Source organism: Vigna umbellata, chromosome 1, assembly GCF_029865625.1.
Source record: "Vigna umbellata cultivar VRB3 chromosome 1, Vumbellata_1.0, whole genome shotgun sequence".
Lineage (NCBI taxonomy): Eukaryota > Viridiplantae > Streptophyta > Magnoliopsida > Fabales > Fabaceae > Vigna > Vigna umbellata.
The window spans coordinates 47,785,738-47,927,105 of NC_142165.1; the positions used below are offsets into that span (position 1 = coordinate 47,785,738).

General features: G+C 32.8%; 17 protein-coding genes, 1 long non-coding RNA gene, 1 other non-coding gene and 2 pseudogenes across 27 annotated transcripts; 11 read left to right on the plus strand and 10 right to left on the minus strand.

Annotated features, from left to right (window-relative positions):
• Window positions 1-7,569: 7,569 nt before the first annotated feature.
• LOC124831461 (large ribosomal subunit protein P3z-like) lies at window positions 7,570-9,029 on the minus strand. The gene is made up of 2 exons (XM_047305455.2): window positions 8,755-9,029; window positions 7,570-7,956 (listed from the first exon to the last, which is right to left on the minus strand). Exons 1-2 carry the CDS (start codon window positions 8,950-8,952, stop codon window positions 7,795-7,797), a joined length of 360 nt encoding a protein of 119 aa, XP_047161411.1. The 5' UTR covers window positions 8,953-9,029; the 3' UTR covers window positions 7,570-7,794.
• A 5,091-nt stretch (window positions 9,030-14,120) lies between these two features.
• LOC124831454 (uncharacterized) lies at window positions 14,121-21,385 on the minus strand. The gene is made up of 15 exons (XM_047305443.2): window positions 21,068-21,385; window positions 20,763-20,838; window positions 19,621-19,780; window positions 19,278-19,535; window positions 18,905-19,079; window positions 16,913-16,974; window positions 16,657-16,820; window positions 16,420-16,517; window positions 16,049-16,107; window positions 15,828-15,962; window positions 15,483-15,739; window positions 15,216-15,375; window positions 14,908-14,983; window positions 14,742-14,792; window positions 14,121-14,558 (listed from the first exon to the last, which is right to left on the minus strand). The coding sequence occupies exons 2-15, from the start codon at window positions 20,822-20,824 to the stop codon at window positions 14,344-14,346; spliced, it is 1,932 nt and encodes a 643-aa protein (XP_047161399.2). The 5' UTR covers window positions 20,825-20,838; window positions 21,068-21,385; the 3' UTR covers window positions 14,121-14,343.
• An 8,784-nt stretch (window positions 21,386-30,169) lies between these two features.
• On the plus strand, window positions 30,170-32,330 carry LOC124831459 (uncharacterized). Of its 3 annotated transcripts, XM_088103492.1 has the most exons (8): window positions 30,170-30,285; window positions 30,442-30,484; window positions 30,558-30,660; window positions 30,722-30,842; window positions 30,990-31,111; window positions 31,285-31,406; window positions 31,497-31,666; window positions 32,062-32,330. In XM_088103492.1, exons 3-8 carry the CDS (start codon window positions 30,599-30,601, stop codon window positions 32,074-32,076), a joined length of 612 nt encoding a protein of 203 aa, XP_087959618.1. In that variant the 5' UTR covers window positions 30,170-30,285; window positions 30,442-30,484; window positions 30,558-30,598; the 3' UTR covers window positions 32,077-32,330. The 3 variants fall into 3 exon arrangements, with proteins under 3 accessions (XP_087959618.1, XP_087959616.1, XP_087959617.1); XM_088103490.1 differs by lacking the exon at window positions 30,170-30,285 and having other exon boundaries at window positions 30,328-30,484; XM_088103491.1 differs by lacking the exons at window positions 30,170-30,285; window positions 32,062-32,330 and having other exon boundaries at window positions 30,328-30,484; window positions 31,497-31,681.
• A 1,684-nt stretch (window positions 32,331-34,014) lies between these two features.
• On the minus strand, window positions 34,015-36,140 carry LOC124831457 (protein-tyrosine-phosphatase MKP1 pseudogene; annotated as a pseudogene).
• Window positions 36,141-40,393: 4,253 nt separating this feature from the next.
• LOC124831455 (Pentatricopeptide repeat (PPR-like) superfamily protein) lies at window positions 40,394-47,144 on the plus strand. 3 transcript variants are annotated; one of them, XM_088103487.1, is made up of 4 exons: window positions 40,394-43,136; window positions 46,161-46,217; window positions 46,370-46,426; window positions 46,734-47,144. In XM_088103487.1, exon 1 carries the CDS (start codon window positions 40,729-40,731, stop codon window positions 42,283-42,285), a length of 1,557 nt encoding a protein of 518 aa, XP_087959613.1. In that variant the 5' UTR covers window positions 40,394-40,728; the 3' UTR covers window positions 42,286-43,136; window positions 46,161-46,217; window positions 46,370-46,426; window positions 46,734-47,144. The 3 variants fall into 3 exon arrangements, with proteins under 3 accessions (XP_087959613.1, XP_087959614.1, XP_087959615.1); XM_088103488.1 differs by lacking the exon at window positions 46,370-46,426; XM_088103489.1 differs by lacking the exons at window positions 46,161-46,217; window positions 46,370-46,426; window positions 46,734-47,144 and having other exon boundaries at window positions 40,394-42,421; window positions 42,544-43,406.
• On the minus strand, window positions 43,582-46,138 carry LOC148205569 (uncharacterized). The gene is made up of 3 exons (XR_015783292.1): window positions 45,726-46,138; window positions 45,524-45,621; window positions 43,582-43,800 (listed from the first exon to the last, which is right to left on the minus strand). It is a non-coding gene; the product is annotated as an uncharacterized LOC148205569 (long non-coding RNA).
• A 1,156-nt stretch (window positions 47,145-48,300) lies between the features above and the next one.
• LOC124831477 (uncharacterized) lies at window positions 48,301-50,178 on the plus strand. The gene has a single exon (XM_047305473.2). It carries the CDS (start codon window positions 48,824-48,826, stop codon window positions 49,838-49,840), a length of 1,017 nt encoding a protein of 338 aa, XP_047161429.2. The 5' UTR covers window positions 48,301-48,823; the 3' UTR covers window positions 49,841-50,178.
• A 2,217-nt stretch (window positions 50,179-52,395) lies between these two features.
• Window positions 52,396-57,729, minus strand: LOC124831464 (paramyosin). Its single transcript, XM_047305456.2, has 5 exons — window positions 55,941-57,729; window positions 55,770-55,846; window positions 55,475-55,586; window positions 55,158-55,274; window positions 52,396-53,040 (listed from the first exon to the last, which is right to left on the minus strand). Exons 1-5 carry the CDS (start codon window positions 57,285-57,287, stop codon window positions 52,687-52,689), a joined length of 2,007 nt encoding a protein of 668 aa, XP_047161412.1. The 5' UTR covers window positions 57,288-57,729; the 3' UTR covers window positions 52,396-52,686.
• A 6,986-nt stretch (window positions 57,730-64,715) lies between these two features.
• On the plus strand, window positions 64,716-69,956 carry LOC124831466 (E3 ubiquitin-protein ligase RGLG5-like). Its single transcript, XM_047305458.2, has 13 exons — window positions 64,716-65,047; window positions 65,362-65,670; window positions 66,787-66,871; window positions 66,952-67,092; window positions 67,185-67,298; window positions 67,373-67,470; window positions 68,441-68,520; window positions 68,590-68,695; window positions 68,775-68,902; window positions 69,011-69,188; window positions 69,320-69,376; window positions 69,483-69,583; window positions 69,666-69,956. The coding sequence occupies exons 1-12, from the start codon at window positions 65,036-65,038 to the stop codon at window positions 69,561-69,563; spliced, it is 1,389 nt and encodes a 462-aa protein (XP_047161414.2). The 5' UTR covers window positions 64,716-65,035; the 3' UTR covers window positions 69,564-69,583; window positions 69,666-69,956.
• An 8,304-nt stretch (window positions 69,957-78,260) lies between these two features.
• On the plus strand, window positions 78,261-81,118 carry LOC124831467 (glycosyl hydrolase 5 family protein-like). Its single transcript, XM_047305461.2, has 4 exons — window positions 78,261-78,749; window positions 79,295-79,542; window positions 79,690-80,210; window positions 80,422-81,118. Exons 1-4 carry the CDS (start codon window positions 78,333-78,335, stop codon window positions 80,916-80,918), a joined length of 1,683 nt encoding a protein of 560 aa, XP_047161417.1. The 5' UTR covers window positions 78,261-78,332; the 3' UTR covers window positions 80,919-81,118.
• Window positions 81,119-82,736: 1,618 nt separating this feature from the next.
• Window positions 82,737-86,763, plus strand: LOC124831468 (glycosyl hydrolase 5 family protein-like). The gene is made up of 4 exons (XM_088103493.1): window positions 82,737-83,348; window positions 84,790-85,033; window positions 85,257-85,777; window positions 86,209-86,763. The coding sequence occupies exons 1-4, from the start codon at window positions 82,889-82,891 to the stop codon at window positions 86,688-86,690; spliced, it is 1,707 nt and encodes a 568-aa protein (XP_087959619.1). The 5' UTR covers window positions 82,737-82,888; the 3' UTR covers window positions 86,691-86,763.
• An 861-nt stretch (window positions 86,764-87,624) lies between these two features.
• LOC124831469 (protein SIEVE ELEMENT OCCLUSION B-like) lies at window positions 87,625-91,702 on the plus strand. Its single transcript, XM_047305464.2, has 7 exons — window positions 87,625-88,445; window positions 88,529-88,642; window positions 88,786-89,231; window positions 89,321-89,430; window positions 89,527-89,669; window positions 89,905-90,396; window positions 90,738-91,702. The coding sequence occupies exons 1-7, from the start codon at window positions 88,251-88,253 to the stop codon at window positions 91,353-91,355; spliced, it is 2,118 nt and encodes a 705-aa protein (XP_047161420.1). The 5' UTR covers window positions 87,625-88,250; the 3' UTR covers window positions 91,356-91,702.
• A 24-nt stretch (window positions 91,703-91,726) lies between these two features.
• Window positions 91,727-92,930, minus strand: LOC124831470 (ribosomal protein-like protein). Of its 2 annotated transcripts, none has more exons than XM_088103495.1 (2): window positions 92,806-92,930; window positions 91,727-92,224 (listed from the first exon to the last, which is right to left on the minus strand). In XM_088103495.1, exon 2 carries the CDS (start codon window positions 92,220-92,222, stop codon window positions 91,803-91,805), a length of 420 nt encoding a protein of 139 aa, XP_087959621.1. In that variant the 5' UTR covers window positions 92,223-92,224; window positions 92,806-92,930; the 3' UTR covers window positions 91,727-91,802. The 2 variants fall into 2 exon arrangements, with proteins under 2 accessions (XP_087959621.1, XP_087959620.1); XM_088103494.1 differs by having other exon boundaries at window positions 92,787-92,924.
• On the minus strand, window positions 92,411-92,567 carry LOC124831481 (small nucleolar RNA snoR137). Its single transcript, XR_007028278.1, has one exon. It is a non-coding gene; the product is annotated as a small nucleolar RNA snoR137 (small nucleolar RNA).
• A 4,307-nt stretch (window positions 92,931-97,237) lies between the features above and the next one.
• On the minus strand, window positions 97,238-100,573 carry LOC124831471 (cytochrome b561, DM13 and DOMON domain-containing protein At5g54830 pseudogene; annotated as a pseudogene).
• Window positions 100,574-107,983: 7,410 nt separating this feature from the next.
• LOC124831472 (cytochrome b561, DM13 and DOMON domain-containing protein At5g54830-like) lies at window positions 107,984-111,309 on the plus strand. Its single transcript, XM_047305467.2, has one exon. It carries the CDS (start codon window positions 108,205-108,207, stop codon window positions 110,842-110,844), a length of 2,640 nt encoding a protein of 879 aa, XP_047161423.1. The 5' UTR covers window positions 107,984-108,204; the 3' UTR covers window positions 110,845-111,309.
• Window positions 111,310-112,467: 1,158 nt separating this feature from the next.
• On the plus strand, window positions 112,468-117,205 carry LOC124831473 (CAAX amino terminal protease family protein). 3 transcript variants are annotated; one of them, XR_007028277.2, is made up of 7 exons: window positions 112,468-112,626; window positions 113,628-113,863; window positions 114,538-114,598; window positions 115,929-116,053; window positions 116,303-116,365; window positions 116,448-116,690; window positions 116,768-116,907. XR_007028277.2 is itself a non-coding variant. In XM_047305468.2 (7 exons), exons 1-7 carry the CDS (start codon window positions 112,533-112,535, stop codon window positions 116,916-116,918), a joined length of 855 nt encoding a protein of 284 aa, XP_047161424.1. In that variant the 5' UTR covers window positions 112,468-112,532; the 3' UTR covers window positions 116,919-117,205. The 3 variants fall into 3 exon arrangements, 2 of the variants coding, with proteins under 2 accessions (XP_047161424.1, XP_087959622.1); XM_047305468.2 differs by having other exon boundaries at window positions 116,448-116,572; window positions 116,768-117,205; XM_088103496.1 differs by lacking the exon at window positions 116,303-116,365 and having other exon boundaries at window positions 116,448-116,572; window positions 116,768-117,205.
• A 25-nt stretch (window positions 117,206-117,230) lies between these two features.
• LOC124831475 (uncharacterized) lies at window positions 117,231-118,727 on the plus strand. 2 transcript variants are annotated; one of them, XM_088103497.1, is made up of 3 exons: window positions 117,231-117,369; window positions 117,529-117,577; window positions 117,907-118,727. In XM_088103497.1, exons 2-3 carry the CDS (start codon window positions 117,569-117,571, stop codon window positions 118,189-118,191), a joined length of 294 nt encoding a protein of 97 aa, XP_087959623.1. In that variant the 5' UTR covers window positions 117,231-117,369; window positions 117,529-117,568; the 3' UTR covers window positions 118,192-118,727. The 2 variants fall into 2 exon arrangements, with proteins under 2 accessions (XP_087959623.1, XP_047161426.1); XM_047305470.2 differs by lacking the exon at window positions 117,231-117,369 and having other exon boundaries at window positions 117,378-117,577; window positions 117,907-118,092; window positions 118,274-118,727.
• A 2,066-nt stretch (window positions 118,728-120,793) lies between these two features.
• On the plus strand, window positions 120,794-122,364 carry LOC124831480 (very-long-chain 3-oxoacyl-CoA reductase-like protein At1g24470). The gene is made up of 3 exons (XM_088111278.1): window positions 120,794-121,565; window positions 121,662-121,731; window positions 121,835-122,364. The coding sequence occupies exons 1-3, from the start codon at window positions 120,931-120,933 to the stop codon at window positions 122,117-122,119; spliced, it is 990 nt and encodes a 329-aa protein (XP_087967404.1). The 5' UTR covers window positions 120,794-120,930; the 3' UTR covers window positions 122,120-122,364.
• A 5,044-nt stretch (window positions 122,365-127,408) lies between these two features.
• On the minus strand, window positions 127,409-128,342 carry LOC124831479 (uncharacterized). The gene has a single exon (XM_088111281.1). It carries the CDS (start codon window positions 128,195-128,197, stop codon window positions 127,442-127,444), a length of 756 nt encoding a protein of 251 aa, XP_087967407.1. The 5' UTR covers window positions 128,198-128,342; the 3' UTR covers window positions 127,409-127,441.
• A 1,512-nt stretch (window positions 128,343-129,854) lies between these two features.
• On the minus strand, window positions 129,855-137,056 carry LOC148205570 (actin-related protein 3). Its single transcript, XM_088103498.1, has 9 exons — window positions 136,396-137,056; window positions 135,734-136,193; window positions 135,199-135,345; window positions 134,794-134,886; window positions 134,456-134,575; window positions 133,720-133,830; window positions 133,318-133,443; window positions 132,854-132,952; window positions 129,855-130,286 (listed from the first exon to the last, which is right to left on the minus strand). Exons 1-9 carry the CDS (start codon window positions 136,443-136,445, stop codon window positions 130,206-130,208), a joined length of 1,287 nt encoding a protein of 428 aa, XP_087959624.1. The 5' UTR covers window positions 136,446-137,056; the 3' UTR covers window positions 129,855-130,205.
• Between the last annotated feature and the right edge of the window lie 4,312 nt (window positions 137,057-141,368).

The following is a 141,368-nucleotide window of genomic DNA, read 5'->3' on the forward strand; positions in this document are numbered from 1 at the left end:
ATTGGGTGGTTGATGATTCCTTGCATCCTAAAATGTAGTTTTTGAGACTATTACAGTGTTGTCAGGCCTACTGATGTGAGTATTTAATGAAAACTTGTTTGTTCTATGCTTGTTTTAGAATTGTCTATAAATGATATTTTATTCCATGTTGTTTAACACAAGAGATGCCTTTTATTAAAGCAATTTCATACTGAACAATAATTGGATTTTTTTAGTGGCATGTCATTTTAAAAGTTGTTTAATGATTAATACTATTGTATAGTGTAGAGCATTATATTGTTAATTGTGGAATCAATTTCGAAATGTCAATTTGGTCATTGGAAGATTTGGACATCAAATTAGTCATTTATTGGTAACTATTTGACATTGCCTATATTTTGATCCTAGTAAATAGTAATTTTGGACTCTTGGTGTAAAAATAAATAAATAGATAAATGCGTTAGGTGTCGTAAAGTGATAACTTGTATATTTATTGCTTTATTTACGTTTCTTGCACCATACCTTTTTTTCTTGCATATTTACTTTCCAGCATTCGCATCCTGTTGATTTCTTGCTTTGATTTTCACGTTCTTGTTCAATTAAAATTCAATTTTGCTACTTTCTTTTCCATTCATATATGACACTTTACTTTTCAAGATCATTTTTATTAGATCTTGGGTTATATTTCTAGTTTTTGCAGTTTCTTATTTTTTTCCCATTGTTCTTGGATTATGATTTCATAACGAAATTTCTTAGTTGTAACTGGTTGGATTAGATTCCTAAGCTCTGTATAACTTAGGTTCTGCTTTAGAATCCAAGAAAAACCAAAGTGAGCCTTAGTTAACAAGAGGTCTTTTTGAGCAGAATTCAATTCAATTAAATAGTTGGAACAGGATTATTAATCCTGAAATTACTTTCTGATTAATTGTAATTAGTTGTTTTATGCTTGTTCTTTAATTTCATTATTTATAGTTCTTTATTTTACCTTTACTGCTATGTTAGTAATATGTTATAGCTTAAATTATATTCGTTGCACCTTACCCTTCATTGCTCAATTGTTAAATCTTTACATTTGGCTTGTGAGTATGCATTGGAAATTCTAGTTTCTGTATAATATAATTTTAGCAGTCCAGTTCATTAGTTCTGTTTTAGCATTTACCCCATCAAAGGATTTTTCATTTCACTAATCTATTGAAGTAAATGAAATAATAGTTGTTTTTTATCATTCTGGTAGCTTCCAGTTCTTAAGTAAATGAATTACTTCTGCCATCCCATTTCCAGACACCTTCCTGGAAATTTCTGAATTTGTTTTCAGAGTTTATCACAACATTTTCATCAATGTAGTGATGTGATTTCTGAATTTGTTTTCAGACCGTATATCATCATCATTTAGATAAATTTGTCTTTTGTTTGATTGAGCTCTTAATTAATGTAGTGACGTGAATGTCGGAAACGGTAGAAACCCTCACACCAAATACTTCTAGAAGGGATCATTTACCTCCTTGTATCGATTCATCGTCAACTGAGAATAGTAAAGGTCGATCAGATGTTTGGGGACATTTTACTAAACAAAAACCTTATTATGAGAAGAAGGCTAAATGCAATTATTGTGGTTATTTGATTAAATATTTGACTGGAACAAGCAGGATGAGGAATCATTTGGCGAGATGCAAAGAAAATCCTAATAGAGAAGCATTCAAAAGGAAAAAACTTTTATCATCAACTACAGAAGTTAGTGTTAGACCCTTCACCAACTATTTCTAAATTTGACCAAAATGCATCTAGAATGAAGTTGGTGAAGATGTTTGTGAAGTCTGAGCTTCCTTTTCGATTTGTGGAAAATGAGAACTTCCGTGACTTTGTATGGTCCTTGCAACCACAATTTGAATTCCCATCCCGCACTGTATTCAGGCGTGAAATGTGGGAACTCTATGAAGAGGAAAAAACAAAGTTGAAAATGTTTCTATCAAAGCAATGTGAGAGAGTTTGTTTAACTACAGACACATGGACTTCAATCCAAAACCTAAATTACATGAGTTTAATCGCTCACTTTATTGATAATGATTGGAAACTTAAAAAGAAAATTTTGAATTTTTCTCAAACAACGGGACATTCAGGGGAGCTCATTGCTAAACATGTTGAGGCTTATTTGAATAATTGGGAGTTGAAGCGAGTCCTTAGTATCACCGTGGATAATGCTACATCAAATTATGTTAGAGTCCAGTACCTTGAAAGAAGGATGTTATCATGGAATTGTCTTGTCTTAAAGGAAGAATATGTTCATATGTGTTGTTGTGCTCACATATTAAGTTTGATTGTGAAGGATGACTTAAAAGAGATCAAAGATTCAATTTCAAAAATCCGGAGTGCAATTAAATATGTGAAATCTTCTCCCGCTAGATTCGCTAGATTCAAGGCATGTGTTTAACAAGAAGGAATTTCTTATAAAGGCATTGTTTGTCTTGATGTTGAAACAAGGTGGAATTCAACTTACTTAATGTTAGAGACAAGCTTGAAGTACAAAGATGCTTTTGTCTTGCTAGATATGCAAGATAAGAAATTTGGTGTTGAAATGGCCAAAAGTAATGGTGGTGTGCCATTAGAAGAGGATTGGGAATATGCGAGGTCTATTCTACCATTTTTAAAGATGTTTTATGACTCTACCCTACGCATTTTTGGTTTTTCTTATGTCACCAGTCATATGTATATGAAAAAGGTGTTTGGAATTGGTAAAAGGATCCGACAATATTCTGAGAGTAGTGATCTGAGCATAAAACTGATGGCAATGAGGATGAAGGGCAAGTATGAAAAATATTGGGGAAATCCTAATGGAATTAATATTTTATTATTGATTGCTGTTGTGCTTGACCCTAGGAGTAAGTTGGATTTTGTTAATTACTTCATTGACTACCTATTTGAATCTAGTATGGCCAATGAATTGAAATCAAAATTATTGTCATCCTTAAAAACACTTTATGAACAATATCAAGGTATTGAGGAGGGTTCTCAAAGTAGCCAACAAGAATCTCAACTAGATGATGATGATGATCCTCATGGCATGAGTTTCTACCTAAGAGCTACAGGACGTAGATTTTATTATATATCAGAGCTTGATAAATATTTGAGAGAGGATCCTGAACCTTATATGAAGTCAATTAAGCTTGATATTTTTACATTGGTGGAAAGTCAACTCGATTAGATTTCCTATCCTTGCGAATATGGCTCGAGAGGTGTTAGCCATTCCTATCTCTACCATAGCATCAGAGTGTGCATTCAATACAGGAGGAAGAATGGTTAGTCCTTATCGTAGTTGTCTAATGCCTAAAATAGTGGAAGTGCTTGTTTACACACAAGATTGGCTAAAAGGAACACCTTTCTCTATACTTTTTTATGAGGATCCTAAAGAACTCGATAAATTTGAGCAAGGAGAAATTATATGACAAATTTATATATTTTTTAATTTATATTTTAAGTGTTCAAAAATTATGAAATATTTAATTTATTTTTGTAGAGATAACCTCTCAAGATGAAGTGGGACCTTCAAGTGCTGCTATTAATTTGGATGATTGAAGTTTTGCCACAATTTGTTAGTTATCTAAAGTTGATTGGAGCTATTTCATCAATATTCTTGTTGATCAGAAGTCTTGCTACAGTTTCTTTTTATGACTCCACTCCTTTAGGACGAATACTACTAGGGTAAGCATATTTAACATTTCTTTTTCTTTCCCTTTACAATGTAATGCAATGCATGGAAGCACTAATTTTTTGTCTGTTATTTCCTTGTTTGGGTCTCCTAGGATCTCAAGCTTGTGGACCTTGATGTTGCATTCAGTTGTTTGTTTGTTGTTGCAGCTACTTCAAATTGTTATGCTAATCTTGCAGTTTTAGCAATTGTTACTTGGCAAGTCTTGTTTGTCTCAATCCCAATGATTTATTTTGCAACCAGCTTGCAGGTGATGAACAAATTCTTCTTTGGATTACATTACATTGATAATTTGGTGTCATTTTTTAAATTAATTTGAGAATAAAATTATTTAACTGCAGTGTTATTGTTGGACACGAGATCATAATGACTCAGATTGACTTCATCCCTGCATTTTTATATAATGCGGATTTTTGAAACCTATTTATTTTCCATGTAGAAAATTTTGAATTTTAAAATAGCTCGAAAGTATCTGATTTAATCAAAAAAATTTTGACTTATTAAATAAGGAAACTTGTTTACTACAAAAGGGCACAAAGATATAGTTCAGTTCACATAGAAATTCACAATATGGAATTGTGCTTTTTACCGATTGTTGGCTGGTCCAGTTTGGAATGAAAAGCAGTTGCACAAAAGCAGCGTTGTGCAACAAGATTACTGCATGCATTATAAGTAAACTAAAAATTAGTTTACTGAACTGCACTGTACTATGAGTGGACTAAAAACCAGTGCAGTTTAGGTCACCCGAACTATTTTTAGTTCAGTTCATCCGAACTATTTTTAGTTCAGTTTAGTTTAGGAGAACTAATTTATAGTTAACTGCAAAATTATATAGTATAGTGCAGTATACTTTGCCCACCCCTAATTATTATCGTTATTTATATAAATAACGACGGCATTATAGAAATATGATAATATTAGAAATAATAAAAGCCACTTTGTCATTTTATTTTAAATTATCTATAATGTAATTTTATATTAACTAAAAGACTTGATATTTAAAACGTAAATAAGTAAGATAATAAAACAAAATGACAACTAGTCACCTAGATAAAAAAAATAGATTAAGTTTAAAACTTAATCAAATAAGCTAATAATATTATAAAAAGGTTTAATTCGTATTTTGGTCCCTCTTTTCGTAGGGTCTGTTCAAATTGGTCCTACTTTTTTTCAAAAGTTCACTAAGATCCCACTTTTCGCAAAAACGGTGCAAGTTAGTCCTTTTTGGTTACGGCGTTAAAAAGACTAACGGCACAGCTGCCCAGCTGGCAGAAAACTGATGAGCTGTACATTTTTTGTTGACGTGGCACTGTGATATGTGTTAAATTAATTAATTTAAATTAATTTAAATTAATTTAAAAGATAGGGTTAAAAAAATTTGACAATTACATTTGGGGTAAAATCTGCATGCGATTTAGGGTTCAACAATCTCCTTTCCAAGAGTGCAGATTCTGATTTTTGGTGAAATCAACTTCGAGGTTAGTGATCGCATTACTGTTCTTATGTTGTTGTTATAGTAATTGATGGCATTACTGTTGTTACTATGTTGTAGTGGATTCTGTTTTTGCTTTTTCTTTAATGGGTGGGTGCTTTTTCTTTAATCCAAGGCCGCGACTTGTGCAGATCCGTATTCAGAGAGAACCATCAGCAATACCTAAGACGGCGAATAAGGCGATAAACAGATAGAAAAATCGGAAATTTGGGAGTGAAAGCGTGACCCAGTGGAAAATAATTGATGGGTTTGAACAGGGGTGATGGTTCTCTCAGACTATATTTTGCGGTTTTTGAAGTTTGGAGATTTCGAAAGAGGTGAGGTTAGGGTTAGAATTGAGAAGACAGAGAGAAATTGGGAAAAAAAGGAAGGTGGAATTGAAAGGGTGGAAGAAGGAGGAAGAGAAGGAGGAGAAGGAGAAGGTGGTGATGAGAAGGAACGCCATGGGCATATGGGAGGAAGAGAGTTGGGGCAGAGGTTGAAGGTTGCAATTGCAAGATGCGATGGGTGATTGCCATGTAGAGTGCCACGTCAACAAAAAATGTACAGCTCATCAGTTTTCTGCCAGCTGGGCAGCTGTGCTGTTAGTCTTTTTAACGCCGTAACCAAAAAAGGACTAACTTGCACCGTTTTTGCGAAAAGTGGGATCTTAGTGAACTTTTGAAAAAAAGTAGGACCAATTTGAACAGACCTTACGAAAAGAGGGACCAAAATACGAATTAAACCTTATAAAAATAAATTAAGTTTAAAGAACTTTAGAAAAATTACAATGTTTCAAACTCAATCGTAATTAATATAATTTTGTTATAATAATGCCGTGTCTGTTTATTCTAACCTATGACTTTTGACAAATTAGATGAATCTTTCAATCTTGTCACCACCACCAGAGAAAGATGAGAGAACAATACAAGAAAAAGAAAAGAAATGTTTAATCTCATCCGAAATTCTCATTTTTGTCCGGAAGGTTCTTTTTCTTTTTCACATATCAATTTGGTTTGTTAATAGCCGTTTAACATTTGATAACGTGGCATTAAAATTAAATTTTGTTTTAAAAAAATTTTAAGAGCGGTGATATCATATTGAAGGACAAATATGGAAAGATAAAAAAAAAATGGGATTCTTATGATTTTTTCGTTTGGAGGGGAAAATCGTATTCTTTGTTTTGGATAAAGAATTGCAGAATCTCCTCCGCCTGCCCTCCGCCGCCCCCGCCGAACCGGCCGTCGCGAGTCACCGCCCAAGCCGTTGTCGATTCCACCGCTCACCGCCGGACCCATGGCCGGCCATGGCGTCAAAACCTCTTTTGCTCTTCTCGTGCTCGAAGGGAAACGATCCCTGGGACGCATACTTCCTATCATTGGCTAGACTAGCCACCGCCGGTCGCTGGCCAAGACGTTACCATCACCGTCGTTCATCGCCGGAGGCAGTGCCACCAAGACGCTAGATCTTCTCTGCTTTTTTTCTTCGCGTGCGAGGGAGAACCCCTCTCGGTTCGAAAACGATGGTAGAGAGAAAGGAGAAAGCAGAAATTAGTTTTCGGGGTTCTACAGAACCTACGCTATATTGCTGCTATGGTGTGGTAGCACACAAGGCAGCCACCATCAATTTTCTTTTTCCTTTTTTTTTTTTTCAGCGTTTCACCGCCGTTTTCTTTTGGTTTCCGCTGTCTCGGATTTGTGTCATTTTCTCCTTTTGGACTTCCAACTACTAACAAATAGCAATTCTATTCTGTGAGAGATTGAAATCACATAAATCTTGCCAGCAAAATGTCACTTCTGCAATTCATTGTCCATCTCTTCAAACAAAGAAACCAACTGATGAGATTAAACCGAGGTTGAAAAAGCTGATTCCAGAAGATTTCGAAAAATATGATACATTCTGAAAATACTGTTTTAAATTGCATTTTATAATTCTAAAAACGTTATTATAAAAATCCCGTTTTAAAAATTGTTCCAGAAAATTTTCAAATAATTTAAAAATTACGAAGATACACCAAGAAATCGGCTAAAAGCACGGAAATTTTTTCTAACATACTTTATCACTCCCATTTATTTCTTATTTTTTAGCCATTACACATTCTTACTGGAAAACAAAACTGATAACCGAGACATAGGGCTAAATAAATATATCAATTTAATATCTAAAGAATAACTTTAGTTACATGAAAAAGCCATAATCCATTAAGAACAACTTGCAACACTGAAATAAACAATTCCAGGTATATAAACTGTTTATAACCAGTAATCAACGTTGATAGCCCATCTCTTGAATTAGTTTATCAATGAAAACGTGACCCTAATTCCATTATATCAGAAACACTTTGTTCCTTATCTTATCTTCATCATCTATTGTCATTTCCTCATTTTTTTTACTCATTAAATGGCAGAAAAATGTATGAAGGTAACGTAGAACTCTATTAAATTTAAGAGCAAACATTTTTTAAAAGGAAATAATTGGCAAAACCCGATACAGATGAACGATTTAGGTTACATCACAGAAAAACAAAAAGTCTATCTGATGGAGTTGAATGTAGCATTAAATAGCGAAAGGCAATACACAAATATAATTTATAGGATTAAAACTAAAACATTTCTTCCATCAAAACTCAAAAAACAGAACTCTAATCAAACAGACCCAAACCCATATCCTCGTCGGACTCTTCCTCCACCTTTTCTTCCTTCTTCTCAGCGGCCGGGGCAGCATCAGCAGCTGGGGCAGCACTTCCGGCAGGTGCAGCTGCAACCGCACCACCTCCAACAAATACTGCACCACCCACTATTACCTGAACAAAACAATCAATAAAAATAACCTCATTTTTGACCCACCACGAAATGCTTGAATCCAAAGGATAAAGCACCAAAGCAGAAAAACCATCACCATCTATCACCACCAATAGCATGTGTATTGGTCAACCAACTTAGATGGAGGTGCATAAGTGCATTTAATACTATTGTTTAATTTGAATAAGATCTAATTGTATATACTTTCCCTTAGTCTCCCTAATTTTTTATTTTTAAAATATGGTACATGGAAAAATCAATTTTCTTCATAAATTTCCATGTTTAAAGCATTTTTAATACAAAAGCCAGTTCAAACATGGTCTCAGAAACTCACTTCCATAATATGCATGATAATATCTTGCATAATGGATCCACACTGACTATTAATTTGAACTCGAATTTCAATTGAAGAATTGCATCCAAGTTCCATCACCGAAAAGCACAAGCGCGCAAATTCATCATTTTAGAAATGAATAAGGATGAAGCTTCATAAAGCGAAAAGATACAGTCAAACTATTCATTCCTCAGCAAAATCTCAGACAAAAGAAATGAACCAGCATTCTTCAGAGAAAAGAAAATAGCATGACAAAAACCTATCCATCATTTCGAAGCAAGCTATACAATAACACATATATTACAATACAATACGGAATCTAGCAAATCCAATTAAAATCAATAAATAAATTATTAAATAGAGGTAAGAAATTTTAAAAGGAAAAGATAAAGCCAGAGCAAATGTAAACGTAAAGTTTCGCTTCCGAATCAAAAAGCCGAAATCGTCAGAGATCTTAAGGATGTACCTGAAATATGGCAGAGGAAGGGGAAACAGGAGAGTAAGAGGACTGAACGCCGCCGGAGGAGTCAACGGCGAGAGCGGCTTGGACAAGCTTCCGTTGGAGTTCGTAGGAGGAGTCGGCGGAGGACTCGAGGTCGCCCGAATGTTGTTTGGCTGTCCATTCGCCGCCGGAGTTGCGTACGATAAATGTGAAGACTCCCATGGCGACTCTGTGCGAAACCCTAATTCGAAACTAAAGACTCGCAGAGAGCAAATTACAGTGACAGCAATTTGTGTGAGAGGAATCGTTTATGTAGCAGTGAGGTTTTGGAACCCTAATGCCGTGCAAGTGAAAAGCCCATTTAGCCCACTCCAATATTATATGGAATTTTAATCCTTAATTTTGTATTGCCAGTTACTCCCTCCACCACCACGTATTACCCCTGCACCTCCCCTTTTTTTTATATTCCAGAAATACCTCACAGTAAATATAAGTTTTACTATTTAACGTCATTAAAATTTTTAAAACCTTAAATATGTCCTTTCACTTTTTTGCGGCGGTGCGACGGTTCGAGTGAATGAACAAAAAGTTAATACTTTTTACATGTTTGTATCTGTCGTCTGCTTAACAATGGAGTCCCAAAGTTGCATCCATTGTTCATTCTCACTTACGCTTATATTCATAACTATCACTGCAGTGCCCTTTCTTCTTCTTCACAATTTTCATCATATCATACCAAATTTTACACATCAAAATATAAATATAATTGTAAGCAAATTTAATTTAATTTTTTTTATTTATTTTATCTTATCTTCACTATTTTCACACGATGTTAACGAAACGTGTGAGGGAAATGATAGAAGAAACTTTTCTCGAAACTTTGGACAAAGGTCATCTCTTATTTTTCTTTCTTTAAGAAGTGTTGAGCAAATAAAAAATTATTCTGTTTGAATTATTTCATTTTGTATCGATAATGCGTTTTTCAAAATTTTATTTTGAGATATGTGATCCATTTGTTGTTTTCATATTAAGAATTTAGCACTGAGTTAAATTATGTTTAATAATTTTCATGAATGTAGGTGTGCAGAAGAAGAAAGTGAAAAATGGGAGAAAGACACTGAATTTGAAATGAAATGGACTAGACATGTATATTACTGGTGAAAAGGAACATTCCCTTTAACCTCTCAAGCAATAAGAACAAAGTGAAGCCAAAAAGTGGAGTTTCCATTTTAGATTTTTCATAGAAAGACACCATTGCTATGCCATACGCAGAAAGACACCATTTCATTAACGAATGTCAACGTCCGTCCGATTTACCACATTCATTCCCAAACGCACGCATGCTGACATCCATTGCACAATATTAAGAATATAAACTAATAAAAATAACTAAAAATATAAATACAAAAGTATAAAAATAACTAATAATTAAAACACTGAAACACATCGTCAATTCACTCTTCAACGGATCCCTATATTTGTTCACGCATCTTGATATTTGTTGCACACAGTTACGGATATTGACATCCGTTTCATTTATTCGCACCTGTTTCCATTGTTCTGCTTAATCATCCCGCTGAACGACCTTCAACCACCTTTAACAACCAATGCACCACCACCTTCAACAACTACCACTGCACCACGCCAACACTCAAGCTTTCCACCTTCAACAAAACACACCAAGGAGAAGAGAAACACGCAGGGAGGAGAAGAGAAACCGAGAGTTTAAGCTCGAACATCAAATACGTGGGGGTGTAGAGTCTATCTAGTGGTGGGGACGGGTGTAAATATTAATGAAAAGTAATTAAAAGTTAAAAAATATTTACTAAAGGGGTGAGGGGTAAAACTGGAATGGAGTGGTGCAAGTAGCGTTATGTGGTGGTGGAGGGAGCAACCTCCTTTTGTATTATGTTAATACATCCAAAACTAACCAAATTTACTCACATATCCATACCTTTTATTTAAATACTTCAAAAGTTGTGAATCTTTTTATTCTAATACAACATTAAAGTTTTAGAGAAAATTAACATTACTCTCAAATTTAACTATTTTATGAAATAAAATAATTTAAGATTTTTTTTTTGTGTGGCTATGTGATGAGTACAATTAATTGGTTTTAAATTGGTTAGACTTACAATTTGAGAATTTGGGTTTGGTAGAATATTAAATTTGTATTTGCAGAATATATTATTTGAACATTACTTTGCTTACATTACTTTTATTTGAAAAATGACGATTAATATTAAAATGTTGCTTACCTTGATCTTGATCTTGACTTTTATTTTTATTTTTATTTTTATAGATCTGCATCAACACAATATACACATATTGATCACTTAAAAGATGTAGAGGTAATATTTGAGCATGAGTAAAAAAGTGATAATGAACTTATCATATGCTTGAAATATCGGTAGATTAAGGGCTTTCTCTATTTAAGAGAAAACAAAAACAATGATACACATTCATATTTATTTTATATACACATATTGTATTTATTTATTTTTCATCTCTTTCTATCTTATCAAATATCAAATTTTTTTGTTATTTATTTCAATATATCTCACGTATTGATCAATGTATCCATTAATCATTTTTCTAAAAAATATGTGAAAGAGGTTATATATTCTTATATTGTTTTTAGACAGCTAACATTTAATTTTACTCTAATAAGAAAAACCATAAACAGCTTTTTATTTTATGTATTTATTTTAAATTTGATTATGAGGTATAATAATATTTTTAATTTAATTGTTTCCGTTTGGATTCTTAAATTGATAGCGTTGATTTAATAACAAAGACATGGTATTTTGGAAAATATTTTATATTTATTTAAAATTTAAAATAAAAATATATTTGTTTGCTATAAGTCAGTTTTAAATAAGTTTTGTTGTAGTTTTACATTTACTAGTAAGTTAGATAAACAACCGAATCAATAAATATTTATAAATTATATTTTTTTTATATTAAGTTTGGTATAGTTTTATGTTTTATATCTTTTATTTTTACTTTTATTTTAATATATTTTTGTATAATGAAAAATAATAAATATATTTTAGATAATTTTACTAAATCTATATTCACAAATTCACAATAAACAACTTTTGTATTGATAAACCAATTACACACCAACATGTATAAATTTTCAATTTCAATTCAACACAACGTCATATTCAATCACTCAACATACCAAATTTCACGATTTAATTAGATTTCAGAAATCAATCATCATACAAACATCAAATATCATATGCATACAAAATTCAAACCAAATAAACTAACTTTCCTTACTTGGTTGACGCTTTGATGGTTCTAAGAACTCTAAAATTCTTCCTAGGCTCCAAGATTTCTATTTGCTCCTACAATTCACGACAATTTGACCAAAGTATACCCTCAATACCACTAATCCACAAAGAGTCTTGGAGAAGACTCAAAACCCAAAAGAGTGAAGAAAACCCCTACATACAAGGACACAAAAATTTAAGGAGAAATGGTAGAAATCAACTTACTCTATAGTTGAAATGAATCGGCTAGAAATGAAGATCTTGCCTCAATGAACTCTCAGGCGGTCTCTATCTTTGGATAGATGAGTAGGAAGTTAGAATTTATAGAGAGAAAATAAAAGAAATTTTAAAGACGAAGTTTTAGAGAGATAAATCTTCTTAGATAATGAAGCTTCTTATTGAAAAATTTTATTTATATTATTGATATTTTTGAAATAAAATAATAGAGTATCATTATTTAATACCGCATCTAATACTCGATTTTTAATGGTCTTACAATAAACCCATCTTTATATTATTAATATAAAGATGAAGCTTAGAAATTTTGATGATGTCTGAAAGTCAAGTCTCAAGTAGTCAAGTTGCAAGAAAACCTTCATGAAGACTTGTTTTGTGTTAAAATTTTTGTAATTTAATAGTTTTATTTATAGACTATTATTTATCCTTGTTTACATGTATCATATGTTTTAAATTTTGTTTTGGAGTTAGAAAAACTCTCAATAATCGATTAACACTTAAGATAATCGATTATTACAAAGAGGTTTTTAAAGATAACTAAAAACTCATTTTTTCTCTGAAATAATCGATTACCAACTAATGATAATTGATAATTCATTTTCGATTATTACTTACCATAATCGATTAGCACAACTAGCCGTAGGAGTTTTTAGACATTTTTTTTACCGTTGTGCATTCATTAATTACATAATCGATTACCAATAGTAGATAATCGGTTATCATGTGTTAAATAGCGGACAATGGATTTTTCGAGGTATCATTAAGTGAGATCTTTATATATTGATTGAAGACTCTCATTCTAACATACAAAAATACGAAAATCTTATTTGTTTGCTTGTATGTTGTGATAAGTGTGTTATAGGGTTTGAGTAACCTTGTGTTGAGACTTTGAGAACTTAAATGTTGGCATAGAACGAGAACTTTTACTAGAATTGTGATTAAGTGTTGTTGTTGTTGCTAAGTGAAACATGTCATCCTTTGTGAGGATTCAAAAGAGGTGTTCATCTTTTGTGAAAATTCAAAGGAGGTAGTCATCCTTCGTGAAACATTTAAAGGAGGTGTTCATCCTTTGTGACTTTTAGGAGAAGTGAGTATCATCTCTTGAGGTAACAAGAAAAGTGTTCTGAACCTTAAATTTGTTATTTTTTTGTGATTGTAACAATGTGGATTGTTAATCTTCATTTGAGATTAACAACTAGACATAGGATTCTTGTATCTAAACCAATATAAAATGTTCAATTTTCTCTATTCCTTACTCTCTTTACAATTGTTCTAATTTATTTACAATTGTTCTAATTTATTAATGTGAAAATTAAATTAGAAGAAAAAATTATTAAAAACACAATTTGCAATAAAAAATCAATTAATTCCTTTTGTTATTTACACTAGCCATTCAATTGCATCTTCTTAATTTGTTATTTACACTAGCCTTTCAATTACATCTTCTTAATTTGTTATTTACACTAATTCATATGTTTAAAATTCAAATTAACAAACATGAATTCAAATAATGCTTATATGATTTCTTTAAATAACAAATATACACAAATTATATTATTACTTCATATCCATACACTTAATAAACAATTATAACTAATATTATACCTTATGTTGTTGATGAATATATTTATGTTTATGCACTCCCTTGTTGCCAAAACTGATATATATTTATGTTTCTGCTATTTTTTTAATAAAATAAGTATATATTATTTAACTTAACACAATTAAAAAACAAAACCAAGAAAAAATTAAAACCCCAAACTAATTGTAAAATAGTAAGTAAACAAAACAAATAAAAAGGGAAAAAGATCTCAGAATTTCTCAAGTATTTAGAGAAATTCTGTTATTTTGTTCGAGCTAGTTCGTGCAAAATGTTCTTAAACACATAAAGTGCTGTTTTCATTAACTAAAGTTAAGTAGTGTTACAAAGAGAAAATTTGCTTCAAGAGAAAGAATTAAAATGTGTTGTTTTAGAGTTTGTCTATCACAAACTTTTACCTAACTTCAAGTGAAACAAGAACTAAATAGAGTGGAAAAAAGACTGAACAATGAGGTGCTTTTTTGTTTTTCAGTTTTTAAATAATTGGAAGAAGGACTAGTTGCAGTTTAGAACAAATAGTGCACATCCATGGATTTCCACGTCCATTGATATCGTCCCCTGTGTTGTGATTACGTTCTTTCCACTCCACACTTCCTTCCCCTTGCATGAATCGATCCTTTTGTCAGGAAGAACCTTCCCCAGATATGATGTCTTTGCATATATCTCGGTTTTCTCATCGCTTAGATTGAAGAAAGCAAGGTAGATTTCCCCTGAATACAGACAAAACATTCAGAGTTGTAAAACAGTTTATATCAGAATTTGCTATTTAACTTCTTAAATGGTACTCATGATTAAAAGAAATAAGCATTTTCTTTTCAATTTTGATGCTATGCAGTTGCAGAAAAGAAGAAAATTCTTGACATCCTCCAGAGTGTTTGTTAGAAAGTAGAAACCTTTTCTTCCTGTTGCAATCCAAGAGCGAATCCCACCAGCATTAGCCTCAGCTGCAGGAGTGACCAATTTGCTTTATGAGTGACAAATACAAGGAATGGGGGGTAAGGAAGAAAGAGAGGAAATGAAATTAGTTGTAAAAAGTGGTGAGTGTCCACAAAATTTCACCTTCAACAAACTTTACTGTTGCACAAAGACCGGAGTAACTATTTACCATGGTCCCATTTGAGTGCAGTTCCCAGATCTGTTTAAGACCAGATGAATCAGTTTTCATTGGAATCATTAAAATACAAATTGGCTAAGACATATGATACTCAAAAGGGGTAAAAAGAATAATATGCACGTAACGAAGTTGATCACCACCAGATTAATTTTGTATATCTACTAGAGGCAAGTTGTAAAGGTTACATCACCTAAACCATTTAAAGCTTAAGAGCGACATGCAACTCTTGCGCATGAAATATGGAATGACATACCTGATTAGAATCCCATCTGCATGGAGAAAATGTTCCTCTCTTGGACTCTTTAGAAGTAACCTTTCGTTTTGGAGAACCGTCTAAGCAAAATTTCATTCTGTCAGTAGCAACCAATTGGTGTTTCCCTCGGTAATCCTGTTGATACATAGTCTCACCCTCTCTGTATCAATGCCAATGTAACAATTTCTGTTGTTAACAGCAATACAAATGTTTAAATGGAAGTGGGATAAATGGAAAATGGAAAAGAGAAAGATAAAGCATGATTACAATCTGAGTTGAAGTTCTCTCTTGTTTACGCAGAATGGAGGTTGGTGCTGGTTTTCTGCACCCTTTTTCCAGCAGATTGTTTGAAGATATTGGTTATGGCTATGACTTTCAATAGACCAACCACTTGCCTTTGATTCGCTACAGCCAGTCAAACCTAATGAATGTGTGTACGATGATGTTTTCTTTGTTCCTTGCTTCGATATTTGCTTTTTCCCTCCAGCGTGCTTCAAGTTATTTGAGCTTGTGATATAAGGAAACTGTCATTGCAGCAAAGTCAAATGATTCGTGATAAGTTGTATGCCTGACGTGCCTATTTTCCCAAAAAAAATTAGATGGCTCACATGCCTCCATATTATTTGTGCTGAAGGAATTAATCTCTAGCAGGGTAGGATTTGTTATAAGTTGGTATGTGATGGAATCGATCTTCCGCATATCCCCTCCATACATAAGGGGAGACTTCGCCATAGACCACAAAGTCATCTGTCAAATAAGTATAGGTTCTTTCAGTCTATCACAATGAATATTATAAAGGAAAACAATTCAGATATACATTTTTTTATCAATACCTGCGTCCTTTTTTCTTCTAGAGTGAGCCTACTAAACCTGTGTGGACCATCATTTGAACCTACAGGTAAAATAGGGGCAAAAGAAATAATTCCATAATCCATATTCCAATAAGTCAAGCTCATGACAATTATCTAGGATGCACAAGTGTAACATCTTTTAATTTCTCTATAGAACTCTTCGTGATATATTAGAATAGGAATATCTGCAGAGAATGCTTGACACTGCCCGGAGTTTCTAATTCACACAAATAAAGAATAGACAAATGCAGTAAATGGATCTATAAATATATACTGATAAGAAATAACCAAAGTATGATGGTCATGACATTCATAATGGGCAAATAAAAAAGTAGCATCTCAGTCTCCTTTACCTGCATCAGTTAGCCATCCAAATGGTAGCATGTCCAAATCAGGCCAGGAATTTCCCTTTAAACCTTTTCCTCCTATCATATTAGCTGTAGAGAAATCCCTGGTTCACAATTAAAGGGACTAAGTTATGCAATATGGCAATGGAATAACAGAATGTACTCGGACAATTAGCTTGACTGAAACATACTGTGAGGACTGATTAAAATATCTAAAAAAAGATATAGGAACAACTTAACCACCTTGTTACGTCAAAATGAGCCTGGACATCTGGCCAAGAATCCCAGTCATCACCGGTTATTCGATACATGTTGACTAGTCCACTGACACTCTTGGCCATTGCTGGTGTCACACTGGTTCCAGGAGACAGAGAATACACAATAGGGCGATTAAGCTCACTGAGAACCTGGAATGATGTATCACATATAAGTTTGCCAAAAGATGCGGGCAAAATATTCTCAACATCTATTCATATGAGAATGAGAAACTGCAGAATACCTCTGACACATAGCTTATTTCATTTAATTCCAAGTCATCACCAAACACACAGTCATGTTTCACTGCAAGGACAGCAGAAAATCTATCAGCACTGGTGCCAAAACACAGGCTTACACACACACACACACACACACACTCACAGATCATATTGAAAATGAAAACCTACAGTTAAGAGTCCACCATGTTATTTCTATTGCATTTTTTTCCCCCCATAATTCCTGAATGAGCACATGAAGGAGTATGGATGCACTTGAAAGGATTAATTTGAAAAAATGAAGATTCTTATTTTTGTTAATTGAATTGAAACATCATCAACTCCTATATCTATCATTCCCAGCTTGCATGTGAGATCATGAAATCGCTGAGTGGGAAGACCTTCTGTGGATAGGTGTGCTAACTAAGGTCCACATGGGATGTAGAGAGTAGTGATAAGGTCACTATCTAGTTTCTCTTTAATAAAGTGTTGATCTATCTCTATGTGTTTAGTCCTATCATGCTGAGCTAGATTGTGAGCAATGCTAATAGCTGACTTAGTATCACAATAAAGGATCATAGGTTCTTCACATGCCACTTTAAGATCATTTAGGATAATTCTCATCCATAACAATTTATACACCCCTTGTGTCATAGCTTGAAATTCAGCTTTTACACTAGATCTTGCAACATTTTGTTTCTTCTCCAAGTCACCGAATTTTCACCCAAGAACATGCAATATCCTGAAGTGGATTTTGTATCTATGACAGACCCTGTATAATCTACATCAATATACAATTCCATTTTTAATTTTTCATTCCTCTTAAATAGTAATCCCCTTCCTAGACTTGTCTTTAAATATTGAAGGATCTTGTTTACAGCTTGTAAATTTCTCTCTCTTGGATCATGTATGAACTGACTAACGGCACTCACAACATAAGCTATGTCTGGTCTAGTGTGAGCTAAGTAGATGATCTTCACAACAAGTCTTTGATATTGGCCTTTATTTACCATAGAACTGTCTTCATCAGTCCCAATTCTATGGTTTTATTCTATAGAAACTTTGGTAGTCTTGCAACCAATCATACCCGTTTCTTTAAGACGATCAATAACATACTTTCTTTGAAAGATAAAGATGCCTTTTTTCGAGTAAGCTACTTCTATCCCAAAAAGTACTTCAATTTTCCTAAATCCTTCATTTCAAATTGGGTAGCAAGTTTTTCTTTCAAGATTTGTTTCTCATGTTCATCATCTCTTGCAACAATCATATCATCCATATAAACTAAGTAGTGTAAGTTTACCTTCTGGGAATGCTTAATGAACCAGGTATGGTCACATTGACTTTGACAATAACCCATGGAGATCATAGACTGAGTGAGTCCACCAAACTAAGCACAAGTTGACTACTTGAGCCCATACAAAGCTTTCTTCAACCCACACGCTTTATTCCTTCCTTTAATAGACCCAAAACTTGGAGGAATTTCCATTTATACTTCTTCCTCTAAATACCCATGCAGGAAAGGATTTTTCATATCAAATTGTTGCAATTCGCAACCAGAATAAGCTGCCAACGAGAGAATGATTCTAACAATATTCATCTTTGCCACTAGAGCAAATGTTTCCTCATAATCAACACCATAAGTATGAGTATATCCTTTGGCAACAAACCTTGCTTTGTAAGGGTCTAATGTGCCATCAGATTTATACTATAGACTATAAACCCATTTGTATCCTACTGGCTTTTTATCTAGTGGCCCGAGGAAGTGGACAGTGTTGATATTATCTTTAGTAAAAATAGAAGCTTCTTGATATGATAAATTACTTGAAGTTTTTTAGACCACAAAAATAACAATTCTGTCAGCTATGTCTACCTATAGAAGAACATTACAACTACTTCACTATCGAAACTAAGGTGACGATAGTGCAAAACATTATTTAAATTCATTATGATTGATGCGTGACATGATGCAAGTGATGATAGTTCATAATAAGCATATTACAAATGAGTAATTCGAGTACCTAGATCAACACCCCATGCGGCATACTGCTCATACAGGGATTTCAAAAAAGCTCTCCCAGCTGCTAACTTTGTATTTACGCTCATGAAACCGTGAGGCATCCATGCACAAGCCTTTTCTGGGATTGCTATGTCTTTTGCACGCCAAACTCGATCAGATTCTTGATATGCAGTTCCCTATGAAATTGCAAAAGGAGGAAATCAAAGGTCAACAAGAACTTTCAATTAAGTAAAAAAAAAAAAAAATTCCCATATTCTGCTGGTCGTTTTGTACCTTTTTAATAAATACATTATTTAGGCATCCATAACTACAAATTTCTGATACATAGAAAAAGAAAAAAAATGTTCAAGTCATAGCAGAAATGCAAAGCACACCTTTGTTGTATCCAAGATAGGGGTGTTTGCATTGACAGCTTGAGTGCTTATCCCTCTCATAACATGAATACCAAACTTCAAACCCAAACTATGTACTTTATTAGCTACTTCCTTGAAACCCTTCCCACCTGTGGAAGAAGGCCACCTTCCTGGGTCTGGGAGCATCCTTCCCCATTCATCAATCACGTCAAATCCAAGAGAATCGGGATAGGCACCTTTGACTTTCTTCCTATACCAGAGGTAATCCACCACGACAAACTTCAAGAGTTGATGAAAAGAAATCAGTCTATTTGTTAACACAGTCAAATCGTCCACAAGTTATTCTTCTTTGCAGTATCCATACCTCATATCCATGAGCCTTGAGACGTTCAGAAACTATTTCAGCACTTTGTAAGAATTCATCTTCAGAAATTGTCCAGCAAAAGGAATCATAAGAATTCCAACCTCTTGGTGGCAGGCTAGCTTGCTTTTGGCCACTCTCAGGTATATTTTGGGATGACACACTGAAACGACGCACTCAGATACATATGTTATTTCTTTTCATACTTTTATTGTTAACTATCTGACAATTATCGACAGAACAGAGTCTCAAAAGATTAAGGAATGTGATTGAACAGCTTTGGTTTTAATTTAATAAACTTTCAGTCTATATTTTCTGCAATTAATTTGGTCAAAAAACAGAAGTTTGCTTATAAGGTTTAAAAGTCACTGCACACACTGCTCTAATTGAATCTATGCAGAGTTTCGAGTTTAATTCTCCAAATGAACTTGGGCATCCCAAGTTTGACCTCAAGGACCTAAGTCAAAAGTGGCGTTATGTTCCGATTTTAAAGGTTATATTTAATACGAACTTTTTTTTGTAAACAGCTTTTGACATTTTGCTACCAAATAGTACATTTATAGCAGAGCATAAACCAGCTTCTGAAAAGCACCCAGCAATACCAAATCCACCCCAAATGTGAGAGAGCCATCTACCTTTTTGTGTTCATATGATTTGAGGAATAAACGACAACAGTGCCCCGAATACAATAAAGTTTTCGTTTATCATTATTTTTAGTTCGAGAACGAATGTGTAAGTTTTCCTTGTAGAGTGAGAATTTACCCATCCAAACAGACAGAAAACATAAAAAATCTTAGTTGAGTTTTAGATTAATCGACAGCAGGAGAAGCACAAAACCACACATTCAACTTGATAAATCCAAAAAACAGTGGAAAAAGCTTGAATACTCTCTAAATCACTATCACTGTTCACTCATGAGGTAGATTTCTGTGCACAGATCCACCACGAAACCAGCGTGAATCAGCCATTTTGACAACCTCCAGAAGCATGCAATGGCAATGTGAATAAAACAGAACATTAACAGGTTCAAGATTCAAGAAGGAAATTAATTACCAATCAAGCATATCTTAACAATGTAAAAAATGTGCCATAAAGAAGTGAAATTCACAGTAGTAAGAGAAGCATAAGATTCCATGGTTGCGTACCTTAGCAAACAGAGAGGAAGGAGAACCCAAAAGGAGACTAAGCACAGAGAGAAGCACTTCATCACTGCAAGCACATCTGCTCCACCAAACAATGTTCCCACCACAGTTAAATACTTACAAATATCCAACTTCACAGTACGATATTTACAGTAATAAGTGAATTTCTAAAAATATAAAAGTAAATATAACATAATAAAATAATGATAATGCGTTGATGCGTTGGGAACCATATACATGCATGATGCACAATCATATCATGATGCCATTGAAAGCAACGTAATAGCGGTGACGTTTATCTGTTTTACTTGAATACAGTGGTGGATTTCTTCGAAAGGAAACGCATTTTGGTTTGTCGCTACCCTGTTTATGTTTAACCCTCACACTTCACGTTAGCTATACGCGCACGATCCCAATTGCAGAGAAGTAAACGTATCTGTCACTTCTAAATCGAATGTTGCAATTCATTCGAAAATTCAGATCTGTATACATGTCGGCGAGGATGACCAAGGAACGATTTCGGTGATTAAAATGTGCACCAAATTTGCAGTGTTGGAAGGGAAATTGGAGATAACAATGGTTAGGGGAAGAAAGAAGCAAAAGGTAGAATTTTTACGAGAGTGCGGTGTGAGAAAACATGACATCATGTGTCATTTGATGTCTGTCGGGCGTGTGTGTGGAAAATTGTGGGGGTAGCGCGTGGGCGCAGATTCCTCTGCAGAGGACGAGATATACAGCCAAAGAGAAAGACCTTTCCTTTGTCTTAATTTGCCTTAATCTTGTCCATTCTTGATAATTTCGTAACTCATTAATTAATTTCTGACATTCATATGTTCTAGTTTATTCTTATTATTAATATTTCTTTGAATTTTTATTCATAATTGATAAAAACACAATAGATAATCACTACTATCGATGAGGAGAAACGTGTCTCTTACTATTGGAATCGTGATTTGTCATTAAGTAAGGAATTAAGGAGTATTTACTGATTAGATAACTTTAATCATGTGTTTGTTGCTACCAATATCCACTCATTATGAATAAAGTGAAACCTTCTTTCTTAGAATCATGTTATATTTCTTAAAGTGATGAAGTAATCTAAATAATGAGATTCTAAATGGAGGAAAGATATTTAAAAATTGAAAAAAATATCATTTTAGGTCTTGTTCACTTGAATGAATTTAGAGAAAAGTGATTGAGGGATTTGAGAAAATTTGAAATTAAATTTTTTTGTTGTTTATTTGAGTGAATTTAGATGTATGAATTTAGAAATAAAGTTTGTGAGAATAGTGTAATATTTAATTGACGTGATGATTAAAAAATTTACTTCCAAATTCACTCTTATTTATTTCTAAATTCACTCAAATAAACAAAAAAAAATTATTTTCAAATCCTCTTAAATCTCTTCAATCAGTTCCCCTAAATCCATTCAAATGAACAATTAACTAAATTTAAAGACGAGGGGATAAGAACCACCGTTTCATTTTATTAGTTGGAAGTTTTGTTGGTTGGTAGATTGAGAAAAAATTATGAATGGAATCAAAGCACTCACCTAACTTAACAAATAATAATATCCATTAAGTATGGCTAAGGAAACGAATTAGAGATTGTGAGCCAATTTGACTCTAGGCACAAGTTCTTGATTTGAGAAAAATAAAATTAAATATAAGTTAAACTTAATTTAGTTTAGATTAAACAAAATCTTTAATTAACATATATAATTAAATTACACTAACTTATATTTAGCTTAACCAAATTGAACCAACTCGAATAGTTTTAAAATAAACACATGGAATTTTGATACCAATTTATTTAATATTGCTTATATGCTTGCAGTTATTTTTCCATAAAAGATATATAACAGAAAAATGTAAAAAAAGATGGAATTAATTTTGTATTCATAACTTAAAAATTAATATTTTAAATTATATATATATATATATATATATATATATATATATTACAAAATAAAATTAATTTTTTACATTATTACTTATGTTTGCTTTTTGTGATATCATGTGCATGGAAAGAAAAACAGTGTTTATGTGTGATCGTTGGACTAATGATTGGTTATATATATTTACATATATTTAATATATTATAAGAATAAAATAGTTATAAAAAAAACTTTTATATTTAAAAAAAAGAAAAGAATAATACTAAATGAATGTAAAAAAAAAAATTATGTCATATTATCATTTCTATTCAGAAAAAAAAGGCAATGAGATGCCGACTGGAATTTGAAAACAAGCCTTTGTGGAGAAAAGAATTGTTGTGAGAGACAGGATTTAACTGTGGCCCTTCACAGTCTGTCCTTGCATTTGACCCATGATTTTTTTTTTCTTTTTTCCACTGTGTTAGAGACCTAACATACAATTATAATTTAACTTTATAATAAAATCAACAATAAAAATTATTATAATTATAATTATAATTATTATTATTAATTAAATAACCTAATAATTAATATTAAAAATAATTATTTAAAATAATTTATATCAATTTTTTAATTTTAAATTACTTTAATAAAAATAAAATAATAATTATTTAATTTTATCTATTAAAATATTTTTAATCTATCATACTTATTACATTATATACAAACTTTTACATACTTTTATATCATATTCATTCAAATTACATAATTTTTTCCTTAGTATAAATAATTCCACCTCATTTTTATCTTAAATTCACTTTTTCAAAGCTATATTTAAATCCAAAACCACACTTATGATCTGTTTATCTGTCTATAGGAATAGATTGAGGAATAAATTTGAGAATGAGGGAAATGTTTCTTTTAAAGAATATTGGTTTAATAGGTTCGCAGGTCCCTGTTTATGCAGATTTGTATCAATTGGGTCCTCGTATTATGAACGTTTTCAATTGGGTCCCTGTTTTGATAAATTTTGAATCAATAAAGTCTTTGCCGTTAAATTCTATGGATGGCGTTAATTTTCTTGCAATGTGGCATGTTGAGGTGTGATTTAATTACAAGATGGCGTAATGACATGGATTTATTTGATTTTAAGTTTAAAAAATATTTAAAATAAATGACGAGGTATCATCGTTCTTCTTCAATAATTCCCTTCAACCACCGTGTCGTCAACCACCGCCGTACCACCGCCGCCAACTCGAGCCTCACCGGCCACCATTGTCGTCTTTGCATCTTCGCAGAAGCCGCCGCAATCATAATCGTGGCACTAGTCTTCACCGCCACCATGGGAAAGGGCTTCTCCTTGTGCCTTTGCCTACGCGCCGTTAGAATGGGAAAATGCTTTCTCCGCTTCTCGCACCAGAATTTCCAAATGGAGATGGCTCTCTTCTGTTTCTGGGTTTGTTTGCAGGTCTGATTGTGGTTACAGGTGGAGATGAACGAAGGAGAAGATGATTCGCGCCATGGCTTTCGAATAGCTGCGCGATTTTGATTTTCTCTGTGATTGGGTTTCTGCGTGTTTTCTCTGACAGGTGCGAGGGTGATGAAGGTTAGTGGTTGCGATCATGGCAGCGTCTTCACGGCGGTTTTGTGGCGCTAAGGTTTGGCGAAGCAGCTGCGAGATGCGAAAAAAAAGGCGCGATTCGGAGAGGCTTGCATCTCTGGTTTGGGGGAGGTTGCGGCGAAGCTTGCGAGGAAGGAGATTGAATCACGCTTGGTGGCGGAGGACGAAGGAATCGCGATTCTGGTGGCTGATACGATTCACGTTTCTGCGATGGTGGATAGCGGCGATTTGAAGGTTGGCGGTGGTGGCTTCAAGGTGGCTGACGGCTAGGGTTTCTGGGTTTCCTCCTTTCCCCTGTCTGAAACCCTAATTTTGGGTGGGAAAGGGGTTGACATGTGTCAGGTCTTCACTGGTCACGTTATGAATCAGTCAAAGCTGGTCAACAAGACTCTTCTGATGCCGTGCCACCTCAGTAACCTCAGCATGTCACATTAAAAGAAAATTAACGCCATCCATAACATTTAACGGCAAGGGCTTTATTGACTCAAATTTTACCAAAACAGGGATCCAATTGAAAACTTTCATAATACGAGGACCCAATTGATGCAAATCTACATAAATAGGGACCTCCGAACCTATTAAACCAAGAATTTAAACTGATTTAGAAGAATGAATAATAAAACTCCTAAATTTTAAATCTCAATTTTACGAAGAGATTAAAAAAAAAACATATCATCTCGTTCCTTTTTATATTTGTAATCCATAGCTTACATAAATGTCTCATATTTTCTTTTTAATTTTATATATGTTTTTCCTGTATTTTTATATCTACTTTTACGATATTATTGAAAATTAATAATAATAACAATAGTTATTATTATTAAATCTTTTGAGTAATAATAATAATTAGAATTAAATATATATTTTTTTGTCGTTCAACTATAATGTATTTTTAGTTTTAATTTTTCTTTCTAAATTTTGATTTATTTTCATCTCTTTTTATGACGTGACTAACAATGTGTCACACGTGAATATATGTCTACAAGTTTTGAATGATTTTTTGAAATTGAAAAGTTACCTTTTGTTAACTTTCAAAGTCGAATATAAAATTAGGGTTATTTACTTCAATCGAAATGTATATCATCTAAGCTTTGGGATTAGAGATGTGCTTGTTATGCAAGTCGTCAAACACGAAATTCCTATTTAATCTTAGAAAAAACATAAAGAGGATAAGGTTGGAGTTGGTCTTCTTCGCGAAAATATGTAAGTTTGTTTTTGTTTTCGTGGGAATATAGGGAGGGATTGAGGATATAGGGTTTCACCATGTAGGTAATTTACTTTCAAAATCATTGTTGAAGTATAATGAAATATGATAATAGGATTTGGTTGCACGTCAAGGAACATTGGTTCAAGAATGTCGCAAACATATGGATCGTCTTCATAATTAGCGTCAAAGTTTTGTGGTTGTGGAAAAATATTGTTGTAATTGAATGAAAATACTTTAAAAAACAAAGGAAGATTATTTTTGAGGTGTAGAACTTGAACAGTAAGTAAGAAATTTTTTTACTTATAGTGATGAAGTTTTTATTAATGATTTGTAATTTTTATTGTAGAGTAATTTACATTGTAACTACTTTGAATGTGTTGATGAAGGATAATCTCAAATTGAAACTACTTTACAAAGAAAAACTGAAAAAGATGAAGTTTGTTCTGAAAAGGAAAAAGTTGTAGTAGACCTAATGAAGAAGAACGAGAAGTTGAAGAGGAAATTATAAGAACGGAAAAAAGTTGGAAAAATTATGGTGTTAGTTGTTTGTTTTGTTGTGGGCATTAACAATTATGTTTTTTGTTATGTTTTTGTTATAGATTAATTATAATTAGTATTGTAATATTGGGTTGTAGCAGTAATGTTTTCAATTTTGTTTTGGTATTGTAGTAGTGATGTTACTAAAACATTCATATTATACTTTGTTGGTTAATCCTCTACGCCCTTCCTACTATTCTGGTTTAAACTTTTTTACCCAATTTTGTGTCCTATCAATTATATTTCTATCAAAGCCAGTAGATTGTGCTATGCTTAATGCATTCAAATCACTAGTACACCCCCAAAAAATTCTATAAGTTGGTTATTATTTTTTAAGTGAAAATTCCATTGTTGCATTGTCAAAACATGTATCATTTTCTTTGAGATTACTTAAATCAACATAATGAGTGGGGACAAAAGCCAAGTTTACAAAATCCTTCAAAAAAAAGTAAAAAATCAACATTCTTTTTTACATTATGAAATTCTAGAAATATCATTTATCCTTGAACCCCTTCCCTTAAAAAACAAAATCAGGGACCATTTATCATTCTTAACATCACAAACAGGCTATGTAGCAAGTAATCTAGGAAAGGTACTTAACATTCTTCACAGCTCACCACAACAAGATCATTTAATCTTAATTGGACCACAAAGTTACCATACTCTTCAATAAAACTAGTAAAGCCTCATAAGGCAACTATTGAGGGTGTTCAATATCCTTTCTTCATTTGTATACTCAAAGTAAAACTAGCTTAACGTGCCATTTTCAATCTCTTTTAATACAAGCTAAGTTTGTGTACTGTAGGATAACTACATAGCCCTAAGTACCACGCAAAATCAAACCTTCCTTCACCAAATCAATCTCTACAGCCTCGCAAGAAAGATAAAATAGCATATCAGTTTCTAACAAACTTAGTTCCATTTTGAAACTAGCAAACAACTTGTCATTCTATAGAGGATGTTCACTCAATCGACCAAAATAATAATACCCCAAATCAAAACCAAGTGATATAACTTGTGATTTTAAAACAAATTAACAAAAAAAGACTTTGATCAAGAAGATTAAACAACCAGCATAAAGTAGTACTAAATTGAGGAATAATAATAAACATAATAGAGCTAAGATAATGATTTCTCACATTAGAGCACTTTTCACATTTCAAAAGCTTCCACATTAGCCATTGAAATTTCACACCATGTATGTGGAAAAAGATCAGAATCCAAAAACAGATCTTGTAAAGAAATGAAGACACTAACATGTTGAATAACAGTGGTTGAACACTTTTTATTTTTGATAAGCATCATACTTGAGTGAATATGAGACATTCCTATAATACAAGTATCATGTGACCTTATGTACTGTCATACAATTTGAGTCCAATTGTAATAAGAATGTATTGTAAAATTTAAAAAAATATTACCAACATCATCAGTTGTAAAATTTAAACAAGAACAATACACTTTGACTATATATTATAATTAGTTTTAAATAATTTATTTTAATTACCCATTCTACATATTTATAACAGAACTAGGAATCAAGTATTTTCCCAAGGGAAGGAATAAGAAACTTGGGTTAAAATACAATTATGCAAAAACACAATTATGCAAGAAAGAGTGAAACCATTCCATCCTTTGTTGTCATACAACATACAACATGGTCAAAACACAATTATGTAGAAATGGTGAAACCATTTTATCATATTTTGGACAAAAATACTTGTAGCCTTCAATGAAAAGGGAAACACAAAAAATGTAACCTATAATGAAAAAAAGATTATTACTTTGTTAAATAATCAAAATGAAATCAACTTAAATTAGCTAATAAAACTTGAAAATTAACCTTTTATTGATCTGAAATAAATACCCAACTTTGACAATCAATGTCCCCAATATCAGCAGCAATGTCAAAAACCACCTCTAGGTCTCTTTGCATTCATTTCAACCACAACAAAAGCTAGTAGGAAATATTGGTCACTAGGGTCTGCCCACTACCATTATATGTTGTCTTCAGATGACAACCATTTACCCCAATGACGAACTTGCAACTACCCAAGAAGACCTTGTTACAGCCCTCTAAACACATGTAAAATGACTCAAACCTTGGTGGCAAAGTGGGTTTGGTTTATTAACCTTAATCTTGAAGGTTCCAGCCTTAACTCTTAATAATTAAGCAACATAATCATATAGACAACCATATTGTCGTTCTCCATCTCCCCATTGCAAGTTGCTTTACTTTTCTAGCCTTCCAATGTGTTATTCCAACACTGTATAACTTCTTAATTTCATCAATGATTTGGTTGACTTTCATGTTATCCACATTTATAAATTTGTCCATCAATACTTGTGCAATCCACTGTACACTTGCAATTTTGCTTCCAAAAACACTTCCACATTTGTGATCTAAATGTATGGCTACCTCTTACCTTACTAGGCATAATTAAAAAACCAAATTTCTTTTTACACACAACCCTAACTCTCTTATGATCATTCTTTACAAATTGGACTTCTTTTCCATTTAAAACTCTATGCTCCATTAACGCATTTTTAAAATCTTTCAATGAACAAAACTTCATCCACAATTTAAATTTCAAGGTCTTCTTCATATCATTTTTTCTATACTTTGAAAACTTCTCCCTATTCAAACTCACACCATAATCACTATCTACATCTGAAGACAAATCATTAGTATTGTATTCTTCATTTATGTCATGGTCTCCAACTTCTTCATTAACCATAAATGACTCTTTAGCAACATTAGTTCTTCTCCTTACTGTTTTCTTCTTCTTATTTTTCATTATACTCCACCTATCTAGTACAAAATTAATATTTTTATGATCATGTACCACCCTCTCATTGTCCTTCCCAAACCCATTATCATCATTTATCATTTTTTCTTCTTGTCAACCACTTTATCTTCCATTGACCCTTCTTCTTCCTCCTCAACCACATTCCCTTCTTCCTAAGCCATAATGGTCTCTTCCTCAGCCATGTTCACATCTTCCTCAGTCATATTGACATCTTCCTCAGCCACATTAACCTCTACCTCCATGGCCTCTACGTGTCCTGCCTTTGCCTCTTCACCCATGACGTCGTCCATCACACCAACAACAATGAAGTTAATTACTTGGGCCTCACTAAGAACATGTTGCACATATATTTCAACCTCTTCGACATTGGCCTCTGTGTAGTTAGTCAATTATAATGCTTTCCTGTCATCACTCAATATTCTAAAAGTCTTTGTTTGGACCCTTTCCACCACAGCTTGAAATCTCCATCATATTTGAAATCCCTAATAATTCTCACTAAAATAGGACCACTGATCGGGATCAATTCCTTTAATTAGGTGTATCTCTCCTATATTATAGTATGTTGTTGTTTAGGAACTTGTCTATGTGATGCAAAGAGACATCGAAAACCATTTCCAAACCTACATTGTAAAATCAACATTTTAACTCAAATAAAAATCACCTAAAACGCAAATGAAAATAAAAAAAATGAACTTACGTGTTTCTTTCAACAATGATTATTTCGTTAAAGACGTGTTTGACGACAGACATATCAACTCCACAAATTAATGTTTTTTTCCTTTGTGTTTGTACAACCTAAATGGTGATTTCGTTCATTTGATTAAAGTAAATAACCCTAATTTGAGTTTCGATTAAAAAATAAAACATAAAATCATCCAAAATTTATATACATGTATTCAAAAGTGACACACTCTTAACCGCATCATAACAAATTTAACACTTTGTGTCTAAACATTAAATTACAAATTTATTTAAGAAAAAAATGAAAATGAATCAAAATTTAAAAAATAACTAAAACTAAAAGCATAATAATTGAAAAACCAAAAACCTATTTACCTTTAGTAATTATAATGATAATAATACTATAGCTAATTATATAATATTAATAAAAGAATTATTATAATATCAATAATAAAATAATTATTATCATTATAATGATAATATGAACTATATTTTATTTTATATTAACTTTAATCATAAAATAAAATTATAATATAATAATTTTATTTATTAAAATACTTTCTTTTATCTATCTTATACATCAACTCATTTAACTTTCACAACTTTTCTTTTAATCTGTTAGAACATACAATCTCAATTTTACCTGTTTATTTTCTTAAATCCATCAAAAGTAAAATAAAGGATTTCCTGGGAAGAGTTCTACGTGCTTCAAGTTTTAAGGATCGCGCCACTGAGCACCGTCAAACAGCCCACCGTCCACCGCCTACCGCACACCGCCCACCGTCATCTCCAAGGTTCGTCCTACTCCTACATTATCTTGCCTTCTCTCACTCTCTAATTCACGAAATTCCCATGAGTTGAAGAAAATGAGAAAATACAGTGTGCAGGCATTGCTACTGACATTCGTTTCCTTCCTTTTACTCTTCCTCCTATCCCCATCCATTCCTCAGCCTCAGTGGTACCATCATTTTGCTGACAACCGCAATTTCTTTGGTAATTTCTTCTCGAACACTTAGGAACCTGAGTTTGAGACTAGAAAGGTTTCATCTTTTGAATTGTTCTTCAGGTATTCCCAATGCTCTAAACGTCATATCAAATTTCCCATTCATGGTGATTGGCCTCATTGGCCTTGTGCTTTGCCATCGAAGGAGCAGCTATTTTAACATAAGGTACTTTCCTTTTCTTAACATCAATTCCATTAGCTTATGTGATTAATGTATGTGGCATTAGTTTGGAAGGTGAACTATGGGGTTGGAAATGCTTTTATGCTGGTGTCACTTCAGTTGCTTTTGGCTCTTCATACTATCATCTTCACCCAGATGATGCTTCCCTTCTCTGGGACAGAATACCAGTGAGTTTGAGTTTCTCCTCAGCAATTCCATTCAATTCAAAATTAAGGAAAACAGCCTATAATGCTAATTAAGACGAATTACTTTTCCTTATGTTCATATTCTAGTTTCACAATTTTGATTCTTTCATTCTTGTTTGGTTGTTGGAGATGACTGTTGCTTTCGCTTCACTAATGGCAATCCTCATCATTGAAAGGATTGATGCGAAGAAGGGAATACATGCAATTGTACCTTTGATTTTGATTGGCATAATTAGCAATGTGTATTGGAGGCAAGGCTATTTCTTCATTCCTTTATTTGCACTAGTTCTTTGCATTATTTTTGGACATTTACTCATAGATTTTTCTGCACAGTTCACTACCCTGAAGCAATTGAGCTTTGAGTTTAATGAACTTAAGCTCTCTCTTAGTTGCTATTTTTCTCACCAATTGTTTTGCAATAAAGGTTCTTTGGTGACATCCGTTTATATGTTCTAGCACAAAGTGCAGCATGCATTGCTGTACCTCTCATGGCTACTTTATTGCCTCCAATGTACACACATTCACCATATTGGCTCTGGGCTTCAGGTTTGTAGTTCTGGTATTGTGAAAAAGTTGTTTCGATGTGATGCAAATACCCTTTTCAATTACCCTGAATTTCAATTTGAATTTTGGCAGGATTTTATCTTCTAGCTATGCTCCAAGAAACTACTGATAGGGTGATTTATGCATTCACTTTTCATACTGTCAGTGGTCACACCCTTAAGCATTTATCTGCTGCAATGGTTCCTGTCATCCTAACACTCATGCTTGCAAAGAGAAGTGTTTACTCGGAGAAGCTTTTGCATGTATGCAACACTTAGCTCCATTCAGTACATAATTGTATTATGTGGATGTTTTCAAACTAAAATTTCAGTGAAAAAGTGCTAACTTTGAGTCTTTTTTTTTTTCACTTTCAAAAATTGTAAAAAAAAAAATAGTAGCAGATAAAAAAAGCAGAAACTGTATTTTAAGCATCTTGTTTCTAAAAAATTGTAATTTTTTGCTCTTTTTATTTCTACTTTTTAACATGCTTATCTTAGTAAGCAATTATGATATCATTTGAATTATTAGTTAATTTATAATGGAAATTATATTTTTAGTAGTTCCTTAATTGTTATCTTCATAGCCTCCTTTTACAAAGGATAATTTTCCTTGTGACTAATTTTGATCTCATGTTGTGACTTGGTTTTTATGCATGCAGGCAAAGACTGCTTAAAGCATTTCTCAGGCCAAGATTAAATAAGGAGTTCATCATTCTCCTCCGCTTAGAAAAAAAAAACTTATAAAGGATATTGCTAAGGGATTTAGAGTATAAAACAAGTTGCAGGAGTTTGTTAAATATTTTATATTTAACTTTAATATTCTGTGCTTTAGTTGTACAATAATACAAAACATTTATTGTAACTAGCTTTTTGTTTGTATGGTTTCTGATCTTCAATTTATATATAAAATTGAAAACTCAAATTAATGCCAAAAAGGCATGTTCTACGAGATTTTTCAGCAAGACTCAACAACGAGTGGATATTCAAGATACCTGTTAATCACAAAATAGCCAAATTTTCGTTTGTCACACGTAGATTTTCTGCCATCAATATAATGTTATGTTCGTAAAGATAACACGTTCTAATACTATGGTAGAGATGAGAATGGTGAACACTTTCTGAAACTTTTTCAAATATTTATCATGATAATGATTTTGATTTCAATTCACTAACATGCTAGATTCAAATTCAAATATATAGTCAAATCTAACTTACTCTATGATAAAACATACAATCAATAATAAGATATTAATTTTATTAAGATTTTTTCAATATTTGTCTTTTTATTAATTCCAAACACCTATTTCATATACATATCTATCACTCGTGATATAAGAACCATCATCTTCTAAGTTTAACCATCATCTTCTAAGTTGAGATTCTTGTTGACCACTTTGAGAACTATAATGATTTCAATTCACTAACCATGCTAGATTCAAATATATAGTCAAATCCAACTTATTCTATGATAAAACAAGATATTAATTTTATTAAGATTTTTTCAATATTTGTTTTTTTATTAATTCCAAACACCTACTTCATATATATAACCTGTGACATAAGAACCACCATAAATGTGTATGGTAGAGTTATAAAACATCTTTAAAAATGGTTGAATAAATCTCACATATTCACAATCTTTTTCTAATGACACATCACCATTACTTTTGGCCATTTCAACATCTCATTGTTTTATCTTCCATATCTATTAAGACAAATGCATTTTTATACTTCAAGTTTGTCTCTAACATAAAATAAGTTGAATTTAACCTGATTTTAACATCAAGGAAAATAAAACCTTTATAAGACATTTCTTCTTGTTCAACACAAATCTTGAATCTAACAAATTTTGGTAAAAATTAGTTAACTTTTTATTTGGTAAAGTGACAAAGGAATAAATATGATTAAACATTGATTGAATTTATTGTGAATAATTTAAAAGTATACACTTTTAATTAAGACTATATTATGGTTAAAAGATAAAAAAAAGTCAACAAATCAACTGAGACTTTACATTGATTTATTTTAAAATCTACAACAATAATTAATTTAACAATAATATTTAAATGATATATTTTAAAAGAATTGACCTGTTTAAATATTATTGTTTTAAATTTTATTAATTTATTGCTTCGTGTATAAAATTTGTCTTTATATTTTTGTATGTCATTCTTATTTATTATAATTTTCACACACACACACACATATATATATATATATATATATATATATATATATATATATATTATCTTTTATTATTTACATTGTGTTTTACTAAATAAACTTTTGTAAGAGTTAATTTGCTAAGAATTAATTTTGTTGGAAATCTTTATAAAATTACTCGATTGAAATTATCCTATATAATTTATTAACTACTGATATCAATGAGTTGTTTTAGATAAATAATGATAATTTAATTTGATAGGGTAAATAACAATTTATCAACTTGGTAAAACTTAACAATACATCAAATGACCGACTCGACCTTATTATAAGTCACTATATTAACATTGAATCTTAAAAATGAATATCAATATATGGAAACAAATTTAAAGAAAATTGTGACTCTAATAAAAGTAAATTTGTCTCATATTTATATGATATATATAATATGTGCCTTTCATTTCATTGGAGATTCACATCAGGTTTAATCCAGGAGGCATGCACCAATATTCAAACATAAGTGAGCCAACTATGGCTGATCTATACAACAAGAAGCAATGTAATAAAGTTAACTTTTCCACATATATAAGGTTTATACTTCAACCATAACAACCTAGCTATCCTACATGACACAGTACCACATTACAACGACCTTTGTCATCATCCTCAACAGCAGCAGCAGCAGCAGCACTGACGATATCATCATATGAAATTAACTATTTTGCACTGTTTTCATGGTCGAATTGCTCGCAACTAACATCACTCAACAAAGTATCATCCAAGGCAGGTAATGAGATTGACTTAGATCTTACTCGGACCTTACTGTTGCCGGTCGAGAGTAGCACCGTACGAGGTGGCAGGTTAGTCCCTCTGCACTCCGCAAAGGAGGGTTTAGACCCTTTGAACGCTAAACTAGACTCTTCCCTTACCAAGGTCTGATTAGCCAAAAATGCCTCTGGAGATGAAGATACACCTTCTTTTTGAAGTAAAGGGCAAATCTTTGAGTCAGACGCATCTTCATCGTAAAAGGGTTTAGAAGATGAAGGCAAAGGATCAACATTCATGTGGTGATTTTCCTCTACAATGTTCATATTGGAGGATGTGAACCCTTTCATGGTACTTCCACTAAGCTTCCAAGTCAATCTCCCCCACCCATTTTCCTTAGAAGGGAGGCAATTTTCTGATCCAGCCTTGGACAAAGAAAAGGGTGGAACAACCCCACCAGAAAGTGCCTTGTGAAAAATTCCAAAGTCCAAATCATACTCCTCAACTCTCCGGGGATGAATCCCTACATCAACCTCCATTGTTTCAACGTTCTTCACCTCTTCATGCCTGTGAGAAAGAGCAACCCAAAACTCCTCAGGCTCTTCATCCTCAACCACGGTAACGATCTCCCCAGTCGCCCTCTCGTATCGAACAACCTGAGCAGCTGCATGACGCGCCTTGCAACACATCACCGTGCCACACTCCTTCCCAACCCACACATACAAAGTACAAGAAACATGCACAATAAACGCCCCACGCGAATCAAGCGCGTGGGCGCAAGGGTTGTTGACCATCTTAGGAACAAGGTGAAGAGGGTCGTAGGGAGAATGAGGAGCCATCCTATACATTCTGAGCACAGAACTAGGACTCGGGGGCGTAGCGTGCACGCGCTTCTGACACTGCAATAGCTGACAAGCGAAACCCATGTTCGGATTGATGATGCCACGCGCGTTCTTAACGATGTGAAACGCGTCCTCGAAGCTCTGATTCTCCCTCCACATGAGATACGCGATGACCAACGAGGTGGAGCGTGACACGCCCTGGCAGCAGTGTACGAGCACGCGCCCACCCTGTTGTCGGACATCCTCGAAGTAATCGAAAACGTCGTAGAGAATGCTTGTGATGTCCTCCGAGGGACTGTCCCGCAGCCATAGCGTTTTGTAGACGAAGTCGCTTTTGAAATACTCGGGGCAAACGAACCCCACGCAATTCAGCACGTGCGTTATCCCGTGCCGCCGCAAAACCTCCTCGTTCTTTGCCACCGTGTCACTTCCTAAGTACACGTGCTCCGCGATTTTCGAACATTCCTTGTCGTAGAAAGCCAACTTGTCTCTCCTAAGCTGAAAAACTTGACCCGAACCCGAACCCAAATTTGATGATCCTTTGGTGGACCCTCTTGGGGTCGGTGGCGGAAGCCAAACCTCGAGATCGTCGCTGCCGGCGCTCGGCCACTCCTTCACGCTGTCTTTCCTGATGCAAAGAGGCTGAAGGGATCGCGGCGGTTTCCGGACCACCGGAGTCTGGTCCGTCCAAGAAACTGATCTGGAATGTGCTCTCCAGTGAACACCGGTGTCGGCGTTGTTACTCTCTTCTCCCAACATGGGTAATCGACAAGACTCGATTTTTTTTAACAGGGTTTCAAATCACCAACCCAAGTAATAATGGGTCGAAAGCAAAAAGCAAAAAGCTTTAAGCTTTGAAAGAGTAAATGGTAAATGGGAAATGTTGTGTTTGGTATAAGTTGGAATTTTTCTCACCTGAACTGATTGATTGTGTCTCACTCTCTGACTTGATTCCTTTTTCTTATGGATCTTGCAGAGGAGAAAAGATGATGCAGAAAGAAGTAAAGAAGAATTTAGATTTTGCAGAAATGGAAAGAAAGGTGGGACTTGATGGTCATGGTCTTTCAGTTTGACCAAAAAGTGCCACCTCAATTTGGGACACTTTTTCTCAAATATTATAATAATAATAATAATTTACCTCTTTACAATCTGCATTTATTGTCAAACATTTTTTATTGACTTCTCTTCTCACCTATTAACTATGTTACCAATTTTAATATAACTATAGAGATTCAATTTTAATGAGAACTAAAAGCCTGTGAAGTAAGTCTTACGGAATTTAATTTTGTTCAATTGTTTATTTATGTATATAGCTGTCATTATTGTGTTTCTGAAACAGTTTAAATATTTTAGGTTTTTTTAAATCTCGTAGTCAAACTATATTAATTGTCTTTATCAGCAGATGTTACAAACGAAAAAAAAAGTTTGACCGACCGAATACTGGTTGTTTGTTCTAGAATATGAATTTGAATGGTTTTGTTTATAATATGTAGAATTCTTTTTGTGCTATCAACATTAATAGTATATCCTCACATTAAAAGATATCATATTCGTTTTGTCAAACTATAGAGATGCATACTTCGACTGAAGTACGCGCATAAATTGTGACGTTAAATCAGATACTACTTTAGTAGAATGTTATATTAATAAGAAAAGAAAATTATAATTAAATTTGGTCTTCGAGTTTCTTATGCGAACTCCTTGAAAGTAATCAACTTTAACTTTACCATGATTTAATATATTTTTTGTTACATAACAAAGAAAAACATGATAGTAAAGGAACTGTTTTTTTTATATATATATATTTCATAAAATATTTCATTTCCAATATATTTAACTGGTCCGTTTAATTTCCTAATAAGTTAATAACGTTCGATGAAAAATAATCATGAAGAAAATAAATAAAGTAAAACTTCAATCGTTTCATACAAAAATGTGGATAAGTAATACAATTTTGTTAGTTTAAACCTTTTGCACTGTAACGTCACCATAATTTGATAAATCAAAGGAATGTATCCAACTTAATAGAAGAATGGGCGAAACAAAAATTACATTGTAGAATTTATGAAATAATGATAATTAAATAGTAAAATGTGCTGCAAGAACGACAAAAATATAAAGAAATGCATTCAATATTTAAATTTCTAAGAATAAATTTAATTGAGGAGTGGAAGCAATAGTAACTGAGGAGATTTAAATATATGTGATTATAATTTTAATATTTTTTAAATTAAGTTTACTTGAAATATTTTTAATATAATTAATTTCATTTAGATAGGAGAAAAAGTATATTTTATATCAGAAAAATTATATATAGAAAACAAGTTATATGAAAATAATCATAGATTACGAATTTACAAATTTGTTCAAATTATTTATTCTAAAAAATATTTATAATTTTTAGTTTTTGTCTCGAATATATAGCTGATTTTTTTCATAAAAAAATTAAATCTAAATTAAATTATTATTTTGAAATATTATAGGTATTTTTAAAAAATATAGTTGCAATAACTTATTTAAAAAAAAATATTTGCAATAGGTAATTAATCATGGTTATATATTTAGAATTTAGGATTTAAGTAAAACATATTTACAAATGTTTCTCAATGAGCCATTTTTTAACCACTATAGTTGGATAAAATAATTTATCTATCCATTATTTATAGATAGTGCTGGATTATAAATAAATTTATTCAATTAATTTATTCAAAAATATAAATATAGATCATATTAAATCCATGTAGTTTTTAATGGTTAATAAGTTTTCTATTACTTCTCAACAATAGATCATATTATCTTTTTTAAAAGTATATTTTTAGAATTGTTTTACAATAAATATTTTTTATAACTTTTTAAAAATATGAATTTTCTGTCAGCATAAACTAGAAGCTACCGGATAAAGTCAATCTAAAAAATATTTTATAACACATTATAAATTTTTAGTTTAAAAAAGTTTTTGAATACATTACATGTGTTTATTTTATTAAAAACATTAAAAATAACATCTCAATTTTGGTTGGATTATTTTTAATTTAAGATTTTAAAAATTGATTTAATCGAAAGTTTGTTAACAGTTTTAGTTTGACTGGTTATCAATAATAATATGAGATTATTTGAACGTTTTGCCATAGACAGAAAGAATTGAAGATCTTTGATAACGTCTTGTGTTTTTGAAGGAAAATGTATGTGTCTAGCTACTTGAGAGTAAACCCTAAGCCTCGTCGACCTTTTTCTAATATTCTCTTTAACAAAAACTATGCTAATGTGCTTCTGATCATTAATAATTAAATAAATTCTAATTGTGAGTTTATCAATTATTATCTTTTATATAATCTCTTTTATTATTATTATTATATATATATATATATATATATATATATATATATATATAAGTGTATTTAATTATGTAAATATCTTTAAACTTTTTAATTAGGTAATCAATATCTCTAGATCAATTAAAAATATTATTACCTTATAATGTCACTCTTGTATGATTAATAATTAGAATGTTGTAAAATACTTGATTTTTTAAATAATACAATACAAATATATTTTAAGCTATTTTTTACTTTTATTTTAGAAAATGTTGACCGGGAAATTTTACCATCCTTTACAAAATTATGTAACAAAAATAATGAAATATTTGAAACGTAATTAAGGCTTTAAGATATAAACAATATAAGTATATTTAAAAAAAAAAAACAGATATAAGTATGTAAAATAGAAAACTATTAGAAAGTTACTGTCAAAATATAAAAAAAAACAATATCGATGACATATAAAAATAAAAATTCATTTAATTAAAAATTTTTGGGGGTGAAAAAAAAGATAACATATAAAAAAGCAAAATAAATTTTTCGTGGAGAACTACCTTTTGAAGGAAGATAGAAAACAACAATAGACTAAAATCATTTATGCACCATAATATATGTTTATAGATGATTTCAAACATTTTTTTCAAAAAATAATGGCAAATGACACCTGTTTATATTTATTTGATAAATATTATAAAAGTAAACTAATCATAAAAAAGATAAATTTTTATATTTAAAAAAATATCAAATAAATATAAAATAGTGTGTTAAAGTACCATTTATTTGTTTCTTCAGCGCAAATATAAAATTATGGTCACAATTAAAAGAAATTGTTAATTTCTTTTTTAAATCAATTCCTTATGTGCAAGTATATGTGATTCAATGTAGAGTTTCTTACCCTTTACTACTTTTTTTCTTCCCACACCTCGAAAATTCTCTTTTTACTATTTTTTTCATTAAAAATTAATCAGCTTTCAAAAATTGATTAAAAATTTATATATTTCAAAAATCATTAAAATTTTAATTGATTTTCAAAAGTTTGACGAAGTTTTAATTGATTTTTGAAAATCAGTTAAAAAAATTTCTTAATCAATTTTTAAAATCAGTTAAAAAATTTTGAAAAATTTTCTAACCAACTTTCGATTAATATTTTTTTAAAATCTTTTAGTTTAGTTTTTATTTATTATTAATAATAAAAATAATGATTAAAAAATTAAAACATATTAAAAAATAAAATTAAAAATTAAAAACACAATTAAAAAATTATATATTTTAAATTAATAAAAAAAATAGATAAAAATTTTTGAAATAAAATATGTTAACCGTATTTGAAAATACGGTTATTATACTCAATTTATTTCCAAGATTAACATAATTTTTAAGGTTTATTTTTGTTTTTAATTTCTTAATATGTTTTACTTATTTTTGTTTAATAAATATTATTTTATAAATTAATAAGGTATCTTTTTACAGAGAAAAAATCATTTTATTGTATTTTTTTTTATAATAATAATAATGATAATTTTTTATTATTAAATTAAAAAAATAAATCTTTTAATTTTGTTTTTTAGTTTAAAATATTAAATTTTAATTTTAATTTTTTAATATATTTTATTATTATTAATAAATAAATAACAGAAAAGAAAACTAAAAAAATTTAAAAAGTAAAGAAAACTTTAACCAACATTTTGAAAGAAGCTTTTCTAAGAATTTTTGTAATCAATTTTCGTAAATCGATCAAAAATAATTTTAACCGATTTTTAAAAAGGGATTAAAAAAATTTAATCCATTTTGGAAAACTTAAATTCTTTAATCAATTTTTCAAAATTGGTAATTACTAATGAAAAAGATAATATTGAAATTTTAGAAGTATAGGTCCAAAAGTTTGGAGGTGTAAAACCAATGTTGTTGTGCAGTACATTAATCCTAGTACCTAGAAGCGCCAAAACCTGTAAGTCCCAGCTCAATCAGGCTTTGAATGGTTCACAGTAACAGCGTCATACAAAAGAAGGAAACAAAAATAAACCATTTTCTTCCCTCCACTTCCTTTTTTGTTGCAGATGGAGTGAGAAGAGAAGAAGCAAAGGGAAAAAAACAACAACCACTGTCACCAAGTGTAAGAAACACACGCACAAACACTTGGCGTGCCTCTTCATGACTGTAGTTGTTGCGTTCATAGCTATAGAGAGAGAAGGTGAATGAAACGGGGTTTGGTTATGCCTTTGGAAAACCTTAATCTGATATGTATCAGAGCAGCATTGGCGCACACCGCCTCGCCTACCGCTCTCACATATCCAAGTTTGTAAAAGCCGGTCTCATCAACCACGCGATCCACCTGTTCGACCAAATGACCCAATCCAATTGCCGCGTCTTCAGCGTCGACTACAACCGCTTCATCGGCGTCCTCATTCGTCACTCCCGCCTCCACCACGCCCACCACTACTACCGCCACCACGTCATCCCTCGCGGCTTCTCCCTCCTCCCCTTCACCTACTCCCGCTTCATCTCAGCCCTCTGCTCCTCCCCCAACAACCTCCCCGTCATCCAGGACCTCCTCCTCGACTTGCATGCTCTCGGCTTCGTCCCCGACATTTGGGCCTTCAACACTTACCTCAGCTTCTTGTGCCGCCACAATCGCTTAGAAACCGCCCTCGAACTCTTCCACTCCGTGCCCTCCAAGGGGAGAGAGCCCGACGTTGTTTCTTATACTATTATCGTTGACGCGTTGTGCAAAGCTCAACGCTTCGACGAGGCTGCTAGGGTTTGGCGTGGTTTGACTGGCAAAGGTTTGAGCCCTGATTTTAAAGCCTGTGTTGCTATTGTTGTTGGTTTGTGCGGTGGGGGTCGCGTTGATTTGGCCTATGAGCTTGTTGTCGATGTGATCAAGGGTGGGGTGAAGGTTAATATCTTGGTTTACAATGCTTTGATTGATGGGTTTTGTAGAATGGGAAGGGTTGATAAGGCGATGAAGATTAAAGCGTTTATGAGCCGCAATGGGTGTGTGCCGGATTTGGTTACTTATAATATACTGTTGAATTACTGTTGTGACGAGGGGATGGTGGATGATGCCCTGCGGATGGTGGAGACAATGGAGCGGAGCGGGGCGGAGCCGGATTTGTATAGCTATAATGAGCTGTTGAAATGTTTTTGCAAGGCTAATATGGTGGACAAGGCTTATATGATGCTGGTTGAGAGGATGCAGACCAAAGGACTGTGTGATGTTGTTTCGTATAATACTCTTATCACAGCATTCTGTAAGTTGCGCCGTACTAGGAGAGGTTATGAGTTGTTTGAGGAGATGTGTGGGAAGGGGATTAGGCCAGATATGGTGACGTTTAATATACTTATTGATGCCTTTCTAAGAGAAGGAAGTATCCAAGTGGTTAAGAAACTGCTTGATGAAATGACAAGGGTGAGCATTCTTCCTGATCGTATATTCTATACTGCAGTAGTTGATCATATGTGCAAGACTGGAAAGGTTGATACGGCTCATAGTGTTTTCCGTGACATGGTGGAGAATGGGGTAAATCCGGATGTAATCTCTTACAATGCACTTGTAAATGGATTCTGTAAGGCTTCTAGAGTTATGGAAGCCATGCGTCTATATGATGAAATGCAGAGGAATGGTTTGTACCCTGATGAGGTAACTTTCAAGTTGATAGTTGGAGGGCTTATAAATGGGAAAAAACTTTCACTGGCCTGTAGGGTTTGGGATCAGATGATGGAGAAAGGCTTAACACTTGACAGGCATCTTTCTGAGACTCTAGTAAATGCCATTCAATCAAGTGAAGGTGCATGAACATGGCCCTAGTTTACGTTGTTATCCTCTCAAATTCATCACATTTTTCTTTCAAAAGGGAAACATGACATAAAACATTTTCTCTGGATACAATGCACCAAAGCTTAGCAAAGTCGACTTCAAACATTTTCTGCAGGTAATTACATCTGGAAATTGGTTTGTCCTACTTTTATGATGCCCGTGGTGCAACCCCATACCTTTTTGTATGTCTATCCTCCCATATACTATGTGGTGTAACACTACTAACTCACAGACCAGCTTCTTGTAAAGGATCCAGACTGAGGGCAGTGCTGCAATGGTTTCTTGCTACCAATGGAAGTAGTGGCTTCTTAAACCTTTTTCTGGAGCAGTATCCAAGTTTTGTTTGATATTGTCAACAAACTGTTGAGTTGGCGGATTGCATTTGTCAATTCAAAAGGGAGCATTCAGTTATTTTTGGGCCATTTTTATACATAAAGGACTGTGGCTTTGTTTCTCACTCAGCACAACTGATATTAGTAATTGATGACTTGGTTGGAATCAGTCTAGCTGCCTATTCAAATCCCAATTTTTTCTTCTGTGCTCATGTTGAAGAGGCAGGTTTGAGTTATTCGTATGTTATCTGATATTTTCGTAAATCCTTCACCAGTGACTGCTCAATTCAGACTGATTGGCAGAAACATCAATGATGAATGCCTTATGTCATTTTATGATTCTAACTATTAGGGTCCTGTTTCATCAAGATGAAGTTTGTGGTTGCAGAGGATAATTTGAACAATGAAGATTTGCATTTATTGGTGATTTCATCTTGTTGTGACGTGGGCCTAGGTCCTTGTTGCCTATCCTAGTGAATTGTTGAACAATGAACTCAGGTTTCATACCATTCTGGAACTTTTGTTGACAGACCCTCAGCTTCTTATTATTTGAGTATATGTCGGGACATATGTAACTTAGTGGAGAATTGTGGGTGTGGAAAAAAGATTCACTAGGTAGCTTGTTAGGCTTCAAGATTCAAATTTGTTAGACTTTGGGAAACTGAGATTGGCACAAATTATATATGGCTTCTAATTTTGGATTAGCATACAATGATACGTAATTCTAGGATCACACATTTATATAAAATTTTACAAGTTTGACCTTTATTAGCATTATTTTCTGGTAAATTATTATGATGCTTGTTGTAACATCCCAAAATTATACAGTCATCAACCATATACTCAGAATAATTACACGTATCAATAACTCAAACAGTTTTAAAAGTAAAGGAAACAGATTTAAATAACGGCCGAACGGCCTTTCATATATTATTAACGAGCGTTCACAAAAGAACAAGGACGAACGGTTTACAAAAACATTACCGAACGTCCAACTATTTACAATCAATAAAAAGAGTGCTCGCTCACAGCCGCTCGCTACTCTAATTACACTAACTAAATAACCGAACGCCTCACTGTTCGGCCTTCACCTCAACTTCTACTAAATTTTCTTCAGCAATGAGTTCCTCTTCAAGAGTTTGCTCCAGGGACGCATCTCCCTCTGCTCACATCCACACGGATGATCATTGCATTTGACAAGACGGATATACATAGACAAGACAACACAAAGGAAATGCAAGGGTAAGCTTATTGAATTTAATTCAAGTCAAACATACAGTTTATACATATCAACATATAAATTTATTCACGACACAATCATTCAAATCATACATTAATTCAACCAAAATCCTGATACTAGACCGACCGTCCGGACATGTATGAATTCTGTGTAGCTACGACGTCCGTGCACCCAGGTGGAAGAGCTGGAATACTCGTCAGCTGCCACCTGAGGTTAGTCCGTTCTGTCCAAGTTACAGTTATGGACTAAGACCTCCTGCCATTCCCACGCATGACATGCTCCTCTCTACGTGAGAACGAGCACTCACGGAATATCAGGATGACCCGCCAGCTAAGCTTGCCACATTCATACTTTACAATTCTCAATCTTTCAACCAAGAGTCGTTCCTCCCTGGAACGCTCGTTCAAATTCCACAATCACAATATCAATTCTCATAGTGTTCGCACATCTTAACTCATCCTCTTAAATACATTTTCATTCTATGTTCCACTTTCTTAAAAACACGAACGTTCATTCCCCTTCATAACGAGGACGAACGTGAAGAGATAGACCAAGAAAGACTCCTTCGAATCAATTAAATGAACTGATTCTAGTACGCTCCAAATAATACTTAGAAAAATCTAAGTTCAGTAACACTTGAACGAATCCAATGGATAGGTAAAGTCCCAAGTTGTTTGGATAAATAAACTGGACAAGATTTAATTCAGGAGACAAAACAACAGTCAATGACCGAGCGCGAAAATAAGCTTTTAGTAAATTTTGGACGAACGTCACTGAGGACTTGGACGAGCGTCAATAGAACTATTGGACAACGCTGTTTAGATTTATGGACGAACGCTATTTCAATTCTGGACGAACGCTATTACCGTTCGCCGATAATTTAAAGAAGGAACGAACGTTCGATATATGACCGAGCGTTCTTTATCACATACGCTTTGGACGAACGTTCGGTATCAGACCGAGCGTTAATTATCATGTACATTTTTAGGACGAGCGTTCGGTCTAAGACCGAGCGCCACTTAGGAACGTACGCTTTTAGGTCAAGACTTTTCACTGATTCAAAATTTAAGAAGTTTGGGCTTTATATAAGGTAAGATACTTGAAATTTATGTATTACAATTTGACTAAGTGTTCAAGAGGGATGTTATCAAGCTTCTCAATCTCACGCAACACTCATGAAGGGTACGTCTGGCCAAATGCTCACACGTAATGCTATATAAGAGGGCGTTCGTCCTCAAAGGGAGTCCTTTCCAAATGAAAGGGTCCGACTACGTCAAGAATTTACTGCTAATACCGAACGGTCAATGACCGTATCGATAACGAACGTTCATTTTCATAGGCTTTTCATATTTACATTCCACATACAGTAACCATATTTTCCAGTATACTTACATTCATTTAATCATATCATATCATATCTTATACTTCTCAAGCTTTGAATTAAACATCATATCCAATCATTCAATACCAAGATCATACAACATTCAACTTTACAGATCATTCATATATACAAGCATAAAATTCTCAGTACATACATGCATCACTTTTCATATATCATCTCAGAATCATAATCATATTTTCAAACTTCACACACGCACATGCAGTACAGAGATCACATGAATTAAATCTAATAAGCTTCCCTTACCCGGATTAAGCAACGTGCGATCGTTCTTCAGAGAAAGAAAACAAGACTCCAGTACCCTCTTTTCTACCCTTTACGTTTCAACCCAAGATTTCCTTAAACTAAAATTACAAAAACCCAAATAACGGTTCAGAGAAGACTCGTGCAGATTCAAAAGGAAGCTTGCATGTTGAAAATGAAGGGTGGTTGAGGACGTGAAACTTACCCGTTTCAGAATCCAAACCCAATCGGTTTGATAGAAAGCTCACGGTGCAGGGACGCTTCTCACGGTGCTGAAACGTGAACGGAGCAAAGAAGGGTGAGTTGCAGAAGAGAGAAGATGCAGGGGTTCTAGAGAGAAGGTAGAGAGTTTGAGATCAGAGAATTGGAGGAAGAAGATGAAGTGTGCAGAGGAATGGGAAGAGTTTTCCAGAGAAATTAATTTCTCCTCCCACGTAGGACGAACGTCCATCCGCGTGCTGCCACTTGGATTCCACTAACTCTTGGAAACGTTCCAAAGTGACACTTGTCAGCATGCATGCAGTGTGAGTGTGAGTGCGTTTTAATGGAAGGGTGTGCGTGTCACAGTGCATTAATGGAAGCACAGTGGTGACTCATCAGCGTAATTAATGGGGCGTGACACTTGTGCCTGTGTCTGCAGCATGGAACTTCAGCCTTCTCTAAAGAAATGTTACCGTGATCATTACAATTATTCAAAGTATGTTTCTACTTTTTTTAATTCAGCACATTCATTTATTAGAGAGCTATTATATTCAGTATGATTTTGTCGACCAATGGAACAAAACAAACAAAATATCGTAAGGAAAAAATGGATGTATGAATCATTTAAAAGGTTGCATTGTGTTTCAGAACGCTGTTGAGAATCAATGGAGACTGACTGGAAACTGCAATATCTAAAGTTATTTGGTAAATTTTCACATTTGTCAGTGGACTGCTTTATAGTTCATTTATGCGAGAGACTCTTAAATTAAAATAACGCTTTCTGCAGTTGGCAGTTGTTACATTTAGGTAGATAATATCATGGTGCTGTGTATTCTCTGTAGTTGTATTGAACCTAAGGAATTAGAACATGTTTTGACTGCAACTTTGATTATTTGTTTGATTTGGGAAGGTGGGGGAAGGGTTGATATCTGGTTTTTGTCTATGAAACAAAATAAGTATATGATATCAATGTTCCCTAGTTCATTGCATGCTGGTATTTCCTTGTTGATAGATTCTACCCTAGACGACGTTGAACCTTGGAACAGATTAGCTGAATGACAACTGCAACCAGCACAAAAAGCAGTTTGCAGATTGGTTTGATACACAATTGAAGAAACACAAGTAAAAGGGGCTAAGAGTAAGTTCAGGTGAAGGACATAAGTTTGATGATTTCCCGATGGTAGTGAATCATCTAGGATCACCATCCAACCAACTTCTGGAGTAGGAAAGAAAAATCGGAAATGATTAAGAAAATGCCATGTTGGTTCAAATGCCAGTAAATTTATTGTATTAAGAAAACTAGTTTCAAAACTGCTACATTTTAGAGTTCGTTTGGAAAAGTGCAGTGTTGAGATTGGGTTGACAACTCCATTCATTCACTCACTTTCTTGACTGTGTATTAATCAAAGATTTTCATTTCAATGACAAATATTTCTCCAATGTGGTATCCCAAGCCCTTCATTCAAACATATTATTACACAAATTGTAGAAATTCCTAACCAGCTCCGTTTCTAATATAATCCCAGGCCATAAAATGAAAGTGGGCTTAAAATTGTGTGAATATATGATAGAAGGAAAAGAAATACATTATTTCCTGCAGTATTGAACATCATCAGACCGGGAATAATCAATTGCGAGGTCTGTAGTCAAAGTTTTGTGACAAATTTACAGATGAAACAGTGTTTGATTTCCTGCATTTCTTTTGTCGCAGGCTTCTCGCTGAATTCCTATTTAATCCATGTTGAAGTTTTATACTTTCTAGATTACTGTGTATTTGGGTCCTATACTTGCTTTGCCTTCCATTGCTTTAATGTTGGGCATCTAAAGAATATCAAAATCATGTCTCCGTTCTGTTGGAATTTCTTTTGTTTAGATCATCTAAAACATGGGTACTTGATTTTCCAAGTTGGATCACATAAGTTTTTTCTTCAATGAAATTTGTTGGCAGCTTGGATGTACATGACTCTAATTTGACTAGGTGTGACTCGGGGTATGGGTAGGTTCATTTAATGTCGAGCTAGATAATTTTATTATAAAAATTGACATTCTTTCATTTAAAAGGACATATTTCCCCAATTTGTCCCATTTTTATTTATTATCGACGCAAGCAAACCTGTTCATCTTGTGAAACACTGCATATAAATTTATACAATCAAACCTATTTATTTAAGCATAAACCTAATTAAAAATTAATACAATTAAAAAAATATCTTTTACAAATATTTGTTTTAAAGTTGCAACACTTGTTCAATTTTTTTGTGTGTGAAGAGAGTTTCAATTGAAACAATTTAAATCCAAATAAACATTAAAGGTATTTTAGCTGCATTCCTCATTTTTTTTAATTTCAATTAAAATAAAACTCAATTAATATATATAAAGTAAAATGTTCGATTTTAGGAATCTTGTGTAACCGAGTTGTTATATGGTGTAGTCCACTTATTCTGAGCATATAACTTTTGATGAGGCATGTGAAGACTGTTGTTATATTTGAACATAAAAGCTTATTCATTTATTGCTGAAAAATGATTTCCGAATGTTGACTCACAGCGAGTTCGTATCTTGAATAAGCTGTTCTTTACTTTATAATAGCAGTGTGTGCTTTTGGGGTCCACCTATTTTGGACCAAACTAGGGGAAAGGTATCATCCGCAGGCTGTCTCTATGTGCATGTTAATTGAGGTACAAGAAACTCAGTGCTTGGGAGTTATAACTCAGAACGTGTGTTTTCAATAAGATTTTATAATAAATTCTGAAATCTTCACTGTTCAAGAATCCATGCCACCTTTAACTTCACACAAGGTCTTCTTCTCCAGTGCTGCTTCAGCTTCTCTGCTATGTTCTTTTTAGGTCCCTCAGCATTATAAATACAAACAACCTCATAATCACTCTCTCTACATTATTAAACGAAGAATACAAAACATTTTGCCCCACATAAGTGGCTTATGTTCGATTCTTTCCCTTTATATGAATCATCCTTGAAGTTAACTTCAAGTCATTCCCATTCCCTTTATATACTTTAATTTTTGATTTACCTTGATTCCTCCTTAAGATCATTCTCTCCGTATACCACCCTTCGTTTCTCTTCATTTTCCTCACACTTCCCATGTCTCGTCCAGAAAAAAACCCTCATTTTTCTCGACCACCACAGCCTGAATTCGTCATAGATGATGATGATAAAGATAAACCACATATTTCACATGGCCCACGCCAAAAACGTCGTGCCCAACCACCCCCTCAGGTAATAGCTGCTGCACCTATACCTCCGAACGAAGAACGTGTTCCATTACGACCACCACCTCAACACGAAGACCATCTTCAACCACAACATCACCCACCTATTTCGCAAGGACCACGCTCAAAAAGAAGTCCTAGTAAGTATCCAACAAATCAAGGTTTGCGACCAGTGAAGTCCTCAAAGGTAAATTTCCAAGAGCCACCTCCCTCTGCCGAAGCCCCTCCACCGCTGCCACCCTCCGACAATCCTCCGCTGCCACGCCGTAAGCCCCTCAGTGATCTCCGCCACACTGGTATAAAGTTGCCGCAGGAGCAAAAGTCTCAACCTTTGACATGGTTAGGTGCGTGCTTGTGTGTGATATTTTGGCTCATCATAATCATAGGAGGGTTGATAGTGCTTATAGTGTACTTTGTTTTTCGGCCACAAAGTCCTCATTTTGATGTGTCTAGTGTGACCTTGAATGCTGCATACCTTGACCTTGGATATCTGCTGAATGCTGATCTAACCATGCTGGCTAACTTCACAAACCCAAACAAGAAGGTGCATGTAGACTTCAGCTCTGTCATCATTTATCTCTACTATGGAAGCACCCTCATTGCCACACAGTATGTTGAACCTTTCTCTGCTGCAAGGCTTCAATCAAGGTTTGCAACGATCCACATGGTGTCTAGTCAGGTTCAGCTGCCATTGAGAGAAAGCCAGCGCCTTGTCAAACAGATGGAGGGCAATGGCGTGATTCTCGAAGTGAGGGGAATATTTCGTGCAAGATCCAAACTGGGAACCATTTTGAGGTATTCGTATAATCTCTATGGCCGTTGCAGCGTCATGCTAACACGTCCTCCTGATGGCATTATGCTCAAAAAGAAATGCAGAACGAAGCGCTGAAACAATCGTTTAGCACCAAATTTGACGATATACTTACATGTCAATGTTCTTCAGAATTCGGGGGTTTTGGTCTTCTTAATTTGCCCATTCCTCCTCCAAAAATAACATGTTCAAAGCTTAGCCTTTTTCCCCTCCCCGCTACATGTAATTTTGTTTCTTCTGGAAAACTATTAGAGATTGTTATAAACTAATAACAGCATTCTTAACATTAGTTCATACTATGAAAAGTAGTATTATATAGATCCAACAATGAAAACGAAGCAACATATATAGCTTCCTACTAAACCAGCCAAAGCAAAAATTGTTTACAGTTTGCTCTTTAAATTTTTTTCGAGCTGATTGAAGTGCGCAGATGAGGTTTTGTTTGGCTTTAAAGGGATAATAACATAATATAATATGATAGTCATCTTATTTATTCTATTATATCCCAACTATCAAACCTAAGTCTTATAAGTTGAATAATTATTAAAAGATTAAAACTTTACCATTATCTAGAATAAGTGAATTCAGGCCGTTATAATTAATTACTTTCATTTATTTATGTAGGATAGAAAACAAATTCATCCCTATAGTATTTAGTTCTTCGATAAAAATAAATAAATAAAGGACGAAAAATGAGACAAAATGCCAAGGTAAATTGTATACAATTATTTGAAATATAAATTCAAATAAAAAAATAATATTAAAGTTTGATATAATAAAATATCAACACATATATATATTTAAAATTAAAAAAATAAAAATAAAGAATATTATAAAATATAAATTTAAATAAATTTAATTTTGTTAAAAATATTCAAACAATATTTTATTTTTAATAAAAATATCATTATAACATTTATATAAAAATTAAATATAGTTTTAATTTAAAAAGGATAAAATTATCTAATATTTTTTAGAAAAAATTAAGACTGAATTAAATAAAAATACAAATAAAAAATTAAATTAAAAAAACAAATACTTTACTTGACACGTGATAAAAAAAATAAAAAAAAGTAAAATATTAAATAAAATTTAAAAAAAAAACTCGAATCAAAACGTGATACATATTTAATATGTATAACACTAAATAACTTAATTGATATATATTTTCAAAAATACAAACTCAATTGTGATCAATAAAAATATGAGAATATATTTGAGATTTTCAAACAAATAAAACCATTCTAATATTTTAACCTTTTTACATTTAAATTAGATAAATACTAAAAAAAAATAATTCAACGGAATCAAAAATCCCTTGTCAAGTTTGATTGTATCCTTCAAACAAAAATGAGTAACTGACCCATCCCAAGTAAATATATACTCGTGGATTAACCTTAGTATTGCTCGTGTTAATTAAATGGCAAAGGTTCTTGTTACCATATATCTTCTTGTATTAAATGCCTAAAGTTATTGTTACCATTTATTTTCTCCACAATTACAAGAAGGATAACCGTTCCAACTTTTTAATTTAGATCACATGACAAACATTCCATAATATTTTTAAAAAAATAAATTTTAAACTTAATTCAATGTTCTAAAATATAAAATTGATTTATAAAACAATTTACATTTAATTATATATTACAAATTTATCTTATTTTTATTCAATAAAATTGATTTATAAAATAAGAAATCAAAGTAAATCTCTTACATATTATTAGTCACGTCATGATTTGGTTTAACTTACGCCAATATTTATTCTCGTCTTACGTACAACATAGGTAGTTAAACAGATATAATGGAATCAAGATCCTCTCGAGTGCTAGTTTCTCTCTCTTTATAGCCAATGTGTGAACCATAAGACTAATCTAAAGGGTTTCTTCAAATATAATGTCATCAAAGTTTAAGGGAGGAAAAAGTCATTACCACCCAGTAGAGGAACACCTTTTGTGACGTTTGTTTAGAACAATTGTTGGAAAGCCTTCATTGGCAAAATAAAATGTTGGATATATTTGGTACAAAAAGTAAAAATAAAGGTAATTAAATCATGATTTAATTAGTAGAATAGCATTAAATGTACTGTGATGGTAAAGAAAATTATGATTTTGAGTATTGAATATCATTCAAATGACGTTCAAACTGTACTAGCTTATAAAGATTTGATAGAAAATAAAGAAAGGAAAAGGGTGAACGGTTAAACGTAAAAAAAAAAAAAAAAAGGTACTAAATTAAAATGCAGAATATTCTATAAATTTTGCCCAAAGTAAAAAAGCTTTGTTTTTGTTTATATTTGTTGAAAAGATCAGTCGAAGACGGCCCTCCCGTCAGAGGGTGGTGGTAGTGGTTGAGCAATTCACCTGTTCCAATTATACGTCCTACTAGGGAGAGGTTGATGGATCCATTGATCTCCCAAAGCAGAATTAACGCTGATTCGCTCAATGGAAGAATTGGGCAAACAGAAGCTAACAAGGGTTTTAACTAAGTCGACAACTAGAACTTAGGATCATACCCAAACCAATAAAATAAATATATTAAGCTGATTGTATTTGTTAATTGCTTTCACGGAATGGTAACCAAAATGCAATAACAGAAGCAGCAGCAACATGATTGTACAGGGAAATAGCTCATCCTAAAGCGAAGAAGTGAAGATGCATTTATGTTAATTAAAATTAAACTGTCTTGGCGAACTTAACCTACTTTAACTCGAGTGAATGCACCCTCACTTTTATACTTCGGAGACTTACTTTCTCACTTTACAGGACCCTAATGCTAAACCAATAACCACCATGGCTGGCATTTTTTTTAAGAGATGGTATGTTGATGGATAACTACAATTTGTAACATGAATCAAAAGAAATCAACATAGATACACAAAAGAAGAAGATAAGAAAGAAAGAAAGAAAAGACAAGAAAAGGCCCAATTACAACAGAGGTTCAGAAAGCTCCATTTCATTAGAAGCCTCCTGTTGTGTAGCAGGTCGCTGCTGAAATCCAACGAAGTCCATGCCAAGCCACTGCCATGGCCAACACACATACCTAGGCCGATTTTGGCCCTTTGAATCTTCCCTGTTTTCAATGTCTTCGAGCTGATGAGTAAGCTCCTCAACTCTGTCTCTTAGTCTAGATGACCTCAAGTCAGCTAACTTAAGAGATTTTTCTGCTGCATCTCTGGCCGCCATGGCAGCAGCAGCTGTTTCTTCTTTGAATTTTAGTTTCTTCTCTGATTCTAACATGGATTGCTTTGACTCTTCAAGTTCCTGCTTAAGTGCTGCCAACTGCAGAATTGCATATAACGTGACCAAGAATATTCAATGAAAACATACAGCATTAGAAGTGAAAAAAAAACCACCAACAGGTGACTTTGTATGATCTCAACTAAAAATATCAATATGCTGTAATTACAGAAATGTATTTCTCAGCGACACCATAATTCTAGAGAGCAAAGGCAGCATCAGACAATGGATGCACAAAAATTATTCCAGCAAAGGAATTCATGGAAACAAGATATCAATCCACATAAACCATTCTTGCAATTTCATTAAAAAACTTAAGCTTGCTCGCGTTTGAGAGAATGCTCCAGTTTGAGAAATCAGGAAGAAAAAAAAGTGAATGATGCAACGTTCCATGAAATAACTGAAAATAATTCAGAAGCATCATGTTAATTAAACCCAACGGCCTCTTTAAGTTCTTGGAGTAAATAATCAATGACGTGGAGATAAAGAATTTACAGGTTTTCTAGATTTTTTTTGCAGTGCCCTTTCTTCTAAATACAACCCTTTATCCCACTTAAGTGATGTTGACTACATGAATATCATTTCAGCACGATTAAAACCCAAGAGTACAAAAATATTGTTTAGCGTGAGATCTTCCTTGATGACTTACTCCAACGCCCTTTATTTGTCTCCCTCTACTTTTCATGGGACTATAAAACCTACAATTTGACAATTCTGTGTTCAAACTACCTTAAGGATTGTCCATTTTCTTCAATTGGTGCTACACAAAAAATTTTCTTATATATAATCACTCCATATTTCATAGTTGCTTGTATAGCTACACATCCATTGTAACATTATCATGTGTTACCCAACCTTTCTCTCGTGTAGTATAGCTGGATATACAATAGTACAATAAATTTGGCTGTAGGTTTGATAGGTACTTTGCAATCAATAACATCCTCAGTAATTTCAAAATCGTTTTGTATTATTAAACAATGAAATGTTATCCCACTAGATGATATCAGCTACACGAATCACAGAACACCCTTTGGCTTGGTTAAAAACCAAAATGTTAGTTAGAGATCCCATATAATTAAACTAAGAAATTTAAATTTAAATTTCAGCACAATAAAGGAAATGTGATAGCTCTTAAGTATTAGAGACATTAACTTCAAAAAGGAGACAAAATTAAGGAATAGGAGAATGTGGACGACTTTCACTCCAGCCAAAGGCTCCTTAACAACTCAGCGGGTACCATTTGCAACCATTTTAACAATCCAAACATCTCACTGGACTCGATCACAACAAACTAGCAACTACTGTGTTTTACATGATTGGTTAAGCTATTCTCGTTGAGAATCCTATCCTCGAGCCTGCACAATATCCATGCATTAAACCCAAAGGTTCTTGCATATGAGCGAACATGTAAGGTATGTAATCATGTAAGCTTTTCAGATGGTTCATGACTACTAGCAGCAAGCTACTAGCTATTACAGTTGAGGTCCATCTGTTATCTGTTTCAAAGATGGGTAGCTCCACCCATGTTCTTGACAGCTAGGGGTCTCAAGTTGGAGTTAAGGAGGAGAGTTGTGCTGGGCCCTCAATGACCAAGATAAAAACATTACACCAAACATGTCCTAAAGTAGGGTAGAATTGATTTTGCTTAATGTAACTAGGATGTGTGATCAAATTAATCTAAATCTTATATTTACATTGAACATGTGTTTTCAATTGGAAAATGCTAGGATTATTTTTCAACAATAAAAGAAAGGGGATAATTAACAGTAAATTTTGAAGCCCTGACTTCCTCATTGAACATGACTAAGAGTAGAAAATTTCACAGCAACTAGAGATAGAGTTAAATTGTAATATATAAGTACCTAAAACCCGCTTTCTAAGTCCCTTCTATACAAAGGAGTATTAGAGATATTACATTGACTAAAGATACAGCCAAATAATAGTATACAAGTGGTTGGCAACCCCATCTTGCATTGTAGGAGTGAATTAAGCCTAAATCCACTTTCTAAGATAAAGTTTCAACTAGCACCCAAAATATCGTAAATTAAATTTCAAATACATTAAACTCTATGCATATTGGGCAAAGTAGAAAAAAAATCGGTCACATCCTTTACCTATAACAAGCAAGTCTATGAATATTTGAAAAATAGATAGCATACCTGTGAGACAAATTCCTGTTCAACACCTCTGCCTGCATCAGCCTCTTGTTCTGCTGCCACTTTCCATCTGTTAATTTCCTCTTCAGCAGCGGCGATGTCCATCATTAGCCCTTCAATCTGTATTACAAATAGGCCAAGTTGGTACCTCGTGACAGATGTATAAACAATCAAATGTCCCTAACAAATTATCCATGGACTAAGGGGTATACACAAACAACAAATTCTACATTCGACAAAAATACCTACATAAGGATAAAAGTGCCAACGATTAAGGAACTAGATCAAATTAAACTTATATAAAACACAGTTAAGCTTACATTTTCATTTGCCACTCTCTCCTTTTCTTCAAGTTCCTCTATCCGATGCATTCTTTGGTCAAGCTCCTTGGCCTGAGCTTCTACATGCTGCTTAAGTAAGCTCAACTCTGCCCTTAATGCAGTCAAGCAATATGCAAAGAAAAAAATTTATGATGTCAACACAACTGGAAATTGCAAACATGCAAGTTTTTCAGTCGACTGTAAGTGGTATCAAGGGGTATGATTTCCCTTCATCAAACTTTAAACTAGATGAATATCAAACAACTGCGATTTAATTCTATTGTTTGTCATATACCTTAATTCACCCACTGTATGCTTCAGCTCAATGATCTCAAGCTGAGATGCCTTAACAACATCCTCCAAAGCACCAGCCTGCACACAATGCGTCCATAAAGAATTCATGAGGGAGTCTTCAAAATGCAAAATGCTAATTTCATTAAAAAGTAGAGAGTAATGGATGCTTAACCAAAGAGTATATTTCATCCTCTTCTTTTTCCGTTCTATCCAACTTCTCATTTGAAGCTGCAACTTTTCCATCTCCGAGAAGCTTACTGAATTTGAAATCTATTCCAGCCTCCCTCAACCCGTTCTCTGCAGCTTGAAAAAGCTCATTCTTTCTAGATGATGGATCGATTGCCATCCTCTTGGACAATGCACTTCGAAGCAAAGAACCAATTTGATCCTTCTCTCTAACCAACCGAGCCACCGTCTCATCTAAACTTTTGATCTCACTATTCTTCTCCTCAAGCACTTCCTTTGCTTTCTGAACAACAATTTTAGTCAACTCAAATATGGACTCCATCCCAGCCAAAGAGGCCCGTATATTCTCCTCAACGTCTGTTTCTTGCGGAACAAACAAAGATTCAGATAGCTCCTCGGTGCCATCATCATCAATTATCTTAACAACACTGCAAATCTGGTTATGAATTTTGGAAACAAGGCTCAACTGGTCGATCAACAAAGGTCTCTGGGATTCTATTCGAGACTCCAAACTACTCAACTTGTCCTCACACTCACCAACAAAGTCCTTCAATTGCAAAGCCTCACTTTGCTCCTTACTCAAATTCTCCGCAACCTCATTCAGCCTCTTGTCCCTAACAGCCAAATCCCTCTCCAAATCCTCAACAATCGAAACCTTCTTCGCAACCTCATCCCTCAAGCCACTAATCGTGGCCTCAAGCTGAGAAACCTCAATGGCAATCTCGTAATTCCGCTGCTCCATTTGCTCCCTGGCCTCGTTCCTAGCCTTAACAGCCGCTTCATTCTGCTTCAAAAGCTCCTCTACAATCTCGTTGGCGCGCTTGATGATGCCGTACGCCACCGCCGCCATTCCCGTGTATTTCTGCGACCTCGGAAGCGGCAGCGCGCTGCCGGCGAAGTTGCTCACCTTCGCCGAGATCTTCTCCATGCCAGTGACGAGCATGTGGCTCGAATTCCCAATCTCCGATCGCAGCGCGTCGCGTTCCTTCGTCGTTTCTTCCAGTTGCTTCTTATTTTCTTCAAGTTGCTTCGCCGTCTCCTCCTTCTCGCGAACGGCGTCGTCTCGCTGGCGGCCAAACTCATCGCGCTTCTTTATAGCCTCGTGAGCCAAAGTCTTCAATCGGTTGAACGAAACCTGTAATTCGGACTTCGTATTTTCCGCGGCAACGCGCGCTTGCCGCTCCCGATCGAGTTCTGCAAGAACCTCCCGGAGTTTCTCGACGGAGACATCACCTGAGGAGGGAGCCTTCGTCTCTACAGGAATCGAATCACCTCCGTCGTCCTCAACGTCACTGAGCACTGCATCGGAATCTAGGTCGCCGGCGCCGGCCATTTAATTTAATAACATATATATGACAGAACTATATATGTGATGATAAACCCTAGAAATTGGAGCGACGCAATATTGATGGAGTAGTAAGTAGAAACTCTAATATAATGTAAAATCGTCTTCAGCTATGCTTATTGTTGCTGATGATTATAGATTGACGAAGAAACACCGCCAGAACGTACCTACCAGTCAGGTTTTGAAGAATTTAGGAATTTCCGATTGAGAATTTGTTTATTTTCTAGAATTTCAAATCAAAATTAAGGGTGCTAAAATAAAACCATTGGTGAATGATTATTTTGTTTTCTACTTGATGATGAATGTGTAAATGGAGAGAATAAATAAATATATTTAAAATGGGAAAAGAAAAGAAGGTAACATGGGTGGGAAGGAGGAGTTTTTCGCCACGTTAGGATTGGACGGGCCTGATCTAATGACGATGGCAATGGTGGGCGCGAACCCAGCAGATTGGAGTGATGGTAGGTGAAAAGAACGAAAGGAAAGTTGGTTTCGAATGTGAACACACATAGACTAAATGACTAAATGAAACGTGTATTTGGGGGAGAGTGCTCATTCATTCAGTAAGGAATATTAGGTTTAATAGTAACATTTATTGGTAATATTTTTAATTTTAGTTTTTAATTATGTATAATTTTGATTTGAATTTGTTACAGAATTTTTATCTCTTAATTTTATTAAACATAACAATTGGTGCTGTTACTTACAACACTATATTTATTAAAATTTTTAGATTATGCATATTTTTGAAATATATATATATATAATTAAATTTTGAATAAATAAATATGTGTATACATAATATTAATGAAAACATGCATATATGTTCGTTTCTATTTTATGATAATAGAGATAATAAAATTACTATTATTTTTAATATTATAATTACAAAATTAAATGTAAATAGTTTTATAAAATTAAATATAAATAATTTTGTAGATAACTTTTTAATTAAAAATTATTAAGTTCTAAAAAAATCAAATAAAAAATTAAATTTTAAAAAAAAGTTATTTAAAAAAATAAAAATAATTATATTATTTTAAAAAAATTATTTAAAAGGTAAAATTAGAAAATAAATTTTGATAAAAGAAAATTATTTACATATATAGATATAGATATTATCGATTGATAATATATTTTTTAAAATATTGTATATGTTTAATTAGTACTTATATTCAGTTAATGTTACTTCATAATGTAATATTCCACTGTTTATCTTAAATGAAACAGAATATCTAGGTATGAACACAAAACTATAAACTATAAGTATTACAAAAATACATATATGGATGAAAATAAATATAAAATAGTCAGGTTTAACAATCATGGAATAAAGTATTTTAAAAAACTGAGTAAAAGTTTCAATATTTAAACAAGCATAATATAATAAGTTGATATTTGATGTTATTTTGAATATATATTATCATATATTTACTTATCAAATATGATTAATATAAAAAATAAACGAATATGGCATACAGCATTATTTAATAAAAAAATTATATTACAAAATATATATTCATTTTCATTTCACTATAAATCAAAATATTAAATCTTTTCTTACTAGAAGTTTAGAACTTCAAAATTATCTTTTATATATATATATATATATACATATATATATATATATATATATAACTTGATAATAATAAAAAAATAACATTAAATAAATCTAAAATTCTTCTAAGACTATTATCACCTTCTAAATATACTAAACACTCCACATTGTTTGTTTTTTAAGAAAAACAAAATTTTATTGAAAACAAACTTTTAATCAATTTATAAAGTTTAAAGTTCGACTTCAATTTTTTTAATATAAAATTATTAAATATATTAAATAAACCTTGCTCGACCTATGAGGAGAAATGAGAGTTCATTTTTCAATAGAAGACTAAGGGACCAAAAAGTATTGTTCATTTTAAAATTTAAAGTTTTTGTTATGCTTTTGTTTCTAAAAAGTGTATCAGAATATTAGCACAAAATGAGTTTTTAAATTATCCATGACCTGAATTTCTAAGTTATATGAGATTATTGTAGATTTAATGACAACTTAATATGAAGGGGGTAATGCATATGTTGACTAATGACATCTTTGTAATAAGAATTCGTGCATTATAATATTTGTCACAATTTGTTTCTTGTATCTCCAGTGTGTCTTAAGCTTTAGAACATTAATGCTCTGGTCATCTTAGTTCTTCCAAAATGCATCTCATGCTTTCCAATCTGTCTTACAGTACATATTTTCAATGCGAGTCTTGTCAATCAGGAAAACACACTCGTTATACATATGGTACTCAAGTCAATAAAAGTGTTGTATCACATTTTTCCTTAGTTCACTTTGATATTTGGGGTTATAGTCATGTCAATTCTACTTTGGGTTTTTCTTACTTCGTTTCTTTCATTGATGATTTCTTTCGATGTACTTGGTTATTCATAATTAAAAATTGTTCTAATGTTTTTTCTATTTTCCAATGTTTCTCGACTAAAATTCAAAATCACTTTGGCACCTTTATTAAAATTTCATGCACTAACAATGCTCGTGAATATATGTCTTTCCAATTTGAGTCTTTTATAAGTTCACAAGGTATCCTCCATCAAACATCTTGCTCTCACACACCCCAATAAAATGGTATCGTTGAAAGAAAGTATCAACACTTGGTTGAAACTGCCCTTACCATTCTTCTTCACCATAGTATTCTTTTTCGCTTTTGGGGAGATGCCATTATAACATGTTATCTTATCAACTGCATGCCTTCCTTCGTCCTTAATAATCAGGTTTCTCATTCTATCTTTGTCCATGACCGTATTCCAAGTAAAGATAAACTTTATGCCAAATCACTTAAATGTATTTTCCATGGTTACTCACACCTTCAAAAAGGCTATCATTGTTTTTTTCCCTCAACTTCAACGTTTATAGTTTATGCTAATGTCACCTTTTTTTTAGACTACCCCTTTTACACTTCCACTATATTGGATGTTAATCTTATAGTCGAACCTTCAGAAGTCTCGCCTATTTTGACTCAGGTGATTGCTTCTTCTCAATGTCCTATGCTTGAATACCACAGACGAGTACAAACTCCTATTGTGACTCACTCTACTAATCCTCCAGCATCATCTCCTACTCCAATTGCCCTTTTGCCCATGCCTCCTACACCTAAACTTCCTCTTGCGGTACAAAAAGATACAAAAAGGTATTTGTTCCTCTCGTAATCCCAACCCTCTCTATGCTTTTATAATTAATTATCATCCTTTTGTCTCCATCATATTTCTCCCATGTTTCTTCTTTGGATTTTGTGTCTATTCTTAAGACTACAGGTAAAAACATTGTTGATCCCAATTGGCAACAGGCAATGGTAGAGGAGATGACAACCTTACATTGCAATGGAACTTGAGACCTTGTTCCTTTACCTCTTGGAGAGCAAACTATTGGTTGTCCTTAGGTTTATGCAATGAAAATTAGACCTAATGGTCATATTGATCGGTTAAAAGCTCGTTTGGTTGCCAAAGGATATACACATATTTTTTGTCTCTATTATGGTGACACCTTTTCTCCTATGGCCAAAATAACTTTTGTTCATCTCTTTCTAGCTATGGCTATTATTCATCATTGGCATATTCATCAACTAGATATTAAAAGTGAATTCTTACATGGTGAGTTACAGTAAGAAGTTTATATGAATCAACCCTTTGATTTTCTTGTTCCGACGATTCTCGTTTTGTTTGTAAGCTTCAATGGTCTCTTTATGGTTTGAAGCAATCTCCTCGGGCTTGGTTTGGTTGTTTTAGTTTTATCTTGATGCAGTTTGACATGACCAAGTGTGAGACTGATCATTCTATCTTTTCCTTTCACTCTGCTTTTGGCAAATGCATTTCCCTTGTTGTTTATGTTGATGACATTGTTATCACAAGCAACAATGAGACTGGGATTCGACAATTCAAAGAGCACCTTTCACAATAATTTCATACTAAAGATCTGGACCGTCTAAAATATCTCTTAAGCAATGAAGTTGCTCAATCTGCCTTTGGATTTGTCATTAATCAACTTAAGGCCATGAACATTCTTACTGAGACTGCTATGTTTTATTCTCATCCTTGTGATACTTCTATGGATCCATATATCAAGCTTATTCCGAGTTAAGGAGAGCCATTGAAAGACCCAAAAAGATATCGTCGCTTGGTAGGCAGACTCAACTATCTCACTATCACCAGACTTGGCATCACTTTTGCGGTTAGTATGGTAAGCCAATTTCTAAAGGCTCTTGTGATAATCATTGGGATGATGTGACATGTATTCTTCGATACATAAAAAAGGCTCCAAGATGAGGATTATTGTATGAAGACAAAGTCAGTTCTAAGCTCACTTATTACTCAAATGCAGATTGGGCAAGATCATCATTATATAGAATATCCACTTTTAGGTATTGTGGTCTTATCGGAGGAAACATTATATCATAGAGAAGCAACAAGCAAAATATAGTTGTTAGATCAAGTGCAGAAGCAAAATATCGTGCTATGACAACAACCAGTTGTGAGCTTACGTTGCTTAGGCAACTACTTCTACAACTAAAAATAAGAGACATCCATGAACCAAGGCTTATTTGTGACAATCAAGTTGCACTTCACATTGCATCAAATTCATTTTTTCATGAAAGAACCAATCACATTGAAATTGATTGTCACTTTGTTACAGAAAAGATGTTCTTTAGAGAAATCACTACTAATTTTGTCATTTGTAACAGGTTCGATACATACGACATATATCCTCCAGCTTTAGAGGGGGGGGGGGGGTTGTGTTAGAATAAAATAAGTTGTTATAAATTTTGAGATAATTAGGCGTATATGTATTATGCTATAAATACATGTTGTCTTATTTGCATTAGACACACAATTCATTCAGAACATATACGATTCTATGCGTGAAAATTTAGGGACTAAAAACATATTTAACATTTATATATATATTATTATTCAAACAAATAAATATATCACGACCACACAAGTATACACTAGTTAACTATTAAATCAATAGTTTAATAAATGGTTATACATGTTTTTAATCCTTAAATTATGACATGAAATTGTATGTCGTTCTTGTTCTAAACTTTGAAATTGTTTTGTCCCAAACTTTAAAAACAAATCGATGTAGTCCTCATCACCAAATAACGATAATAATTTGTTGACATGGTAAACTAAGTTCACACGTGTGTGTCCACATCAGCAAATAACACACGTGACAGTGTTGTTTGTCACCTCCACAAATATTTAACGTTGTTTAATGACAATTACATCCATTCATTAGTAAAGTTTTGAAATGAAAATAATTTGAAGTTTGAGACAAAAACAAATTTCAATTTTATATTATATTAGAGTAAATAACTTAAAACATATTTATCTTTTTAAAAAAATTACAAACACTTTATTCTTTAACGTATAAAAGATAAAATGTCTTATTGTTTTTCAAAATAATTATAAATATTTGTTCCAATAAACCTAATATAAATTTAAATATAGTTGAAATTCAAATGAAATAACAATTAAAACAATAAAATTATTATAAAAATTAAAATTGAATTCAATAGAATAAAATAGAATTATATATATATATATATATATATATATATATATATATATATATATATATATATATAAAAGTATTAATAGATATATAAGTATTAATAGATATGTTTATACCCGTTAACTCATAGTAGATATGTTTTTACTAGTTAACTATAAAGTAAATTTTCATATTAATATTATTTTTTTGGTTGAAGTGCAATTAGTTTGGTTATTTATTATAAAAAATATTAAAATAATAGATTTATAATTGTTTTTCACACAACCATAACTACATAATCTTACTTAAAAACATACGGGTAGGTGGCTCCATATGTTTTTAAATATTTATTTTTTATATATTAAAATTTTTGTAATACAAAATAGTAAAATTAAATGAGATGAAATTATAATAAAAAAATCAATAAAATTTAATTGTTATTTAAAATATTATTATTTTTTATCCTCTATCAAAATATAAACAATGTTAAAATTTCAATTTTTGGACATTTTTTATAAAAATAGTTAATGAAAAATGTAGTGATAATATGTATTTATAATGTAGTAGAAACATTTAAATTGTAGATAATATAAAAGGAACAAAAATAAATTAAAAACATACAAAATTGCAAAAAGAAAAAAATAATCTTTTACGTTTTTATTTTTATAAGCAATATATTGGTCACAAATTTTTTCAATTTATATTTTTATATTTTATATGTAAATATGTATAATATTTTTTTAGTCGAGTTAAAGTTATCTAATATTAGGAAATATATTTTTCTTTTTAATTCTAAAAGATTAAAAATAAATGTAATCATTTTTGTGTATATATTCTGATATAGACACACGTGTTAACATTTGGACACACGTGTTAACATTTGGACACACATGATATTATTGTTTGTCATATCAGCAAATTATTAACCTTATTTAGTAACGAAGACTACATGTATTTATTTTTAAAATTTAAAAATCAAATAATATAAAATTTTGAAAAATTAACAAAATCCAATTTTACCATAATTTAAAAACTAAATAGATATTTAACTATATGATAAATAATCAGTTTTCATACCATTAACAGTATGTTTAAAAATATATAACAAAAATGTAATAAAAGTTTAAACTCAATGAAAAGATATGCAAATAATAAACAAATACTATAAAGATAAAAAAAAAAGAAATGAATATTAACTTGAAACAATAAAAAAAACAGCTGAATATATCTGAGTTAAAACATAAAAAAACTATGAAAAAACAAAAGTCAAGAATTTTTCTGAAGTTAAAGCTATTGAAGCACGAATGGCTTTCAAAGATTTGGGAGAGGTCAATTGTGATTCTTAATTCTAATAAGAGGAATTTAGTGTAACATATTCCAGTAAATTGTGATTCTTAATTTCTACATAATTATATTTTTTGTTTTTCATAAAAGATTAAAATATTTTTTTAAAAATATATGATATTTATTAACTTTTATAATTATAATAAATGCTGGTGTTTTGTAGTCCCCACTCACCATCTTCTTCTTCCCTTCTCAGAAAGTAGTTTTATGAAAAGAGGTTTTATTGACTATGGATGTAGTTTAGTAGAAGAGGCATTTCTTGGAAGTTACGTCCTTTGGAAAAGTAGGACCCACGAACATAGCGAATGTGTTTGGACATTCCATATCAGCGCGTAAACATTTACCTGACAGCGCCTACGTTACAGAGAACGATACAGGAAAACACAAAGTAACTTCCACTTCCTCTTCCTGTTCAACAAAGGAATAAATAAATCCAAATACAATTTCTTGTCTCAATTTCCTAATATCGGTGCGAATTGACTAATGCATAATCACTCACTTGTTATCACAATATTCATTTATTTGTTGAATGCAGATGTAAACAAAGTTCATCAACTAAACTGTTAATTAATTGTCCTGTAGTATGATTTTAATTAAGGTTTTTACTTAATTTATTATAAATAGTTGATTAGAGGAAAAGCTTGAAGAGGTGTAGTTGACTTGACCTTGCTAGCTTAGTTTCCTTCTGACAGGAGTTTTCTTAATTCATTGTCCTCTTCCTCCTATTTAGTTCAACAACGAGAAGCTATTCTAGGTTACGTGATTAGCGTGATTCATTAACATATCCACCGTGTTCTTAATTCTATCACAATTCATTTGCAAATCTTTCGTGGAAACAATGCTTCTAGAGGTATGGAAAAAACTCAATAGAGTTTATGTTTCATTGCAGCATTTGTGGAAAAAGATTGATACGTCGGTCGGTTTCATTTGATTCAGTCTTCATTCTTCCTTAGTTCGCGACTTAGTTTATTTTCTTGGTCTACTCTTTTATATTTGTTTTTCTTTCGACGTGAGATGCACCATTCAGTTTTACCTTCCAAGAATTTGTGGTTTGCATAATTTTATTGCTGATCAGAGTTGTAAGGTTTTGATTTCTTATTCGGTGAACATATATATGTGTGTGTTAGGTTTTTAATTTGACAATTGACATGTTTGCAATTGTAGCTTGAGACTTGGACTGCTTTGGTTGTTTTGTTTCTGCTTGTGTTGATTCTGAAGGAGTCGATCATGGGAGGTAAGAGTTCGAAAGTCTGTGAAAGAAGGCATGCTTCATCGTATGGATCTGCTGGTTCATCGTCTTCATGGGATACCTATGGATACCCTCAGACACCAAACGTTTACCCACAACAAAATAATTATCATACGCCTCTTCATAACCGTGCCCCCCCTCCATTCCACGACTATTCACAGCCAAAAAGGAGGTTGGATAGGAGATACTCCAGAATAGCTGATGATTACAATTCACTTGACGAGGTAGTTTGATTTTCGATTATGCAGTGTTGTTGTGATTTTCCTAGGTATAATTGTGTGTAATATTTGGGCTGTTTCTATCATTGACTCCTGTATTCGGTAAGAAAGGGGGACATGGACCTGGGGGTTTGGGACCTCATGACATTGACCCGAACTAGTCCATGCCTTCCTACCGTTTTCAGAAGATAATGTGAACGGGTTCAATTATAAAGTTTTAAGTCTTAGCAGTCAGCAGAAAGGGAGGGGAAAAAAGACAGGGATCAGAATATTTTTTCTGAAATCGGACTTCAAATTTTTTACTATGATTGTCCACGTTGAAAATCGAAATATTTAATCTCTTAGGTCTCAATAAGGATTCCTTGTAACAAAAAACAAGCGAAATTCCTCGTTTTGTTATGTTACTTTTTCCACAGTAAAGGGTGTTAGAAACATTGTCAGAGCTGGAACACCAAAACGATCTTGTTAGTATTCAAGAAAAAGAGAATGTATATAAAATACTGAATGTTGAAAAACAATCTGGCGATCCTCGCCTAGAATTGTTGCTTTTTTAGTCTATGAGCAAAGCTTTCGTAGACACTTCTACCCCTTTTTTTAATCAGACCTTTATACTTCAGCTGATCTTAAAACTTGGCATGATCTTTAAATTCAAGCCACGGAGTATAGTTAAACAAGTTCATCTGAAATGAAGAGCTATTTAAGAGACTATTGTTTCTCGTTTTTACTGTTGTTCACGATAATGTATGCATGAATCAGCTGAACATCTCATAATTCATTTTATAATATTGAAAGCAGTATCGATGTTATCATTGTCTGATTTGGCCACACATGGTTAAGAGAAAACTTGGTCAGTAGCCAGTACATTTTCTCGGAACAAACTAGTTCAAGAGTGCAACAATGTTGGTTTGAGAAAATATTTGGTTGAAGATTACTGTACCTTGCCTTAGTTACTTTTTTCTTTTCTCGTATTTACATATCCAAAACAAATGATAACACAAATAATAGTTTAGTCAATAATGTTATTCTTATTAGTTGTTTCACTCCCAAACATTACCATTCATACAGTTACAACTCACAGAACGAACACCTTATTCTGTCAAATGATGAAATATTTTCGCACAGGTTACGAGTGCTCTTTCGCACGCTGGACTCGAATCTTCTAACCTCATTGTTGGCATTGATTTTACAAAGAGCAACGAGTGGACAGGTTTTATCTCTTATACATGTATTGACGCTTGGATTTCTTGAGTTGTGGCACTAAATTGGGATAATTCACCTTGAAACCAGGGAAGAGGTCATTCAACCGAAAAAGCTTACATCATATAGGAAGTGACCATAATCCTTATGAACAAGCAATCACGATTATTGGGAAAACTTTAAGTGCTTTTGATGACGATAATTTGATTCCTTGTTTTGGTTTTGGAGACGGTAGGTCCTGATATAAATCTCGATGCTTTTCAAATTGCTTTTGTTTCCAAATTGCAAAGTTGATCGTGTTTCTTGTCTTTTTTTCCTGTCAGCATCAACGCATGATCAAGATGTCTTTAGTTTCCATTCAGATGAGAGGTTCTGCAATGGATTTGAAGAAGTTCTGTCAAGATATAGAGATATTGCTCCTCGCCTGCGTCTAGCAGGTGTTGCCTTCACCACTAATATTAGGTAGCATTTTTAATCCGGTTCAGCATAACTCATTGCATTTGTGTCACAGGACCCACTTCATTTGCTCCTATTATTGAGATGGCTATGACTATAGTTGAACAAAGTGGGGGCCAATATCATGTCTTGCTAATAATTGCTGATGGACAGGTATATTTAGTATATATTTCATATAAAAAAGAACATTCATTTATCATGTTTAAATATGCACAAGTCATCAAATACTTCATTGGAAGTAATCACGCTGCCTTTGCGAGCATGACTCTTAAGTATTACAGATAAAACAACTAAAAGTTTTAGTAGTCACAACAGCAAATTTTGTTTGCTTAGCATTGTATTTGATAACAATAATATCTACCTTACGACACAAATATCTTGCCATTGACAAGGCTGCAGAAGAAAACTGATAATTGTTAGATTAGCAAGATGTGTCTGAATTACATCTGTTCCCTACAATATTTAGACATGATTAATTGTTAGATGGACATTAGAGTTGAACTTCAGAAGGAATTACTGTAGACATACAATCATTGAACGAATAGTTATATCTGGGAGATTATTAGAAAATTTGTTTTAAAATGTGGATTTAGACTTAACTCAATTTCATAAAAGGTGAGGATCACGCCTCATTTATATAGATTTTGTAAAATTGAGCTAAGCCTAAAATTACATTCTTAGATGAAGTTTATTGCGTATATCAAGAGGTGCTGGACCTTTAATAAACATGTTGTTAGTGTTTGGAGCTACAAGCAACTCCATCCGTCACAATTTTCACCAGCATTCTTTTTGGACTGTAGTTTGGATTGTCAAAGAATCTCCTGGCATGGGCAGGTCTCCTATGTTGTCCCCCTCTTCATCAAATTACATTAGCCAACAAATTTGGTCAAGTAGAAAAAAAAAACAGTTATCTTGCATCTTCAATGGGTGTTAATAGGATGTAGTCTTCTATAGTGAGATATGAGATCTCTATCTTTTTATTCATATATGAAATGTCTTAGTGTTCATTTAGTACGAAATGCCCTTAATTTTTGCCCGTGCTTCAATATATCCGAAGTAATTTTTTCCGCAGGTATTCCTTTTTTAAGATCTAAAAAAGTTAATACCTAAAATTTTGGCACAGGTGACCAGAAGTGTTGACACGCAACATGGCCAGTTAAGTCCACAAGAACAGAAGACAATTGATGCAATTGTAAAAGCAAGGTAAAATTTTGTTGTTTTCTCTAATTAGGAATGGCCACGCTGAATTCTAATACTCTCTTAAAATTGCAGTGAGTATCCACTTTCAATAGTTTTGGTGGGGGTTGGTGATGGACCGTGGGAAATGATGAAGGAGTTTGATGATAACATTCCAGCCCGAGCATTTGACAATTTTCAGGTTTGGTTTAATTCACTTGGCCATAATTACACCTACTATTTTGCCGAAATGTGAATATTTTAGTTTTGGCTGCATGTAGTTTGTGAACTTTACAGAAATAATGTCAAGGAATGTAGATTCAAGAAGAAAAGAGACAGACTTTGCTCTATCAGCTCTGATGGAGATACCTTCCCAATATAAGGCAACTATAGATCATGGCATCCTGGGGTAATAAATGAATATTATATGGAAAAATCTGGTACTCGTAATCTATTGTAAAAGTTTCTATTGGGGTAATAATTGAATTTGCATCATGTTTTCATTGTATGAAATTAGTGCACGGAGGGGACATTCACCGGACAGGGTTCCTCTGCCTCCACCTCATTATGAGAGGACTTCTATCCGCAGCACAACATCTTTTCGTCCAAACAGTTCTCAGCAAAGTGCACCTACGTATTCTGACTTTGATAATGTTAACATGGCATCGTCTTCAGGTGGCTTATATGATAACAAGGTATTTAAACCATTATTTTCCAACATTAGATCTGACTTTCATATAATCCTGAGACAGTTTTGCTTTCATCAGATTTTTCTGTCACGTACAACAAGTTGACAATGATTACATATACACGGTTAATTTTGCAGGTTTGTCCAATTTGTCTGACTAACGGGAAGGATATGGCATTTGGTTGCGGGCATCAGGTAACATGTTCAATTATATGCTAAAACGATTCATCTTGAATGTAATACTATCAATAGGGCATTGTATTAACTTTATGTCCTATTGTTATTTCCTCAAATGGTGCAGACTTGTTGCGAATGTGGAGAAAACCTCGAATTCTGCCCCATATGCCGAAGCACAATCACTACAAGAATAAAGCTTTACTAGTTAACCTTGCATGGGAGAAGGTTAGTTACGTTTAACAGTGTTATTAATCGAGTGCTTAATTGATTTAATAAGTCATAAATTAACATGATGCATCACCGGCAGGGTAACAAAGATAGGAGTAGGGTTGGCCTGGATCACGAATAGAGATTTTTTTTGCCTTGTATTGTACGAAGTGAAATCGAGCAGTAGTGAGTGAGTGTTGCCTCATTGTATATATGATGTTTGTGCGTTTGAAAGGAGTCATATTTTGAAGCCAGCTGCTTGTAAAAAAGTTACTTGGGATCTTTTTATGTATAATATTTTAGTTTTCTTCTTCAGTGTAAACCATGTGAACTGTAGAATAGCCGATTCACCCATGAACTATTAGTTTTTTATTTTGTCTTTATCCTTTCACTCCGTTGTCATTGATGACCAATAGTTTTACCTTGCCACAAAATCACCATAAACAACAATATCCGAAACAATCAATGACTTATTTATTTGTTCTGTTACCTTAGTGCAAGTGTCTGAAGTTTGGTCCCCTTCTTTTTTCTATCAAAGCAAAGCCATGGAGTGCACGCACCACACAGATTAAGTTGCCATTTTCTGAAAGAACGTGCCGTAAGGTTGCATCAAATCACCTACCCGATTATTACTTCTACTTTTGTGTGACCTTCATTCTCTCTTTTGTCTTACTTATGCTCCCATTTCTTTCTTTCTAATTCTTTTAATTGCATTAAATCTGTCAGTCTGTCTATACCTTTTCTCTTATTTCTTTCTCTTCCATCTCAATCAACCCTGAAAAATGAAGTGCAGGGCACTTTTATACACTATGACAATGCAATACCATACTTGGGTGTCACTCAAACTGTTTTCTTTAACGGGAGAAAATAATTGACAGATGGTTTGATTTTACAAGTAACCATTTAAATTAGTAAACAATTGCTTTGCTTTGTCTTTCATGTAATTATAACTAGTATTTTGACTTGTGCAAACGCACAGGGTTATTTTTTTAGATGAATGAGTTTTATTTTTTTAAGTAATTGAAAAAAAAATCAAGAAGTTAAAAATAGATATTAATTTTTAACTAGTGATGATAAATACGATTTAAAATAAGAGACATCAATTTTATAATGTTTATAAGTGAATACAACAATCTTGAACATTCAGAATCATGACAATACTGATTGTAGGAATCATTGTTTTGTCTAATATGAAGTTTCAACTTTTTGAACATTTATGCATGTATTTGTTATGAACATCCACAAAGAACTGTTTACTGAATTTCATTGTTTAGAAGACCATTATAATTTGTACATATAAAACCTATACAACTTTATTAGATTTAAAATGGGATTCAAAAAACAAAAGAATACAATACAATAATTGACAAATAATTGAAATAGTGTAAGATTAATTTGTATATCTTTTATTAAATATTTCTTTTTAAATCACATTCGTAGTTGTAGTGATTACATTTTCATCTTCATCCAAAATTAATATTTTCAATCTGTTTTTTTGTTTTCACTCCAGAAACTACTACATATAGTTGTCTATGATTGAATATGAGACGTGAAAGATAAAGTGCAACTTTAAAAAGAGTTTGTCTTTGACTTTTGTTTATTGTCATGACAAAGCATAGACATATAAGAAATTGTCTCCTTTGAATGACATGCTAGAATAAGAGGGAGTCAAATTTATTCTTGGTATGAATATTTTATGACCAACATTTTTTTCTGTTATTATTGTAGTATAAATAACCCAAAATCATTGACTTGCAATCTTTTACCATAACAAAGATAATTTGTTTGATCAATGTTTCTTAAAAGCATTATAAATTCACCAATTTTTAATTTAATCCTATGATTGGAAATCTCTGAGTATTTATATCATTGAGAAACTCTAGAGTAAATTACTCACCTTGAATATTTTTATCTTCGTCAGTAAGTAGCGTCTAAACTTAAATAAGTTTCTTTTTCACTAGGTATCAAAGATAAAATCAAATCATTTCCTATTCAATAAAGTCATTATAGGACAAAGTATAACCCCTCATAAAAGAAACCACGATTCATGATTCATGATATTCTTAATAAAGTAGGATAAACAAAGTTCACTAAAGAAAGTAAAGGTGTTTCAGATTCTTGAATTAAAAGATCTGATAGCATATACAAATATTGTCTTCACTATTTTCATTCAAATTAGTATGTCCATCTCCAATTTGTAGAATTCAATCAGCAAATTCTTTTATAGCTCTTGCACTTTGATTTGAAATTGTAGTTTTAATCTCATGTTTTTTGAAAGTTTTAGAATTGTGCAATGTTCATTTTTAACTCTCATAATATCTCTCAAGGTTTTATCAAAAGCATCAAAACATAACTTGCTCATCATAAGTGTTTCATCCCATATAATCAATTTTGTTTTCATCAAGATTTTAGCATAAAGACTTTCTTGATTACTGTTGCAAGTTGATTCATCATTGATAGTCATAGGTATGCAAAAAGTAGAATAAGTAGTTTTACCTCTAGGAAGCAATAAAGATCCAATACCACTTGAAGCTACGTTTAGGACAATAATTCTCTTTAACTAATCGCAACTGACAAAATTTCCGTAAAAAAGTCTTTCATATACCATCGTAACCATATAAGAACAAGAAGCGACCTACTTCTAAATGCATTGATGTCATGGTCTCTTTATACACATATAGTTGCTCATGAGTTAGTATTTAGAATAGAGATTGATGAAGATTATCCATGAGGGACTTTTTGTATATAAAAAGTGATAGGGATATTTTGATAATGAAATAGTTGTTGAGATGTGAAATAATAAACGAGACTAAAAAAGTAAATAAGTTTCAAAATTATAAGTGAAAATAGATTGATAATTTTATTAGGTATTTATCTTGACAGTGTCAAGTGTCATTCTCACTTAATCAAATATCAACATAAAATGCAATCACTTGTTACTATTAAGTGTGTTAAAATTTCTTTTTATAGTTAATTTTTTTGCTTTTGATTATAATTTTAGATTTTTTTAAAATATTATAGATAGATATTAAAATATTCATGATGAAGTTAATTTTGAACAACCAAACTATAAAAAAAACATTGTACTTTATTCAAAATAATATATATATTTTAAAGCTTTAAACACTAGATATTATTTCATTAAATTGTGTTTAGCCTTTTGACTATAATCGAGATATTAAAATAACGTTTTTTTTTCAATGTTAAAATATTTTTTAGAACCAAAACTGAAATTATTTAAAATTTCATAGAATAAAAATGAAACTAAATTAGAAAATTTATACGAATAATAAACAAACAATATTTTCCTAAGATTAATAAGATATTTAAATATGTAGTTTATGGATACAAGCAATGTGTCAAATAATTGAAGGCAATAATATAACTAGGGTTAAATATGTTTTTCGTCCCTTAAGTATCACATGATTTTGGGTTTAGTCCCTACTTGAAACTTTGATTGCTTTTAGTGCTCATAGTTTTGAAACTATTACTATTAGTTCTTAAAATTGAACGACGTTAACTTTTGTTTTTGGATTTGCAGGTCTATTGCAGGTGATGGCGCATCTGAATGACGGTGATGACGCGAGGGAGGATGTCGCGACTTGTAAGGATTTTGCGCGTTGAAGGTGGCGTTGATGGAGGATGACGTCACTGCAGGGGAGCTTGCGAGATGAAGGCGCGACAACGAAGAGGCTTAGGCGATTTAGGGTTCGTCGCAACACTCGCGATTTGGGATTTCACTTGGTCGTGGTTCTCGATTGGTCGGAGCGAACTCGGTGTGCGTCTTCCGGACAGTGCGATTTGCGATTGGGGTTGCTCGCGTTTTCTGAATTTGTCTGAGTTTCAGGTGATTCTGGGAATGTCATGGATGACTCGCAAGGAAGAAGAAAGGGCTCCGCTGTTTGGATTCTTTGCAGGTGAAGAATGGAGATGCTTGCTTGATATGCGACTTGTGTTGTTGCGCGATTGGGGTGACGGTGCACGAGAAGCGAAATCATGGTTGTTCTGTTGGAGAAGATGAACAAAGTTCTCAAGCACAAGCAACATGGCAGAGAGTGAAGAGGCAAGTTGGCATAAGACGTGGCCTCGCCGTTTGTCACATCAAACAAAAGTTAACGTCCTTCAATTTTAAGGACTAATAGTAATAGTTTCAAAACTATGAGGACTAAAAGCAATCAAAGTTTTGAGTAAGGACTAAACCCAAAATTGTATGGTACTTAAGGGACGAAAAACATATTTAACCCGTATAACTAAAAATGTTTCATATTAAATAGAAAAAAGAAATTTGAACTAACATATGTTTAAAAGAAACTTGATATTGTCTTTCATGTTAGAGAAGTTCAACTCTTCATATATATTGGACCAGTGTAATGAATTAAAATGAATAAATTAAAAAAAGGTTTAATGTCTCAATAGGTCCCTATTTTTGTTCAGAATTTGAAATAGGTCCCTTTATTTTTTGGCGTCTCAATTGGGTCCTTATTTTTGTTAATTTGATGCAAATAAATCCTTTCCGTCAATTTCATCAAACGGCGTTAATGAATGTGTGACGTGGCCTTACACGTGTCAATACTGTCTTCAGGCCACGTCACACATTCATTAACGCCGTTTGATGAAATTGACGGAAAGGATTTATTTGCATCAAATTAACAAAAATAAGGACCCAATTGAGACGCCAAAAAATAAAGGGACCTATTTCAAATTCTGAACAAAAATAGGGACCTATTGAGACATTAAACCTTAAAAAAATTTATTTCCTTAGGCAATCTACTCAAATTTATTTTCTTTTGCTAATTTATTCTAATACAGTTATATTTTGGTCTAAGAGAATAATTAGGATCGAAATCAATTATGAACATATTTAGTATAGTAAAATTATTATTTCAAGTTTTATTTTGCATAATCTTTTATATAAAATCTAACTTTTTGTTATATTAGTACAAATTTAATCATCTTAAGATAATTCTTATTTTCAAAAGGATATATATATAATAAATCTAATATATCAAAACGTACTACTTTTTTTTTTTTTACATTAACCCATTCTTCATTGAAATTATTAAAATATTGAGAAAGTAAACTGATCTTCTTGTGCTTTCAAAACCAAATTAAACCCATTTTGTGGACCCTAACAGGTTGAGTGAATGGAGAGACAATGGTGTTAGGAAAACAATAACTCCACATAAAAGCACATTTATTATTTTCAAATGGACCAATTCAAAGTAATTTGGTAAATGATCGGAGTGAAACTACTTTTATTTAAATGGGTTAAGACAAAAAGTTATTGGAATGATATTAGAAAAAAAAATCAAATCAAATTCATAATTATCTAAATTTATATTAATTTAATTTTATTTAAGTGAATTTATTTTAAATAGAAATTTATATTTTTTTTTAATTTTAAATTCAGTCTATTTGATTTGATTGAATATTGAAAACAAGATTTTAATCCCACAAAATATTGATAAAATTTGAATAAATTAACTAATTTAATACAATATAGCTAATCTGTCTCTAATATCATAAAAGCATAATTATAAATATGTACTCATTATTAAACATTATTATCTCTAAAAGTAAATAAAAGAGGTTTGTTTTACAATATATTAATAATTATAAAACAAAAGAATGATAAAATAAATTGGAACAAAATAATAAAAATTTAAATAATTAATTTTTTAGTAATTAGAAAACAAAAACATGATAAATAAATTGAAACAAAATAATGCAAATTTAAATAACTATAATTTTTTTAAACATTTTTTAAAATTATAAAACAAAAGAGTAATAAATAAATCGAAACAAAATAATAAAAAATTAAAAAATTAAATTTATTAAAATAAAGAGAACTTGAGTGCTTTAAATAATTTAAAATAAAAATATATTAATTTATAATGATTACGAAAAATTGGATAAAATTACATAAGTGAATGGAAATACTAAGTTGTAAAATGTTAAATTAAATTAAAACTAAGAACTATAAATAGATGAAGATGGTTATGAGTATTTGAAACTCAATGATGAGAAAAAATTGAATGCATATATAACTAACTTTGGAAATGCTAACCAAAAAGTGAATGTAATATTAAATAAAAAAACAAATGAATTATATGCCAATTATAGAATGATTGAAATATATTAAAGATGATAGGAAAGAAATGAATATAAAAGTGATGTATGAGTTAATATGTGAGTGAATATAATAAAATTAAAATTATGGATGCAATTGTGAAATAAAAGGAAGTACTAAGTTTAAATAAAATGGCTAAACAAGTAGTTAAAAAAATTAGATTGAGGGCATAAATGAAAAAAACAATTTAGATAATATAAAACTAGAGGATTAAATAGAAAATGTGAAATATATTAACAAGAGAACTAAGTGAGAATGTGCAGAGACACCTTGTTACTTGACTCAAACTAACAATACACCTCTAAATTATATTGAAGAAAAAAATAAGGAAAAAAGAAGTGAGGTTTTTTTTGTCCGATACACTGTTTTTTTCTTCTAAGTCTTTATATATATATATAAGAGATTGGTTAGGAGTATTATTATAAAAACAAATTTTGAAATTAATTACAATGAAATAAAATTAATTGGAATAATTATGTTTTTTTCTAATTTGAATAATCCACAAAATATATTACATTTAATTCTTGAACTTTTATTGGTCTTTAGCTAAATTGGTTTCTAGTAATTAAGTTGATTGATTTACAATTTTCATAAACTAAATCAAGGACGAGTCAAATATGTCTTAGATAAAGTCAAACTGAATTAACATGAGTTCAAATTGATTTGAGTAAACTTAGGTTTTACTTAATCCAACATGAGACAAGCTCACATTCACTTATTTGGGACAAGTTCACGTTCATCCTATGTTAGGACATATCACAACAATTAAGTTAGGATAGACTTAGGTTAACCAAAACTTATGTTTTTTTTATATGTAAATTGAACATGTACTATATGGCGATACAAATCTATAGAGCGGTTGGCCACAGCTACAATCATGAGAAGGGACGATCGACATGAATGAGCTATGGTCAACATTGTCAAGGTACCATTCGTAGTTGATCGCATGACCATGGAAATGGGAGACAAAGAGGTTGGACAACCCCCAACAATAGGAACACTTAAACATTGTTCCTAATCAAGATTACTGGTAAGAATTACTTAGTTGGAAATGGGTCATCATTGGGCCGTAATTAGGATTTCACTAATTACAAATTCATCTCGAAACCTATAAATAAAGGTCGAAGGTGAGAAAGTAAGTTATTGCATTTATTAAGAGTTTTAAGATTGTACTGTGACCTTGATCAGATTAATTACTTGAATAGAGAAAGATTGAAACAAAGAGTGAAAAGTGTTCAAAACGATCTAAATTAACTTAAAAGAAAATATGAAGAAGTATTTGTGAAAATTATCGATCCTATATCTGAATCAGAACACGCATCAAAATTTATAACAAAATGATCACATTAGTTAAATAGAAAAAGAAAAAATAGTTTTTATGTAGAATAAGGATTATCACAACAACACAAATAATTATAAATACAGACTAGATAAAATTGTAAAAACTTGTACATCGAAAAATAGTTATGAAGATTTCTTATATCGTATTGTAATTATTGCAGTGACCTCTTTCACTATAACTTATCAAGATGTAAACGTAATGCTTTTAAAATTTAGAGTATATATAGTAACAATCGGTTACATTGCACATTTTGGTAAAATGCACAGGACAATTATTACAAAAAATTATATAATTAGTATTACGAGACAAAAAAAAATTATTTAATAAATTTAGATATAATTAAGTTTAATTCTTTATTTTTTTAAAATGCTATTTGTTTTTATCTTTGAGTTTAACCATCATTTTTCGGAGAGTAATTTAAGAAAACTTGTCTTTTTAGTAACTTAGTTCTTATTTTTAAGTTTATTATAATTCATTTTGGTTATTATATACTTTATCAATTGAATTTTAATTAATTTATTAATTTGGTCATTTATCATAAATTGATATTAAAATTTCTTTTATAGACGAATTTTAGCTTTTTTCTTTTCATTTTTTTCTAACGTTTCTTCCCTTTCTCCCATTTCTCATCACCTTTTTTCACTTTCCTCACATCACTTTCCCTCCAAATCCTGATAAACTCTAGCTTGTTTTTTATCTTCATAAATTTAAAACTCTAACTTTTTCAAAATGTCTTCTTTAAACATAATTTGTTTAGAATGTTTCTTTTGATTTTGTTATTTAAGGAGTCCTAAAATGTTATGGGTACGTAATAGCTTGATAACTTTGTTTAGGTGTCTGAAATTTGGTTTTGTAGAAACTTAGAACTGGTGAGAAATGAAGGGAAAAGGAAAAAGGTAGAACGCGAAAGAAAAAAAACACTATAAGATCCTAAAATAAAAAATGATCTAAATTTTAACATTTAGTACTCCTAGTCTATCTCAACACTAAATAAATCAAATTAGTTTTATTTAATAAATATTAAAAGTCAATTAATAAAAAATATATAACAGTAAAATTATTAATGATCCTAAGAAAAGATATTGCATAAAAAATATTAAATAACCTTAAGTATTAAATGATAAGTTAGTATCACTCCAAAAAAAAGAAGTGGCTTAAACTTTAAAACTCAATTTTGCCACATCACTGATCCCGCATCATGTATATATTGGGTTGAACAAACGTGCAGAGAATCTATAGTGCAGAATATGATGCGCATGTCATAGGCAAACAAGACTAAAAATAGTTACAACAAAATGGAATTGCTCATTAAGATTCTCTCTGCGCTAATAATATTGTTCTCCGGAGGACCCATACTTGAAGTTAGGCCCGTGGCAGTGACGGCTCTCCCACTCCGCACGGATTCTCGATGGATCGTGGGCCAAGATGGCCGAAGGGTAAAGCTGGCCTGTGTGAATTGGGTTTCCCACGTGGAAGCTGTGGTGGCAGAAGGGCTCAGCAAAAAGCCCGTCGATGACATTTCCAAGGGAATAAAGTCCATGGGCTTCAACTGTGTCAGGCTCACTTGGCCCATAGTTTTGGTGACAAACGACTCTCTGGCTTCTCTCACCGTTAGACGCTCCTTTCAGAACCTCGGCCTCCTTGAATCCATCGCCGGTGTCCAAACCAACAACCCTTCCATCATTGACCTTCCGCTCATCCAAGCTTTTCAGGTAAAATTTTTCAATTTTTTATTATTCCATTATTTTTTCTTAACGTAACCACTTTCTTCACTATTCTGGATCGCTCACAGTCCTTATCTTGTTGGCTGTCGATCTTATCAGAAATTTTGTCTCGGCGCTTATTTGGTGGCGATTGACTGATGAAGGTTTTTTGATAATTAAGTAGCTACCTCCAACTAACTTCCTTAGTAATTGCCTTCTACGTTGCGACAGATTCTTCAATACAATATGCTTTTTGTTTTACTTTTTACGTCAAATTTGTCTGATGTAGATTTTTCGTATATTTATTTCGTAAGGAAATCAATTCTATTTAATTTTTATCAAAATTTCCTCTTACAAAAAAAAATCATTCAAACATATAGTTGAGTAATTTTGTTAACCTTATAATAATGATAATAATATAATTTTTTACTATCTTGTTGGTTTCTTAGTTGAGTGTAGAAATCGCTGTCTCAACAAACTTGCGAATTATAAGAGTTACTTGAAGTTTGCGTTGAGTGTGGAGAACATTTGTTTTTGTTTTCTTATGATTGTAGGCAGTGGTGAAAAGTCTTGGAGATAACGATGTGATGGTGATATTGGACAACCACGTAACGCAACCAGGGTGGTGTTGCAGTAATTCTGACGGGAATGGGTTTTTCGGTGACAAATTTTTTGACCCAAATTTGTGGTTATCGGGTCTGACCAAGATGGCCACACTTTTCAATGGGGTCAGTAATGTGGTGGGTATGAGCTTGAGGAACGAGCTGCGAGGACCCAAACAGAATGTGGACGATTGGTACAAGTAAGTGAACCTCAATAAAGAGTAGTACTATTTAAAAAAGAAAGAAAATTGTTAGGGATGATCATGTTTTAGATTAAAACAACTATAGCAAAAAGTGAAAGAAAGGAAAATATGACGTGACTGATAATATGTTGTTATGAACTGAAGGTACATGGTGAAAGGAGCAGAAACAGTTCATGCTGCAAATCCAGATGTTCTTGTGATTCTATCAGGCCTAAATTTTGACAAGGACTTGTCATTCATTCAAAAACGAGCGGTGAACGTGACATTTAAGGAAAAGTTAGTATTTGAGGCTCATTGGTATGGGTTTACTGACGGTGAAGCTTGGGTGAATGGTAACCCAAACCAAGTATGTGGACAAGTGGCTGGAAATTTCATGAGAACCTCTGGCTACTTGGTGAACCAAGGATGGCCTCTGATTATCAGTGAGTTTGGTGTAGACTTAAGAGGCACCAACGTCAACGACAATCGCTACCTTAACTGCTTCTTAACAGTGGCAGCTGAGCATGACTTGGACTGGGCATTGTGGACACTCGTTGGAAGCTACTACTTTAGACAAGGAGTTGTAGGAATGGAAGAGTTTTATGGCATTCTTAATTGGGATTGGTCCCAAGTTAGGAATCTCACTTTCTTAAACAGAATCTCTTCCCTCCAACTTCCTTTTCGAGGTAATACTCCCTAAAAGCTTCTTTTTTAACCACCCAATTCTCTACAGATTAATTCAACCATTCATGACATCCTTCAAGGACTTGGTTATCTGCTAACTATACCATACTAATTTAACACTTGATGAAACTTGAAAGCTCTCACTGTTACTTTTACACCAATTTTTTTTCACTCTTACTATCTTTCATTATCTTATTCTTTTACAACATGCAGGTCCTGGCATAACAAAAGGCAATCCGTACAAATTGATATACCATCCCTCAACTGGGTTGTGTGTGATAAGAAAGACATTACTAGAGCCATTAACATTAGGACCTTGTTATTTATCTGAAGGTTGGAAATACACACCCCAAAAAATTCTGTCAATAAAGGGTACCTACTTCTGCATTGAAGCGGAGAGTGAAGGGATGGCTGCCATGCTTGGGATAATATGCTCAGATTCTAACTCTAGATGGGAAATGATCTCAGATTCCAAGTTGCATCTTTCCTCTAAACTCAGTGATGGTTCTGATGTATGCCTAGATGTAGATGACAACAATGTCATTGTGACGAATGCATGTAAATGTTTGAGCAGAGATCGTTCATGCGACCCTAGTAGCCAGTGGTTCAAACTTATTGACAGTGGAAGGAGGTCCATCTTCACAAGCTCATCATCATCATCCATGCAAAATTCATCGGACCTTTTATGGAAACAATTGAGCTCAATATAAGTAGCTTGAATAAAATTATATATTATAAAATTGGACAATACTTCTCCATTTAATATATACATATGTTTTTTCTTTTCGTTTTTATCAGATCATGTATCTTATAGACTTTATAACTTTCTTTCTCTGTATATATAAGTTATCAGATGCTGATGAATATCTTTCGTGTACATAAACTATTTTCATATTGATTTTCTTAACCATATTGTATTCGTTAAATCTTCTAAGAATCCTTCTTATGTTTCAACGCTGAGGCACTGATCGTGTTCATTTCCTTAGTAAATAATATTATTGGTGTGCACTATCTATTAACAAAAAACAAAAAAATAAATGAATCCTTACATGCACACACCTAACCTTACCCCTCGTATTTGTAAATACTTTCTAAAAACGTATATTATGGCTATTTTTATTATTCATTTTGATTGTCCATTTTCATTTCTGAAACATCGTTTTCATTGTCTATTTTTAGTGAGAATAACAAAATGTGAATTGTTACAGATAAAAATTCTAAAAATATGTAAAATTTACTAAAATTAACCACTTTTTTATCTCAAGGAAGCATGAAAAGAGGTTGATATAAAAAAAATAAAGTCGTAAAAGAATACTTCTTTTTGCATTTTCACAGGTTGTACAAAACATTTATGAATAAATCAACTTAAGGGGCTTAGTTTTTCACTTTTCAACGAACGCTCCAGTTACTATTGTTAAACTTAACTTGAATTTTTATAAAAAAATTGAATATATAAAATATAAAATAGATTTACGATAAATAAATTATACAATTATAGTTATTTATAATTATTTGTATCGATATTTAATATGAATAGTCTTAAACTATTTTAAAGTTGATTTTAGTAAAATTATGCTAACAGTGTTTATGTTCTTTTATCTCCTAGTAATAATTAAGTGATTTATTATTGTATGACTCTATGTCTTTTTTATTGGTTGCTTGTTTGTTTTAAGTATGAATTGAAATTCATATCGATTTATATTGAATTGAATACGTTTTGGACTATTTCTCATGTCTCTCGGAGGAAAATTTTAGTATAATATTTTATTGCAAGGTACGATGTTTTAAGTTGAGAACGTCATTATATGTTATGTAATGAGGATGACTTTTACTTCTCTTTCTTCATGCTATTTAATTTTGCTTATCATATTAAATTATTCTTAAAGGTTTTAACCATTGACGTTTTAATTTTATGATCATGAGTTTAAAGTAATTTTGTGTTCATGACTTTATATAGGAAATTATTGAAAAGAATCCACAATATTACTTAGCATAAATGGAGACATAAAAAGGACCTAAAAAGATTGGTATCAACAAAACTAGAATTAAATGTGTGAATTTTTTTTTCCAGTGCAATAAAGTTATAGTGTCTATTTTATAGCCATCTTTTCATTGTTAATTAGTTTTGGATTGTAAATTAAATTTTAAATTGAATTATGTCAAATATAGTAAGTTTTTACTATTTATCTCACCTTGATATATTAGTATATGTGCTTAGATGAAAAATTTAGTATAATATTTATGTCGCATGATATAATGCTTGAAGTTAATAATATAATTAATGATATTCAATAAATATAACTTTTACTCCTCTTTATTATTTTTAATTAATTTTATTTGTCATGTTAAACTATTCTTAAAGTTACCAATTTTAAAAGTACTTTTTGTATAAAAAGCTCTTTTTGCATATACCCATGTTAAGAACAAATTGACGTGTAATTGTTTTATTCTGCAGAAGATTTGAATCCAAATCCTAACAATACAATGCTTAAAAAGAAGTTGGATCATTCAAAGCAGTGTTATTTAAAAACACACGTGGCTTATTAAAAAGAAAAAAGAAAAATAATCAGAAAAAACAAACTTTGCCGGTTGAATAAATGAAAATTAAAGAACAGTGATATATATGTCATAATAACATACATAAGTGAGTGTTTTTGTGGTGTAGACTGTCTCATTTGAAATGGAAATGGGTAGTAGGTGGTGGTGGGCGGTGGTTTTCACCGTTTTCTTTCTGCCGGTAATAATAATCACGACACTGTTGTTCCCCGGAGCTACAGTGAAAGATTTTGATACCACAGAGGCGGTGACGGGCTTTCTTCAAACGGATTCCCGATGGATCGTGGGCCGAGATGGGCGCAGGGTGAAGCTGGCGTGTGTGAATTGGGTTTCCCACTTGGAAGTTGTGGTGGCGGAAGGGCTGAGCAAAAGGCCCGTGGATTCCATATCGAAGGAAATAAAGTCCATGGGCTTCAACTGCGTGAGGCTCACTTGGCCCACTCTTTTGGCAACCAACGACTCTCTGGCTTCTCTCTCAGTTAGAGCCTCCTTTCAGAAGCTGGGCCTCCTAGAAGCCGTGGCCGGAGTGCAGAGCAACAACCCCTCCATCATCGATCTTTCCCTCATCCAAGCTTTTCAGGCAAGTAAACCGATCATATTTTTATTTATTTAAATAAAATAATATTTAATGAATATTTGATCGGATTTAACTATATATTATTATGATGGTGGAGTGATGACGATGATGGTTGATATAGAATTGGTGATGATTATATGATTGCCATTGACTTATCGTATTATATCACCGCAATGTCCTTATCGAACCATCATGTCATCACAGTTAACGTGGCTGCACCGTTTTCCATAATTAAATTACAGATTCAACGTGTTAAGTTGCTATAACCATTTGAATCTGTCAAGAAGTATAAGTCGATTTTGGTAGATTCAAATTAATAAATTTACTATTTTTGATAATTTGTTTTTGAAAAGTAGGGTAACAATAAATAAATATTTATTTATTTACTTTCAAACTAATATACTTTTTCATTTAAACTAGAGGAACTTATTTGTTTAATTAAAAAAACAAAGAGTTGAATGACTCTTGATTAAAAGGAAGAAGTAAATGGTTTGATAGGATGGTAATTAAAAAAACAAGGAGTTGAATGACTCTTGATTATAGGGAAGAAGCCATGGTTTGATAGGATGATAAAAATATTTGTCTTTTTAATATTTGTAAATATTTATTACTTGTAAGTTAAAAGAATATTTTCTGTTTATAAATGAGTATATATATATATATATATATATATATATATATATATATATATATATATATATATATATATATATATATATATATATATATATTCAATTAATATTAGAAAAACTTGTTTGTTTAATTAAAAGAAGGTTTAATAGCCAATTTAGTCCTCACTTTGATTGAAAAATCTCAATTTAGTCCCTCATTATAAAAGTGTTTTAAATTAGTCCTAACTTTTAAAATAGTGGGTCAGATTGGTCCCTTTCGTTAAATATAAGTTAACGAAATTAATGGATGATGATGTGACACAACTTAAAGTTGATGTGTTAGATTGGTCCATCGTTAGCTTTAAGTTGTGTCACATCATCATCCATTAATTTTGTTAACTTATATTTAACAGAAAGGACCAATCTGACCCACTATTTTAAAAGTTAGGACTAATTCAAAACACTTTTATAATGAGGGACTAAATTGAGATTTTTCAACCAAAGTGAGGACTAAATTGGCTATTAAACCTTAAAAGAACAAGAAACTCAGTTACTCATGATTAAAATGAAGAAGTTTGATACTAAAATATTATAAATACTCGTATTTGTCAGTATTTATGAATATTTATTATTTTCATGCAACTAATATTTTAATACTCATATAGAATACAAATATTATATTACTCGTATTTTGAGTACCTATTATCTAAATAAAAAATTAATTAAAATTTAATTTATATTTTGTTAAGTTAAATTTAATTAACATTAAAATTAATTTATATTTTATTAGGTTAAATAAAAATTAAATGATGAAGCATGCATGAGTGTTGCAGGCAGTGGTGAAGAGCGTTGGAGACAATGGTGTGATGGTGATTTTGGACAACCACCTGACCCAGCCAGGATGGTGTTGCGGTAACACAGACGGCAATGGCTTCTTCAATGACAATTTCTTCAACCCAGATCAGTGGATATTGGGCCTCACCAAGATGGCCACCCTTTTCAAGGGAGTTACCACAGTCGTAGGTATCAGCTTGAGGAATGAACTGCGAGGATCTAGACAGAATGCTAATGATTGGTACAAGTAAGTCATAACAACTATCTATCACTGTTCTTGCTCTTTCATTCAATCACGCTCAATTCTATATAAGAGTGTGTAATCATTTGATTTGGTGAAGAAATGTGAAAGGCAAGTAGAAGAATGATTGAGGGTTCTTCTAAGAAACAACTCTGAAGAACAAAATAATGATGAATGTTTGCAAGAAATTATAACAAATATTTTTCAACGTCATGCTTTTGAATGAAAGGTATATGGTAAGAGGAGCGGAAGCAGTTCATGCAGCAAATTCAGACGTTCTTGTCATTCTCTCTGGTCTAAATTTCGATACAGATTTATCATTTATTCGGGATCGACCAGTGAGCCTAACGTTCAAAGGAAAACTAGTATTTGAGGTGCACAGATATGGCTTCACTGATGGTCAAGCTTGGGTTGATGGAAACCCAAACGAAGTCTGTGGAAGAATAACAAATAATATAAGGAAAACATCTGCATACTTATTAGACCAAGGATGGCCATTGTTTGTGAGTGAGTTTGGTGGAGATTTGAGAGGTACCAATGTTAATGACAATCGATACCTTACTTGCTTTTTGGCATTGCTAGCTGAGCTTGATTTGGATTGGGCCTATTGGACACTTGTTGGCAGCTACTACTTTAGAGAAGGTGTTGTAGGAATGGAAGAGTTTTATGGAGTTCTTACTTGGAATTGGACTCAAGTTAGGAGTATCAGTTTCTTAAACAGAATCAGTGCACTTCAACTTCCATTTAGAGGTATACCTAACCCTTCAACATCGACTTCAGATTCTCTGCTGAATTTTTCTTATGTTGTTTCTCTATCAGAGCTTTCAAAATACACTGATATGTTGGTACATCAAAATCAGCATCCATAGTTTATTTTAAAAGCTCAACTAAACAGTACCAAACACTTAGCAGAGAGTTCATATTTTTGGCTTGCAAATGTATAAACTTTTGACCAGTGAAAAATAAAACTAATTTATAATATATAACTGAGTGTAAACCTCGTGTTACAAATTGATATTGTGAGATTGAGTTAGACTTAAAGTCTACTTCTTAACTGTAAATGCTTTCTTGTAAAAGGATATTTGAATGGTGGAACTTTTTACATAGATTTCACATAATTTGTGCACTATTAATTGATTACTAATTTAATACTTGATGGTGTGTTGTTTGTTATTGTGCAGGACCAGGTATCATAGAAGGCAATTCACACAAATTGATGTTTCATCCCTTGACAGGTCTGTGCATCATAAGAAAATCAGAGCTAAATACACTAACACTGGGTCCTTGTTCTTCTTCTGATGGTTGGAAATACACATCTCAGAAGACTTTATTGGTAAACAATACAAACTTATGCATACGTGCAGAGACACAAAGGAAGCCTGCAACACTTAGCAGTGCATGCTCAGATTCTAACTCTATATGGGAAGTGATATCAGATTCTAACATGCACCTTTCATCTAAACTAAGTGATGGTTCTAATGTATGCTTAGATGTAGATGATAATAACATTATTGTGACTAATACTTGTAAATGCTTGAGTAAAGATAACAAGTGTGAACCTGGAAGTCAATGGTTCAAACTTATTGACAGCGGAAGGAGGTCAATTTCGACAACCTCAGCAATGTCCATTTTGGAATCATCAAAACTTTTGTGGGAACTTTAGGAAATTCTGTACAATGTTAACGTCATGAAATGTATCCTTTGCTTATGTTTCAATATAAAAATGTTGTGAACAAGCGTAGCCATGTAAAGGTTGGATTAGTTGTATGTTATATTTCAGTGAAAAACGTTCAAATCCACTAAAGTTAATTAGAACTTTTGATTTAAAGGCATAAATATTGTTGCTCTACACCTAAATAAAAAAGTACGATTGTTTCTCCTTGCATTTCTTCCACGGATTTTAAAATTAGTTGAAAGGTTAAAAAATTCTTCAATAGATTTCAAAATTTATTGAAATTTTTTTTCTTTAACAAATTTTAAAATTAATTGAAAAGAAAAGGATATAGGATTTTTAAAATACGGTTTTAAAATTAAAAAAAAATGTAAAGATGCAATAAGACATGTGGGATGATATATTAACCGTTAATCTTTCTATCAAATGGGTTCCTAACTTTTTTTCATTTTTGTTCCTACCAATGATTTTTAATTAAAGAATTTACCATTGTAAAAAATTGAATACATCAAATATAATTGAAGTTAAGAATATTTTTTTTTTCATAATATTAGTATAAAATATTTATCAAATAATTTTCCTAACTTTCTTAAATTTCTTATCCAATCTTATGTTTTATTCACGTTGAATACAAAACTTAAAAAAAAAAGAATTTAATTTAATTAGAACCAACAGTATATTAACATATTTTGTGGAGTTTTGTTGAGATGTCCATGTACAAATACAAAACTATATTTATCTTATAATGTAAGAACTATACTTTTGTTTTATACGTCTATATAAATATTTATCTTACAGTATAATACCATCTTAATTGTTAAAACTTATCATGTGATAAACGTATTACATCTATTCTAATATTACAAGCATTAATTAAACATTTTGTGGACCCAACCCAACCTAAAAACCCTTATCTGAAAAAATTGCACAAAGTTTGTTTTCCCTAATCCTTACATGTTCCCAAAAATAAAGTTATTAAACGGCGCTTTAGTTCCACTTAACTTAATATTCTACAAGTTTATAAAGGTCAATGTCATAAAGTGGCAGCAATCCTTGTAACAATTTTGAAACTTTTAGTAACGGTTCTTTCGCATCAGAGCTTGCGAAAATAAAACTGTTATACCTTTCTTGCAGTAACTCAGCTTGTGATTCCTTTTGGTGAACTCCATATATTTTTGTGTTGATAATTTTTAGAACGTGTTACATAAAAAGTGCCCCCATCTGATCTTTTTCCCTTTATTCTCCTGTGATGATTTGATCACTGTTTGACAGAAGATTCCAACAACAAATAAGAAAGCCATTACTGATGAAAGGTATAAATTCGACAAATCCTTTATCCAATATTCCAATTTCCTTTCCTACTTAATGTGCTCAGAACCCAGATACAAGTAAGGTAGAGATTCACAAGAATTTGGCATCAACAACTATATAAGAGGCCACTGGCACTAACAAGTAGTCTAGCTCTAACTGCACTCAAATCATTACCCCTTTATTGCTTCTGAACATTATATATTAATACTCCTTTCTGCATTCTTAATTTTCGTTAAAAAAATGGAAATGGTACCTCGGAAGATGCAATCCAGGGCTAGCCGCCATATTTTTTCAGCATCAGATGACACTACAATGACCAAAAATGTTCGAGCCACCCATGCTCCTGATGATCGACACGTTGAAGTTAGACCTCTTCTGAATGTTGTCCAAGACATATTTCTCCGTGTTGCCTCTCTCATCCCTGACATTGTTAAGGTATATATGTCTATATCTCAGACAATTTTGATTATATAGTTAAGATTTTCAAATTTTCTGAGTGTGGTTGGTTGTTTTGAAAGTTTGCACAGGGAAAACCAGTGCAAATGGATGCTATGAAGGATAGTATCCAGCAATCAAATCTGACCGAGGTGCTAGATATTTCGTACCACACAATCAACAGAATTTCCTGCGAGGTTTTCTCAGTCTCAGTCCCAAGAATTAATCTTCACTTAGAATTTTAACATCATGTTTCCCAATTGACAAGACCAGACTGATTTAAACGTCTCCAAAAAACATACTACTTTAAACTTGTTCGTGTTTTCTTGTCGTGTCACAGATATGTTGCAAATGTTCGAGTGCTGATATACATGCCACGACCATGGGAATACTGAACATGCTCTCAGGCTATTCTTGGGATGCGAAGGTGGTAATTGCGTTAGCAGCTTTTGCAGCCAACTTTGGGGAGTTTTGGCTGGTGGCTCAGCTTTATGCCACCAACCGTCTTGCTAAGTCTGTTGCAAAGTTGAAGCACATCCATGAAACACTTGAACAAGTGGATGATTTGGGACTAAAGTTCGAAACAATCAATAACCTTTTAAAGGTAATGTTGGATGTAACCAATTACATTGTTGAATTCCATGAGCTTCCCTCTCGGTACATTGACCCTGAGGCGCCGGAGATGTTGACTGCCTCCACTCTTATCCCCGGTGCTGTCTATTGGACCATTCGGAGTTCTGTGTCCTGTGCATCGCATCTTTTAGGCATAACTGGCTTGATTCATGGGTAAACCTTCATTGTTAATTTCTCTATTTTTTCCAAAGCAATCCCCAATGAAACTTCGAAATGAACTAACTTTCCTGATCTCGTTGCAGATATATGACAACAGTGGTAGAGAGTTGGGAACTTTCCAGTTTGGCGCATAAGCTTGATAACCTAAATGGCCACCTTCGCAAGCAACTCACCCTTTGTCAACTGCATTTAGGTATGCCAATCTAATTTATAACCGGTTAATTCATTTTTTTCTTCGGGTAGAATATTTCTAATCTATTACGCCCGTGAACATTTATATACAATGCAGATGACAACAAACAGAGAGAAGCATTTGAAACACTTCGGCTCCTTTTTGAGACACCCCACCAAGATAACTTGAAGGCTCTCAAAGCTATGTTTTGCATTAACGATGATCCGTTGCCATTGTTTGATGGTTCTTCCAAACAAAGGGTTAACCCTGAATCCATTTTCTCTTCTCACTCTTACTATATGTGCATATATTATATGTAATGTAACCATATATGGTCATCAGATTGATCTTTACTTTAGACTTATTATAATAATAATTTTTCTACTTGGTTCAAAATCCAAAAAGTTATGGTAAATGACCCAATCGGGAGAAAAGGTTATGATAATTACACGTGGTGTTTCTGTCACAACCTTGAACGTATTTATTTATCTTCAGGTTAGCATTGATGTATTGAGGAGGAAAATTGTTCTACTCTACATATCAGACCTACATAACGTCCCTGATCAAGAGCTTGTGATATTTGAACAAATGTACCTAGAGTCACGTCAGGATTCAACCAGGTTAGAGAGTCAGTATGAACTCGTTTGGATTCCAGTTGTGGACAAGGCAATCCCATGGACTGAATTGAAGCCGAAGCTTGAGAAGCTGCAATCAACGATGTCATGGTACTCAATTTATGACCCTTCTGTTCTGGAGCCTGCAACCATCAGGTACATTAAAGAAGTATGGCTTTTCAAAGCGAAGCCTATACTTGTTGTGTTGGATCCCCTAGGGAAGGTTGTTAATCTGAATGCATTACCCATGATGTGGATTTGGGGAAGCTTGGCTTACCCTTTCTCTAGCTCAAAGGAGGAAGCATTGTGGAATAATGAAACATGGGGACTTCTTCTATTGGCAGATACAATCGATCCATCGCTTCTGTATTGGGTGAGTCGTTACATTCTTTACTTTATCTTTCAATATATATAAATTCATTATTGTCAAAAACTGGTGTATGAAGCAAATTTCTAAGCTTGACTGTCTCCCCGTATATGTAACACTTTTCATTCTGTACAAATGATTATTAAAACTAACGAAAATAACTAACAATAGTTTTGAAGTTAATATTTCCTCTATTTGGTCTGATGATTTCCGGACATTGAATAAAAGTCAACTATATCATGTTATTTCTTAAAACTGTAGCCTCTATGTACCATCACATTTGCCAATCTTACATAACCACCACCTCATACAATATAATTTTAAATATATATGCATACTTTGTTCAGATATCAGAAGGCAGATATATATGCTTGTACGGAGGGGACGATATGGACTGGATCCGCAAATTCACAAGCACTGCACATTCACTGGCAAAAGCTCTGCAACTACCACTAGAGATGATTTATGTTGGGAAAAGCAATCCGGGGAAGAAAGTTCAAGAAATCAACAATGCCATACAAGAAGAAAAATTGAGCACCGTGCTCCCTGACCTTGCGATAATTTGGTTCTTCTGGGTTAGGCTAGAGAGCATGTGGCAATCCAAATCACAGCATAGCAAGACAGTAGAGGAAGACCACATAATGCATGAAGTAATGAGAATCCTAACCTACGATAGTGGTGACCCAGGATGGGCCGTAATTAGTCAAGGCACAGGTAGGATGGCACAGGGTAAGGGAGATACGTTTCTAAGGTGCCTGAACGAACATGAGCAGTGGATAGCAACAGCAAAAGATAAAGGGATCTTGCCAGCAATGGCTGATTATATACAAGGACTACAAACCCCTCACCACTGCAACCGCTTGATACTTCCAGGTGACAGTGGCGGGGTACCAGACAGAGTGGTCTGCGCTGAATGTGGCAAAACAATGGACAAGTTCTACATGTATCGCTGCTGTAACGAGTAAACACATGTTCACATCGCCTACAATGTGTAAAAACATATTTGAAACAGTGCAAACCGGTAACGAAGGGCATTCGTGCCAATTGAAACTACTGGAGTAGAATTTCAAGCTTAGAATAGATTCACCATTTCAACCACTGAATGAATAAATCTTTCATTCCGCATAATTTCAGTCCACCGATTGCATGAATATGTTGAATTCAAGTAAGAATAGCATATCAGTGTTTGTCTGACATAGGTTTTCAATTCAGGTTTATGATATCTACCTATTGTTTTGGTTTTTATTGTTAAAGGCTTGTAATTGTATGCTAAAATCTGGTTTTATTAAGTTATGAAAGTATAGCTTTTCTAGATACAAGAATTATAACACAAAAATTGAAAACATAATTATTGGATTGACTGAAAAAATCATACTACTAAAACTAATAGTTACACCCACAACGAGAATGTATCATTGGGGAGAAGATTTAGTGGCAGCGGAAACAGAATTCAATATCTGAGCTAGAGGGGCAAGGATATGAGGCACAAGTGCACCTATACCTTTGAGAGCAGCGCCTGAAGCCAGGCCAATTGCAAAAGTCTCGACATACCCAGGCTTAGAATCTAGCTTCAAGTCGAGAACAGTAAGTCTATTGCTAATTGAATCAATCTTCTTAGAAGACTCGGCCAATAGCTTATCGTTTCTACCTTTGCCAGAGGATACGACTCCAAATAGCGCCTTCTGAAGATCCTCAATGACCTTCATCGACGCCTCTTGCGAGTCCATACCCTGAGACTCATAGTGGGATATCAGCTCTTTCGGCGTGGGAAACTTCAATTTTGCCGGGGGTTTTTGTCCAACTTTAGGAATTGTTACATTTGGCAGTTCCATCTCTACAAATATCCAACGCCAATAACCAAATGTTAGTCTTACTTGATTTGTTGTAATTGTGACAAATTCAATTCACCATATTCGTATAATGAATTTCAACTAATATTCTCCATTTAAACGTCAACTACAGTTAGTTTTTAATTGTTAAGAATTCAGATACTGGAATTGTGAAAATTGTGAAACAAATTGAATGTACCAGCAGACAGGTAGCATAGTGTAGTAGATTAAACAAAATTACACCACGCTGTTTAAAACTGGTTATTCGAGAAGAAATTATTTATATATGCTTCGGAAACAAGAACATTCCCCACGGACAATAAGGGAGAGTTCACCAGAAGAAGCAACAAATAAAAGAATTGAACTAAAGGAATGGTACAACGCGACCATGTAACAGACTACGCGGAAATCACAGTAGCTGTTTAAATTCAGAAAAACAGGTCGACATTGAAATTCATGTACGCTTTCGTTGACACGTCCTTCAGCATTCGAAAGACGAAGAACGTAACGCCTATCAAAAGCGAGAAACATAGAAGACAAAATTCAGGAAATATGAATGGAACGAACCCTAAGTGAGAGAACATACTTGAAAATTCAAGCAGTCTTCGACGCAGAGACTCCGACGACGTTTCTTGGCCTCGCGGCGCTAGGGTTTATCCCCTTCACTGAACAGGGGTTCTGCCTCTGCTTTTATAAGGCAACAGAGCTAAACCTACAAGTTAAACTGGTAGCCAGATGGGCTTTTTTGCAAAATTATACAAAAAAAAGATTTTGGGCCTCCAGAAGAAATTATGAAGAATTAATAAAAGGAAGGGTGTTGGTCCTCTACCACCACATCTTTTCTATTTTGTCTTTCAGTAAAATTTTATTTTTAGGGTTATTATTTTTTAATTTTATCCATTCACACTCTATTTCACTAATAACTTATTCTAGTATCGTACATGAGTAAAATATTTTTCTTTCATTTTAATCTTATATTTCTTGCAAAGGTTGGTGGTGGTGCTTGATGTATACTTCCTCACGCTGGTTGATGCTTTAGACGCTCCTCGATGTTCCTTCACACCACGGCGGCGACGCTCCTTCACACCACGACGACAATGGAAGCTTTCAAACCAAAAAAAAACTGAGAAGAAAAAGGAATAGAAGTGCGGGAAGTGGGGAGGTGAAACGGAAATGGAAAAGGGAAAGAGAGTTTGGTGGGTGGATGCTGAGAAAGTAAAATTAGGGTTTCAAATTATTTAAAATAGGATAAAAGTAAAAAAAAAATTAAGTTAAGGATATAATTGTATTTAAAATAGTGTGGAAAGGTAGAGAAAGTATAGAATGGTGATGGAGGGAGCAACACCTTAAAAGCAAACGTTTCTGGATCTGCATCTCTCCTGTTCACTGTTAATTGGAAACATCTATTTAATAAATTGTAAATTGTAAGTATTTATTAATTTGTTAATTAATGCAGTAAAAATTTATTAATTAGTTAATGATAAAAACTAATCAATTCACTATCGTACGAAGCTAGATACTCATATTCTCCTTGACTTTTTATGATTTAGTTACATTTTATGTTAACAAGTAGTTTTAATGATGAAGTTATAATTTTTTATTTAATTTTATATAAATAAATTTTAAGCCCTAAGTTTAAATCTTTAATTCTATTACTCTTTAATCTTATTTAAAAAACAATTTTTATCTCTATTTTTTATTTAAAGTTTAAACTCTAATTTTTTTATTTATTTACAAATATATAATTATCCATAACTTAATAAAAAATAATATGAGTTAGTGTTTACTAGTCCCGTCTAAAAGAACTCATCCAGATACCTGTCCCATTATTCACGAGGTATTCTTGAAAAAAATACTTAGGAATATCTTTTATAACTGTCAGTGTTGTGATACCCCTAGATATTTTTATATCTTATTTTTTTATTATAAATAAAATTATTTAAAAACAATTTTTTTTAAATATAAACTTAGATAAAAAATAACTTTAAGTACAATTTAAATTAAATTATTCAATAAAATGTTATGCTTTTTTAAAAATAATTTAAATTTTTCATTAAAATATAAATTTTAAAAAATTAATCTTTTAAAAAATAATAAATAAAAAGTAGAACATATATGAAGCTAAATTTTAAACTATTCTTCTACTATAGTATTTCTTTTACTAGCATATATATACACACACACACAAGTCAGATACTATATATAAATATTTTCTAGTATAAATTTTTTTTTCATTACTAAACCTAATTCAGTATCTTTAATATAATTTCCTTTTCATCAAACTTCATATAAAGTTTTCCATTAATGACACCTAGGCTATGTTTACATTGTTAAATTAATACGAAAATATTTTTCCATTGATTGTTTTAAATAATTGTTAATGGGCAATATAATATAAGAAAAAAAAAAGGATTGGACAAAATTGAAATCATTGTAACATACATATTTTCACGGTAAATTTTTTTGTAATATATGAGTGACAATGTCAATACTATTTTTTGTTTATCTTCTCTATTTTTCTCATGGTTTGTCATATGTTTTTGTCCTTTTTTCTCTTCATTGTTTTTTATGCTTTTTCTTGTTAGAATATATATTAAATACAAGTAGTTGGTAGAACAAATATTTAATGTATGTGGTTAGTACTTATATCAATGAATTGTTAAAATTAATTACTTAAATAGTTTTTTTGTCTGATTTTGTTCTATAAATAATAAAGAGATAATCAATTTCTTAATTTTTTTTCTCATATTTTCGGTTAATATTAGATATTTGAGTGGATCAACTTCACCAATAGGTTCAACTTTCATGAAATAGACTTAACCAGAATCAACTCTATTATTTCTACATGAAAAATAAACCAACTCTTATGTATTGTTTTTTTAAAAGGTTTGGATTTTAATAATCATGGTTTGGTGCCACTTAAGACGACGATTAAGTATCTCTTTCACATTTTTAAAAATAAGAGTATAAGATAAAAGAATAATAGAAAGAAAACAAACAATGATAACTTAAGAAATCATAAATAAGACGAGAATTTTTGTGTAAAATAAGTACATTTACTTGTGACAATAGACCAACTAGAATCTTCATTATCAAAAAATGTAGTATGTAATGACAATGATAAAGAATTTGATGAAGAATACTCATCATGTACATTCGACAAGTTATTAGAGTTAATTGTTCTAAACTTAAGACAGTGGAATGTGTATTACATAATAGTTATAATATGTATTTAATGTAATTGGTCACCAATTTTCTTAACACTAATTACTTAGATAATTCTGATGTAATTTTTTTCTATAAAAAAAAAAAAAACTTTTTTAGAAATCAAGGTATTTGCTAGACCATGTTTGAACAAACTTTTCAGCAAAGTTTTCTGAAAAAAAAAAAAACACTTCCCATAATTAAAAGTTATATACAAGTTAAAAAAATTAAAAAATAAAAAACGAAATAACTTTACAAATTAACGTGTGCATAAACTAATTTTATCTAATAGATAAACTTAAATTCATTTTTTCTTTTTGTTTCTCTATTAGAAGTTCTCATGGAGAAGTTTGATCAAAACCCTAATAAGAAACACCCCACTTAAGCAACTGAGTGTGCCACTACATGCATATTTTGCATTCAAGAAAATAACACAAGATCATATGTTGCTAATAATTGTAACAACACAGCTTCAATTGCTCTTCTTATCGTCTATAATTGCCTTCCACTCAGTATCAACATAGCCATTTAACTAAACAATTCCTGTCTTTAAATACTAGATTCCAAAAATTGTTAACATCAAGTCTTCTTGTTGTCAAGTATTTTATAAACTCCCTGCCAAGCTTGCTATTTCTTTGGATGATTCTAACCTGCTCTTCTTGAGATTATTAGCAACATATGTTCTTGGGATAAATATACCTGAGCTACATTTGAATACTTCCATTCCAATGAAGTAATTCATGACGCCAAGTTCAGTCATCTCAAATATATTGAACTTGATCCACAAAAGTAAATTACTTCATATCACAAGCAAGTTACAAACCAGAATCATTTTGTTTCAAATACAGAGTAGTTTCATTTTCACTCCTGAATCCAAGTTGGATTAAGAGTCAATTCTGCTTGCTTCAAACTGTAAAATGTGAGGTTTTATAGTTTCGTGTTCTTGGCCAGCAACCTCAGACTTCTGGTTGCATGACTCCAAATGTGTAGTTTTCACAATTAAACAATGGATGAATTGCTAGAAGTAAACATAGTTTTACCCGGATGCCTGAAGAATAAATTGCTTAAATTTGTCAGTATTTGCAGTCAACTTCTTTGCCTCAAAACACCTAGGAAACCAGGTCTTTGTACGACAGTTAAATATCAGATTTGAAAATAAACCAAAATACTGGAATTGCCAGATAAAAATTGAAGAAAGAATACAAAATTTCATAAATAAGCATGCTTATCTATAGGCTTACGACCAATTTGAAATTTGCTAAAAATTCTCAACTGCCATGACATTTTATCAAGATTACAATAGCTAACTCAACTACCGTATCACGGTATCTTTGAAGGTTTCTCGGTGTGATGGCTTGATGGAGGGTCATTGTAAGCAATCGTAACTTTGCACATGCAAAGACACTGTTGCCGAACTTAAATTAGAGACCAACAGGTCACCAAGTCATAACTTTACCGCTCCATTAGGGCTCGCGCTCCCTCACACTAGGATAACTAAAAACCAAGGAGCAGAAAGTGTAACAATAGCAAAGGCAAAATCTATCAAAAGCTTGTTTAAATATCAAAGGCGAACTATAACGATTAAACGTGCTATAGTATATTTTGAAAGTTTATATAAGATGCTTCTAGTAGCTCTGGGATTGCAATCATTTCAAATAACACTTTAACCATTTTCAAGCTATAAAAGCATCTAATCACTATAGTCATTTGAACTGATCATTTATAGTTAAAATTAATAATACTAAGAAGCTTCATGGAGGCACAAGAGAACAAAAGATGAAACACGCAATCACAGCATCTAAAACCATACAGCATTATGGACAAGAAAAAATAATGTATTAACTTTCTGAATCTCATAATTTACAACAATGCCTTTGGCCATATAGCATTCGATGTCTGAAATCATCTATTATGATACTGTCAAACTAACCATACAGAACCTACAAAGATCAACATGAAAATTTTCACCTCGTGAAGTTCAATTTCTTCTACTTTTTAACGAAGTAGTAAAAGAAATAGTGTAGTCACTGGAGTGAAGAATCAATATAACCTAATCTGTTGAAGATGTATCAGTATATGAAATATATGCTGCAGGAAAGATACTCTTCCTAGAAATTAGAAAGCAACATATGTCGAAAAAAGATATTGAAAAGTAATTGCCTCCCTTTTCACCTCAGAAAAGGCCTCATACTAGCAAAGAAGAATGCCGGCTCACATTAAATAAAAAATTTGCAAAAAGTGGGCTAGAATGGCAACTTTGTATCAGAACTTAAAGAATGCAACTTCAACTTTATCTGTTCAAAGGTTCTAACTGAACTTCCATTCTAGAAGAAGGTAGTAACTCTTTATTTGCGGTTGTTCTTGTTGGACTCAAGAGATCAAGTGAATCATCGTCCTCAACGTTACCAAGCACCCAATTGCTTCTTTCAAGTATCTGCCGCCTTATTCGCTGCCTTTCATGGTATTCCAAATAAAAAACAATCAATGCAACAATTGAGAACCAAATTGCCAAAGCCCAACTGAGTCCATGGACATTTTCCACATCGTATCTGTCTCCTAGATGCTTCAAACCAGTAAAAAGTGCAGCAATGCCAACAACAATGGCACATCTACCAACAATTGCGTGGAAATATTCCCAAATAACCCTCTTGAAGGGTGCCTGCTCCCCATTTGCTGGTTTTTGAGGCCTTAGGAATGCATTGACTGGCTGTATACAGGCCAACAATATAGTAGTAAATCCAAATTTAACATGTGTCGAGCTGACATAAAAACCCCTAAGCTCAGCCACAGCAAAAAGAAGGGCAAGTAGAACAATTATTAACCCCGAGTATTGCAAATAAACATGAATCCGGTACCATCCATCACCCTTAAGATGCTTTAAGTATCTGGCTGCCAATATTCCTCCAGGAAACAGGATACCCCAAGCAACAAACATCATAAATCCATGCACAGCTAAAACCGGAAGCAAGTCCTGCTCCGCCTCAGCTGATCCACGCTGCAGGTGAACAAGGATGGGCCTATTACTCGTACTAGAATGCATATTCCTGTTAGTAAGATGATCATTAGTCCATTTAGCACCCATTGCCCAAACAACTTTGAGTGGAGATGTGGGATCAATAATATTTTTACATTCTACCCTCTTTTCCCGCCTACAAGATGGGTCCAAGGGACGCGTAAACTCCAAAGTAATGATGCCATTTTCTGTTTTACACCTCACATGTGTCAAATTCTCCCGCGTAAGATGCAGACTTAAAGCGTCTTTTCCATCAATCCAGTAAGTGTTTACCTGTCCAATACCAGTATCATCCACCCAACCCACATACACATAGCTGTTCACCATTCCACTTCCAAATCCTATGGCAAGATAACCACTTTTTTTCTCGCCACGAGCTGCAATAGATATGGAATCCTTTGACAACGACCAAAAGAAGGTAACCTGTTGATCATCCAAAATCACACTGTTATTATACATATCTGATAAACCCCCATCAACGACCTCAACCCTCCAACCCATTTTCTGGTCATACAATGAATGGTAGTAGATGTTATCAGGAGTGCTCCTGTCAGGAGCCCAAACTAATTCTGTAGGACTGGCTTGAACTCCATGGGCCTCTGGACCTCCAGCATAAATAGTCTCCGTCTGATTCCTCATCGTTGCATTTCCACCAAGCGGATCTGAAGTAATATAAAGTGCAACATCATGCCCAGCTTGGATGGAAAACTTGACTGGCACCCCTCTTTCCACTCTCAAAACAGGAGCTTCCTTTTTGTTGATGTAAAGAACCTTTGCAGGATTTGGAGGGTTGGGGTAATGCATTGCAGGAGCCGAAGATACCACCAGAGGATTATTGCCATCTGCAATGATGACGCCTTGATCTTCTTTATCTTCAGCATCCAAGGGTCCAATACAGTCATTCACATGCTCCGAGACATTCAAAACCAAATGACCATAATTTACAGCCCCGTGATTCTGAGGAAGATAGTAAGGATTAATAGTATCAGGAGGCTTAATAGGCCCCAAAGCCCAAATAACCTTCATATTTGCAGTATGATTCACAGGGCGATCATAATTTCCACTAACCTTAGTCAAATGCCATCTGTATCTAACAAAGGACACCCCATCGCTCCTATGCCCATAAACCAACATTGAACTGTTTACTAAACCCACCCCTTCATGCCCTTCATAAACTGAATCAGGACAAACCCCATGAGCAACTTCATCATCATTTTTCACACATTCACTATACTTCGTAATGAAAAAATCATCCACAAAGGGTGCACCATCTTCCTTAAACCCTGCGACGGCAACATCGCCACCAATCATGAGATCAGAGTCATCAGCACGGGGGTCAGCCCAACCAAAAGCCATGTAATCGGTGATACCAATCGCAGCCTCCAACCCAATTTCAAGAGAATCCTCAGACACATTCAAACTCCACCTCAACCTGAAATTCTTCGACAAAACCTTACAATTGTCGAACACAGTCGGAGGTGGCTTCGCCGGAGCGTCCTTGCGAAGCACGACGTGGCCGAAATCAGAAGCGGCGGTGCGATCCCAGACGGTGAGGACGTCGATCATGCTCCACGTAACATTACTCAGCAAATGCACATCTAAGGTGGAGTTCTTATAGGTTCCGTTCAATCCGTCGTTGGAAACAATAAATCCTTTGGTGAGATTATCGAAACCGGTACCCTGGGCACCCCACCAGTGGACGTCGGAACCGGGAAGCAAGTCAAATTGAGAAACCCTAAAGGAGCAATCGTCGGTGATTTTGAGAGATCCTCGAAGCTGGTGCTGAACCATTTCGAACTGGGACTCCGAATCGACGAGGGAGCTATCCCGAGTGCAACTCGGAGCAGGATCCGCATACCGGAATAATAACAACAAGTGGAAGATGAAGGGAAGAAAGAGGGATCTGCGAAGCATGAGGGGTGCAATTGTTGCACTGTCACGCAAATCGTGTGGATCGGAATCCACGGTGACGAACAGTGCAGGAGAGGGTGGTGATTGCGTTGCGTATGCGCCGTGAAAGGGTTGAAGTAGATGAGACGTTTGTGTTATTGCTCCAGTGGAGAAACGAAGAATGTTTTTCACGTTTTAAGGAGTGAAAATGGAGTTGTATTGTATTCTATGCATCACTATCAGCTCATAGAATGGATCTGACGCAGTTGTCCTTACTCAGGGGTTTACTTGGATTCCTACTTTCTACTATTTTTATTCTTATTATTTATTCTTTTCTATACACGCTTCATCTCCACCCAACAATAATTTCAATTAGGTTAAAATTCAGAATTTTCAAATAAGTATCTTTTAAAAATCACTTATCTATAATTAAATACGATTCTTTTTTTAAAAAGAAAGTATGATTTAGAAAGAGAAAAACACGCGATGAAAGCAAAAACTCTTTTTCTTTTATTAAAAAAATAACTTTTAAAACAAATAATAACAAACAATTCCGTTATATCTCAAATATTTAATATTTTAACCTTTTATTTATCTCTCATTTGGGAGAAAAATTATTTGAAATTGTTTCTGAAATTTTTTTGTGTTGTCATAATATTGTACTTTCAACTTATAATGGTTTTAATATATTTTAAAATATAAAAATTTAGTATATTTTAAAAGTATAAAAAATATAATAAAAGATTCTAACAAATATCTAATAAAAATATAAATTTAAAAAATAGTAAGATAAAATCAACTCGTACATATACTTAAACAACATTCTAGAACTTATTCAGTTTAAAAGAAAATTGGCTCAACTGACTCACAACGTGTTAGTTATTAAAAGGATCGATTTATTTTAAATTAACAACTATATAAAATTATTTCACATCATTTACAAACTAATTTTTCACAAACTTAACTCCTATAGTATGTAACAAAATAAAGAGAAACATTAATGAACACCGTGAGATGACTATTTTCTTATTCATTTGATGAAATAATTTGAAAAGTGTAAATTGTTAGGTAACAGCAAAATAAATTTGTGACAAAATTAAATGTCTTTTGTATATGATATCTTGAAAAAATTTAGTTTTCATCGTTTTATATGTATGATGAAGACATAAGAAGTGTACTGAAAATTCAAAATCAATTTATGATATCTATATTTAAAGAATGACAGATTTACAGGAAGCTACAAAAGAAATAATTAACAAAGGTTATGGGTAGAAAGCTTAAAGACAAGTTAATGAATAGCTTAAAAAACGAGAACAGAAGACAATGTTCCCATTATGTAAAAGTAATAATATTCTTTATCATTTGACAAATTATTTGTAATAAATCTAAGTTAAGGAGTGATTTTTTTAATATAAGTTTAATTACATGAAAACAACAGCCATGTTTGATATAATCAATTATTACCAAAGAAATATCATAACTGTTATAAATGTGACAATTTGAATAGTTAATGAAGTAATATTTTTTCATTAATCGTTTTAACTTTCATATAATCAAATTGTAAAACTTCCATTGAGTTTGAAAGTTGACGTCACTTTAACTCTTGATTAGACTTAAGAGTAATTTAGAATGGTTAAAAATCTTGCGAAAGAAGTGCTGGAAGCAAATTGCAACTTGCTACTGTGCAACTTGCGACTGAAGCTTTCACCTGTGCAACAAATATTCACTGTTAGAAGGAGAAAAACATTTTATGCATGAATAAGTGAAGACTTAGTCTGCCTTATGCAATACATTGTTTCTTCAATAATTCCCCAAAATACTGCAAAAGGTAAAATGAAAGTAAAAAATTATGATATAAAATGTAATGCATTAAAGTTGGTATAATAAATTATATAAACTAGTCATGGATTGAGAAATTTAACACACGATATATAATTGTTATAGTAAACTATATGAACAAAGACATTTGATGTGTGTTAATTATTTATCAATCACAATACACTTCCATAATTCTTGTTGTTATTGTTGTATTGCGCTTACTAAGTTATGTGTATGCTTAGTATTCATGAGTACTCTAGAGATCATGTCAATATCTCATACAAGTGGTCTCACTATATATGATTTTATCAAGCGTGTGCTACAAATCATTCATCATCCTTAAGAGATATGAAAATCATTAAAAACTTTGTTTAAACTAAAATTCTTACACCATATGGAATTTTAATTACAAAGTCTAACTTCTCAATAATGCAGTCTAACACTTTCACACACACAATAGGAATGGACATAATTAATTTAAAATCAATTTAGTGTTGTGAGAATTAACAAGTGTCTTGTTTTTACCCATATGAACCTTATTCATGGATCTCCAATAAAAAAAAGTTGGGTTACCATCACTTGTTTGTTTCCAAGTAGCTTAAATCTCATTTATCTCCATGTTTTTAAAATCATGTTTCTTCCTAAGGATTTAGTTAGAGGATTTGTTAAATTTCATTCTGACTTACATAGTCAATGAAAATAGTTTCACACTTTAGCAATTGTTTCACCAAATTATGTCTTAATTGTATATGTTTGTTCTTTCCATTGTATTTTTTGTTTGTTTTTACTTATAACTATTATCGATTAGTAATCACAACGTATTAACATAAATGAGGTTGGTTTCATTCCTATTGGAATGTTTACTAAGAATTTTTTCAAGCACTCAGCTTCACTACTAGCCATTTCGAGAGCAACAAACTTAAATTTCATTGTTAATCTTGCAATAATTGTTTGCTTGACTGATTTTCATGTAATCGCATCATCCCTAAGTGTGAATACATAATCACCAATGAATTTTCTTTCATATGAATTAGAGATCCAGTTACCCTTATAGTACAATGAGAAATTCACTATATTTAATGGTATAATCCATTAAACCTATTAAGTGTCTCATAACTCTTGCAAATGCATCCCAATGTTCTTGATCAAGACATTAAGTGTGCCTACTTAGTATACCTACTGCATACGCAATGTTTGGTCGAGAAAAGTTCATTGAATGCAGTAAACTCCTAATTATCTGGGCATATTGAGACTGAAAAATAAATTATCCTCTATTTTCTTTAATTGGTTTCACTCATGTTTTTCATTCCAAATTAGATCCTAAAACGAATTAGTTCTAAAGACTATATCAATGCATGTACCAAAGATTAACATGTCATTCATATACAAACATATAGTGGCACATTCACCACTTCCAAATTTAGAGTACACACATTTATCAATATCACTGGGTGAAAAATCATCACAAAGTAACACATTATTAAGATTTTCATGCCATTGTTTTGATACTTGTTTCAACCCATACAAAGATTTTAAAAGTTTGCGGATTGTATTCTCTTGACCAGGTACAATACACCTTTCAAGTTGAATCATATAAATTTCCTTCTCTAATTTACCATTCAGAAAAGTAGTCTTAACATCCATTTGGTGTATCACTAACTTATATATAGCAGCTAGAGCTAACAATACTCAAATAGATGAAATCCTAGTCAAAGGGGCAAAAGTATCAAAATAATTTATGTTGGATTTTTGAATAAAACCCTTGGCTACTAATATTGCCTTATACTTCTTATAGATCCATTAGGGTGATATTTTTTTTCTTAAAGATTCATTTACAATCAATGAGTTTTGTTACTTTAGGAAAATCTACTAAGGTCTAAATATTTTTTTCTTAATTAAGTCAATTTTAGTCCCAATGGCCTTATACCGTTGTTTTTCATCAGAAGCACTAGTAGCCTCTACAAAGCTTGTTAGATTATTATCAACGAGATAAATATAAAATTCTTATCTAAAAGAATTTTTCTTTCGTTGTCTTTTACTTCTTTTCAAATCCTTACACATGACATATCTAAAGGTTGTTTAGATGTCTCACTAACTTTTAAAGGAAATATATGTTCAAAGAATTAAAAACCTATAGGCAATAGGCAACATTATGTTTTGCGTAGCCTAAGAACATACAATAAGATATTTTAGAGCCTATGTTCCTTTTCTTATGATCAAATAACATTACCTTATTTAGACACCCTCACACTCTTACATATTTAAGATTAGGTTGATAATCTTTCCATAACTCGGGGAATTTTACCAATTTTTTTATGAGATATCCTATTTTGTAAAAAACACGCACTAAGAAGGACTTATCCCCACAGGTTATTAGATGTACTAGACTTAATTATCATGACATTCATCGTTCTTTAAGAGTTATATTCTTTCTCTCAGTTACTTCATTAGACTTATGTGAATACAATGGAGTTACTTCATGGATAATACTTTCTCTAATACAATATTCATTAAAAAAATACATACTCATCACCTCTATATGATATAGTCCTCTTATTTTTCTTATTCAATTGATTTTATATATCTGATTTATAAGTTAAAAACACATATAAGGCTTCATCCTTATATTTTATTAAGTACACTTTGGTGTATCTAAAATAATCATCTATAAACGTTGCAAAATGACTTTTACCACCCTACACATAATTTGTTTTAATCTGCTAGATTAATATGAATTAGCTCTGACAATACAGTTTGACATTCTATAAAATGACAATTTTTGTTAATTTAGATTCTACACATATATCACATCTACTACTATGCTTATCATACATATTAATTAATCTTAGTCATTATAATTTCATAACATACGAATGATTCACATGTCTTAATCTAGCATGTCATACATCATACAAATCAATAATATAAGTAGGAGAACAAGATTCATTAATTATTTTATAAATGTTTAGTACAAAGAGAACTTGATCACAATATTTCTTTCACACAAATGCATTATTCTTTGTCGTAACAATCTTGTCATATTCAAATAATACTTTAATCTCAACTTTTCCTAACAAGGCTACAAATACTATATTAGCTTTGAGGATGACACATGTAGCATACACCCAAGCCATAGTCTTCCCAAATGTGAGCTTCAGAAGAACTTTCCTTGAATATGAGTTGTCTTGGAATCATCGAGATAAACATGTTTTTCTTCATCCCTTACACCAATGTAAGAGGTAAAAACATTTCTATTTGCACAAATTTACCTAATAGCACCAAAGTCTACCACCCATTAGTTCAAATTGGTTAGAATATTTATTTTGGAAATGACTACGAATAATATATTCTCCTTTGGTTATATTTGTCACAAGAGGATTGTCATTCTTAACTCTCTTTTATTTAAAAGTGGAGTTAGATGCATTGGGATTAGAATTTTTAAATTAACATTACTCTTGTGATAATTTTTTTTCTCATACTTTTTGGAGCTTAAGCAGATAATGTTCTAACCCTTGTAGCAACACACTTTTTAGTGGTATATTTAACTTTCGAAATATCCAGGAAAGATTTCACAAAAATTGTCTATGTTTCTGGAAACACTATTTGACTTCTTTGATATAGAGTTGGTGTTGGTGTCCATACCATCAACTTGTAAATCCTTGAGATTGTTATAAATACCCATGAAGTCATGAACTAGATGGACTTCCTGGAGTATGTATATTCACTACCTTTAAATATTTTAAATATTTATCCATGGTGTATTGCACAAATCTTCCAAAGATACAATATCAACTTTCGAAAATTTTCAAGATACATAAAATCTTGCAAGATAAATTATTTTAAAGAGCAAATATATCCTGGATAACAGAAGTAGAAAAAAAGAGAAGCAAATGAGATAAACGTAAGGGAAGGATATGTGTGAGTTGTGTTTTGGAAGAAGAAAAAATAGTTTATTTATAAAGAGGAAATATGTGGTCAATGGCAGGAGAAAACCCAACTACATCGTTATGCACGAAGAAAAATCTAAAATATGGTTACATCTTTCGGAAGAGGTGCCATAAGTTGTGGCTGAAGCTCTCACCCAAGGAATAGATCTACACCATTAGAAAGAGAAAAACTTCCATGCATGAATCCTATAAATGTGGAGTTGTTGAGTAATTTAGATGTACTTCATGATTCGTAACAACTGTTTTAGAGATGAATTGTTTCATGATTTCATGGATGACAACACTAAAAACACATTCTCAAATACTTTGCCTTTTGCAATATAATATTTCTCTACCAAAAATTAATTATAATTTCACACATAAATTTAAGTATTAAAAATATATTTAATTCTATATTTTAACTTATTATGACCATTCTTCAAACAAATTAAATTTTTCAAAATTAGAAAATTTTCAAAATTAGAAATTTTCTATCAAGAAGTTTATATTGTTTTTTACTATTAAAGTGTAAAATTTTTCTGGCCTTTTATCTTTCACAAGATGGTTGCTTTCCATCCCTCATTCCTTCCTTTTTTTTTCAAATGGTTTAACATATACTCTTGTCGATTTCGTGGGTTCCATTAAACCTGTTTGTTAAAAGATTTGGAGATGATAAGTTTTTCCATGGCCCATATAAGTTTTCATCAATCTCTATATACTTAATTTGTATTTTTGTTACCCCATTAATTTGCGTCTTTTACATTATTTTTCCATTTCCTCTAATAATTAATTTCCTTTATAATTTTTTATAAAATATAAACGTTCCTTTTTTTTTTTTATATTTGTAAGGAATCTAGTTTAATTAAAGAGGTATCTCAAACCTAATCGGTTGTACTAATAAAGTCTTAAAATGATCTTATCATGTTTTTAGACGATGAATTAGCAATATATATCATAAATATAGGGTATACTCTCCAAATATAAACATAACAAATATAATAACGACAACTCTATTTTTAAATAAAGTAACCATATACAAAGACATATCGTTTCTCCACTAAAAAATCATTTAGATAATTATGTTCAATAAGATAAAATAGAAAAACGAAAAGATAGAAAGACGTATAACATTTATTAGGTAAGGAAAATAAATCTAGTTTCTTTTACTTTAGTCATAGAGTAAATGATAATTATATTTTTTTCTTCATCTTATTGCGTAATTTATAATATTTAAAAAATTTCACTTTCTCATTAGGTGTTTAGCATTTCACGCATGTCATTGTCATTTTCCTTTGGTAAAAAAATTTCATTATTCAAAAGGTGTACAATAATTCTTTAAAAGCTTTATTCAATAATCCATTAGCAATAAAAATGCCATAGGTACTCGTATAGGGTGGAATATCCAATAGGTGATTGACAACTATTAATTGTATATGCATTTTTAGTATTATCTTTGGACTTTGGGAGTTAATAGAGTCATAGCGATAACATTTATAAGATTGATGAATGATTGGTAGGCATTATCCTTCTTAAATGGGATTAGGAGTAGAATTAGAAACTGTTAAAATGATATATTTTTATTGAAAATTATATTATAATAGGTTAAAAGTAAAAACACATACTTCTCCATACCTTAGTAAAGAAAATTTTTCTTGTATTTTCTTAACCATTGTTAGAAAACTGCCTTGCATTTTTTTTTTAAATCTTAAAGTGGTCTCTTAATGGTTAGCACGATCCTATGATAAAATTAATATTAATATAAACAATAGTGTACATCCAGTCACAAACATTGCATAATTAATTAATTTATTCTATAGTAATATTTTAAAAAATGATACTAAAATTGAATAAAAAAACATTAGTATAAAAAAATATAGATTATAGATGAGTTATGAATCCAGGTATATCTCTGACTAAAGAAGTGCATTAGGGTGAGGTATGAGTCAGGGATCCATGAACTTCGATAGTGATATGCAACAATCATTGACTTCATTTTTCCAAACGAAGAAGAATAACTCAAACACAAACAAAAACCACCTCAACACCTCCGTCACCACCCCGTCCTCAGTAATTCGCCGCCGTGGATTCCGATTATTCACACAATTTGCTGCACAGTGCATCGATTGCACCCTTCATGCTTCGCAAATCTCTCTTCCTATTCCTCTTTCAGTTGTTATTGTTGTTGTTATTCGGGTATGCGGATCCCGCTAGGAATTGCACTCGGGACAGCCCTGTTGTTGATTCGGAGTCTGTATTCGAAATGGTCCAACATCAGGTCCGAGGATCTCTCAAAATCAGGGACGATTGCTCCTTTAGGGTTTCCCAATTTGACATGCTGTCCGGTTCCGACGTCCACTGGTGGGGTGCGCAGGGTTCTGGTTTCGATAATCTCACCAAAGGATTCATTGTATCCGAGGCCGGATTGAGCGGAACCTACAAGAACACGACTTTCAATGTGCCTTTGATGAGCAATGTTACGTGGGGCATGATCAATGTCCTCGCCATCTGGGATCGCGCCACTGCATCCGATTTCGGCCACGTCGTGCTTCGCAAGGAGGCCTCGGCGAAGCCACCTCCGACGGTGTTCGACAATTGCAAGGTTTTGTCAAAGAAGTTCAGGTTGAGGTGGAGTTTGAATGTGTCTGAGGATTCCCTTGAAATTGGATTGGAGGCTGCGATTGGGATCACCGATTTCATGGCTTTTGGGTGGGCCGACCCCAGCGCAGAAGATTCTGATCTCATGATTGGTGGTGATGTTGCTGTTGCAGGGTTTAAGGAAGATGGTTTACCCTTTGTGGATGATTTTTTCATTACGAAGTATAGTGAGTGTGTGAGAAAAGGTGATGGAGTTGTTCAAGGGGTTTGTCCTGATTCAGCTTACGAAGGGCCTAGTGGGGTGGGTTTAGCAAACCGTTCAATGTTGGTTTATGGGCATAGGAAGGATGGGGTGTCCTTTGTTAGATACAGATGGCATTTGTCTAAGGTTGATGCAAATTATGATCGCCCTGTGAATCATTCTGCAAATATGAAGGTTATTTGGGCATTGGGGCCTATTAAGCCTCCTGATTCTATTAGTCCTTACTATCTTCCTCAGAATCACGGACCTGATAATTATGGTCATTTGGTTTTGAATGTCTCCGAGCATGTGAATGACTGTACGGGTCCCTTGGATGCTGAAGACAAAGAAGATCAAGATATCATCATTGCAGATGCAAATGTTCCACTGGTGGTGACTTCTGCTCCAGCAATGCATTACCCCAACCCTCCAAATCCTGACAAGGTTCTTTACATTAACAAAAAGGAAGCTCCTGTCTTGAGAGTGGAAAGAGGTGTGCCAGTCAAGTTTTCCATCCAAGCTGGGCATGATGTTGCACTTTATATTACTTCGGATCCGCTTGGTGGAAATGCCACGACTAGGAATCTGACTGAAACTATTTATGCTGGTGGTCCAGATGCCCATGGAGTTCAAGCCAGTCCTACAGAATTAGTTTGGGCTCCTGACAGGAACACTCCTGATCACATTTACTATCATTCGTTGTACGACCAGAAAATGGGTTGGAGGGTTGAGGTGGTTGATGGCGGTCTATCTGACATGTACAATAACAGTGTCAATTTGGATGATCAACAGGTTACCTTCTTTTGGACACTGTCAAAAGATTCCATATCTATGGCTGCAAGGGGAGAGAAAAAGAGTGGTTACATTGCTGTAGGATTTGGAAGTGGAATGGTGAACAGCTTTGTGTATGTGGGTTGGATGGATGAAACTGGTATTGGACATGTAAACAGTTATTGGATTGATGGAAAGGATGCTTCAAGCATACATCGAACACAGGAGAATTTGACGCACGTGAGGTGTAAAACAGAAAATGGAATCATTACTTGGGAGTTTACACGTCCCTTGGACCCATCTTGTAAGAGGGAAAAGAGGATAGAATGTAAAAATATTATTGATCCCACAACTCCACTTAAAGTTGTTTGGGCAATGGGTGCTAAATGGTCCAGTGACCGTCTTACTGATAGGAATATGCATTCTAGTACAAGTAAAAGGCCTATCCGTGTACAACTGATGCGGGGGTCAGCTGAAGCGGAACAGGATTTGCTTCCTGTTTTGGCTGTGCATGGATTTATGATGTTTGTTGCATGGGGTATCCTGTTTCCCGGAGGGATATTGGCCGCCAGATACTTAAAACATCTTAAGGGTGATGGATGGTTCCGGATTCATGTTTACTTGCAATACTCAGGGCTAATAATTGTTTTGCTTGCCCTTCTTTTTGCCGTTGCTGAGCTTAGGGGGTTTTATGTCCGCTCAACACATGTTAAATTTGGATTAGCTACTTTATTTTTTGCTTGTATACAGCCGGTAAATGCTTTCTTAAGGCCTCAAAAGCCAGCAAATGGGGAGCAAGCACCCTCCAAGAGGGTTATTTGGGAATATTTCCACGCATTTGTTGGTAGATGTGCCATTGTCGCTGGCATCGCGGCACTTTTTACTGGGATGAAGCATCTGGGAGACAGATATGATGTGGAAAATGTCCGAGGACTCAATTGGGCTATGGCAATTTGGTTCTTAGTGGGTGCTTTGATTGTTATTTATTTAGAATACTACGAAAGGCAGCGAATAAAGAAGCAGATATCTACAAAAAGCAATTGGGTGTTTGGTAATCTTGAGGAAGATGATGCAGTTGATCTCTTGAGCTCAACCAGAACAACTGCAGATAAAGAGTCACTACCTTCTGGGAGAATGGAACTTCAGTTAGAACCTTTGAACAGATAAAATTGCATTCCCTGTTCTGGTAGACAGTTACCTGACTTTTGCAAATTTCACGTTTAATCTGCGAGATGGCAGCTTCTTTATTGGTTATGATATGAGTTGTTGCCGGAGGTGAAATGGGAGCCACTTGTCAATCTCTTTTTTTGACGTATGTTGCTTTCTGGTTTCTATGTAGATTAGCTTTCATGCAGCATATAGTGACTATAGAAGTGATACATCTTCAATAGATAGGTTATATACTTCACTCCAGCTTCACACTTATTTTTCTTTTACCTCTTTCGATAATAGAAGAAATCAAACTTTACAAGGTGAAAGCTTTTTTTGTGGATCCATGTAAGTTCTGTATGGTTAGTTTGATAGTACCTTAGATGACTTGAGACACGGTATACTATCTGACCAAAGGCACTGTTGTAAAATATGAGATGCAGAAAAATAGTTAGACGTGATTTTTTCTTGAATAATGCTCTATTCTTATAGATTCCATGTTCTTGCATCTTTCATATTTGGTTCCACTAGAGCGAGTTTGAATAAAAGAAGTTTTGGGAGTGTAATTCAGATTTTAAAGTTGTTTAAAATGCTAGTATGAAAATAAAAGAGAGAATTTGGGAATCCTATTACCATAATTATCCTCGCTCTCATTTGCGACTCATTCACCCATACATGTTCTCCCCCTTGCTCTAAATTCTCACCATGACGAGCTCCAGAGCACTCAGCTGCAGGTAAGTAATGTTTTAAGTTGATACAACTCTTTCAGGCAAATCATCATTTTCAAATATTCACACCTTTGTCACGAGTGGAAATGAGAAAGAATGAAGTGGAAATAGACCTTTATGGTAACAAATATCTTTAATTTCTATAGAGATATAGGATCAAACCATATTTTTTTCATAAGGATGAAAGTCATAAAATATGATAATTTTTTTCAACAGGAATAAAAGCTATCTAAAACATCAGATTAAAATCTGTCAAAATTTCTACATACACATCCTAGATCATAATACTAGGGTGCAAAATCACTTTAAATCATTTACCCTTTCTTGAATAGATTATAATATTAGGGATCAAAATCACTTTAAATCATTTATCCTTTGTTAATTTTGGAGAGAGTGATTAAATGGATTTGAGAATATTTGAAAGTAAATTTTTTGTTATTTATTTGAGTGGATTTGAAAGTGAGGTAGATTTGGAAGTAAATTTTTTAATTTGTTACATAAATCATATTTTACACTAATTCTTATAAACTTTACTTCCAAATCCACTCTCACTTACTTCTAAATCTATTCAAATAAACAACCAAAATTTTACTTTTAAATTTTCTCAAATTCATTCAATCACTTTTCTTTAATAATGACGTGAAATATGACTATTAGCAAATTTTTAATCATGGAATCTTTATTTATTTATTTTTACTTTTCTTGATTTTATTTGATGGTCAATTCTTTTCAAGGAAAAAAATTTAATGAAACAGTTTTAAACGACGTATAATTAAATTAATTTAAATTAATAAAATGAAAATTATTTGTATGTTTTAATTTATTGTCATACAATAAATAAGTTTGTCAGTCAAACATTTTACTCTAAAATGTTTTCACATTATTTTTTGTATTAATAAAATTTCAGTTTTGTTTTGGCATTGAAATCTTTGAAGAAAAAGCTGGTCTTCCAATAGTCTCACACTTCTCACGCTGTATATGGCTACGCTTTCGCTCACTCTTCTTAACTGTGCGAGCACCGTTGAGAATCCCCACACCACATTTTCTTCATCCTTCACCACTCTCTCTCGCAGTAAGTCAAACTTCCTCAATCGCTTCTCTACTTATTTCATTGAATTTCTGTTTCTTTCGTTGTTTCGTTGATTTGCTTCTGTTAACCCAAATTTGTCAATGGAAGAGATGAAGAGAAAGCCCGATGATTTTGTTTGAAAGTTCGGTAAATTCACTATTAAATTTAATTTGGACTGCAATTAATTACCTAGAAGGAACTGACCTAACCATCGTTAGGCTCACGCCTCGAATTCCACCTTTGGGCAATACATTGAAAAAAGGGCAAAAACATTTCGCGTAAATTTTATTTTTCTGTAAAAGTTTCAGCAGCTTCAGAAAACTTGCAACTGTGTTTTGTTAGATGGGGGCGAAGATAATAAAACTAGGAGAGAAAATTAAGAAAATAAAATAAACATTTTATATAAAATCAAATTAGTTTATATATAAGATAAAAATAAGAATTCAGATAAGTTATACAAGATTCCTTATACAGACTTATGCATAAACTAATTTAGCTTAGAGAGAACTTTTTCTTATTTTTCCTTTCTAAAGATGTTTATGATTGATTAGCTTGTCCAAGTAGGTTTGAAATATAGAACCATTCACGTGTATTTATTGGCTTTTTGAAGGAGTTGGTTTATGACGTGCCTTTTTAGGTAGTTAGACTTAGAGATGAAATATGGATCTGTTGACGTGCCTTTGTTACTAAATAATGTAGAGTTCGACCATCCTTCCGTATTCTTCTCATAAAAGATGAATTTAAGCATGAGGTAGGTGGGTTTGTGCATCATTACAAATGCCATTTAGTTTGAATAGTTTTTATATGATTTTTCACGAAATGGATTTTAACTACTAAGAATGGAGGGTTTGTGTACTATGTATGAAGTATTAGGTTCGATCTTCATTCCTGCCATTTTGCACACAAAAATATTATAATAAAGAACATCACGAACCGTCACATAATAGCAGAAACTTTTGGGATGATTGTTTTTTTAGAGTTTTCTTTTTTCTTCTCTTATGTAGGGAGTAGATATAGCACATGCTCTTTTGCCAAGAAATCATTGAGGAAATCCATAAGAGATGGACCAGAGGCATCCGGAGATATCTTAGATGATAAATTTGTTCAAAATGACAACTTGGACACTTCTCTCAATCCAGCTGCCAAGAATTCTGACCCTTTTCCTTCAAGGAGTGCCGTGCTTCAAGCTTGCATAATAACTTCTGGTCTTATAGCTGCTTTGGGATTAGTGATTCGGCAGGTTCTCATCCTTTTATGCTTTTGCTATATCAGTTCCCCCCTTTGCTGCACTTGCATGTTTCCTACTTTATTGTCTATGTTAATGATATAAATATGATTTTATATGAAGCTTAGTATGTTAATTTAGCCATTGTGGTAGGTATTTCAGTGTAATCTTTATTTCCTTTTTTACACCACATTACTTGGGAGAAATTGTTGGTTATGAAGTGAGTATTTACCAAAGTTCCACATGGAGTAATGTGAAAAAAAGAAAGAAAAGTAGGACTCTACAATAAGAATGAAGAATTGAGTTGAGAGTTGTATTTACAACTTAATAAGTCTCTTGTTTGTATGTGGGACTTAGGTGGTTAAGTGTAGGATTGCAATTTTTGTCACAAAAATTGTACGAAAAGATTTGCAGGCCAGAAAATTTTTGAAAAAAATTTCACTTTTGTCCAAAGAAGTTGTGTGAGATGGTGTGAGTATTCAAGTTAAATTGTTGTGTGGTTTTATTTATACTCTTATTTGTAACAGAAATTAACCTAAGATTGAAAGTTCTAATCAACTTTTTTTTTTCTTTTAGAAAGAAACTTAAAGCTTATCACAATTTGACTTCACATTGTTTGATGTAGAAATTCCCATAACACAGGATATCGTGTTCGTTTTGTACTTCATTTTTGTTTTTGCAACTTGCAGCTGTCTCATGTCGCGTCTGTGGAAGGATTGCCAATCTTGGACTGCTCTACAGAAGTATCATGTACTATTAAACTCGTTTATTTCTTAGTTCTTACTATTAGTTGTGGTTCAAAATTACATGGATTCTTAATTGCTTTTTTTGAACTCTTAACTGCTTAAAATAACTGTTCTCATTAGAGAGTTTGTGTAATACTTGAATGCATATAATAATTCTGGATTGACATTTTGGGTAGAAACTAATGAGCCAAAGGATAGATAAATTTGGAATTTTTTTAACAATAAGACATGAAGCTCTTTGGTATGTATATCTGGAGCAAGGCTACGTGTATGGTGATATTTATTGTGAAGTTTTCAGAATTTCTGACGTGACATTCAAATTTTCAGATATTATATTCTTCTAGGGGAACTCTACCTGTGTCTCTCTTAAAAATTGAAGTTGTCAATACTTATCTTGATATTCATAATAAGTTTGTCCTAATAGTAATATTAATAAATAAACTTTATTTCTTATATCAATGGTAATCAACTTAGTATAAGTGGAAAACTAATATGGTAACAATTTCAATCATTTATATGTTTAAAAATTAATGAATTATAAAATAAAAATATACTATTTAAAAATAATAGAAAGGATTTCATGTAAAAATAGGAAAAAAACTATTGCTAAATTAAAAGCGACATAAAAATAAATTATATATTTAAAAAGAGAAAAAAAAAATCTTCAAGTTCAAAGGCAAAAAATATAATACCTAACTATTATTGTCTTCAAAAATTATACTTTATAAAATAAAAAAAAAAGTAATTTTATTAATATGAAATGGTTTTTGTAAAATTTAAATATGTTTTTGGTCCCTTAACTTTCAATAAAAATTAGAATTAGGTTATTTTCAAAAAAATTGTCCAGTCTCTCAACTTTATAAATACGTGAATTTAGTTTATTTAACCAAATTTGTTAAGTTTATTTAACATTTTAAACATGTTTCCCAACTAGCATTGAAGTGAAAATGTGTCAAATGGTGTAAACAACTCAAATGTCATTATGAAACATGTGAAAGATCAAATAAACTTAATAAAATTTGGTTAAAAGAACTAAATTTACGTATTTATAAAACAGAGAAGCTAAATTTGATCAAAGTTTTGAGGGTCTAATTTAAATTTTCACTAAAAGTTAAGAGATAAAATATATATTTAACCTTTTTGTAATAAAAGAACTAATTAGAAAAAGAGCCTTGCCCCCAACTGCCTAACCTACCTCAGTCTCTACTAATGTGCCATTAACTTTTTTTAGTGGTTTAATCATTTCCAATGCGCAAATATAAGTGTTTGTTTCTTTGTTAATGTGTAAAGTTATCATGTATGAGATATCATAAGATTTTTTTTTCCGCCTGCAGTTGGTTTTGAATTGTGGCATCTTGAGTTGATTACAGGAACTGTGGTGTTAATATCATCATGTCGCTATTTACTATTGAAGACATGGCCAAATTTTGCAGAATCTAGCGAAGCAGCGAATAAGCAGGTAACTGCATCAAGCCATGGCTCTGGAAATGTTCTGTAATGTTTTTTTAACAAATTGCAATTTAAACCGTGAATATTGTGTAGTGGATCATAGTAAGTTGAATAAAAAGGTGCATCTGACTAGAAATAGTTTCTTCTTGAGATAACTTGTTTTGCAAGTCTCTTGCATTTGTCATTTTTTTGTTTTACTCTGTATTAGATACACTGATGCTTTGTCTGAACTCTGGAAATATTTTGTTTACTGAATCAGGTCCTTAGCTCACTTCAGCCTTTGGATTATATTGTCGTTGCATTCTTGCCTGGTATTAGTGAGGTTAAAAAAGAGCTAGCTTTTTTGGTCATTTCATCTTTCCTTATCATTTGACGGACATCACATATTACTACCTAAATTCCAGGAACTCCTTTTCCGAGGAGCAATTCTTCCACTTTTGGGAACGAACTGGAATAGTATTGGGATTGCTGCCTTGATCTTTGGTATTTTGCACCTGGGCAATGGTCGAAAGTATTCCTTTGCCATCTGGTGCATATCTTTCTAATTTTACCCATCTCCCCCACTCCTCTGTTTCTTTCTCCCCATTTGTTGAAAATTGTTTTACGGAATTTCATTCATAGACTATATCCTTCCAGATCTGTTTACGGTAAATCACAATACTTTTCCATTTTTGTCTTTGTGAGTTCTGATTAAATTACAATAAGATTGTTGTCTGTGTTTTAGGGCAACTTTTGTTGGTCTTGCGTATGGATATGCTACAATTTTATCTTCTAGCGTGGCGGTTCCCATGGCTTCTCATGCAGTGAACAATTTGATTGGTGGGATTTTATGGCGGTACACGTCAAATACACCAAACCAGAAATTGAATGAGTGATTGCCATCTTCACGGCTAAGTCACTGGCTCTCTATATTCTAACCCTCCCTGCCGTGGGTTTGATGTATATGTGAGACTTGTGATAGGGAATTCATGGAGCAAGAAGGAATTTTGTAAATACTAGTAGTAATGGAAGCTCTGCTCTCATCAATTGTTCATGGAAAAGTTCATGTTTGTATATTACATACTATTTATAGGTCTCTGTTGTAGTCCTCTGAAAACATGTCATGAAATTATTTACCGTAAATTGTAATGGCAATGAGGTCACTTGGCTTGCTTGTTACTAATTTGACTTTATTTGTCTCCTATTTTTGGAATATGGTCATATTGGCTTGGTTTTTGTTAGCCCTTGAAGGAATGTTCTCCTAAAAATAAAACGGAAAATAAACAGAAAAAGCAAATCACCGCGTTTTGGACGGGTGTGACACGAAAGGAAGACAAGGCCATCAAGGTTGTTGTTTGTATTTTAGGTCTTCTCTTTCTATTCCTTATCCCTTTATAAATGCTGCACCTACCTGCCTGTTTTAAACCATTCTAATTCTTCCCAATTTCTTCCCTGTCTCTTTTTTTTTCCTTTTTCTTCTTTTTGTTGTCTGTTCCTTTTCCCCAGAAATTGGGTAACCACCGTACGTAACAAAGCTTCAATCTTGATGGCTTCGGTAAGATCCTCCCACCATGTTAATGCTATTCATCTCCAGCCCATATTTTAAAAGATGTGAAACTGTGCTGTAGTCGTTATTATTGTTACTGTCATTATATAAAACAAAGCCGAAACGAGGTTTAGTTTTGTACCTGGTTTCCAGCACTTCTTTGTTGTTAATGACGAGCAAAAGGGTCCTTTCACTTTTCATTTTCTGTGTTCTGTTATAAAAAACTGAAAAAGGTTTAGCTATGTACCGGGTTTCCAGCAATTCTTTATCGCTAATGATGAGCGAAAGGGTCTTTCTGTTTTTCATCTTCAGTGAATAATTAATCTATTCATGTACAGTATGAACAAGAAGGAAGGCCACTACCCAAGTTCGGGGAATGGGATGTTAATGATCCTGCCTCAGCTGAAGGATTCACTGTTATATTCAACAAGGCCAGAGATGATAAAAAAACTGGAGCAGGATCCGTACGTGTTCAATCCCAGCGAAGAAATAATTCGCGCAAGGAAGAGGATAAATCTGCCAAGGTACGTATGAATAACACGAGTTATGCTATCTGGTGCCAGAAACAACATAACCATAAATTTCCCACCAGCACATGTGCATATGATTTATTGCTTATTTGAAAGCTAAAAACAGATAAAATCATTGTCTATAATGAAGTTGAATAGCTAATACTATACATACATATATATATAAATGGTTTAGGCTCAGAAGAAGTGGTTTTGCTTTAAACCCTAAACGAGGATAAGAATGTGTTTGTCGCTGCTTGGGACGTATGTTGATTCTCTTCAGTTTTCTTCTGAGGCCTCATCTGTCTCCAGACCAGGGATTAGAGATAAAAGAAAAAGAAAAGACATAGTTGCAGTCTGCTCACTATTGTAGCTTCTAGTTGTTCACATGTTTCCCCTTTGTACGCACCGGAACAAAGTATAATATGTAAATATAAGGATAAAAAACTACCTTTTGCAATGACAAATTAAGCAGATATGTCTGCTCTTGTTACTTTCGTGATGCTGATGTGCTCAACTAGGCAGCTTTTTGTCTATCGCTTCTTCATCTTGTGCCATCTTTCCAAGAGGCTTCTTCTTTCTTTTTTTTTTAATTTTCATGTGACAATTAAGGCTGGAGTTTGTTGAATGAAGACAAATGTGATTCTTTACGCCACTAGCAGCAATGGTGCTACCACATTTGACTGAAAGTGATGATGACATGTATTGAGTATATTTAATATATAATTATACTAATATATATACTATACTATTATTAAATGACTTGGTTGCATTGATGTTTGTTAAATGCCGCAATACATGGGCTACTTGTGAGAGGTGAAAGTGAAGCATGGTTTTATCTGTTCAACTTATATCTTCTTCTTGTTCATCTCAGAGGAAAATTAATCTAAGAAGCCTGTACAAAAATTTAGCTACCATAACATCTTTAAGTAACTAGGAGTATGTAAGATAATATTAAAAAAAGTATTCAAAAATTGAAGGTAAGAGAAATATCGAAGAAAGAAAGTACATGATAGTAAAAGAAAGTAGTAAAATGTCAAAATTAAATAAAAGTAGTAAACAAAAGTAAAAAAATATCAAAGAAAATGATATCGTTGATATAAAGAAAGCGATCAAAAGTAAAATATATAAATAAAGTGTATCAATATAAATAGTTGAGATTATCATAATAAATCATTCATCCGTAAACGTCTTATGATCCTATGATTTAAGATTTAAATGGATATTAAGTTTCAGTATAAAATATATGTATAATATTTATAATATTTTTTTAGAAGACTGTTTATCCTCTTTGTAATATAACACAACTTATAAATTACTGTCTATCCTTATTTATATATTTTTTTTCAGAAGACCGTTTATCCTCTTTGTAATATTTTTGTTTTGTAATTATACGTTGCATCCTTGATCAATTAATAAGTTTTTAACCAATAAATAATAAATATTGAAATAAAGGAGATAATCTCTTGCTCTTGTCACTATTGTTATTAGGATAGGTGAAGATGAGTAGCTACAAGTTACATCATCATTATTCTCTTTCCAGGCATTAATTAATTAATTAATTTTTTTAAAATTAAGGGTAGTTTTAGAATAATAGTAAAATATATTGACAAAATTAATATCAATAGATAAACTAACTAAGTTTAAAAGAGTGTGAAATAATTAAAAGTATTTAAAATAAAGAAAGAGAAGAATAAGTACAAATAGTTTAATTATATTTATCTTTTTTTTACATAAATACATTATATATGAGTTATTTACAATAAGTATTTAATTAAAATATTTAGGATTCGCGTAGAAAAAAAAAAACTTCATTAATATTTTTCAATAAACTCCCTTTATTAATAGTTTACATTTCAATGCTCATATTTCAATCAACGAGACCACTGCTTAAATGCAAATGGAAAATGATACTTGAACAACCATTTTTGACAACATTTAGACACGCGCACACGTGTCAAAATCTGAGTGGTCCAGTTGGAAAAATTAAATGAAAATGGACCACTCAGATTTTGACACGTGTGCACGTGTCTAAATGTTGTCAAAAATAGTTGTTCAAGTGTTATTTTCCAATGCAAATCATAATTCACTTGAAATGTAGGTCGACTCAATTAACACAAACTTATTAAATTTGCGTGAAAAATTGAAGGGTGGGTGAACGAGTTGATTTGACGAGTCTACCCCGTGTGATGAAAGACCCATGTCTGATCGATCACGAGGTCCAAGACAAAATCAAAACAGAAATTTAAAACATTCGAAAACGAAAACAACTCAAAAACAAAAAGTGTTGGTTGTGTTGTGGGTCTACAACTGTACGACTCGTGTCACTATTTTCATCGCTCAATTCATGCAAAACTGACTGCGCCAAACCACATGTCACACACACACTCATCAACCACTTCTACAATTCACCCTTAAATGTTTTATCCAAATCTTCAACCTTCTACATTAATCAAACACACCTCAACCGTATCTGTTTTATTAATTTACTTTTAGTAGAAATTCATATTTTAACTACTTTATTTTTATTTTTAATGTTTATTCCTAACACGTCTAACATATAGATATCCATTAAAAGATTTTAATAATATCATTAGATAAACTTATATGGTAAATGGTAAATGACTCTAAGAAAATTATTAGTAATTAAAATTAAAGCTTACAGTAATACTGTTTTGTACAAGGTAGGTGAAATATGTGAAGTGGTTTGTTAGGTGGAGGAACTGTTATTGGTTTCACATTCAACATTAATTGAATCCTCAACCTCCGTGCATATGTGACTATGATGGCAACTGCCACAATATTAAAGGGAACTCTGTTCAGCAAATGTAGGAAAAACCCGTAAGCAAGAAAATGGTTACAGCACCGTGTAACAGAGTTGATCACTGTATCCTCATAATCTCATGCCTCGGTTTCATCGTCACGCTCCGCCTCCTCCTCTCCCTCTCCGCATGGATCTTCCGAACCTGTTTCCGATCCGAGAAGAACCTGATCCGAACTTACGGTTCCTGGGCTGTGGTCACCGGAGCCACCGACGGCATCGGAAAGGCCTTCGCCTGCCAGCTGGCAGAGCGAGGGCTCAACCTCATCCTCGTCAGCAGAACCCTGCAGAAGCTGGAAGCCGTTGCGCGTGAAATCAAGGAGAAGAATCCGAACGCGCGCGTGAAGTTGGTGGCGATGGACTTCGCGAGCGGGGATCTGTCGGAGGGGCTGCGGCGCGTGGAGGAGGCGAGTGAGGGGCTGGATGTTGGCGTGCTGGTGAACAACGTGGGAGTGACGTATCCGAAGGCGATGTTTTTCGACGAAGTGGAGGAGAGTGTGTGGACGAAGATTGTTAGAGTTAACGTGGAAGGAACAACGAAAGTAACGAAATGTGTTCTGCGTGGGATGTTGGAAAGAAGAAAGGGAGCGATCGTTAACATCGGTTCCGGTGCTGCGGCGGTTCTCCCTTCTCATCCTCTCTTCACGGTGTACGCTGCCACCAAGGCGTAAGCTTTCTCTTCTTTTATTTCTTTCAAAAACATATTTTAATATTATTTAACATTATTTAATTTAAATAACAAAGACATTTGTAAAGCATGCAGTTACGTGGACCAATTTTCAAGATCCCTATACGTAGAGTATGGACAATACGGGATACATGTGCAATGTCAGGTACGACGTTATTGCAATGTTGGTTTTAGGGTAAACTTAGTAAAGGAGTGATGATGAATAGGAAGGATGATTCATTAATTGTTAAGAATATTGACGAGTGAAGGTACCACTGTACGTTGCAACGAAGATGGCGTCGAAGGTGGCTTTTATAGATAAAGATTCAGTTTTTATACCAACGGCGGAAGCTTATGCAAGAGCTGCAATCGGTGAAATTGGCTATAAACCAAAGTGCATACCTTATTGGGCTCACTCCGTTCAGGGCTTCTTCTCAAACTTCATCCCTCATCCTCTGCTTGATGCTTGGCGATTCTCCGTCGGTATTCGCCGCCGGAATAACCAAAAATCCTTCACGTCGGATGTCAAATCTACTTTGAAGCCTATAAAATAATTTTCAAAGTGATGGGTCACATTAATTCCGACACCATAATTGAACCTATCAAAAGTTTTATGTGTTGCAGCTGATCCACATTACTCCGAATTTCCCATTCCAAAAAGCGACTAACTTTAGCCTTTGTTTATGTAGCACTTGATTTGTAGTTAAGTTGATTTGAAAGGAAAGGTTAAGTTTGGTTTGGTTGATTTAATTTTTGTCCATTTGGGAGATAAAACGATGGTCCCCAGATTTCAGTTTCACCACAATGAATTCCTTCTGCAAAAGTTATGTTGATATGTAAAAGTAAACAGATTCACGCTCACATCTTAAAGGGCTTCGGCTGTCCATACATTTTAGGAAAACTATATTTTTTAAAATAATTATTTCTAAGCTTCACTTTAATTTCATTTTACTTTTAATAATTCTTTTACTAAATTGAATCTTTATTTTTCTTAAAAGTCTTTAAATTGGAGTTGAAAATATTTGAAAATGTCACATCTTCATATTTAGATTTATAATATATAAGAATCATTCTCAAACGTATCGTGTGTCAAATTAAAATAAAAGTTTCAAAATGAAAAATAATTTTTTAAATTTTGATACATAACAAAACAAAATTTTGATAGTGACAATTTTAAATTATATTAACATTAATTTAATAAAAATATCATATGAATTTTTTTTACAAAAAAAAAACTTAATTGATAAATATAAAATTAAAAGTAAATCAAATATCTAAATATAAAAATCAAGACTTAATAACTTAATAGTAAAGTAATTAAGTAACTATTAAATCAGTATAAAAGTTTATTTTTTCATAATCATTTTATATTTATAATATATATCAAATAAGTGTAAATATATTTCTTCCAATTATTAGTTTTTATTATTTGTAAAAGTTGAATAGTTGATATGACTTGCGTAATAAATAACAGAATAGCGAAAAAAATATATAAGGAATAATAATAAATGAATTGAGTGCATCAAAAGGATTATAAGACGTAACTATCACATCAACTCTTCCACACGCATCATTCTTCACTCCAAGCTGCCCAATAAATGAGGAAACGCTCCATGCAAAGAGTCACCAAAGCCAGAATAAACAATAATTTACAATATTTATATTGATATTGAAGTAAAATATCATAACATTTCCTAAAAATCGTAATATTTTCTGTTACAAAAGTTTTCAATAAAATTTTATCTGGATAAATTTTATCGCTAAAATATTTTATCGGTAAAATATTTTATTGGTTCATGAAACATCCAAAAATATAGCATAAAACTATATACAGATGTCGTCATTTAATAATATGATAAAACAGTTATTAGAAATAAAGTTAATCTTATAGTTATTACAAAATAATCATAAAATTTAAAACTTTATAAAAAGTCCTACACTATTCCAAAAATATGTACATAACCGAACGGTTATTACCAAGTTAGGATTATAACCGAACAGTTCAGACAAAATTATTCACAAGACCGAGCGGTCTTGTACTAAGCCGAGGGGTCTTCTCCTTCCAAGGACTGCTCCACCGATAACTCCTCTCCAACTGCTCACACCCACAGGATGATCATTGCAAAAGAAGAACCGAACAGGAAACATGAACAAAAACAGGAAATAAGGGTAAGCTAATGTAATTTAATTGTATATACATACATACATTTCTCACTAGTCCAAACAATGCAAGACCGAACACTACAAGATACCAAAACTGAATACAAGCAAACATATGCAAATCAAATACTCAAGTAGTTATGACCGAACACCATAATTCATGCATGACCGAACACCTGACTTGACCATCCGGATTGTATGAATGTGTAGCTACAGGCATTCCTGCACTTGTGGTGGTGAAACAACAAGACCCCCATCAAGCTACCCCACAAGGTTAGTCTAGTGAAGATTACCTTGATACCCTGAGGTTAAAGGACCTCCTGCCATTCTCACACATGAGTTACTCCTCTCTACTTGAGAATGAGTAATCATAGAATATCAGGATAAACATCAGCTTAGCACGATATCCACATTCATACTTTACGATTCAATAACCATCCACGAGACATTCCGCCTTGGAATTCTCTTCCACAGTACTTAAAAACATAATTCTCATCACTTAACATATAATTTCATTCAACAATCATATCCTCACTCATAAGATCGAGAATTCTGTGAACGTTGGAAACCGAACAGTTTCTCACCACCCCAGGACAGAACCGAATAGTCTATAACAGACAAAACCTAACAATTGACCGAACACTGGCGAAGAACGACTACTGGGAAAGCCTAACACTATATTAAAGTTGAGTACTAAAACTAGGTTAAATACCAAGACTAAACCAAATACTAATATAATACCGAGCGCTAACACTAGAATAATTGCTAGTGTAAGACCGAGCGCTAGTGTAAGACCGAACGCTAACACTAGCATAACTGCTAGTATAAGACCGAGTGCTAACCCTAGCATACTGCTAGTATAAGACCGAGCGTTTGACCAAGACTGAACGGCCAAACGTGCACACTCTGCTTTCTGCAAAATTTTGCAGAATTACGAAGAACACTAGAATTTACCAAAAACCAAATATTTTTCTTCTAATCCTCCAAACCTGATTCTAATAGGTCACAATGCACTTATTCAAACTCATCTCACTGCCAAAAATCACTCACAACCTCAAACTCTCATTTTCACCCTTTCACTTCCTCTATTTGACTCTGACCGAACACTTTTTTCTACATAATACTCCCCAAGTCCAGTTCACAGAGTTCAGTCCTCACATTCAATCGAAAACAGAAATTCAACATGCATCTTAATCAATCATACAATTCATTACAAACATATAAACATACAAGTTAAATTATTTAGATTCTCTTACCTTAAAATAGCTGGACCAAAGGAAAACCTTCACTGAATTGGCTATCCCACGAGCACAAACACAACCTACAAATCTTTGGATTGGTGAGAAAACACCATCCACCGAACCAGAACTAAGAATTAGACTCAGAGGAGGTGAAGAAGGACACATGCAAGAACACAGCTTGCATGCAACTGAAACGCGCAGAAAACACCAAGGACAAGAGAAACCACTTACCAGTGATTAAACTGATAACTGAGAGAAGATTCAGCAGCTCCAAACTGCAAAGATACTCAGATTTGAACTGTTGGAAGAACAACACGGCTTGAATAAGTGGAAATCTAGAAAGAATTTGTAGAGAGAAGGAGGAAAAAAGAAAAACTCATAAATTTGGAGAGAAGAAGTGCATGCAGAGAATGACACAAAATTTTGAAAATTTCATTTATATACTATCGTCAATAACGATCGGTCCACTCAGATGCATACACATGCCTTTCCCACTTCCTCTGAATTTCTCAGTTCTTACAGTACATCTTATCAACAAAACTTTTATTATTTATGAATTAATAATTAATTAATTTGTAAGTAAAATTATTAATATTTCAGAATTTTTATTATTAATTTAAAATTTTTATTATTAAAATATGTTTTAATTAATAAAATTTATCAATTATTTAAAATTTTATTATTAACGGATAATTAGTCAATAATTAAATATTTTAGTAATATATCAGTAAATTTTGTCGATAAAATTAATTTTAAAATTTTCATCATTTGTTTTGAATTTTGCCTTTTTTTTAATAAAATATGTTATAATTAAAATTATTTAAAAACTCAGATAAAATAAGTGTCAAAATTTCTATCAAATTCAATCAAATATGTGTAATCAAATTTGAGTGAGAAAAAAAGTATTAAATCCGATATAATATGAAGATAAGTTATTGAAAATAGTAAGTAATTCCTTTTTGTTAGTTAATCCTTCCAGATCCGTTCAATAATATTGAAAACATCTTTCTCTTAATATTTTTCATTTTACTAAGTCTATTTGTTTTCTTTTACTGTATACTGGTTAGAGTATCCTCTTGTACTCTTTCATAATACATGTTTCTTTTGGTGATAAATATAGAGAATTACAATTTATCATGATAAAGTATTAAAAGCTTTTAGACCTCACAAAAAATTATTTTCAGTTATTGATGTAAGGTTTCAATCAAGGGAAAACTTATTTTTTAAAATATAAATAACATTTTAATTAATGTAAAAAGTTAGAATTATATATTATGTCACTTTGCATACCATGTGTATATGTACCCTTTATTTTGCTTCGTAATTCATCACTTCATGCATGATTGAAATAACCTAAATAAAAGAATGACATTTCAATTCGTAAAATTATATAATTAAATATGAGATCTTTTATTATTTTTACAACTTACAGGTTCACTATACATCACATGCTAGCTAAAATGGCACATACTGATGAATGACGGCGTGTTTTTAGATACTTTATTGTTATATTTGTTTATTTTATAGAATTAAAAATTATAATATATTAAAAGTATAATGAATATAAAAATGATTATAACTCTTGAAAATATCTTTATATAATTTAAAACTAATATAAAATAACTGATTTCGATGCATTTTAAGCTCATGGAAGTATATTATCTTTCCTTATTTTAGTTTCTGTAGATTGTTTTATTATTTTAAAAATTTTGAATTTTTACCATTATGTTTAGTCTTTTATCATCAACTATAATTAATTTAAACAAAATTATAAGATATTATTTTGGAAAATAATTTTTTTAAATGCGTTAATCAACTAAGAATATTTTTAATAAATAAGATAATTGTTTATAATTTTTTCAGGTGAATCACAAATTTAAATAATTGACCTAATTCAAACTATTTCATATTGAATGGATGGAATTTAAACTTTAAATGAAAACAACTATATATCGAGATTAAATAAGTGAAAGATTTGTACCCTCTTATAAATCTATAAACACCCCCATATATTATAAGCTATTTGTCTAATGGCGTCACTGCCTTATTTGTTACTAAACAAAAATACACATCTTTTCATTTTCACTTTCATGTATAATAATGGTAAAATGAGACACATTTTTATATTTATTTAATACATATTATAAAGATAAAATAATCATTAAAAAAATTATATTTTAAGAAAAAATAAATAAAAATTGATAATATTAAATAAATATAAAATTTTGTGTGTGTTGAAAGTATTATTTTCCTTTAGGTCAAGAAAATAGGATGATTATATGCAAATTTGAAACAACATTATAATTTTTTTATTTCATTTTATAGAAAAAAAATCATAAACATATTTTTATGGAGAATTGTATTCTATTTGATTTTTCTCTGTTAAAAAGTATTTACATAAAATCTTCCTAAATCCAACTTAATGTAAAGAAAAAGAAAAAGAGAAATGAAAGAGAGAGAGAGAGAGAGAAAGCGCTAACGTGAAGTGTTCTTACGAAAGGCAACCTCTGTGTCCAAACCAAAACCATTAACGCCACGAACGTGAACCAAAACGGAGCGTTTGAACAGCCCGACGAGGGGCTCCACGCTGTAGAGGTCGTTAGCGGAGTACTTATCAGCGCGTCGCGCCAGCGCCACGTGCAACACGCATACGCCGTGGGGCTTCAACGTGCGTTCGATCTCGGCCACGAAGCGTTCCGGGTAGAGCGCGTGGTCGAAGACGTTCGAGAATTCGAAGTCGAACGTGCCGTTTTCAAACGGTTGGTCGTGAAAGTCCCCCTGAACCACCAGGGGAGGGTAGGGCACGAGGTCCATTCCCAAGGAGTCCAAAACGCCAACGCGCCTCAGCGCCTCGACCTCTTGCCCCACGCGCGCGCCTACGCAAAGCGCCTTGGACCTCGTGTGAAGAAGCTTCTTTCCCTTGAGGTCCTCGAAGAAGCGCGCAAAAACCGGGATCTTGCGGTTCCAGTCGCGCGTGGTCCATATTTTGCGGAGGCGCGGGTTGAGGGTTTTGTTGAGCTGGCGCTGGATGTAGGCGTCGTAGGAAGAGTAACCGGGTCGGATTCTGAGGTTGTTATTGTAGGGGGTGGTGGCGTAACGGTGGTATTGTTGTGGCGGAGAGAAGAGGTGGAGGAAGAGGAAGAGGAAGAATGGGAGGGAGAGGATGAGAGAGAGGAGAAAGTATCTTAGGATGAATGGTTTTGTGAGTGTGATGTTCATTCCCACATGCATGTCGTGCTACGAACAACAATAACAGAACGCCTTCTTTCTCATGCTTGGTGGGACATTCCTTTTTCTGTTTTTTTGGGATCAGAGATAATAGATAACCCATTTATGCTTTATACTTCCTAAATATACGTTCTATTTTACCACCAACCCTATCCATTCACGTATTTCTGTTTTTTATTTGCCTTTATAATTATTTTCGATATTATAACATTTTTTTTGTAAGGGATTTAAATTTTTTTTTATATATTATTAGTTAAAATACGGCTCTCTTTCTATTAGGATTGTTTCCGTTTGCTATTATATATTTTCATAATATAAATATATTAGCAGTAAAATGTGATTTATCGTAAATTCATTTTGAAGAACATGTTGTGTATGTTTAAATACAATCCATTTTGTTGTTGGTTTTGAATCCAAATTTATTTGGTTAAGTTGTCGTTTTTTTCCCAGAACTATGGTTGTGTTTTTATCTCAACAAAATGAGGAGAATGGATAAATGCATTCAAATTAAACCATCTGAAATTAGCTGTCGTATTTTCTTTTTATCCTGATATTGTTAACTCCTTATCTCTCTTAATTTATCATTTCTTTTTTTTATCTCTCCAATTAAATTTTGATATTTTTTTCTAAGATATCGATAAATTTAAATATATATATATATATATATATATATAGATAAAGTGGTAATATGTTAGTTAAGCAAACCATTAATTTGACCAATAAATATTAGTCTTTCAAGAAGAAATATAACATGAAGGTGTTCTAGATTAGGACCTTGCCAATCCATAATTGGTATAAACATTCTATAACATGAAATTTATCTTTCTTTAAAATGAAAAGAACTACATTGAATTATAAAATAATTAAGAATATTGTTGGCTAGTACATTTTGAGTTTATTTGGTATGCATAACAGGATAAGAGAATTAATAAGATTAAAGTTGATACATATTTACACTTTCATGTGTTTGATAACACAAAATAATACAACTAAATAACATTATATTATTCTATCACGTGTTATGAGGGACCATTTGATATGATAAAATGAAAAGAGGATAATATGAGATAGTTCAGAGAATTTGTTTTACTAATTACTAAAATAGCTTGTAAAATGTGCATCCAGAAAAGAAAAGAGAACGAGCAGAATATTAAGATAATGAGAGTGTTTTATTTTAAAATATAAGAGTGATACAGAACTAAAAGAAGAGAATTAGATAAAGAGTCTGAATTCCTTTTTATTATAATTAGTCATTAGAATAGTATAACTTACATAAAAATTACTATTTTAAATGTATATTATTTATGTCGTGAAACTTAAAAAAGAAAGAAAAAAAAAACGTAATCTCACTCATTAGTGTAGAAAATGTGTAGCTCAATTAACCTAAAAATATGGTAATCTGGTTTAAGATAATTTGAAAATGTGCTTTGTTAACACGAATTGATAGTTCAATCGAAATGAGTGAAAAGGAAAAACACTTTTTAATCAAATCATTTGAATTTTACCAAATCTTGGTCATCATATGATAAAATTATAATCAGTGAATTGAATTATGTAAAGATAAGATTATTTTGTGACATGCTACAAGCTGACCAAGCAACGAATAAAGCTGGTCGAATCTTATTTTCTCTATCGTGCTCCCTGATCATGGAATCATCTGTGACAAGAATGAATGACAAAAAATACATAATCAATCTCAAAGCTGAACACCAAAATGAATTGCAATTCAGGTCGGCTAACTTTGGTGAATATCAATTTGTATGTAGTCATTAATTACCATATTGACCTCTGCTGTATTAATCATGTGAAACTGAGTGCCTAGGAAGACTGCTAGAATAGAAAAGAAATGCATATTTTCAATGAATATACATATTTTACACTCACTCCTGCCACCACGAATACAGGTGGGAAGAAAGACCAGGAGGTGGATTGAGGGATCAAAATAACAAGATATTCATTCAACTGTTTATCAAGTAACTGCATCCATGATCAACTATAATTCATTGTTGCTTTAATACATCCCCTTGAAAACGGGATTTGTACGGCAAATGCTAGCTCCGTACTCCTCGTATTCTGCCTTTGTATGACAAGCCTGTTCATTGGAACATAAATTGTAATCTTGTTTTGTATAGAGACATATCGGAAGGATTAAAGAAACAATAACAAATTATGGATACTCTCAATAAGAGAATATCATTGCAAGAAAACGGAAGACATATGTTGCCGGCAAACCATAAAAAAATAGTTCTACCCTGTTCATGTTTCATAATTCTAAACTTAGCAAACATTAATACTATTACTATCGTTACCAAAATGCAATCATAGATTGTTTAAACAGGCTAAGCATACAAAATCCAGGTTATCAATGCCAAACAAAGAAGCAAAGAAAACCAAACCAACTACAGACGTGACAGTTAGGAGTTGGGAAATTAGGTTTAAATGGTTACGATATTATTAGTTATTAGTTGAGGGATTAATGAATTAAATATATAGGAGAATGTAAGGGGAAAGGGTTCACTATATCTTGTATCATTTGAGAATTGATTTTTACCCTATCACAGGAGAAACCATTGGAGGAGAGTAATTTCTGTAATCTTCTGTTCTTTTGAAATCAAGAAATATCATCTTCCTTCTTCTATTTTCTAATTTTAGTTCCTACCAAAATTGTTTGACCCACTCACAAATTTGACCAGATTCCGGATCCAAATTTGAGAAAGGAATGGACAATTCATAAGGCTCTTGAAGGAAGGGACCACCGAGCTACTTGAGTTCAAGCGAGTTAAATGTTCAGTCGAACTCCAGAAAAGATCTAATTAATCAGCTTTTGAAGATCAAGAAGTTTCAGGGAATCAAAGAGATTCACACACTTTTGACTACACTCTACAATTATATGAATTTAATTGGAAACCAGAAAACCTTGATAGAGTCTTGTAAGACGTTCTCATGAAATTTTGTGGTTTTTAATAAAATTTAACCCCAGAATAGAGAGTCCATTTTTGGTATTTCTCTAAAAAATATGATGCAGTTGTTGATGAAGAAAGGCAACGAGTACATGGGTAATGTTGTCATGGCAAGACATTTCTTCAGAGAAGGAATCAAACCACCTTTGGGGGAGCTAGATGTTTAAAAACCTAGTTGAGGGGGGTGAAGTTGCGGCGCTGGGTGCCGGAAACCTGATGCTGAGGATTTGCAGCAGAAAATGGAGGAACAAGGTGAGTAGGACAACATCAGCATGGAGGGGAGTTGGCCAGAATGTGCCAAAGCACAGGCTAGGTCTTGGAGAAGAAAGATAGAATTACCCACCCTTAATGGAAGCACAAAACAGAAATAACTTGAAGGATATCTAACTCATTTTCACAAAACCAGTTTATAAGGTGAGGTTGCCTATTTGCATACTGAAATTTAATCTTATCTCTAATTGATGTAAATCTTCAACACACCCCTTAGGATTAGATATTTGTGATAGCCCGATAATGATAAACCCGATAGACTCTTTTACTACACTAAGAAGTCACTTTAAGTCTAACCTATTCTCATAAAACCAGTCTGTAAGAGAAGGTTTGTTCCTATTTATATACTGTAATTTAATTTCATCTCTAGTTGATGTGGGATCTTAAACAATATTAAAGTACAAAAGATTCAATAAGAAGGAATCACACCTCATGTGATGGAAAGAACCAAAAATGAAGTAATACTGCCGTGGGAAAAAAATTTTGAAATAGTTTTGGACAAGGAAGAAGTTGATCCTTCATTGGAAAGGGATAAACAAAAGGAAAACAGAGTGAAGAATGTGGGATGCGATGACTATTTTCAGGACAACCCTGTAAAAGGTGGAGATGCAACCAGGGCTCCTCTTTCAAAACCCAGATTTCCAGAAAAAGCTTATTAATATTAGGCATAAATTGGACCATAAAGGTGGATGGAACATCAGTGGCGTAGGAATCTTGGAATTCCAACACGCTAGGTGAGCCTTTATCATTATATATTGGTTGCATCTAAGGTTCACAGACAATGGAACCAAGGCAGGACAGTCCCGAGGAAATTTATGATGATTCAAGTTATACACAATCAACCTCATCAACACCACAACCAAAGCTGTTGGACCTGAGTTCGCAGGCAGTGGTGACTGGCTTCACAGTTGAGCCCTCATGTATGGACATCAAAGAGGCATCTCTAGTAAGAATAAACAATTTGGCTACAGAGAACGTTAAAAGGGGGTAAATTTGAAATTCTGCAAAGTGGATCAAATTTTGACCTATGGGTCTGGAACCTCTTCTTTCTTCTATTTTCTAACAATTGTGGATCAAATCCATTTAACATAACAAACATACAAAACTCGACATATTAATGCCAGACAAAAAAGGCAAAGACAACCAATTATAAATGTGGCATTCCACCTACCATGGCTATTCGTAAACAAATAAAGGCAATTATGATGCTATCACACAAATTGTCCAGGACCAATGTGCTCAAGTTGAAAATAGATTTTTTTTCTGTTTTGGGAAAGTGGTCGGTCATAGCAAGGAAGAAAGTTAGTCACAGAACAAGTAACCCCCCTCCCCTAATTACATAAGCACGTTATTAGTACACAAAATTAGTCATTATGAGATGCATTAACTGTACCTCCTAACCCCAAAAAAGAATGTCAGAAATGCATACCGTAAAAAATTCAGGTGTTGATGCAAGTACCGATCCTCCAAACCAAACTGCAAATCTCTGGATTGGATGGCTGAGTACATTTACCTCCACTGGCTGTGACTGCAGGTACCAAATTAACGAAGTAAAAAAGGTAAAAGCAAGACTTAAGCAATAAAATACAGCAGTCCAGCCTGCTATAATTACACCGATGTGACTATTTTGTCCATGCAATTGTTGGGCCCCAGGGGATGGGAAGACCTTCAGAGCACAAACTACATAACCAAACCAATCAACAATCCACACAACACTATTGTCAATACAAACAATGGGGACAAATGAACTTATGTAATTATTTAGTACAATATAATGATGCATTGATTGTTGATTGGTTTAGTCTGTAGAACTTGGGCAAACAAGTTTCAAATATGTGGGCGTGAGAGAAAATCATCAATTTAAAGAAGGTTTAGAGGTACCAATTAACTTACTCTTATCTCCCCGTTTAAGCGTGCTTCAGATGAAAGGACACGAGCATCCACTATTTTTTTAAGATCACGTTGCAACCTCCTGTGAAAATCCTTGAACATGGTTGAACCTCCAGACAGAACTATATTCTGAAATAAATAAATAGGCAAGTAAAGAGATCAATTGTCAACAACATGTAAAGTGAAGGGCTAGAAATTCATGCTATCAGAAACTAAATATCATTGCTGAATTGATATGGTATAACTTAACACTAATAAACTCCATCTGGGTTAACAACAAAAAAATGCCCCAAACTAACATTGAGCCTTGGAAGATCCCCAATTTTATGATTTGAAGTGGCAGTTCACTAGAATTTAAAACTGCTTCTGGGGCTTATTTATATACACGTCAGTATGGTACTTCACCTTATATAAGGATCTCCTTGTGTCAATTGGTGCAGACTGAATGCACTTGTCTATTACAACTGGCAAAGGGGTCGTGAAGTCACTGCCATATATCTCAGGATTGAAGAAAATCTGCAGAGGGAAAACAAAAGTTAAATTAATTGGTCTTGTTGATATAATGACCCCAACTAAGTCGATAGATTAGCTCAGGAATTACGCCACGCCTCTACTACAGTTTCATGAAATCTTCAATATTTAAATTGAATGAACTACCTCAGGCGGAATCAGTGGCTGTGGCTAACTGACACCAAGATTCTTAGAGATAGAAACTACGATCTACATCCCAGGTTCAAATTCTTCAATCCCAGCCAGGCTACACCGCTTGCCCTTAAACCTACCTTGCCCCTTTCCACACTACTTCTTGGACCTCTTTTATAGCCCATAAAGGAAAAAGAAAAGGGAAAAAAAAAAAACTAACCATCTAAAGAGAAATTCCATAAAGGAAAAGGGAAAAAACACTCTAACCATCCATAGTAAAGATTTAGATCAAGACAAGATGCGTAATATCCCTTTAATAGTTACCATTTACCATTTTCCATTATAGGCCCCTCCATTTCAGTTAGATATTAATCATAGGAAGTCAGGAACTAACCAAGTATATATTTATTTCATTCATTAGTTCATGGAATAAGTTCAGGTATTCACAACAGAAAAATCATACTAAAATAGTTATATGAGGAGTGGCCATCAAACAAACCTCGGGACCAAGAAATCGTTCATAGCCAATATCACATGAATATGGTGCCCCTGTCTTCGGTTTAATACCTCTCCAATGCTTGATGTACTTGCCTGGTTCTTTATCATGCTTATTGAACTCCTAAGAGAAATTGAGCTAATGTTATGTCGGAAAAGTAATAAGTTGAAAAGAAAACTTTAGTTACAACCTTTGATTCACAAAAGGAGCAAATTAACTAAATGGGAGAATTTATCAGCATTCAGTATGCTATAGATAACAAAACTATTGGCAAAGGCGCACCACAACCCCTAATGATGCTGTCAAAGAACCCAAGTATTGAACTAAAGAGTAAAGACAACCTTCACAATGTCAGAGCAGGTGTAGCAATACATTTCCTTTACTTTCCGTGCAACTTCAAAAGAGTCTTCTGGTGGTACTTTCTCTCCTCTTTCCTGTATGAAGCAATGCCAACATAACAGTTCATGAATCTGCTCAGTAAAATGCAGATTGACATTTTGATAGAGATTAGAAATAATACTATAATGCATTCGACATTATTCACCCAGATTAGCATAACATTATTGGTTTCACTAGATAAAGTGAATGGTAATTTGTGAAAATGTTCAACATTAACAACAGCACCACTAGGTAAGGTCAGCTAGTTTGCATTAACAAGAGGTTTAGAAAAAATTCACAGATATTCAAATGAGAGAACAATACCAACATGATAACCTTTTAATTTTAATACTACAGAGATTACCCACCCGCATAAGCTGCTGAAGAAAAAGTGTAACATCCTTTCCAGCAACAGGAATCGATTTGATACTGCTACCTATAACGTAGCCATCTGCAACAGGTACCACATGAGTTGCCCCATCTCCAACATCCACTACAACTCCTGTCATCTCACACTAAAAAGAATTTAAGATCAGCCTAAAAGGAAAATATTCCTAAAATTAGACGTATCTCCTATGATACTGTTATAAAAGTTGAAGTATAATTATGCAAAGTCAACATTTTATGTCACACAGTGAGGAAAGCTGCTGAATTATCCTACGTCCTAGTTCATGACATTTATTCTACAGAGAGGTTAACTTTTGATTTCAAATGAAACACATCCAAATGCGTCAATTACAGGAGCCGGTGAAACATCTTGTGAATTTTCCGTTTAATAGCTACAAAGCATACGGGCCATTTCATACATCATACTAATATGTAAAGCATTCAAGATTAATCACCCTGTTCCAATTCTATACGCAACATAATTCCCAATCTTTATCCAGTGAACCAATTACCAACCTTAGATGTTGTGTACCCAGCTGCAAGAGCAAGCACAGAATTCACAGCAATGTAAAGTCCAGGCACGTTAAAAGTCTCAAACATGATTTCTCCAGTATACTCGCGGCTCTCAGGTGCGGTCAATGGACTCTCGGTCAAGAGGAAATAGTGATCCTCCGGATCACACCTCAAATAGTTGAATATGCACTGCTGCCAAAAGCGTTCCATGGCATCCCAATTCTCAACTTGGCCATGCCGAATCGGGTAGCTGAGACTGTAAGTGCTGCTAGATCGAGACTTGGAAAGTGCCTCATCCCCTATGAAAAAATCAAGATCTGCCATAACCCCAGCATTGTGCTGGGCCACCCAATTGCCTTTAGAAGAACCCCTCGATTGATTCAGAAACGACTCATTAACTGCAACCACTGTCGGAACAATAAAACACGGTTCAACATTACCAGCAAACCCCATCTTCGTATACCTGAAGAAAAAAAAAACAGTTTCAAAATTCAGAGTAAACCAATTCGAGTGAATCAGTTTTCCAGTCAATCCAAGTCAGAAAAACTAAGAAAACATCACTTGGGCATTTCAACAAACACGTTGTGTCAAAAAAAAAAAAAATAAACAAACACAAGATGAGACCAAAACGGAAAGTGGGTGATAGAAAAGAAAGTAAAGGGTACCCGGAGCCATTATCGATGACTACAGCTGGTCGAGAAGTAGAGGGGTCCATGAGAGAGAGCGAAAAAGTGGGTGTGATATTGAAAGCTGAAGATGGATCCGCGACTGAGATCCGAGAGTAAGTGTGAGGCAGAAGATCATGGTCGTGAAGAGCTGAATAAGGATGAAGAAGAAGGTGGTAAAGATGACGTTGACGCAGACTTTGATCCGAAGTGAAAAAAGATAAAAGACAAACAGGAATGGTTGGTCATTGTGGCTAAATCCATTTGAAGTGAAAACTGAACTGTGGGGATGGAAGTGCAGATGCAGGTCCCATTTACTTCCTCATCATCATCATCATAATTCTGTTGGTTTCCCAAAGATGCTTTCCTTGCAAATCAAACAACAACCCTTCCCTCTCTCTTTCTTTCTCCAGATTCTGTCTCTTTCTTTTAGCATTAACTGTAATTAATTTGACAGTAGTAATTAGTAGCTTTGTATTTCGATGCAGAGCATGAACTTGACGGCAACCTCAATTGTGGTTGGTGTGTTGGACGAAGAAAAGCTGTGAGATTTGAAGCACCCCTTGCAGGGACCTACCAACACTAATACCATGTAAGTCGTTTCGTTTCTTTCTTACACGCCAACCTTTTTCTTTCTTCCTCCATCATCAATTCATCCACCTCCATTAACAATACTGTCGGTAGCTTTTAATTTTCATAAATTTAACACATGCTATTTTTTTTCACTTAACTTTTATTTTTCCTTTAAAGTTATTTCTAAAAAAAAAAATCACATATAAGGCTATGATTATGTCACAAATTGAAAAGTTATTAATAGATGAATTGATAGATACTATTGGTATGAAAGTCTTTTTTTAAACAATGCTATTTCACAAGCATACCTACAAATCTGATATTATATACTTTAACAGTGGAATTATAGAGTTTATTTTTTCTAAAAGAAAAAGTCATCTAAAAAGAGGAGATGTCTTTTCATATCAGATGAATTGTTTTATGATGCAGTTAAGTTCACTTAAAAAAAATTAATTAAAAAATTATATCCATGAAGAGGTCAAAGGGAGATTTTTTTGTCCAAAATTCAATGCAAAATATTCTAATAAGATAAAGATATCTGAAGTTAAATTAATTATACTTTTAAAGAGAATAAGATGTGTCCTAGCTAAAATTAAAAGATATTATATTTTTAAAGAGAACAAGATGTGTCCTAGCTAAAATTAAGTTGATGATTATCTTGATCGAAATTGAATATATAATATTCTTTTAAAGTTTATTAGGAAGTGTGTAAAATAAGAACAATTAAAATATATTGTTGATTTATATTTTTGTTTGTTTCCGTTATGTGAAAGAAAAATAAATGCCAGACTTATTTGGATGAATTGATTTGGAGGAATTTTTACAAATAAATTTGATATATGTGAGTTTTCTTATATTTTCTCATAAACAAAAAATTATGAAAGAAAGTTATTTCACATTATGTCTAATTATAAGAATAACTTTACCGTTTTACTTTTTTATTAAGTCATATATTTTTAGTCTTATGTTTAATATAATTCTGTCAACGTTAACTTTTTCATTTTAAATAGTAACTCACATTTCATAACAATAATAATTATATTTTTATTTAAACTAATCACTCATTTACAATTTATTTAAATTTAATTTCTATCAATTTCAATTTATTTCAATATAATTTTATTATTTTAAAATTTTATTTATTTTAAATAATAAATTATAATTTATTTTAACATAATTTACATTTATTATATTTTATTTTAACTTACCTTTATAATTAAGAAAAAAATTAATTTTAACAATTAAATATTTTTTTAATATATCAAACACATCACATCATATAGCAAGTTTTATAAAATTCTCTCTCACAACCTTTATTTTTAATTGTCTTTTCTTTAACATGAACAACATCTTTTTCATCTTAAATCCATTCAAATTCTTGTTTATAAATAAATATATTCTTAAAGAAATATAATTCAATAAAATTATAGATGTATCAAAATGTCTTAAAAAAATATTAAAACAAACATTTTTTGTGAAATTAAAAAAAAAATATCATAGCAGTGCACAAAATTGTTACATTATTAATGAAATTGTCACACAAATTACAAATCATATCAAATATGACATCTTAAGAAAGATTGTTGGTATGAGAAGAATGAGTGAAAGAACTCAACCTCACAAGACTAGGTTGCAAATTGGACGATGAAGATATTTTGGTGACAAATAAATAATTAAACTCAACCTCAGAAGGTTAGGAATTCAAAGCATTAGTAAAGCTTGAAATTGGAAAAAGAGTTAAGCGTTTACTCTATGCTAACAATGTGAAGGGGTATCGCCTGTGAATTCCACTGTCCACAAGGTAGTTGTTAGCAAGGATGTAATGATGCTCCAATCATAAAGAACAAGAAAACTTGGTTTGTTGAACAAATCTTTGTATTTAGAGCAGGTGTCCAAGTGTTCCTATAAGAGATTTGAATCCTTTATTGTTAGTATTGGTTACAACAAACTAAGTTCAAACCATTATGCTTATTACCATAGGTTTGGTGAGAATTATTTTATCATCTTGTTGTTGTATGTGGATGACATGTGATGGTAGGCACCTATAAAACTCGAATTCAAGAATTGAAGGCACAATTGACTAGGAGGAAGTTTGATATGAATGACCTAAGGCTATAAAGTAATATTTTATGAATGCAAATTTGCCGAGACATATAAGATAGGAAGATTTGGCTTTTTTAGGAAAATTACTTATAAAAAATCTTGTAGCGCTTCAACATGCTAGATTGCAAACTAATTTCTATCCTAGCTCTTATAAATTGTGTGTTATCCTCAAGTATGAGTCCCGATAATGAAGCGGAGAGGAGATGTCTCAGGTACCATATGCATTAGTAATGGGTAGCCTTATGTATGTTATAATTTGTATAATACCATACATTGCACAAGTAGTAGGAATGGTTAGTAAGTTCAGAACAAATCTGGGTCAAGAGCATTAGAGTATTGTTAAGAAGATCCTTAGATACATCAAAGAAACTTCAAGTATTGCATTATGTTTCAAAGGATCAAAATTAGTTATTAGGACTATATAAGGTTCAAATTTTACAAGTGATATTGATAAAAGGATATATATTATTGGCTATGCGTTTACCGTTGCTCAAGGTGTAGTAAGTTAGTTATCCAAATTACATGTACATTGTTGACTACATGAGCTTAATACATGGTAGCTATTGAAGCTTGTAAGGAAGTTATTTGGATTCAAAGGTTTAGGGAACCAAAGTGCCTTACATGTTATAAGGAATTTTGTCTTTCATTCCAGGACAAAGCATGTAAGTTTACATTATTACAAATAACATGTTCACACTAATAAAAACCTAATAGATAGTATGACAAAGTCGATTAACATTAACAAGTTTGTGTGGATTTGATCCTACTACAACTTATCAGAAGATTAAACAACATGATGGAAAAAAATAAAACATGATATGAATATTTGATTAGTTTCATCAAAATCTTCAAGTGGGAGAATATGAGAAGAAAAATCTCACATTGGTGAGAACTTACATTAAGGCTTACTTTTCATGTTATAAAAGGAGTTCATTGTTTTCTTAGAAACACACTCATAAGTCTTTTTTTTTTCATTTTACTTTAGTGTTTGAGAGAAAAATTAAGTGATAAGATTAATTTCTCTTTTTAGATTCTCTTTGTATTTGATTCTCAAATGAGTGAGGTTGTCATTGTTTTTTCTATGGAACTAAAAAGAATGATATGTAATGTTATTTCTTTTAACAAAATTATATTTTTTTTATCTATTAATTGTTTTGTTCCTTTTTTAGTTGTGAGCACTTCTGTCATTATTATAATAATCAATGTACTGTATGGCCAAGCGGCCGTGTAGTTAGGACTGGGCAAAAAGAGCCATCAAGAAGGGGCTATCGGTCACGTATGTTTGAACTCGTGAATTTGGACAACACAAGGTAAAAGTCACTCGATAGGGCATGGTTAAGGATCGAACAAACAATCTCAACAACAAAGCATCTCTTAAGAAACATTGTAAAACAAGGTTAAGAGTAAGTGTTAATTAGTAGGTAACGGATCGAGATTGGACCGTGACTAAAGTTCTGCTAATCTTAGACTCATCTCAAAACTAGAAATAGAGGTTAAAGATAAGAGGAAGATGATCGCATTTTATGATGAATTTAAGACTTTACTCTGATTATTGTCCGAACAAATTAGTGACTTAAACATCAATGTTAGGTATCCTGGAATGGTTTGAAGTAATGACAAGAGAAAACCTAGATAACTTAGATATTTTATGTGAAGTTACTCCACCCTACATCCAAAACACTCAACATTAATATCCTTCAAAGAAAAGTATGCTCGAATGTCATTTCATAACTCTACTTCATATATAACATATGTATCATAATACCTAATCGTTAGAAACACTAAACGCTACTTTTTAAAAGTGTTTCAACTATCTAGATTATCAAAGCATATAAGACCAACACGCGACTGGGTCGACAACAGGATTTGGGAATCAGTTGGGGAACGGCACCATTTGGGAATGAGAAGGAAAGAGGGAATGGGGTGGGGGACGGTTTGAAATTCGAAGAGAATGTCCGGGAAACGACTATTTCGGAGTGAATGAATATAAGAGTGAATGAAGTTGGAAGCGAACATGTTATTTCGAGAATTCGAATAGGAAAAGAGAGAAAGGGTTTTGGAATTCAAGTGGATGTGATGGAAATAAGTATTTTGGAAAAGGAAAGAAATCTATTTTCACGAGAAAAAAAAAGGACATAAAAATAAAAATTAGAAAAACAATTTAAAATAGAAAAACTATTTATTAAAAATAACATTTCTAAATAACATATGTTTTTATGACGATTAATAATAAATAGTTAAAAACATCACATTTTGTATTTAAAATATGAAGATTGTCAAAATATCGTATAATACTG

What these genes read in the sequence shown, in the direction of transcription:
- LOC124831477 (XM_047305473.2), top strand. Translation starts at nt 48,824, where the DNA reads ATGTCTCGTCCAGAAAAAAACCCTCATTTTTCTCGACCACCACAGCCT.
- LOC124831464 (XM_047305456.2), bottom strand. Translation starts at nt 57,287, where the DNA reads ATGGCCGGCGCCGGCGACCTAGATTCCGATGCAGTGCTCAGTGACGTT. An exon ending in AGGATGAAATATACTCTTTG is followed by an intron (nt 55,847 to 55,940) that starts GTTAAGCATCCA and finishes CATTGTGTGCAG; the next exon opens with GCTGGTGCTTTGGAGGATGT. An exon ending in AACAGGAATTTGTCTCACAG is followed by an intron (nt 53,041 to 55,157) that starts GTATGCTATCTA and finishes GCAATTCTGCAG; the next exon opens with TTGGCAGCACTTAAGCAGGA.
- LOC124831480 (XM_088111278.1), top strand. Translation starts at nt 120,931, where the DNA reads ATGGTTACAGCACCGTGTAACAGAGTTGATCACTGTATCCTCATAATC. An exon ending in GTGTACGCTGCCACCAAGGC is followed by an intron (nt 121,566 to 121,661) that starts GTAAGCTTTCTC and finishes TAAAGCATGCAG; the next exon opens with TTACGTGGACCAATTTTCAA. An exon ending in GGATACATGTGCAATGTCAG is followed by an intron (nt 121,732 to 121,834) that starts GTACGACGTTAT and finishes TGACGAGTGAAG; the next exon opens with GTACCACTGTACGTTGCAAC.
- LOC124831459 (XM_088103490.1), top strand. Translation starts at nt 30,358, where the DNA reads ATGAGAAAATACAGTGTGCAGGCATTGCTACTGACATTCGTTTCCTTC. An exon ending in AGCAGCTATTTTAACATAAG is followed by an intron (nt 30,661 to 30,721) that starts GTACTTTCCTTT and finishes ATGTGGCATTAG; the next exon opens with TTTGGAAGGTGAACTATGGG. An exon ending in ATATTGGCTCTGGGCTTCAG is followed by an intron (nt 31,407 to 31,496) that starts GTTTGTAGTTCT and finishes GAATTTTGGCAG; the next exon opens with GATTTTATCTTCTAGCTATG.
- LOC124831461 (XM_047305455.2), bottom strand. Translation starts at nt 8,952, where the DNA reads ATGGGAGTCTTCACATTTATCGTACGCAACTCCGGCGGCGAATGGACA. An exon ending in CTTCCTCTGCCATATTTCAG is followed by an intron (nt 7,957 to 8,754) that starts GTACATCCTTAA and finishes TGTTTTGTTCAG; the next exon opens with GTAATAGTGGGTGGTGCAGT.
- LOC124831470 (XM_088103495.1), bottom strand. Translation starts at nt 92,222, where the DNA reads ATGGAACTGCCAAATGTAACAATTCCTAAAGTTGGACAAAAACCCCCG.
- LOC124831467 (XM_047305461.2), top strand. Translation starts at nt 78,333, where the DNA reads ATGGAATTGCTCATTAAGATTCTCTCTGCGCTAATAATATTGTTCTCC. An exon ending in CGCTCATCCAAGCTTTTCAG is followed by an intron (nt 78,750 to 79,294) that starts GTAAAATTTTTC and finishes TTATGATTGTAG; the next exon opens with GCAGTGGTGAAAAGTCTTGG. An exon ending in AATGTGGACGATTGGTACAA is followed by an intron (nt 79,543 to 79,689) that starts GTAAGTGAACCT and finishes TATGAACTGAAG; the next exon opens with GTACATGGTGAAAGGAGCAG.
- LOC124831466 (XM_047305458.2), top strand. An exon ending in ATAGATCATGGCATCCTGGG is followed by an intron (nt 68,903 to 69,010) that starts GTAATAAATGAA and finishes GTATGAAATTAG; the next exon opens with TGCACGGAGGGGACATTCAC. An exon ending in CATTTGGTTGCGGGCATCAG is followed by an intron (nt 69,377 to 69,482) that starts GTAACATGTTCA and finishes CAAATGGTGCAG; the next exon opens with ACTTGTTGCGAATGTGGAGA.
- LOC124831468 (XM_088103493.1), top strand. Translation starts at nt 82,889, where the DNA reads ATGGAAATGGGTAGTAGGTGGTGGTGGGCGGTGGTTTTCACCGTTTTC. An exon ending in AATGCTAATGATTGGTACAA is followed by an intron (nt 85,034 to 85,256) that starts GTAAGTCATAAC and finishes TTTGAATGAAAG; the next exon opens with GTATATGGTAAGAGGAGCGG. An exon ending in ACTTCAACTTCCATTTAGAG is followed by an intron (nt 85,778 to 86,208) that starts GTATACCTAACC and finishes GTTATTGTGCAG; the next exon opens with GACCAGGTATCATAGAAGGC.
- LOC124831469 (XM_047305464.2), top strand. Translation starts at nt 88,251, where the DNA reads ATGGAAATGGTACCTCGGAAGATGCAATCCAGGGCTAGCCGCCATATT. An exon ending in ATAACTGGCTTGATTCATGG is followed by an intron (nt 89,232 to 89,320) that starts GTAAACCTTCAT and finishes ATCTCGTTGCAG; the next exon opens with ATATATGACAACAGTGGTAG. An exon ending in ATCCATCGCTTCTGTATTGG is followed by an intron (nt 90,397 to 90,737) that starts GTGAGTCGTTAC and finishes TACTTTGTTCAG; the next exon opens with ATATCAGAAGGCAGATATAT.
- LOC124831479 (XM_088111281.1), bottom strand. Translation starts at nt 128,197, where the DNA reads ATGCATGTGGGAATGAACATCACACTCACAAAACCATTCATCCTAAGA.
- LOC124831455 (XM_088103487.1), top strand. Translation starts at nt 40,729, where the DNA reads ATGTATCAGAGCAGCATTGGCGCACACCGCCTCGCCTACCGCTCTCAC.
- LOC148205570 (XM_088103498.1), bottom strand. Translation starts at nt 136,445, where the DNA reads ATGGACCCCTCTACTTCTCGACCAGCTGTAGTCATCGATAATGGCTCC. An exon ending in CTGGGTACACAACATCTAAG is followed by an intron (nt 135,346 to 135,733) that starts GTTGGTAATTGG and finishes AATTCTTTTTAG; the next exon opens with TGTGAGATGACAGGAGTTGT. An exon ending in GCTTAAACGGGGAGATAAGA is followed by an intron (nt 132,953 to 133,317) that starts GTAAGTTAATTG and finishes TGGTACCTGCAG; the next exon opens with TCACAGCCAGTGGAGGTAAA.
- LOC124831473 (XM_047305468.2), top strand. Translation starts at nt 112,533, where the DNA reads ATGGCTACGCTTTCGCTCACTCTTCTTAACTGTGCGAGCACCGTTGAG. An exon ending in TGGGATTAGTGATTCGGCAG is followed by an intron (nt 113,864 to 114,537) that starts GTTCTCATCCTT and finishes TGCAACTTGCAG; the next exon opens with CTGTCTCATGTCGCGTCTGT. An exon ending in TCTTGCCTGGTATTAGTGAG is followed by an intron (nt 116,366 to 116,447) that starts GTTAAAAAAGAG and finishes CCTAAATTCCAG; the next exon opens with GAACTCCTTTTCCGAGGAGC.
- LOC124831472 (XM_047305467.2), top strand. Translation starts at nt 108,205, where the DNA reads ATGCTTCGCAAATCTCTCTTCCTATTCCTCTTTCAGTTGTTATTGTTG.
- LOC124831454 (XM_047305443.2), bottom strand. Translation starts at nt 20,824, where the DNA reads ATGAAGTGCTTCTCTCTGTGCTTAGTCTCCTTTTGGGTTCTCCTTCCT. An exon ending in TAGAAGAAAAAAGGACGCAG is followed by an intron (nt 15,963 to 16,048) that starts GTATTGATAAAA and finishes CTTATTTGACAG; the next exon opens with ATGACTTTGTGGTCTATGGC. An exon ending in AACAGTAAAGTTTGTTGAAG is followed by an intron (nt 14,793 to 14,907) that starts GTGAAATTTTGT and finishes TCACTCCTGCAG; the next exon opens with CTGAGGCTAATGCTGGTGGG.